The sequence below is a fragment of the Psittacula echo genome, assembly GCF_963264785.1.
Source record: "Psittacula echo genome assembly, chromosome: 22".
Taxonomy (NCBI): domain Eukaryota; kingdom Metazoa; phylum Chordata; class Aves; order Psittaciformes; family Psittacidae; genus Psittacula; species Psittacula echo.
In genome coordinates, this window is record NC_137758.1 from 5,699,789 (window position 1) to 5,836,545 (window position 136,757).

At 58.0% G+C, this 136,757-nt stretch overlaps 6 protein-coding genes across 26 annotated transcripts in view; 5 read left to right on the forward strand and 1 right to left on the reverse strand.

Annotated features, from left to right (window-relative positions):
- Nucleotides 1-9,830: 9,830 nt before the first annotated feature.
- Nucleotides 9,831-15,689, forward strand: CSF1 (colony stimulating factor 1; the record flags this gene model as incomplete). Its single annotated transcript, XM_080632998.1, has 8 exons — nucleotides 9,831-9,851; nucleotides 10,917-11,048; nucleotides 12,440-12,502; nucleotides 12,805-12,984; nucleotides 13,463-13,640; nucleotides 14,505-15,271; nucleotides 15,499-15,554; nucleotides 15,638-15,689. 8 exons carry the CDS (start codon nucleotides 9,831-9,833, stop codon nucleotides 15,687-15,689), a joined length of 1,449 nt encoding a protein of 482 aa, XP_080489124.1.
- Nucleotides 15,690-19,628: 3,939 nt separating this feature from the next.
- On the forward strand, nucleotides 19,629-46,347 carry AHCYL1 (adenosylhomocysteinase like 1). 10 transcript variants are annotated; one of them, XM_080633158.1, is made up of 17 exons: nucleotides 19,629-20,786; nucleotides 21,305-21,409; nucleotides 34,362-34,473; nucleotides 34,920-35,063; nucleotides 36,153-36,253; nucleotides 36,362-36,464; nucleotides 36,725-36,819; nucleotides 37,982-38,088; nucleotides 38,171-38,287; nucleotides 38,464-38,527; nucleotides 39,898-39,986; nucleotides 40,335-40,405; nucleotides 40,833-40,927; nucleotides 41,009-41,107; nucleotides 41,664-41,732; nucleotides 43,965-44,043; nucleotides 44,469-46,347. In XM_080633158.1, the coding sequence occupies exons 2-17, from the start codon at nucleotides 21,362-21,364 to the stop codon at nucleotides 44,708-44,710; spliced, it is 1,635 nt and encodes a 544-aa protein (XP_080489284.1). In that variant the 5' UTR covers nucleotides 19,629-20,786; nucleotides 21,305-21,361; the 3' UTR covers nucleotides 44,711-46,347. The 10 variants fall into 10 exon arrangements, 8 of the variants coding, with proteins under 8 accessions (XP_080489284.1, XP_080489286.1, XP_080489285.1 ...); XM_080633160.1 differs by having other exon boundaries at nucleotides 21,305-21,332; XM_080633159.1 differs by lacking the exon at nucleotides 21,305-21,409 and having other exon boundaries at nucleotides 44,469-44,589; nucleotides 44,704-46,347.
- A 310-nt stretch (nucleotides 46,348-46,657) lies between these two features.
- On the forward strand, nucleotides 46,658-57,846 carry STRIP1 (striatin interacting protein 1). Of its 11 annotated transcripts, none has more exons than XM_080632967.1 (21): nucleotides 46,658-46,947; nucleotides 48,149-48,218; nucleotides 48,444-48,563; nucleotides 49,001-49,135; nucleotides 49,500-49,620; nucleotides 50,296-50,364; nucleotides 50,697-50,803; nucleotides 51,083-51,210; nucleotides 51,888-52,070; nucleotides 52,152-52,369; nucleotides 53,264-53,329; nucleotides 53,522-53,585; nucleotides 53,927-53,998; nucleotides 54,238-54,312; nucleotides 54,477-54,574; nucleotides 54,804-54,930; nucleotides 55,023-55,123; nucleotides 55,334-55,400; nucleotides 55,642-55,746; nucleotides 56,699-56,903; nucleotides 57,201-57,846. In XM_080632967.1, the coding sequence occupies exons 1-21, from the start codon at nucleotides 46,897-46,899 to the stop codon at nucleotides 57,446-57,448; spliced, it is 2,430 nt and encodes an 809-aa protein (XP_080489093.1). In that variant the 5' UTR covers nucleotides 46,658-46,896; the 3' UTR covers nucleotides 57,449-57,846. The 11 variants fall into 11 exon arrangements, with proteins under 11 accessions (XP_080489093.1, XP_080489095.1, XP_080489090.1 ...); XM_080632969.1 differs by having other exon boundaries at nucleotides 48,489-48,563; XM_080632963.1 differs by lacking the exon at nucleotides 46,658-46,947 and adding an exon at nucleotides 46,973-47,099.
- A 1,914-nt stretch (nucleotides 57,847-59,760) lies between these two features.
- Nucleotides 59,761-65,529, reverse strand: ALX3 (ALX homeobox 3; the record flags this gene model as incomplete). The annotated part of the gene is made up of 4 exons (XM_080632999.1): nucleotides 59,761-60,072; nucleotides 60,660-60,722; nucleotides 62,274-62,566; nucleotides 65,292-65,529. 4 exons carry the CDS (start codon nucleotides 65,527-65,529, stop codon nucleotides 59,761-59,763), a joined length of 906 nt encoding a protein of 301 aa, XP_080489125.1.
- Nucleotides 65,530-98,717: 33,188 nt separating this feature from the next.
- Nucleotides 98,718-109,088, forward strand: SLC6A17 (solute carrier family 6 member 17; the record flags this gene model as incomplete). Its single annotated transcript, XM_080633036.1, has 11 exons — nucleotides 98,718-99,003; nucleotides 101,668-101,825; nucleotides 102,081-102,207; nucleotides 102,872-103,053; nucleotides 104,260-104,370; nucleotides 105,324-105,565; nucleotides 106,234-106,426; nucleotides 106,860-107,052; nucleotides 107,242-107,401; nucleotides 107,983-108,145; nucleotides 108,720-109,088. The coding sequence occupies 11 exons, from the start codon at nucleotides 98,718-98,720 to the stop codon at nucleotides 109,086-109,088; spliced, it is 2,184 nt and encodes a 727-aa protein (XP_080489162.1).
- Nucleotides 109,089-116,193: 7,105 nt separating this feature from the next.
- KCNC4 (potassium voltage-gated channel subfamily C member 4) overlaps nucleotides 116,194-136,757 on the forward strand; it is a gene marked incomplete at both ends in the record, with an annotated part of 23,992 nt that continues 3,428 nt past the window's right edge. The window contains 5 exons of one of the 2 annotated variants that reach the window (XM_080633056.1): nucleotides 116,194-116,356; nucleotides 118,347-119,094; nucleotides 124,323-125,259; nucleotides 126,610-126,795; nucleotides 132,497-132,633. In XM_080633056.1, the coding sequence (XP_080489182.1) occupies nucleotides 118,444-119,094; nucleotides 124,323-125,259; nucleotides 126,610-126,795; nucleotides 132,497-132,633 (1,911 nt within the window). Of the gene's footprint in view, nucleotides 116,357-118,346; nucleotides 119,095-124,322; nucleotides 125,260-126,609; nucleotides 126,796-132,496; nucleotides 132,634-136,757 lie in introns of those variants that run through there. The other variant, XM_080633057.1, reaches the window with a different exon arrangement.

Consider the following 136,757-nt stretch of genomic DNA (forward strand, 5'->3'; position numbering starts at 1 on the left):
TGAGGGCTCCGGGTGCTTTTCCTTCCTGCAGAGGTTCTGATGAGTCTCTCCTCTCACGGTGGGTCAGGCAATGGGATCGTGCCTTGTCCCTTGTCTCTCCATCATCGGGTGACTCAGCACCCAATCCCGGCTGGAATGTGTGGAGATCGGGGGAAAGCATCCCAAGAGCAACACCCTGGGGATGTGTGGGGTGAGCAGCGCCTCCAGCAGCCCCGTCATCCAGCCCACTGAGTTCATCCCCCTGCTCAGCTCTGCAGCAAACCCGGACCCGCTTTTCCCTTTCCAAGGGCAAAACCATTTGGCTGATGCTGGGCTGATGCTCGGCCGCATCCTGCTCGGCTGCCTGCGCAGGGTGAGCCCTGAGAGCTGATAGAAACCAGCTGCCAAGTGTTGGTCCTGATACCAGGGAGGGTAAATTTCCCTCCTTGGCTTAGCAGAAAGGTTTTGGAGGGACGGAGGAAGCTTGTTTGGCTCCTATCCCAATCCCAATCCATCTTCTAGTGCAATAGCTCTAGTCCTGCTCGCTTCCTGTGCTGGGGCTGTGCAAAGAGGAGCCAGCAGCTGATGGGGTTGAGCTTTATCTCTTCTTACACCCCCCTCCTGGAGGAGATCCTGGTGCTGATGCTCCTGACCAGACCCAGCCTTACCAGCAGCTTGGGGTAACTGAGGGGTCCCTGCTCCCAGTCCTGCCCAGGTCCTTGTGGCAGCCAGGGGGGATTTTGGCATCCCTGGGGATGGAGGTGGGCTCCATCCCACACTGTGCTGCTCCCTCCTTCTTTTCAATTGGTGTTCTCCTTCCTCCATCTTCCGCTGGCTCTGGCATCAGCCCTGGGATGAGGATCCAGCCCTCCTTGTGTCGAGCCCTTGGGGACATCACCATGGGGGTGGGATGTGGAAACCACAAACGGTTTGGCTGTGCTCATTACCCCAAACCCCACTTCCCCTGCCCTCGTTTCCCAACACCAGCTCCAGTTTGCCTCTACATACACCCAGGATGTGCAATGGGTGCTGGTGGCAGGGGTGCAGCACCCATAGGTGCAGGGTGACGACCCCATCCACTGCTTACGGTGGCCTTCAGGGGGTGGCTGTGCCCCTGGGCTGAGGCACGGGTGGGTTTGGGGAGCAGCTCCAACACGGGTGAGAGCAATGTCCTGGTGTCCATCCCCATGGCTGGGGATGCATGGGTCAGTGGTGCTATGGGTCCTCAGGAAAAGCTTGGGGAAAGGTTATTCTTGAAGAGAAAATAGGAACAGACAAATTTCCTCTTTTCCTTCCTCGTTGTAGGCACGTGGGGCTGAGCTCATGGAGCGCCCGCATCCCGCAGGACATGCTTCCAGCTCCACGTAATCCCGTCCCCAGGGCCACGGCCAGGCTGGCCTTGGCACGCTCTGGTTTCTCCTGCCTCTGCCCCCCTCCAGCTCCACTTTCCTCCTGGTCAAGCCACCACATCCTGAGCCAGCCCTCGGGCTGTTTCCATCGCTCCCGCCGGCTTTCCCGGAGCGGCTTTGGCATCCCAGAGGCCAATGTGGCTTTACATGGAAAATCAGCCCCAGATGTGCCCAAGCTGCTGCTGCTGCAGGGCCATGAGCAGGGATGGGGGGCCCAGGGGGGGCCTGGGGACATGGGGACAGCGGATGGGACATGAGAGCTGGAGGGGTTTATCCAACCCATTGGGGTCCTCTCTGCAGCTGGAGATGGGTGATGGGGGCACCCTTGGGGACCCTCACGGGGCCATGGAGGCTGAGCAAAGCCCTGGTCCTGGGGCTGTGGGTAAGAGCCTGGCTTGGCCCTGCAGCCGTTGGCTCGGGTGCCCGTGGGGCAGGTCTGCTCCTGATTCCCATTCTGGGGCTGTTTCCCGGGAAGCGGGAGCAGCTGCCAGCAGGAGGAAAGTCCCCATCACTGTGCCACCACCCTGCTGGCATTGCCATCAGGAGCTGTGCCCTGTCCCCTGCCAATGGCACAGCCATACCCGGGGTTCATCATGGATTTCAACAGATAAAGGATGCTTGGGGACCCTTGGGGACACCATGGCCAAGCTCCCTGGACCTGCCCCTGTTTGGTGGAGGGCTCTGGGGCAGGAACCACGCGTTAATCAAAAGAGGATGGCGAAACTCTTGTGGTTGCTTGGAATTGAAGCCTGGCTATGAACAGACCACAGCAGCCTCCAGATGCGACAGCAGTGGCTGCGGGATGGAATTCCACTGGATTAGACTTAATTATGAGCACTGATGGGCGGGTGACAGCAGCAGGCTGGATCCATGGCATCGCCAGGCTGGGGAAGCAGCGTGAAGCCCCTTCCCCATGGATCAGATGGAGTTTGAGGATGGATCAGCCCCAAAACTCATGCTCAGGTGTCCTTGTTGAGCTGGGGCTTGCCTGGCTCATCCCAGCCCCTACATCTAAGCCTTTCTTTGGTGATCCTTGGTCTATCCCAATGCTTGGGGTGGGAGGAATCACGCCAGCTCACTCCACATCTTGCAGACCCTCAGCATCTCGACCCTTATCCTGCATCCTCCCCATGCAAAGACGCAGAAGGCGGCCCAAACTGAGGGGCCAGGTGAGGGACCCCGATAGCATCACCCGCTCTCCATGGCCACAACCAGCCTCGGAGGTTCCTTATCGTGGTTTCCTGCTCCGCAGCCTCCCCGGGCACCGTTTCCACCCGCGCCGTTGCGACACCGCGTTGCTCCACAGGGCTCTGCCGGGGCCACGGGGCCGGTTTTCCCGCAGGCCAGAGGGACGATGGGTGGAGATGCAGCAGCTCCTGCCAAGATGCATCAGCCTCTGTGCTCCTGCCGGGGGATGGAGGCTGTTTGTGCTGTCCCGGCGATGATACAATGCTCTTGGCGGAGGTGCTGACCCGGCGCCCGGGCACACGCGGTGCTATCGGCCTGCAGCAGGGTGCGCCGGGGTACCCCGAGACATCTTCTTCTCCAGGCGTGAGCTACAGCCCCAGAACTGCTGTAGGACCCCATTTCTGACCAGTTTGCTGCTGTAGGACCCCATTTCTGACCATTTTGCTGCTCTAGGGCCCCATTTTGACCAGCTTTGCTACTGTAGGACCCTATTTTGACCAGTTTGCTGCTATAGAACCTTATTTCTGAACCAATCTGCTGCTGTAGGACCCTATTTTGGCCAGCTTTGCTGCTGCAGGACCCCTATTTCTGACCAGTTCGCTGCTGTAGAACCCCATTTCTGCCCAGTTTGCTGCTTGCCTGCATGAGCACCCTACTTTCCAGCTCTTCTCAACACCCTCCCCTTGCATCCACAGCCCAGATGATGCTCCTCGGATCAGGATGGGACGTTTGGTCCCTGGCTGAGCAGGGAATGGGGTCACCTGCCGAAAGGACCATTGGTTTTCTTGGGAAGAGCAGCAAATGCATCAAAATTGGAGTCTCCAAGCACTTACAACCAGCCGGAGAAAGTTCACCCCATTGCTGGGGAGTGCTCGGCTCTGCTCTGGGATGGAGGTTGCAATGGATGGGGAAGAGCGTGAAGGTGTCAGGATGGGAAACGTCCCCTGGGTGGGAAGCTGAGGCTGTTGGAGCACCTCATCCAGCTGTGAGGGACATGGGAAAGGCCGGATTTAGCATTAGCACTGGGAAGGGAGCGTGGGAGAGATGGGAGCAGGCTGTGCTCACCGGGAGATGCCAGCGTGATAGAGTCATGGAATCATGGAAGGGTTTGGGTTGAAGGGACCTTAAAGCTCCTCCAGCTCCAACCCCTGCCACAGGCAGGGACCCCTTCCACTGGAGCAGCTTGCTCCAAGCCCCTGTGTCCAACCTGGCCTTGAACGCTGCCAGGGATGGGGCAGCCACAGCTTCTCTGGGCACCCTGGGCCAGCGCCTCAGCACCCTCACAGGGAAGAGCTTCTGCCTCAGATCCCACCTCCCTCCCTCTCCCCTCTGGCAGCTCATTCTGGCTCTGCTCGCTCCTGGCGCGTCCCCTCTCATGCTGCCGGACCCGGGCTGCTCTTGCAGTGTTTGTAACTCATTTATTTGGTTGCCCAGAGCCCAAAAGATGCTTTTAATAAACCCGGGTAGATTCCAGAGCGTTCCCAAGTGCAGAGCTTGGCTGGAGGAGTGCAAGTGAGGCTGCAGAGCCTGTTGCAACACCCCCAAACTCCCCTTCATCCCCTTATCTCCTCCTCACCCCCACCAGCCATTGCAGGGGGTCCCAATCTCCTGTTTTCAGCCCCAAATGAGCCGCTCTGCCCCCAGCACCGGGCTGCCAGCACAGCGGAGCCTGCAGCACCTGCGTGCATCAGCATCAACACACACGGCCCTGGCAGCTCCAAACTGAAATGCATCCCTGTGATGGGAATGGGACGGATCCAGGCATGGAGCCACGAGGAGCTCTCACGGCCAAGGCTCCTTAGGGCTAAACCACGTCTGGCTTCCTTCAACCTGCTGTCGGCATCCCGTTATCCCTGGATAACGGATGCTCCCGGAGCTCACCCTGAAACCACAGGCAGGAGGGAGAAGCAGCTTCATGGTGCTAAACCCTCTGCTGCTAATGAGAAACAGGCTCGGTGCAGCCAAACAGCTGATCCGTGGCCGTGGACTGAGTAATGCCTTGAATTCCTGGCAGGAGCTGCTTCCTTTCGGGAGGCAAGGGCTTCTTCCCCGGTCAGCGGGGCCCCTGTGTCCCTCCTGAACCCCAATCTGGGACCAGTTATCCCCCAACTGCTCCGTGGGGATGGGAGCTGGCATCAGGGAATAGGATTATGGAGTTCTACACGTTGCAGGGGTGGGTGGTGATGCGTCCATGTGTCCATCCAGCACATCCCATAGGTGTTTGTCTTGGTCTCCCTCCACCTGCAGTGAGACACATGATGGAGGTTGGGCCGCATTGTGCCTGCAGCACCCAGGGACCAGTTGTCGTCAACCGGGTGTCACTTTGGCTCTCAGGGGTGTCCCTTGGGGTGGGGAGATGCAAACAGGGAGCTCAGCAGCTCCAGGGCTGGATCCTGCACCGGGGTGAGCTACTGCCGGGCCCCTCCTTCCCGGGTGGCACGTGGGGACCCGGGATGCAGCCAGGGACACGTGTGTGTCCGCAGTGGAGAGCGGGGCCAGTCGCTGATGTAAACCCTGCGCTGCAGATAAACAACCAGCCCCGAGGGGAGGACAAACGGCTCCTCTGTTCCCGTGCGGGGCGGCTCCGGACCCAACCCGGAGCATCTCCATCACTTGGGGTTGGGGGCTCAAAACAGCCCCCTCCAGCCCCATGTTTGTGGGGGCCGCCCCATCAGCCTGGGGATGGAGCTGTGGGGTGTGTGGGCGCCCAATCTGGGGGTAAAGAGGGGATTTGGCACCTGGACACGTGCTGAGGTCAGGGATGATGCTGGCTCCATCCATCGCACAGCCCCAGGCCATGGGAGGCTTTCGCAAGAGCAAGGGGTTGGCAGGAGCTTGTGCCCAGCCCTGGTAACAGCCAGGGACCCCCCAGCCCTCCCCAGGCGGGTGTCACCGGTGTCCCCATCCCAGGGCACTGAGGCCAGGCTTCCCTGGAGCGCTCCCAAGCCCTTTGCCCATCGTACCCCAGATCCTGGTTCTGATCCCCGCTAGTGCCCAGCTGCTCCCGGCGCAGCCCCTGGACCCTCCATGGATCAGCACCCACTTGGCTCCATCCAGGTTGTGCCGGATGGTGCTGGGGTTGCACTGTGAAGCACTGTGCCACGAGCACCGAGTGATGCTGAGCTCCCTGTGTGGGGCTGAGCACGGGACGGGGCACACTGGGAGCCGTAAATCTCCCCCGTTTCAGGGTATACAGTGGGTGCTGGGGTGCCCTGGGCACCCATGGGTGCAGTGCCCTGCAGTGTGAGCACGCGGAGAGCAGCAGCTACTGCTGCCCCCCTGCACCTGCTGCAGGTGGGGGGCTGCTGGTGGCACCCCCCTGTCCCCCTCAGCCTCGGCTGGTGCCGTCGGGCAGGCTCCCGGGGAGGATTTTGGCTCCGGCTTTAGCTCCGACCGCATTCCTCGGTGGAGGGAGGAGTGGAGCTGGAGCCTGGCATGACTCAGCCCCGGCCACATGGCTGGGGACACGGCGGTGACCCATGGGGGGCACAACCCGTCCTCTGTCCCCCTGCCCCCGGCTTGGGTGACCCTGCCTTGGGCCAAGGGGCTAGCTTTGTCCCTGCCCAGGGACCCCTCAGTGTGAGCCGGGGGGTGCCATGGTCCCTGAGAGCCCCAGTGGTGGAGGATGGCCGGATTCTGGGTTAGGATAACCCTAAAATGGGGCTTTTTCTGTGGACACCGGACGCATCCTGACCCTGTGGTTCTCCCACCCCAGCCAACAGCCATTGGATCCGGGCAGTGCTCCCCTCTGCATGGGTGCCCAGCCCATGGGGGACCCCAAACATGGGGATGCCCAGGAGGGTCCGGAGCAGAACAGAAGCTCCCAGTGTGGAGCCGGCAGCACGGGCGGGACGGAGAGGAGGAAGCGGAGGGTGGGGGGCGTCACTGCGGGACGAAGGCTCCAGCCTCATCCTGCCTCTTGCTCGTGGTGCCGAGCCGCGGCGCTGGCAGCGCCACCCGCATTCCGCTGCTCCTCAAGGGACCGGCTCGGGACATTCCCACGGGGATTTCCAGCCCGGGCACTCACCGGATCCTGCTGGTGCCGGGCGGGGAGGGGGGGGCCGCGGTCCCGGCTCTGCCGCAGCGCTCGGGGAGGCAGAGCCCGGCCCCGCGGTGAATCACAGCGAAGCAGCTGCAGGAGCTGCAGGAGCTGATGCAGAGCTCGCAGCGCTTTCTGCTGTAGAGAACTTTCTCCAAGAGGCCGTTCCGGGGGGGATCTGGGTGTGCTGCGGTTTCCCCCTCGCTGCGGTACTCACTGGCCTGAAAAACACCCCCCCCAAATGGAGCACTGGGTTGGAATGTGCTCGTGCTCCCACTGGGGATGGAGAGAGGGGGATTGCTGGAGCTGATGGACCAGTAGCACCTCTGGATCCTTGAGCAGGAGGGTCGAGGTCCAGGGATGCTCTAACCTCCTCAAGGGATGCTCTAACCTCATCAAGGGATGCTCTAACCTCATCCAGGATGCTCTAACCTCATCCTGGGATGCTCTAAACTTGTCCTGGGATGCTCTAACCTCCTTCAGGGATGCTCTAACCTCATCCAGAATGCTCTAACCTCATCCAGGATGCTCTAACCTCATCCTGGGATGCTCTAACCTCATCCAGGATGCTCTAACCTCAGATAAGGAGGAGACGCAGCTGCACGTGGGATGGTCCCGGTGGCTGGTCCAGGCCCTTCAGAGACGAAAGCATCCTGCATCCCCTCACCTGCATCCCTGCATAGGGTCAGCAGGCATGGAGATCATCCCCCGCACCAGGATGCCCAGGAGTCTCTGTGGCCTCATCCTGCCTTTCTCTGTCTGGGTGACAGCCACAGGGCTTGGAAATGGTCTTGGGGGACAGCAGCTCCCACACGGTACCGGGGCTGTGACACTGCCACTGGTCCCAGTTTGTAACTGGGAAAGACACAGCCAGGTTGTCCCTACCTCAAGTGTTGCCTCCCCAGGTTTCCCTGGCTGTGGTGCGGGCACTGTCACATGCCCCCTCTCCATGTCTCTACTTGTGCCCCGTGACTCAGGGATTTGGGCAGGTTTGGGAAGGGAGGAGGGGCAAAAGCCATTTCCCTGCCAACAGAAAGCAGAGGCAGCTGCTGTTTGTCACATAGGGGTGAATTATTAATGCGGGCAGGACAGCGTCCCCTGTTCCAGCATCCCTCTGTCTCCCTCCGCGTGTCCCATGACTTGGGATGTGACACTTTTCCGGTCACTTACAAGGAGGAGGAGGAGGATGAGTGAGCACGAGATAAGGAGCCTGGTCCTCAGCCGGAATCAAAGGGCCCCACGCGCTGGCACGGGGTCCCCGTGAGTCATCCCTGGGGCTGGTGTCACCCGCTGTGTCCCTTGGGTGCCCACCCCGGGTCCTCCCACTGCCAAGGCTCCCGGGACGGAGCACTGTGGGACAGGAAGGTGATCTCTTGGAACTGGAGGGGGAAAAGGGGTTATTTTGTGAGTACATCTCCTTCTTAACCCCAGCACCCTTCCTTCCCCGGTCCCCACCACCGTCAGCATCGATGTTTATCTTAGTGCAGCTGCCCATGGGTGATAAGGACGGGTAGCACTCGTGTTGCTGCAGATGTGACGCTGTTTCGGGGCTGTCACTACTGTCCCCATCTCCGCATGGCTCCCAGCTCTTCCCACACCCCAAATCTCCATCATTCCTCCACCAGGTCCCCAATCCCTCTGCTCAGCTTCGGGTGAGCTCAGCTCCAAGAAGAACCCTCGGCAGCTTCTGAGCCCCATCAGTGTTTCCGGCCCTGGGGAGCTGATGCTGCCGCTTCCTCGAAGCTCGGATGTGGTGGCTGCCACCGCCACGCGGCCCCGTGTCACTGCCCGCTCGCCACATCCAGCGGGGTTTGCAGTGTGGTTTGCTGTCAGGGTGACAAACACTTTGTCACCTCGTGGCCCCTGACGGGTTCCAGTTGCCTGCAAGCATGGGCAGCAAGCAGGGAAACCCCCAGGGCAGTGGATGCAGCCCTGCGCTTCCTTGCACATGGATCCATCCGAGCACTCGTGGAGCCCTTTGTGCACACCTGTGTAAATGGAGCTGCTTGTGCACACGTGAATCCATCCGTGCACATGTGTGTGCACATCTGTTCATGCATGCCCACACTAATGAACCTGCTTGCGCACATGTGGTTTGATCCACGCACATGTGGATCTATCCATGCACACGTGGACCCATTCATGTATATGTGGATCCATCCATGCACACATGGATCCACCCATGCACATGTGGTTTCATCCATGCACACGTGGATCCACCTATGCACACGTGGATCTATCCATGCACATGTGTGTGCACAGACCTGTTCATGCACACCCATGTAAATGGAGCTGCTCGTGCACACATGGATGTGTCCATGCACATGTATCCTTTGTGCACACGCATGCAAATCCATGCAGGATGTGCATGTAGTTTACACGTTTGTATGCTTGGAGTGTGTTTGTGAGCACACACACAGTGAGTACGGGTGTGCATGCATGCACATGTGCATGTGTGTGTGTGTGCATGTGTCCACGTGTGTGTGTGCATGCATGTGTGTACGCGCCAGTGCTGTGCATGCATACATGCTTGTGTGTGTGTGTGCCCATGGGTACATCTGCCCACGGGTGACCATACACATACACATGCACATACACATATGTGCAAGACCAGGGGCTAATGTGTGTGTGTGTGCATGGGTACCTGTGCCCAGAGGTAAGCACACACATGTGCAAGCCCCAGGGCTGTGCATGTGTGCACACGGGTACACATGTCCAGGGGTGATCATACATGTACAAACGTGTGAAAGCCCCATGTGCATGTATGTGTACGGCACAGTGCAGGGAACGGGATGGGCGCGGCGCACTGTCGAGACGAGCCGAACCGAGCCGAACCGAATCGAGACGAGCCGATCCGATTGAGACCGACCCGATCCGAGAGGTACCGAACTGATCCGAGAAGGGGCCGACCCGACCCGAGGAGACGACGAACTAAGCCGAGGAGAAACCGATCCGATCCGAACGGGGCCGACCCGATCCGAGTAGGGACCGACACGACCCGAGAGGGGCCGAACTGATTCGAGGAGGGGCCGATCCGATCCGAGCGGAGCCGAGCGGGGCCGAGCGCCAGCCCATTCTCATAAACCACATGCTGCCGCGGCGCTATAAAGGGGAGCGCGGCGGCCGTGGTGGCTCAGCCCGGCCCCGCTCGGCCCCGCCGCCGCCTCGCCCGTTCCGCCCGGCCCCGCCGCAGCCCCGGCCCCACGGCAGCCCCCATGCCCCGCCTCGGAGCCAAGGTACGGCGGCCCCTCCCGTTATCCCGGCGCGGCGCCCGCTGCCACCGGTGCGGGGTCCCCTCGTAACCCGGTCACGCCGCGGGAGAGGGCAGAGCTCCGTGTCCGGAGCCCCGGCTCCCGGCGGGGGGATGCTCCAGCCCCCGCTCGGTTCATGGACCCGCGGGGTGAGGCTCCAGCCCCCTCCCGGTTCTCGGTTAGAGCCCCGGCTCCCGGAGCCGAGGGGTGAAGCCCCGGGTTCTCGCTTCCAGCCCGGTCTCGCTTCCCGGAGCCGGCGGGGGGAGGCCCCGGCTCCAGCCTGTCCCGTCCCGGTGGGGTGAGGCTCCGGCCAGCCGTGGCCGTGTCTCGGCGGTGGCATCTGGCAGCTTCACAACAGGGGAGGATTTTGGACAACTTCCAAGGGAAATTCCCCCCCTCCATCACCCAGGCACCCTCTCAGTGCCGGGGCACCGGAGGAGGGGAGGGGGCACACATCATCATCCCCCCCCCCGGGGGTCTGCTCCATCCCCACCTCGGGGGTCTAAATCCCGGGACAAGCCCCCGTTGCCCACCAGGATCTCGCCACGATTTGGGGCCTCCCCGCTTGGTTGCAGGGGGATTGGGAGGGGAATTTGGGGCGACGCCAGAGCTGCTGCATGGAAAGAGCCCGGCGGGTGCAGGCTCTGGAAGCTGGGGGGGTCCGGAGGGTGGGAAGAGGATTTTTGGGGATGGGTGGGTCAGTGCGTCAGGCGGCTCCCCGGAGCCGGGGTGGAGGAGAAGATGTGCAGGGGAGCTGGAGAAATGGTGTGGGAGAAGCGGGATGAGGGCTGGATGGGGAATGTGGAAGTGGCTGAGAGCCACAGCCAGGCTCGTGCTCGCCAGGCTCCGGCCGCGCAGCCGCTGCGCTGGGCACTGGGAAATTCCCTGCTGACCTGACGCTCCTAAAAATAGCAGGATAGGGATGGGAATGAGGCTGGAGGTTCATGGTGGGGTTATCCCGCTGGATCGGGGTCAAGTCCATCACAAAGGGGGTGGGGGGTGGGAAAAGGGGGTTAACGCTGCTCCAAGCCTTTGCTCTGCCGTGCTCAGGTGTGCCTGCTCCGCTGCACCCTGCTCTCCTCCCTCCTCATCCTCCTGCTCTGCAGCATCCATGAGACGGAGCAGAACAGATACTGCCAGCAGATCATCACTGAGAGGCACCTGGCTGAGCTGGAGGAGCTGGTGAGTGGCCTCCCTGCACCCTGCCATGGGATGGGGCGCAAACCAGCCCTTATTTTGGGCAAATCCGCTGGTTTTCACCTCCGGCGTCAAAATGATGGTACCCAAGAGCTGAGCATCCGTGGGCATGAGGGATGAGCGGGTGCTGGGAGGGGGGGTGATGTGCTGCTGTGTCTTTAGCATGGGCAGCTGTGGAAAGGTGCCGGTGGGGTAAATGGAAGAAGCAGGAACGTGGCTGGGAATGGGGCTGGATGAGGCAGGAGCAATGGGGAAGCAGCGGAGGGGACGGGTGTTTTCCGGGCGGCTGCGCAGGGGTTAAGCGGAGGAATCCGACTGCATTCCTGAGTCCAGCTGCTTGCCTGGAAGCTGGGCTGGCAACAGGGCTGTGGGTGGGTGGCAGGCAGCGAGGGGGGCCGCTGGCCAGGCGATGCATGGAGCCAGCCAGGCTGTGGCCATGGGTGCCTTTGGCCATGGGGGCCTTCCACCCTGCGTGGGCCACAGGGGCAGCGCTGGATGCTCACACCCATCCCACAGGGACGCAGCTCCTCTTGGCCCCTTCCCGGCTGCTGGGGCCGTATCTTGTGCTGGCCCTTGGCTCACCTCCGAGTGTGGGAATCATGCGGATGTTCAGGGGAGAGCCGGGAATTGGGGGCACGCAGGGATTTAACTGGTTGTCGCAGATTAAATTCCACCGTGCAGCGAGCGGGGTCCTTTACCGCGAGCCTGTAACCGCTGTGTCCGGGCTTGGTTTTACCTCTTCCTCTTCAGACACTGAGCTGTAGTGCCAGGAGATGGCAGATAACGGCTTCTTCCTCTACCCAAATTGTCCCTGGGGGGGGGAGCCTTTGCTTTGTAATCCCGTGGGATTGGAAGTGGTTGCGTGGTTGCAGGGAGAAAGGGGATGGAGCAGGTTTGAATGGAAGGGGTGGTTTTTCCTGCTGGGGATTGCAGCCCTCTCCTCTTCCCGCTGGCGGAGGAGCCATCCCCTTGCTCCAGCCCCTACAGGATAATGGAGCAATTGTTTCCGGGCCGGTATTCCAGGCTGGAAGGGTGAGGGCTGCCAGAATTGCCGGCCGGCAATTCTGGCAGCCCTCACCCTTCCAGCCTGGAATACCGGCCCGGAGACAGGGAGCTTGTGTTGGACCCCCTCATTGGAAAGGGTCATGGCATGGGGGGTTTCCCCGCTGTGGTGTGATTCCCATGGGATGTGTGACCTCCTGCATGGTGGGATGCTCTTTTGCAGCCTGGCTTTAGCACTGTGGAGGAGAATAAAGCTGGGCTCTGCTGTGATGCTGGGAGGAAGAGGAGGAGGAGGAAGGCGTCCCTGGTACAGGGAGCATGCTTATCCCTGTATGCAGCACCCCATGGGGTCACATCCTGCTCTGTCTTTCCAGGCTGACACCCAGATGCAGCACCCGGGCAGAGTCTCCTTCAAGTTCATCAGCAAGATGCAGTTGGTGAGTGGCTGCTTGCTGGGGACACACAGGGACAGGGACCAGGGCTGGCTGGTGCATGGAGGGGTCCCTGGGTCCCCTGTCCCCTCTCTCTTGTCCCCTTTTGTGGATGACAGCCCAGAAGGGACCCATCCTGCCTACAGGCAGCTATTGAGTCCTGGCTTGGGCAGCCTGCAGGGCCATGCAAAGGCATTTTGTGCCACTGTGCCTCAGTTTCCCCAAGGCAAGGCAGGATGGGAGGTGCTGCTCTGCCCATCCCAGAGCCAGTCTCACTTTGGGGGGGGTGTGTGTCTGTGTCCTCATAGAACGACTCCGTTTGCTACGTGAAAGCAGCTTTTCCTCTGCTGGGCAAGATCCTGGAGCGCACGGAGTTCAAGGAGAACTCCTCCAACGCCAAGAAGATGCAGATGGTGCGCAGGATGTACAGCCGCATCGACGAGAGCATCGACCCCTGCATCAGGGAGGAGGATGAAGAGGAGAGGAAGGTGCAGTGTCCCCTGCCAGATCCACGGGGGAATGGTCTGAGCCCTCATCCTTGGGTGGAAGGCTCGGTTGGGCAGAGCCAAGGGTGATGTGGTCAGTGCGAGGTGTCCCTGCCCATGGCAGGGGGCTGGAACTGGATGATCTTGAGGTCCTTTGCAACCCAAACCATCCTGTGACTCTCCATCCCTGGCGGTGTTCGAGGCCAGGTTGGATGAGGCCTTGGGTGCCATGGTTTAGTGTGGGGTGTCCCTGCCCATGGCAGGGGGGTTGGAACTGGATGATCTCAAGGTCCTTTCCAACCCTGACTATTCTATGGTTCTATGAAATGGGGTGTCCAGAGCATCCTGGGGTGGGTGCACAGGCACAGGGAGCCATGAAGGGGTCCAGCCCTGCCCTGGGTGCAGCGTGGAACCCCGTGGTGGTGCCACCGGGTGCTCTGCATGGCTGTGGAGCTGATGCTGAGCGCGGCTCTTCCTCCAGCTCTCCCAGATGTGCTTCGAGGAGTTCACCACCTCCCCTTACGAGATGCTGGTGTTGGTCAAGCGCTTCTTCCAGGACATCAACCAGCTCCTGCAGAACCAGGAGACCTTCGAGCGGGACTGCAGCCAGGTCTACCGCAGGGCCTGCCTGGCACCCAGGAGAGCCGCAGCCTCCCCAGGTGAGCCCTGAGGCTTTGCCTCTGCCTGGTGCCGGGCTGGGGGGGCTCGGGCTCGCCTGCATGGGGCAGCTTCACAGCCGCGTGTCCCCGTCCGTGGGCACACGCGGGCGCCGTGGGCTCGTGTCTGCGTTGGTCCTGTCTCTGTCACCGTCCCCAAGGGGTGGCCTTGGTGTGTCCGTGTTGAGCCAGGCTTGGGAGAAGGGGCTGGCGGCTCTTTGGAGGTGGGATTTGGGCTGACTCCTGCTGGGAACGAGAGAGATGCTGAGGGGTGTAAGGAGGCATCTCCGTCGGCTTGCCTGGAGGCGTCGGGCTTGGCTCCGTCTCAAAGCCCCAGTGCATGGGATGAGTGTTAACACGGAGGATGGAGGCGCTGGGACTTCTCTGCCACCAACGTGCTGCATGACCTCGGCTGTGTCACTCCGACTGCCCCGTGCCTCAGTTTCCCTTGACCAAGCCTTCGGGGAGAGCGTTTTGGGGTGGAAGAGCCCCGTGTTGCTGTCCTGTGTCTGCATGCCCGTGGAGGAGGTGCCTTGCTGTGTGCTGGAGCTGTGCCGTGCCCCTGACATTAAAAACGTGGCTGTCGGTCGTGGAGAACCCGCTGCCATCGGCTCGGGGCACCCGGAGATGCGGGTTTGCTTCCTCCTGCCTGGTGCTTGTCATCTCTGTGCTGCCCCATCGCTCCCTGCCCGCTCCCTGCCTGCTGCCTGCCTCCCCTTTGCTCTCCTGGCTCTGTTTTGGGTGGCTGTTTGACCTGATTCCCCACGGGGAGGGACGGGGACGCTGCCCCCGACCTTGGATCTGCTGGCTGGGCCCCTCTTGGAGGCTGGTGACCCCACGGCCGTCTCTTCTCTCTGCTTCTTTCAGGTGTGGGGACAGATCCTGACTGCAATTGCCTGTCCCCTGCCCTCCCTCCTGCCACCCAGCCCTCCCTCTCCGCTGCCACCCATGCCAGCAGCGAGGTGGCACCCGCTAGCACCCGGCTCCCTTACAGCCTCCTCCATGCCACCCTCACTGACTTAGACGCCCCATCACAGCCCCCCAGTAACGCGGACGGCGGCTCGGGGACCGGGGAGGTCCTGGCTGCCGGGGTAGGAGACGCTGCGTCCGTGCCATCCATTGGGATGCAGCAGCCAGCTCCAGCCGACAGCGCCGAAGCCATCCTGGATGCAGCCGGGACCATTGGCCTGGCAGCGTTGGACGTCCCCATCCTGCGTGGGGACAGAGAGCTGGTGGAAGGTGGCACCGGGACAGCGGCCGGTCCCCCCCTGCCGCATCCAGCCCAGCACCAGGGAGCCTCCATCCTCCTCGGGACCAGCACCCCCAGCAGCGGCGCAGCCAGGATGGAGCCCATCCCTCAGCTCCGCTTCACCAGGATGGCCCCGGGGCTGCGGGACCGAGCTGCGGGGGGCCCCGGGGCGCGGGGCTGGGGGCTGAGCCGGCATCGGGAGCCCCAGGATGGAGGCGCCGGGCCCAGCTTTGACTCTGGCTTTGTTCCGAGCACAGAGCAGCGCAGGAAGGAGCCGCCCGCCAGGGAGGGCCATCGGGAGCCCCTCATCTACATCACGGTGGCCAGCGCGGTGGCCGTGCTGCTGGCCATGGGGGGGCTGCTCTTCTACAAGTACAGACCCAGGGTAAGGACCCCCCTGCGCCCCAGCAGCATCTCCTGCCTCGGTGGCCCCACTTGGCTCTTGTTCTGCGTGGGCTGAGCCCCGCTTTCCTCATCCTGCCACGATGGGGACACACCAGTGGTGCTCAGGGGGGTGGGAGGGAGTTGTGTGGGTGCAATGAGAGACTCCCCCCCCGCCACTGCAGCCCCTTCCCCATGGCTCATCTCCCCTTTCCCCTTCCCTTCATTCAGGTCCTGGAGCGGCCACTGGAAGATGGAGACCGTGACCCCGAGGAGCCAGAGAGGAGGTGGGTGCGATGCCATCCTGCCTGGGGGGCTTTGGGGGCCCCTACCGTGCCCTAACCCCCCCCCCCCCGGCTTTCCTTTGCAGGGCACTGCGGGGAGCAAGGGAATGTCCAGACCTGGAGACTCAGGACCTCTGAGGTGAGCAGGGGCTGGATGAGACCTTGCTGGGCTCTGCTCCAAGCCCATGGGGATGGTGTCGAGCCCCTGGATCATCCCCAATCTCGGCCATGGACAGGGAATTTCGGCTGCTGGCAGGCGATGGATGGGGATGGGAAGACCGGGAGAGTCCCAGGTCTGTGCCCCAGTGCTGCCAGCTGTGGTTTTGCAGCCCATTAATCCATTACCAGCACTTCCTTAATATATAGAGTGTATTTCTTCCTGTGGTTTTGATGTGCTTCTCCCCACGCCGCCTTCCCTGGCTCCCACTCATCATTCCCTTTCATCCCGCAGGGCCTGAGGCGGGATGTGAAGCTGCTCGGGGGCTGGATCCAGATGCTCCTTGCTGTGGGCAGGCAGGGTCGGCGCGCACCGGCCCCGCTGCAGTCCTGCCATGATGCTGACGCTCCCTCTTCCCTCGCCCCAGAGACTGCACAAACCTCCCTGGCAGGGACAAAAGGATGGAGGGGATGTGCCCCGAGTGGGACCCCCAGGCTCCGAAGGGATTCAGGATGGTGGCAGTGGCTGATGTGACGCCGCGGTGCTGAGCAGGACGCTGGAGGTGCTGGATGTGGGATGATGAGGATGAGGATGGATCCTGCTTGGACATGGCCAGCGCTGGCTGAAGATGGAGGGGATCAGCTCCATGAATCTTCTCCCACCCCAGCATGGCGGGCTTGGAGCAGCACCCATCGCTTCATCCTGCCTTTCCCAAGGCTTCATCTGGAGCATCCCGGATGCTGGGGACGGGGGGTGGCAGTCCCCTGGACCCCCTGCAAGCTGCACAACCCCACCTTGCAACTGCAACCCTCACACTGTGAATATTTAAAGCCCACCAGTGCCCGTGTCCCTGCATGGGGATGGGTTTGGGGGTGATGCTTGGCACCGTCCTGCTCCTCATCCTCCTGCCGCCGGAGCTCTGGCTCCGGTCCCGGGCCCGAGCTGGCCTCGGTGTGCTGCGAGGGGTTCATTTGTAATAGAGCAAATCAAAGTCTTTTATCCCACAGGAATATTTGAGGGGGGGCCCCTCCTGCCCCCTTGCAGGGTTCTTGCTGCGAGCTGGCCTCGCCTCTGCCTGGATTTCCTCTTGTGACTGCGCTTTAGAGAAGGGAAATGGGGCTTGGGAATGACTTGGCTCAATGGGGATGCATGGGATGGAGATGCCCAGGTGGGTAGTGAGGGGCTTTGGGAATAGCCCGGTTTGGGGTGCACCGGTCCTGGTGCTACCCAAAACAGTGGGGTTGGGCTGCATCCTGCATCCCTCTGGCCCCAAATGTGAAGCGTGGCCCGCGCTGCTCTTGGGTTTGAAGTATTATTTTTGTATGATGGAAGAAAACGTGGACAAAACCAAACTGTTTTTAAAGAAAGCATTACTATTAATTGTGGTTTATATATATATATATGTGTATGTATGTGTGTGTATTTATGACTGCCAGAAGGAGGGGGTTCCAGTGCAAGGGACTTGGTGTAAATCAGGAGCAGAGCCCTGACTGCAGCAAGGAGGCTGTTGTGGAAGCACTGATTTGCACCATGGGGAAAGGGGGGGATCTCGCCTTTAAGCTGTTGTTGGATTTATTTTTGCCTTTTTATTTTCTCCGGTTTTTGATACAAGGAAATGTTGGAATATTTTATACAAAGTCATTTAAAGAAGTTTATTTAAAGAAAAGCATAGAAAGCAGCTTGTATATTTAATATTATTAATAATAAAAGGTGACGTGGAGCGCTGTGTTGGGGGGGAGCTGATGAGGGGGTGCAGGTTTGGGGTCCCTCATGGGGGGATGGCACTAAAGGGGGGGACGATGGGGTACCCATGCCTTGGAATGTGTGGGAAGGAGGGATGGAGACCCTTCATCCTCACTCCAGGATGCTCCTGGGCTTGATCCAGCATCCAGAGTTGTGTCTCCTCTTGTGCTCTGCACCCAGGAGTACTTTGGTGTCTTGCAATAGGGAATCCATAGGGAAAGCTCCTGGAGCAGAGGGCTGGATGTGGCCAGCACCAAGATAAGGGCTTGGGGTCATGCTCCTGTTTTCCTGTTGATGCAGGCAGGCGTTCATGGCCACCGGCATCAGGGCAGAGGGATGCCTCCGGCTTTCCTGCCCCAGTCCACCCGCATCCTGCTGCCATTGGGGTGCTCCTGCCATGGGCTCCCCTTTCCCAGCGTTGGGGCCCCCCAAAACCTCCTGTGGGCAGTTGGGAAGCAGCTGCTTAAAGCAAACACACCCTCAGCAGCGCTTCCTGAGAGCACTTCACTTGAGAGGCAGTGCTGGAAGAGGCATTTCCGCAGGGAATGGGGGAGCCCTGCATCCTGCTCCCTTTGCATGCCCCCAGCGTCTCCGCCGGGGGGGATACCCATGGAATGAGGGGCTTTCAACACCATCCTGAGCCCCTACCATGGTGTTGGGGTGCAGGGTTAACCCCACCGCATCGCTCCCATGGGATGGATGGGAAGGGCAGGATGGGACCCGGGAGCGTTCTGTGGGTGCTGGGGCTGAGCTGTGTTTGCTGACAAACAGGATTCCTCGAGGGGAGCTGACTCAGCCCGGCCCTTCCTCTCCCCAGCAGCAGCCGGGGGTTTCCCAGCTCCACATCCCCTTCCCAGGGAAGTGGGACCTATATATATCCCGCTGGATTCAGGCCACAGTCATTATGGTTGGATTTGGGGAGGGGGGGGTATTTAAGGTCAGAGGCTGCTCTTAAGGGTGGGCACAGGGCCCGGGCTTGGGGGCAGCTCCAGGTGGAAGCACAAGGGAGGGTGTTAACTCTGGAGCTGAATGATGGCTCCAGTGGAGCAGAGCTGGGAACGTCCCTGGAATATAAGGAGCAGTGATTCCCGCCCCCTCCAAACGTACCCCAAAACCCCTCATCCCTGCCCTCCTCTGGCTGCTTCAAACAGCTCAAACCTGTGGAAGAACATGGACAAGGGAGGAAAATAGGAAAACCCCATCTTGCTGCCCTAAGGTTTGGGCCAGGAAGGTCCCTTTGCTTCTCATGTCCCCAGACGGTGGCCACTTCCCCCCTCCTATTATGTGAGAAGCAGAGAGGTTATTCCCTGCCCTAACCACCCCCCGCCCCTGCAATGTGGGGGGGTAAAACCCGCTCTCAGCCCCCCACATCAGAGACCCCATAGCCAGGGAGAGACACGGAGCCTTGTCCTTGTCCCTTCACTGGAGCTGAGCAGGGCGCGGAGGGTGGGGGCATCCTGGGGTGCCGCCTAGGGTCCAAAATGGGTGTTTGTGCCTTTAAATCTGCCAGGATGGGGTGAAAAAGAGTGATTTGGGGGGGGGGAGGACAGCGATGAGTGGCTCCAGGACCCGCTGGGAGTGGGAGTGTGCAGCACGGGTGCCACAGATGGGGGGCACCCCCCAGCACCAAAGCCAGCGGGTCCCCCGCATCCCCAGTGCTTGCAGCATCGAGGGGCTGGGACCTCCCAGCTTCATCCCACTGCCCTGAGACCCCCCCCCAAGCACCCCAAGAGGGCTCAGCCCACCCTGGGAAACGTCCCCCCCGGGCACCGCAGAGCTGCTGACGGGGCAGAAGTGCCCGGAAAGGGCCCCGGGGCTGCGGTTCGCGGGGCACAGCGAGTCCGGGACAGGGTTTGGCTGGGGGAGGTTGGTGGCCAGAGGCTGCTTTGCGGCCAGACGTAGTGATTTTGGTTAAAACCCGTTATCTGTGCCCCCCCCCCCCCTTGGGGTTTAACCCAAATGCTGATGTTTTCCCAGCTTGTATTTGAAAGGAATACCACTGGGAACGCAAAGGACAAGCAGGATCCGGACCGTCCGTGGTTGTCCTTTAGGGGTTTGGGGAGAAGGACGGGGTCAGGGCGCCCTGCGGGCAGGGTTGCTGCCTTCCTGCCTGTCCTGGCACAGGGACACAAGCCCATCCCGAAGGCCATTTGGGACATGGGGGTGATGCTCGGAAGGGACAGATGGAGACATCTCAGTGGGGACAGATGCATGGGCTGGACAGATGGACACCCATAGGTGTCAGGAGCTGTGCCTGCTCCCTGCCTGCACCCTGCCTGCACCCTCCCTGCACCCTGCCTGCACTCTGCCTTCTCCCTACCTGCACCCTGCCGGCACCCTGCCTGCTCCCTGCCTGCACCCTCATGCTGCTGGAGGTGTGCGGGTGCTTTGAGGGTCCCGCCTGGGTGCAGCATCCCATGGACATGGGGTGGGGTCCCTGCCTCAAACGGAGGGGCTGGTGTAGACCCCACGGTGGGGACCCAGTGGTGCTGATGCTGATGACGAGGAGGGGAGGAAGGCAGCCCTGCCCATGCCCCGCACTCCAACCAGGGCTGAGCGCCCCCCAGCCGGGCTGGGTGGTTCCTGGAGCTCAGCTCCTGCCGCCATCCCGCCTGAACTGATTTTTCCTGCTGATTTCTCCATTTTCTGGAATTTTTACTTTCTTGGTTTTTTCCCCTAGGATTTATTTTTCTTTCCTTGCATTATTATTTTTTTTTCCACAGTTATTTTTACTTCCTTTCCTCGGAATTCCTTTCCCCTGATTTCCTAGAAATCCTCCTCCGTTCGCTTTATGTGCCCTGATTTGGCACCGGTTTGATTTATTCCCTGCTTTTCCCACGGCTCCTCCTCCTCCCCTCTCCCGCCGTGCCCTCCACCGCCAGGGGGCGCCACGGCGCCTCGCCCGCTCCTCCCGACGCCGCCGTGTGGCCTCACTTGCCCGGCGGGTGCGTGCTGACGTCGGGGCGCGCTGACGTCACGGCGTCACGCCCCTGAAAACCGAGAGCGGCGGCCGCAGTGCCCGCCGCAGCGCGGTACCGGAGCGAGCCGAGCCGGGCCGAGCTGAGTCGGAGCGAGCCGGGCCGAGCCGAGCTGAGCCGGAGCGAGCCGGGCCGAGCCGAGCCAAACCGAGCCGAACCTAACCTAACCTCTCCGCCTGCCCGCCGTGCCCCGCTTCGCCCGGTACCGCGGGCGGCCGCGGCCCGCTCCGCCGCCTCCTTCTCCTCAGGATGTCGGTGCTGGAGCCCGCCGGCGGCGAGGAGGTGAAGCAGGCCAAGGAGGTGGAGGACGCCGAGAAGTATTCCTTCATGGCCACCGTCACCAAGGCCCCCAAGAAGGTACCGGCACCGGTACCGGCGGGAGCAGCCCCCGGTTTGGGGTTTGCAGCGGCGCTGGCAAGAGCAGCCCCATGGGGATGGGGGGGGTGGGAAAGCGGGAGCGGGTCCGGTTTGGGGGTGACTGAGGAGCGGAGGCTGCCCTTCAGTGAGGGTTGGGACCGGATGGGCCCCCCCCCGTCCCGGTTCAGAGGGGCGGGGGCCAGGCCTGGCCCGGCGGAGAGTGCGGAGGCGAAGGGGGGGTTTGGCTGTGGTGTGGGGGTGCCCGGGGGTCAGGGTGACCCCGGCAAGGGCACAGGGAGGTGAGGCCGGGGGGACCCTTCGTGGCGGTGGCAGTGCTGTGCGGTGGGGACCCGTTCAATAGGGCAGCAGGGACCGGGAGGTGCTGCTGTAGGGGACTGAGGGGCAGCAGGAGGAAACTGGGAGCTGGGAACCCCTCTTTGGGGTCTGTGGGAGATGCTGATGGACGCACGTTTGGGCTTGGGCATGAGCTCTCCTGAGTCACCTTTGCACCCTTTCAGCCTTGAAGACCTCCCAGGAGCATCAAAGGTGGTGCTTGTGTAACCCTGTGGGGTGCAATGGGTGAGCACTGGCTGTGGCAGGGTGCAGGACCCCCAGTAAGGTGGGTGAGTGCTCCTGGCTTGGTGTGGACCTGCAAGGCTTGGTAACTGCTTGGCACTGCTGCTGCCCTGGTCCCGGCGCTGAGGTGGGTTTGTGCTCCCAGTGCTGCACAGATCCTGCTGCGGCCGGAGGTTCCGCTGGGCTGAGCATCGTGTTCCCTGCGGGGCTGCAGCCACTGCCTCCTTGGTGGAAGCAAAGGCAAAGCAGTCACGGTGGATGTGAACGTTCCCTTCTCTGAGGGAGCATCTCTCTTGTGGGGATGAAGGGGAGCATCTGACCCCCATGGCTGGGTTGGGGGCATCTCTCCTCACCCAGGCTCATGGCTGCTGCCAGGGAGCAGGAGCTGGATGCTCTCCCTGTGCCCCTGCCCTGTTTATCCAGGCTCTGGACATAGCCTGGAGGAAGGAGCAGAGGAATGCGGAGCTGGGATCTGCCACATCCAGTCGTGCTCAGCACAGTTCAAACTCAGGGACTGGTTTTACCTTTTCCTTACTGGCATCTTCCTCAGAGCTCCCAGTGCAAGGCTGCAGCCTGAGCTGAGATGGGAGCACAAACTTCCCACCCTGGAGTATCTTGTGGGGCCCAGTTCCATGTCCTAAACCCAAGTGGGATGTATTTCTAGGTGGGAATCAGTCCAGCACCCTCAGAGACAAAGTTTCCTCGTGGTTTTGGGGTTACTGCAGGCTTTATCACCTTGAATTTGGTGCTGTAACCACAGGCTGGTCGCACGCATGAAGAGCCTCAGTCAGACTCCGCAGCCGTTCCTGGCTGGGGGACGATGTTAAAGGTGCCCTGAGCGACACAAGAGCTTGGGGCTGACAACAGCAGCAGCAGAGAGATGCTGGGGAGCTGTGATGTGGCTGAGGTCAAGGACAAAGTGCTTCTGGCCACTGTTCCTGCCTGGCTAGTTCCTGTGAATAGGCTGGGTAATAGCAGAGGTGTTGGCAGGAGGATAAAAGGAGGAGGAAGGGAGAATTCCCCTCCTGAGATAAGGTGTTGAGTCCCCCCGGCTCCCATCCCTTCAAAGCAGGATCCTGATTAAACCATTAAAACTCCTGTTTTGATTCAAGTCAAAGTGACTTTTGTGCTCTCAGCGTGCTCCCAGGCCAGTGAAGAAGATGGCTGAGAGAGATGATTTTACAGCATCAAGGTAGCAGCAGCAGCTCCTGCCTGGCTAAAAAGGCTCCTTGGACTTTGCTGATGCAGTTTGCATTTGGAGATGGGGAAGGTGGGAACGTGGCCAAGCTTAGTGCAGGCTCCATCTCCTGTGTGTGACTGCTGCTGCTCAATGGCTTTCCAAAGAGGAGCCCTCATTCATGCTGGCGCTTGGGGAAAGTGCCAGTGTGCAGTGGCAGAGCCGCCGTGTCCCGTGCCCAGCTTGGACCTAAGGGAGCATCTTGGATGTAGCTGGAAGCACATTGGTGCATTGGGAGCACCCGGAGCGAGCCTGAGCGGCGCAGCCATCCCAAGGGATTGCTGGCATCTTTGTGTCCTCCCTTGTCAGGGGCTTGGGCGAGGTGGAAAAGTGAGGCAGCAGGAGGTAAGAGGTGAAGAGATTAAGTATGAGCAAGTCTGGGTCTAAGCAGGAGCTGCTGCAGTTGGGGTGGCTGGAGCTGGAGCCTGTCTGCAGGAATGGGGTGCATTCTCCTTCAGGAACCAGGGTTCCCTGGCTCTGCTCAAGCTCCTTTGTGGTCCGGGCAGGGTGGTTCTTTGGAAGGGAGTGGGATAAGGGCAGAGGCTGAGTGATGCTGAGCAATCTCCTTCCTCCAGTGAATGCCTTGGTGGTGCTTGTGGCTTGACTGGGTTAAGTGAATAGGGCTGTGGGGATGATGGGAGAGCTCAAGGGCAGGTTGTGCTCTTCCAGCTCCTCATGTGCCCTCACCTCTGCATCTGGGCATCGTTCTGCCTCCATGGAGACTGGGTGCCCTTGACAGCAGTTGCTTTCCTAATCCGTGTCAGTGCTGGAGCCTTAAACTCGGAGCTGAGCCGTGGGTGCCCTCGAGTGGGAAGGACCTAAAGCGGGTGCTGTCCCTGTCTGTCACTTCACCCGATCCCGTTGCGCCCTTGTCTCGTGGGGCTGCCGAGGTGCCTGGTGGGCTCCGGGCTGCTGGCAGGCAGGCAGACAGACGGATGCTCTGCACACAGATCTGCTTACTCATGCAGCGCGCCTGGAGCGAGAAACGGGCTCAAGCCTTGACTTTGCTTTTGGGTGCTGAGCTACTCAGCACCTCCGTGCCCCAGGGAGCCTGGGGCCCGTGGAGGGTGTGTTTGAGTTGGTGCTGTGTCCCTGCGGATGCTGGCTCCGGAGGGATCCCGCCGAGGCTGCGTGGCAGGGAATGCTAATGCACAGCGCTGCAGCTCTGCAGGGGTAGGAGCCGTGCGCTGTTGGCATGGGGGTGGCAAGAGATGGGAGAGGGGGATGGAGCCCGTGGGGGGCTGGATGCCTTCTCCAGAGCATCGCTGCTGCTGCTGTGTGGTGCAGTTGCCTGCAGAGCTGCTCTCCTGCAGCCGGAGCAGTGTCTGACCTTGCTGCATCCCGCTGCTTCCCTGCCCTGCCACGGCCTCTTCCCAGAGCCCGGGTTTCTGCCCTGTTTTCCTCAATCCCAAGTCATCTCTGGTCCCTGCAGCTCTGCCAGGCTGGGTGCGAACACCTCGCTGTGCAGGGGGTGACACTGTCCTTGTACTGACAGAGCTCCTCGGTCTTCTTCCCCCTTCAAATTCATCCCTTCGCCCATAAATCCTCCTCTTCCTCTGTGCTTGTCCGGGCCAGTGGCCACCAACCACCTCCTCCCCTGCTTCTTTAACCAGATGCCCTGCACTCAACTGGCCTTGCTTCCTTACCCAAATCCTCTGTTCGTTTGCTTTCTCCCTCTCCTCCTGCTGTGATTTTCCCTTCCCATGATGAGATTCCCAGGCCAGGATGAGTTGAATGGCTCATCCCGCTCCATACGGACTGCCTGGGATGAGTCTGGCTTTCTTGGGGTGCAGGAAGCGCTCAGCAGTGAACACGTTGTGGTTAGATGGTCACAAGCTGAGCTGGGCATACCCTGCCCCTTGGGGAGAGCAGCGATGAGTTCCTGGGGCTGGGGCAGACAGGGCACCACCGGGGCTGTGTTAACAGCAGGGATTTCTGTTATAAGTCACTTTTGGGTCCATCCCATCGCTGTGGCTTTCTGGAGGATCTCATGGCTCTCCAGAGGGGGGTTGTCCTTGGCACCCAGCACTGCTGCAAGGCCAGAAGATGTTGAACTGGGGAGCAGAAGAAAGGAGATTTTGGGCTCTGACAGACTCAAGTCATCTTTATCCGTGCCGAGACGTGTGGCTTTGGCTTCTCCATTCTCCCGCTCCCGCAGTCCCGTGAGGTAGGCTGGGTTTCCACTCCGCTTTGGAGGTGGGAGAGCAGTTGGATGTTCATTCTCCTCAGCCTCCAGCAGCATCTCCTGTCATCTTTTGACGGTGTGGATGTGGGGGCACCCATCTGAGCAGAGCCGCTCCTCCTGCGAGCCCCGTGGTGCTGGGTGCTGCCTCCTTCCCACGTGAGCAGCCAGGTCTGCAGTGTGGGAAGCGTGCTGGCAGCACAAGTGTTTGCTTCAGGCCTTTCCCCAAATGCAGCTTCTCTTTCCCCGCTGCGGCTCCAGCCTAGCACAATGCTTCCTATGGGACCTGCATGGTTTTCCCCCTGCTTTCCTGGCTGTGCTCCCTGCTAGGGCTCGGGTAGCTTTCCTCTGGAAAGCAGCTCCTTAAGATCAGGTTGGAGTTGATCCTTCTGGATAAACAACTGCAGGGCTATGCAGGTGAGGATCGTGGCCATGCTGTTCCTCTGAGGAGCGAGTGAGTGCCTCGGCCCGGGGTGTTTGAGCAGGGGAAGGTGTTTGCTGCTGCCTGGTTGTGTCTTTTATCATCAGGAGCTTCCTGCTGGCGACGTTTGCGGAGGGCTGGTGCGTTTCCTGCTGAGCCCTTTGATCAGGGCTGCTTATCTGGGGACTCTGACTCACCTTCACTCACCAGGGGGTGGTGACATTCGAGGTGAGGGTCCGCGGGCCGGCTGCTGGCTCCAGGGAGCTGCAGGGAGCAAAGGACCTTGTGGGAGAGCTTCTGCAGAGCGCACGGCCCCAGTCCTCAGCAGGACCATGGCTTGGATCTGTCACAGAACCCCAGAGTGGTTTGGTTGAAGGGACCTCAAAGCTCCTCCAGCTCCAACCCCTGCCACGGGCAGGGACCCCTTCCACTGGAGCAGCTTGCTCCAAGCCCCTGTGTCCAACCTGGCCTTGAACACTGCCAGGGATGGGGCAGCCACAGCTTCTCTGGGCACCCTGGGCCAGCGCCTCAGCACCCTCACAGGGAAGAGCTTCTGCCTAAGAGCTCAGCTCAGTCCCCCCTCTGGCAGGTTAAAGCCATTCCCCTTGGCCTGTCCCTACAGGCCCTTGTCCCAAGCCCCTCTCCAGGTTCCCTGCAGCCCCTTTAGGCACTGGAGCTGCTCTAAGGTCTCCCTTTAAGGAGCCGTACTCTAAAGTGGGGCTGGGAGCTGCTGTAGGAGCCGTGGGGTGTCCCACCGAGGAGGAGCAGCTTGTTACCACCTCAGCAGGGTCTGCTGGAGCCTCTTAGCAAAGCTCTGGGGCATCCTGCTCGATGGTCCAAAGAGAAAGCTGCCACCTGGGATGTGGTTTTGAGCCCATGGGAAAGCAGGATGCAGTCGCTGGGGCTATTCATGCTTTCAGGAGGCTGCCCCGAGTGCCCTGTGTCACATTGAGCTGCTTGAACTGTGCATTTTAATTACACTTTGGGATCAATACGGTGGCCTTGGTAACAGGCTTATTGCTGCTGCAGAATCTGTTTACTTCAGGTTGGTGACAGCCAAAAGAACTGAGGTGGCCGAGGACATGATGTTCCAGCTCGTCAAAGAGGCGGCATTGTAATTGGGGTGAGCTCGGAGGTGGGTCCAGCTTCCCCTTGGCTGCCTCCTCTGGACCTGGAGTCCTCTGGCAGAGGAGCTGCTTTGATGGCAGAGCCCTCAGTTGGGTGGGGGTTGTAGGAACCTGGTTTATCTCCAAGGCGTGGGCACAGGGAGTAGGGAGCAGCCTGGAAAGGAGGTTCCCTGGGGCTTTGCCCTGCTGAAACGCATGGTTTGGTTTCCTCCTGCATGGCCTGGGGTGAGGCTCAACCTGCGCCTGCTGTTCTGTGCCTCTCCTCCTTTCACCTCTCTGCAGGGAGCCCCTGCTTGCACCGTGGGGAGAGGCTTGTGTCCAACCTGGAGTGAGCGCATCGGGGCCATCCCTGTTGACCTTGGAGCTGTCAGCCCCTTGTGGGCAGCACAGCCCATGTCTCCCTGCATTAATCAGCCCCTTCTCCAAACCTCCTCCGAGCTCACCATTCCCACAGGGATGTCACTTCTTATCCCTCCTGCTCCATTTGAAACAAAGGGGCTGAACTGAACCAACCCTGTTTGCAGGAAGGAGTTGCCTTTGCTCTGACACGAGGAGGGTGATGTTTGTCCATCCCAGGAGTGATTCCTCTGAGGCCTGAGCAGTGAAGAGCCTAAACTGGAGCCTGGGGGTTCTCTCCTGCCTTGCCTTTAAGCAGACACATCAAAATCAAGGTGTTTTCTGGGACTGCAGGGTGTTGGTGAATGAGAAATGGGCAGCTCAAGGTGACTGGAGATACCATGTGAGGGGTCTGTGGGGGTCAGAGAGGGCAAGGGGCACGGGGAGGATGTGGTTCCAGTTTTCCTATTGCAGGGCTGTGTTGCAGACAGGCTGCTCCTGTTTAGGCACTCATCCTGCCGGGCATCTTCCCTTAGAGCTGGAACATCGGGCTGGAGGGGCTGGTCCTGCTGTGATTCTGGCGGAGAAAAGGAGGCAAAAGGGGTCCCCAGGATGCCAGGCAGATGGATTCCTTTCCCAAAACACGGGGGCTGCTGCACTCTCAGGCTTGGGGGTTTCAGCCTGAGGGCTTTTGTGGCTGACCCTGGCTCCAGAGCCATGTGGTGGAGCTGAGTGAGCTCTGCCCGCTCTTCCAGGCCTCTTGTAGAGCCGTGGTTGTGGAGCGGCTTTCTAAGGGAGTTCAATGCTCATGGAGGCTGCTTCCCCATCACCTGGGACACCTCCACGTTCCATGGGCTTCCAGCTCCGGCTGAGGCCCTCGGTTTGCCCACAAGCCATTGCCAATGATGTAACCCCCAGTGCTGCCCATGCAGCGCTCCCAGCGAGGTAACTCTGGTTAATGCTCATTATCCTATTCCCATGAATGCGGAGGTGGGAAGGCTGGGATGTCTTTAAACGCGGTGGTTTGAAGGTGGGATGTGATGCTTGCCCATGCAGGCCTCATGGGGTTATCCTGGGAAACGCGATGGGAGGTCACCACCATTAAGGATCCCAGGTAATCCCGAGTGTTGGACTTTTGCTGTTCCTTCAATGAAGGAGATGCTTCTCTGTGTTAAAGCAGGAGTGAGCCTTTGCCTCAGTTCCTGCAGTCCAAGGACGAGATTCCTTATCTGCTGGCAGGGAGCTTTCCCCAGCTCTTGCCGGAGGCAGCACACCTTTGGCCTCAAGGTGTTCCTAAGGCAGCTGTTATTCCCGGTTATTGTTTAACAGCTGGGCACTCAAAATCCCATTTATTCCCCTTAATCCCACCTTCTGTTTGTTTTTCCTATGACTGGCGTTTACAGCGCTGCCCATGATGGCTGAACTCTTGCTGTGATTTCCAGCCTCTTCTCATTTGGAATGAGAATGAGCCCATTTCTGTCCTGGTGCTGCTTTTGTGCCAAGCTTTGGGATTGGTGTGGAAGTTCCTAATTCTCCTCCGGGCCTCACAGGGACTTTGGGCTGGGACATTGCCCCAGTGCTTTACCCCAGCAGCCCTTCTGTGCCGGTGGAGGATGGAGGCTGCTATCAGGGCTTGGCTGCTTTCCTGTGCCAGGACTGCAGTGCCCTCTATTTCCTTGTCAGGAGCAGTGGGAAGGATCCCGGGCCTGAGCTGGCTGAGGCCCCTGCTCAGGGAGGTGTCAGGGAAAGAGCCAGGTGGGTCCCTGGGAGAAAATCCTGCCCCGGGAGCTGCAGGCACAGACCCAAGCAGTGGGTTCCAACCCACAGAGCAGAGCAGCACCCTCAGGCTGCTCTTCCCAGCCCCAGTGCTGGGCTGCACCCCCAGAGTGAGCACAGAGCAGGGAGGGGATCCTGTCCCTCTGCTGCACTCTGGGGAGCCCCCCCTGCAGCCCTGATCCAGCTCTGGGGCAGCAGCACAAGAGGGACGTGGAGCTGCTGGAGCGAGGCCAGAGGAGGCCATGGAGATGCTGCGAGGGCTGGAGCAGCTCTGCTCTGGAGCCAGGCTGAGAGAGCTGGGCTGGGGCAGCCTGGAGAAGAGAAGGCTCCTGAAGGGGAGACCTGAGAGCAGCTCCAGTGCCTAAAGGGGCTGCAGGAAAGCTGGAGAGGGGCTTGGGACAAGGGCCTGTAGGGACAGGCCAAGGGGAATGGCTTTAACCTGCCAGAGGGGAGACTGAGATGAGCTCTTAGGCAGAAGCTCTTCCCTGTGAGGGTGCTGAGGCGCTGGCCCAGGGTGCCCAGAGAAGCTGTGGCTGCCCCATCCCTGGCAGTGTTCAAGGCCAGGTTGGACACAGGGGCTTGGAGCAAGCTGCTCCAGTGGAAGGGGTCCCTGCCCGTGGCAGGGGTTGGAGCTGGAGGAGCTTTAAGGTCCCTTCAACCCAAACCACTCCAGGATTCTAAAGGTTTGGGTTGGGGGATCCATCAGGAGTTCTCCTGTTGCCAAGGCCACCCTTGGGGCAGGAGCAGGTCCTGCTCCTCCTTGTAACTTCTCTAGCCAGGGTTGTACCACATCCAGCCACGTCCACCCTCTCCTCTGGCATCCCTGCAGTGTGATGGGCCTGAGGCCATGGGCATTGCTCACTCACCTTGGCAGAGGGAAAATGGGATTGGTTTAGGAATCACATCACCAAATCCACCTGAAGCCGCTCCCCTTGCAGGTGGGTCAGGGGTGCGGATGGTGAGTGGTCTAGGTGGAAGCCTTGGGAATCCTAGTGTTCCAAGTACCCGATTTTACCGTTCCTTATGGAATGCTGTGGTCCAGAAATACCCCTCCGGGGCTGGGTAACCTCATGGGGAGAGGAACTGGAAAATGCCATCCTGAAATCCCTGTGTGCTATTGGATCATGGAGCAGGAGCCGTGTCCCCTGGAGGGCTGGGGGCTGCGGTGGGATCCCTGCCCTGTGTCTAGACACTATCCTGTGGGAATGGGGCTTGGCTTTCCCAGCTTGGCAGCAGGATGGGGGGGTCTGAGGACACCAAGTCCTCTGAACAAACCCAGTGCCTGGTCACGGTGGGACTGGTGCCAGCACCGGGGCCAGGCACTGGGAACCCGCGGTGAGCAGGATTTGGATGGCTTCAGCCCTCATCCCGAGGGGTTCAGCCTGGCAGGAGGCTGTGGGGAGGTCAGGAAGCCCTCCAGGACCCGGGTGCTTATGGAAGCAGCTCCTGGAAGCACTGAGGAGGTGGCACAAGCAAAGCTTCTCGTTGACCTAGAACAGGAGAAAAGGCTCCTGTTGGTTACCTCCGTGTGGGCCCTGGGCTGCCTCTTCCCTCCCTCGCTGCTGCAAAGAAGTGAATTCAACCACCTTGGCCTTTAGGAAGAGCCAGGCTGAGGGTGGCAGCCCCAGCGCCCTGCGAGAAACCAGCCCGAGCTCCCTGGGAGGCCCAGTCCTGCAGGTGAGGACCCCTCCGTGTCTGAAGGTGCTTGGCTCCAGGTCTGCAGAGCTGAGCCTCCAGCCCCTCCCCAGCCCCGGCTGGTTTGGGCTCTAAATCTGGCTGAGCTTCCAGGAATGACACAGAAAGGGTGAGCCTAAAAGATGGGATACACGAGGGCTGCCCCAGCAGCGTGGCACCTCTTACCTTGGGTGATGCGCAGAGCCTGCTTTGGGACCCCATTCCCAGCCCATTCCAGGCTTGAAGCGCGCTTCTTTCACGCTGTTGTGGCTGTGCCATCACTCGTGTTGTGCCTAATGGCAAATAATCATCAGAAAGGGTTTATAGGTACCCTATAGAATAGGGGGGAGCTCCTTGAGGGTGGCTGCTCAGCTTCAAGGTGGTTTTGGGATGCACCAGGCTGTGCAGCCAAACAAGATGGATAATACGGGTCTGAGTGTCCTCATTTGACCCCTTTCATGGGCCATGGGGCTGTATCAGCAAGGATGATGCTGCCTCCCATCCTGCCCACCCAGACCCAGCGCTGGGAGGGGTGCTTTGAGCCCCACAGTTGGGAAATGTCGTATCCGCATGGGAATGGGTATGGACACACCGGGTTTCGCAAGGGGAGAGAATGTACTTCAGGCTTGGCAGGTGTGGTGGGAGTGGGCAGGGAGCAGCGTTGCTGTGTGAGACCTTGGCAGGAGATGTGGGATCCGGGTGTTTTCCTACAGGATATCTCCCAGAAAACCTGTTCTGTGCCAAGCGAGGAGCTGCTTGTTTGACACGGGGCTGACCCAGGACCCCGGCCCTGGCTCTGCCTGGAAGGGGATGCTGATGCTGGCGAGCGGCCCATTGCGGTTGCCCTGCAGAGGAGCGGGTGCTGCCTTCCTTCACCTCCTTGCTCAGGAATTGCTGTGCTGGGAAAATATTTTCCTTGCTCTCAAACCCTCGTGCTCCACCCGGTTGGAAAAGCTGCTTCCAGCAGGATAAAGACTGGGATGTGTTCGGTCCCGATCCCAGTTACCCCTCACTGCAGCCGCCTCACCCGCAGCTGGGGATCCTGGTCCTTGATTCCTGTGACAAGCTGAAATCCCCCTAATCCCAGGGGATTTTCTCCCTTGCCTTAATGCAGCTCCGGAGCCCAGCACGTGGATGGGAACGCAGCCCATGGTCACCCACGTCGGTCACTTCGCACCCGCATCCTCCCTCCTCTTCCTCTCGGCTGCTTGCCGGATGCACTGCTCGTTTCCCAGGCTTGCAGGGGGTTTGGTGTGTGAAGAATTCCTTGGCTTTGGAAGCTGCTTGCAGTGGGTGATGGTAATTTTAGGCAGGGCAGATTGTGCTAAGCTCTGGAGTTCAGCTGAGCTCTGCTAAAGCCACGCTGGGGATTACTGTGGTTAATTCAGCACTTGGGTTCTTTAGCAGTGATTTTATCTCCCCCTCTCCTCGGACTCGAATCCCCCATTTCTGGAACTGCTGTTTCTCCTAAAAAGTGGAGCTCTGGAGCTGGTTCATGGACACTCCCTGGGGGGGATGATGGTGCCTGCTCTATCTTGGTTGTCTTGATGGGGTGGATGCAGGAGCTCTTCATTCCCAGCCTCTCCTTCCCATTACATCCCAGACCAGCTTTGCTCCATGAGGCCATCCAGATAGACGCTGTAAGCCAGAACAGACCCCCCTGGCTGGAGCAGTGAAACCTGGGTTAGCTGTCAGATTCACCTCTTCCCTGGAAACCTTTCCCTGGGATGGAGCCAGTTCCTCAGCTGACACTTGAAGCTGGTTTAATGCCAGCAGCTGCTTTATGGGGTGTGTTTATGGTACCCTCTGCTTTGATGCGCTGCCAGAGGAAGAGGTGGGTGCAAAGGGTTGGGAATCCTGTGTGTTGAAATGACTGCTCTTTGTTTCACCCTTCCCAGAGGTGCCTCTGACCCAGCACCCTGAGGATGCTGCTGCCTCCTAGAGCTGCTTTTGCACCTCTGGGCTCTTGGTGCCCTCTGGTTCCTCCTTCTGCACCCAACCACCCGCACCAGTTGCAAACCCAAACTTGCAAACTCCATTTAACATTCCCATTCCTTCCGTTAATGCTTTAGTGGGATTCAAGCTCCCCATAGCCTGGCCCAGAACCCCCGTGTGCTGGGCTGCACCCCCAGCGCACGAACAGCAGAGCAGGGAGGGGATCCTGCCCCTCTGCTGTGCTCTGGGGAGCCCCCCCTGCAGCCCTGATCCAGCTCTGGGGCAGCAGCACAAGAGGGACGTGGAGCTGTTGGAGCGAGGGCAGAGGAGGCCATGGAGATGCTGAGGGCTGGAGCAGCTCTGCTCTGGAGCCAGGCTGAGAGAGCTGGGCTGGGGCAGCCTGGAGAAGAGAAGGCTCCTGAAGGGGAGACCTTAGAGCAGCTCCAGTGCCTAAAGGGGCTGCAGGAAACCTGGAGAGGGGCTTGGGACAAGGGCCTGTAGGGACAGGCCGAGGGGAATGGCTTTAACCTGCCAGAGGGGAGACTGAGCTGAGCTCTTAGGCAGAAGCTCTTCCCTGTGAGGGTGCTGAGGCGCTGGCCCAGGGTGCCCAGAGAAGCTGTGGCTGCCCCATCCCTGGCAGTGTTCAAGGCCAGGTTGGACACAGGGGCTTGGAGCAAGCTGCTCCAGTGGAAGGGGTCCCTGCCCGTGCCAGGGGTTGGAGCTGGAGGAGCTTTCAGGTTGCTTCCAACCCAAAGCGGTCTGGGAATCTATGGATTTGCACCACAATGATGGGGATGTCTGCTGGCAGTCCGGTTTGGGAAGCAGATATCCTGCTGTCATGTATCCAGTATGGAGGAGATGGGTAAAAACCTTTCATCAGCATCACCCACAGAAATGCCTGGGATGTTTGGGTGAGCTGATGGATCTGAACTGGTGCTCATCATTCCTGGAGGGGATGCTGGAGTCGCTGCCATTGCCCCACATCACCCCATACGTCCTCCTTGGGCTGAGCAGTGCCTTTCACGTCCCTGTTTCCTCCCCCTGAGCGATACCAACGCTGCTTTTAGCCCATCAGCTGGGTTCCTCCAGAACCACGGCTCCATTCACAGCCACGCAAGTGCTGCAGCCACCCCAGCCTGTGCAGATCCCTCCTTTCTGGCCTGCATCATCTCAACTCCATAGTTGCATTCTGCCCTTGAAGGCTGCTTCCCACATCAAAGCTTTTGGGATGCTTGTGGCAGGGAAAACCCCTGGTGGAGGCCACTGGAGCTGCCTCTTTCCATCAGCTTCGTTTCCCGAGGTCTCCTGGCTCCATGCTTTGTTAGTCCCACTCCCTGCAAAGACATCTCACCCCTGGGAAGTGGCAGAGTTAAATCCTGCAGGGATGTGATCAGAGGGAAGGGGCCACGTTGGGGCCCTTTGTCAGGGTCTCCTGCATAGCAGCAGGATGGGGATCAGCCTGGATTCCCTGCTGCTGTTGCCCACTTCCCTTTCATCTCCAGCATCCTTCTCTCGCCGGAGCAGCACTGAGGCGCTTTGCTGGCTGCGCACAGGGCTTGAGGCAGCAGCTGAGCACTTTGGGGCTATTTTCCCCCTTCCTTTCAGCTCAGTGCACTTGAATTTGATGTGCTGGTGGTAGGTGCCGGAGCCTTGAGTTGCCTCTGGCTGAGGGAGGAGGTTTGGTTTCGGGCTTCTCTTACAATGGAAACATCTGTAATGCAGAGGAGCCTGAAAGCCAGCGCAAAGTCAACTGCTGCTTGTTGGAATGTTCTCTCTTGCCCAGTTTTTTTCCCCTCCCTGCTTTTGGTGTCCATTTTGGAAGGCTCCGGCGTGTTTTTAACCTGTGGGATGCTCCCGGGCCAGGCCCTGGAAGCGTTGGGGCTGGGAGGTTCTGCTGGGAACACCCCAGCTTTCCTGCTGCTCGGCTTTGGGCAGGAATCCATCAGGATCAGGTGGGGCAGGGGCTCTGCCTGCCCAGGCTGGAGGTGTGTTTGTGTCTCACTTCCTTGGAGGAGCCCCAGGAGGCAGAGGTGGGCTCCAAGGGTGTTGGAAGCTTTGCTGGGTGCTCTTCTCATCTTCAGCTGTTGAATCTGCTTTTCCTGGTGGTGACAAATGATCAGGCAGAGGAAAGGCTTCAGTTGTGGCATCTGGAACCACGGATGTGCTCCTTGATGCATTGGGGATGCTCATTCCTGTGGCTCCAACACGGAGGGTGGATTAGAGGGACCCAGAGGTCCATGTAGCCTGGCAAGAGGATGTGCCACAGGGAGCATCGGCTGACTGAGCTCTTCTCTTCCTTTGCCCCTCTCAGCAAATCCAGTTTGCAGATGACATGCAGGAGTTCACCAAGTTCCCAACCAAGACGGGCCGGCGCTCCCTGTCCCGCTCCATCTCCCAGTCTTCCACTGACAGCTACAGCTCCGGTAGGTGCCAGGCTCCTGGTCCATGTTGGTCCTCTCCCAAGTCCAGTGTTGGTGCCACTCATACTGTGTCAGGATGCTCCATGCTGTTGGGTTATACTGGGATGTGGAGGGGATGATTCAGGGGGGTTCTTGAAGCTCAGGCATGGATTACCAGGTGATTACAAGGCCAGGATGGAGCAACCTGCTCTAGTGGAAGGTTGGAATTGGATGAGCTTTAAGGTCCCTTCCAACCCAAAGCATTCCATGATTCTAGGATAACCCTGTTACCTCTGGGTTGTTTTAGAGAACCAGAGTGCAGAATTCCTGCTGGACAGTTGCTTTCCTTAGGAGATGTGTGGTTTGAACCAGAAGTGTGAGAGCTGGGAAGTGAAGCAGCAGGAAGCTGAGGGGTAGGAGGTCCCCAGCTCCTGAGACCTGGGGTAACCCTCTTGCTCTCCTGCCTTTAGCTGCCTCCTACACGGACAGCTCTGATGATGAGGTGTCCCCCCGTGAGAAGCAGCAAACCAACTCCAAAGGCAGCAGCAACTTCTGTGTGAAGAACATCAAGCAGGCAGAGTTTGGGCGCCGGGAGATCGAGATCGCTGAGCAAGGTACAAGCGGAGCATGGAGGTCATGGGTTTGGGTGCTGTGCTCTCTGGAGAGCAGGGGCTGAGCCAGGGCCGTTTCCATACCTCTTGCTACAGCCTCAGCTCTCCTGCCTTCCCACCCCCATCAGAAGATATGTGGGGAAGAGCTGGCTGGGACACCACGAGCGATGTGTGGCATCCGTTTCCTCACAGCAGCAGAGCTTGTGCTGGGTTTAATGTTCTGGTGGCTTTGAATGGAAACCTCGGGGGGCAGAGATCTTGCAACACCTTCTGAGATGTGAAAACCAAGAGCCCCAGCCCCTTCCCCTGGGGCTTGTGGGAAGCTGAGTTTCCATTTGCAGTGGGTGATTGGGTAACTTCGCTGTCGGCTGCTTTTAGACACAAGCTGCCAAAGCCATAGAAGGGGAAGATAATCCAGGCACAACCAGAGCTGCTCTTCTGAGAAGAGAAGGCTCCTGAAGGGGAGACCTTAGAGCGGCTCCAGTGCCTAAAGGGGCTGCAGGAAACCTGGAGAGGGGCTTGGGACAAGGGCCTGTAGGGACAGGACAAGGGGAATGGCTTTAACCTGCCCGAGGGGAGACTGAGATGAGCTCTTAGGAAGAAGCTCTTCCCTGTGAGGGTGCTGAGGCGCTGGCCCAGGGTGCCCAGAGAAGCTGTGGCTGCCCCATCCCTGGCAGTGTTCAAGGCCAAGTTGGACACAGGGGCTTGGAGCAAGCTGCTCCAGTGGAAGGGGTCCCTGCCCGTGGCAGGGGTTGGGGCTGGAGGAGCTTTAAGGCCCCTTCAACCCAAAGCATTCTGTGTGCCCGCACTGTTCTCATCTTCTTTAGGTGCTTCTCCTCGGTGCTGCCCTGCTGCAGGGCTGGTGACTGCCCTTGGCAGTGCCTGTGCCAGACCTCTCTCATTACGTGGTTAAGTGACAAATGACCCTGGTGGTTTGGTCCCGGTTTGGGCAGCCAGGCCAGCGATGAGGAGCTTTACTCCTGGCTCTGTAACAGCTGGAGCCAAAGCTGTGGGGTGGATGTAGCTTCGAGACCCCCGAAAGAAGAGCAGGTGTGGACCAAGGCCGCAGTAACCCCTCTCTCCCTCTTGCAGACATGTCTGCTCTCATCTCCCTCAGGAAACGAGCTCAAGGGGAGAAGCCTTTGGCTGGAGCTAAAATCGTCGGCTGCACCCACATCACAGCCCAGACTGCGGTGAGAGCAGGGTGAAGTTTGCTGCGTTCCTCGTGCCCCGGGGCTGTTCCTGGGCTGCTGTGCCCATCACTGCTCCCTCAGGCCTGCTGCTCCCCCCCTGTCCTGCAGGTGCTGATCGAGACGCTGTGTGCGCTGGGAGCGCAGTGCCGCTGGTCTGCCTGTAACATCTATTCCACACAGAACGAAGTGGCGGCCGCCTTGGCAGAAGCTGGTGAGTGCAGCAGAGCCTGGTGGGGCAGAGCCCTTCCAGCTCCTCCTGGCCCTGCAGCCGTGTCCTGTGGGGCTGCTTTGAGGGATGGTTTGGCCCAAATACCTCTCAGGGAAGGCGAAACAGGCCTGAGGCTGGTGGGGGCTGTGGTTTGAGCTCTGCGTGGCCCCTTGGCTCTGCTATCTGTGGCTTTCTTGAGTTGGCCAAGCAGGAGAGAGCTCAGCCAGACTCGGCGGGTGCCAAGGATGCTCCTCTTCTTCTAGGTGTTGCTGTGTTTGCCTGGAAGGGGGAGTCGGAGGATGACTTCTGGTGGTGCATTGACCGCTGTGTTAACATAGATGGCTGGCAGGCCAACATGGTAATGAGCCTCCTCCCAGCCCTTCCTCTCCCTCTGTGGAGTGGTCACTGGGTGCTCCTCACCCTTCCCTCGCTGGGGCTGTTCTTGGGCTTCGCAAAGGCCTCTGAGCCCCATCAAAGCGGGGATCCTGGAGAATGGCAGCCAGAGCTGGGATGGGGGTTGCAGGAGCTGCAGAGGTGATGTCCTGGGTCCCATCAGCTGCAGAGGTGATGTCCTGGGTCCCATCAGCTGCAGAGGTGATGTCCTGGGTCCCATCAGCTGCAGAGGTGATGTCCTGGGTCCCATCAGCTGCAGAGGTGATGTCCTGGGTCCCATCAGCTGCAGAGGTGATGTTCTGGGTCCCATCAGCTGCAGAAGTGATGTCCTGGGTCCCATCAGCTGCAGAGGTGATGTCCTGGGTCCCATCAGCTGCAGAGGTGATGTCCTGGGTCCCATCAGCTGCAGAGGTGATGTTCTGGGTCCCATCAGCTGCAGAGGTGATGTTCTGGGTCCCATCAGCTGCAGAGGTGATGTTCTGGGTCCCATCAGTTGCAGAGGTGATGTTCTGGGTCCCATCAGCTGCAGAGGTGATGTTCTGGGTCCCATCAGCTGCAGAAGTGATGTCCCACAGCGCAGCGGTGTGGAAGAAGAGCTGAGAAACCACAGGACCTCTTTCCCCCCAGGGTCTGCCCTATGGGAGCTGCCCCAACTGCTCCTCCCAAAAAGAAGGGGGGTCTCTCCAGGGGCTATTTCCCTTGCTGGAAGCAGATGACACCTCAGAGCACGGGCCATGATCACTAATGGTGCAGTAGCACATGTCAGTGGGCTGTGACAGCTCCTGCAGCCTTTCCTTTTGAGGCTGCTTTCAGGGCATGCATGTTGTGGCATCCTTCTGCTCTCAGTTAGTGCTGTTTATGGGCATGTTTCCAGGCTGCAGAGCAATAGCAGAGGCACAAAACCTTGTTAGGATCCATCAGCTCCTCATGGGGGGTAAGAAATCCTCTATGCTTTGGAGGACACCCCAAGTCATTGGCAAGGGGAAGGCAGGAGTCCTGGCCCCCCTTCAGTGCCCCACCAGCCCTCCATCGGTGCCTGAAGGTGTTCTCCATCCCTAGTTCCCTGTGCTGTCTCCAGTAAGTGTGTTTCCCAGTGGAAGGCCTGACTGCTCCATGTTCTTCTCTAGATCCTGGATGATGGTGGGGACCTGACCCATTGGGTTTATAAGAAATACCCCAGTGTCTTCAAGAAGATCCGAGGGATTGTGGAGGAGAGCGTGACCGGCGTGCACAGGTAGGAGCTTTGGGAAGCATCGTCTGGAGGTGGCTCCTTGGCTTGCTGCTGGCTGCTCTGACCTGCCTCTGCCCTCTTCCAGGCTGTACCAGCTCTCCAAGGCCGGGAAGTTGTGTGTCCCAGCCATGAACGTGAACGACTCTGTCACCAAGCAGAAGTTTGATAACCTGTACTGCTGCCGGGAGTCCATCCTGGACGGGTGAGTCCAGCCCTGCTCTCACGCACACGCTGCACTTGGTTCTGCCTCTGGAGCACACATCTGGCTCTTTGCTGCTTGGGTCTTGCTGTTTGCTTGCAGGCCCTGGGGATGGGGGCTTGTGCCATCAGCGGTGTGCGCTTGACTAATCCCAACACAGGTCTCTCTCTGTCCCCCAGCCTGAAGAGGACCACGGATGTGATGTTTGGAGGGAAGCAAGTGGTGGTTTGTGGTTATGGGGAGGTGAGTTTCGAAAGCAGCAGTGAGGGCTGTGAGTCAGCCTTCTCCTCAGCTCAGCAGCCTGCTGCTCCCTCTGCAAAGGCCTCTTGCCCTTGAGATAGGAGTAGATCAAGCCTGGGAAGCAGGTACCATGCTTAGACCCTGCTGGGAGCCTGGAGAACGAGCCTCGCATTTCCCCTTTTGCCTGCAGGTGATGGGGCTGCAAACCCCATGCTTCCTGGGAGCACTGGCTTTGAATTCTAAGTACCCATGGGTGCTCCCATCTGCTGCCTCTGGACTGAGTCCAGCATCCAGCCTGGCTGTCACCGAGCCTGGGGCACAGGAGGTGGGAGAGTCAGGCTGCAGCTCACTGGGAATAAGCCTCTGGCAGAGGGGAATTGTATCCCGATCTTGCAAGTGATGCTGCCCTGAGAGAGCGTGGAGCCAGGAGCTGCCACCTTCCCTTTACCTGTGCACTGTCTGGGGGGTGTTTATCATCATCCCGTGCTGCACAGGGCCTGGCAGGAGCTGCAAATGCTCTTCCCAGCAGGAATGTGCTCACTGATCTCTTCGGACCCCAGTGGAGCCCAGCTCTGCTGCACCAAGAGGCTGCCCTGGCTCTCCCCCAGCGCTCTGGGGTGGTTTGTGAGGCTCCAGCCAGGAGCTGTGCTGGGAGCTGGAGTCTCCAGTGCCCGTCCCCACTTCTACTGGGCACCTTCAGGACCAGGGAGTGCTTCCACCCTCACCAGTGTCCCCTTTGGATGTGGTTTGCAGCCCCAGTTTGCCCTGCTTGGCTCTGCTCAGTAGACCTGAGATTGGAGCTGGGTGATGTGAGGAGGTCTCTGGAGATGTTTCTTGCTGGTCAGAAGATGGGGCTGAGCAGGGTTCTGTGCAGGTGACCCTGGTGTTAGTGTGGGGAAGTGGTGTGGGGAAACAGACTGCAGCTTAGCTTGGTGGGGAGGAGGAGAGAGACAGATTTGCTGGCCCAGGAGCTCTGCTCTCCCCATGCTGAGCATGGGATGGAGGATCTGTCCCCCAGCAGTGCCAGGCAGCTCTGAATGCCATAGGAACCCTTTGGCTGGGGAAGTGTGCGCTGCTCCAGCCTGGCTTTAACCTGCTCATGGAGGAGGGCTCACAGGGGCTCCCGTGGTGCTGGGGCTGCACAGGCTTTGAGCAGGTTGGTTTGGGAAGCTCCTGCCTGAGCTGCAGGGCTGGTGCCCTCGGACTGGGAGCTGAGGGGCCGCTCACCGGGTCCATCCCTGAGCTCCTGGCCGCAGGCACGTGGTCAGGGTGGGCTTTTCCCAGCCTGGGGTGCACTGGGGCTGGTTTAGGGAAGCGATTGCGGCACTCGGTGTATCCCATGCTCTGCTCCATGCTGAAGCTTTACCCCGCAGGTCGGCAAAGGCTGCTGCGCTGCTCTGAAAGCCCTGGGAGCCATTGTCTATGTCACAGAGATCGACCCCATCTGCGCGCTCCAGGCCTGGTAAGATGTTACATGAGCATCTCCTCAGCTGCTCCCTGCCCTCCTCCAGAGCCTGCTGGAGGCTGAGGCAGAGCCAGGAGGAGCTGTGGCTCTGTCTCGGAGAACAGACTTTGGGTGTTCAAGGCCAGGTTGGACACAGGGGCTTGGAGCAAGCTGCTCCAGTGGAAGGGGTCCCTGCCCGTGGCAGGGGTTGGAGCTGGATGAGCTTTAAGGGCCCTTCCAACCCATTCTGTGATTCCATGCATCTGGCATTGCTGGGGGTGTGGAAGGGCGGCCTGGCTGCTGGGTGAGGAGGGAGGGATCAGGCTTCTCCTCCTCATCGTGGTCCCTCTCCCCCTTTTTTGCCAGCATGGATGGATTTCGGGTGGTGAAGCTGAGTGAGGTGATCCGTCAGGTGGATGTTGTCATCACCTGCACAGGTAGGGATGGGGAAGTCGGGGGGAGCCTTGGAGCAGGCTGAGGAGGAGCAGACATTCCCAAGTGGGTGTCTCAGGGGAGCTGGGGATGGAGGCCACATCGTCGTGTGCTGCTTAGAGCAATAGCTCTGCTCTGGCAGGAGCTTCTCCCATCCCACCCCAGTCTGCTCTTTGGCCACAGTCCTCCTCTGCCCCTGGGAGAAGCGACACCCCAGCCATGTGTCCCAAGGGTGTTTTGGGGTCTCCTGGTTAATTCATGGCACCAAAGATCAGCACTGACCCCATGTGTCTCTCTGAGGGCTTTCACCCTGGTGGAAGCTCATCTGCTCTTGCCCCAAGCTGAGCTTCTCTGACTTGGGTGCATGGAAGGGCAAATCCAAGGGTTGATATTCCCCAGCCTTGGCTTCACCTGTGCCCTCTCTGCCTGCAGGAAACAAGAACGTGGTGACCAGGGAGCACCTGGATCGGATGAAGAACAGTTGCATTGTGTGCAACATGGGCCACTCCAACACAGAGATCGATGTGGTGCGTCTGCCTTCCACCTCCGCTGCCCCCACCCCCCTGCCCCCCCGACCCTGACCCCAGCCTCTCCTCCTGCCGTTGCAGACCAGCCTGCGGACCCCGGAGCTCACCTGGGAGCGGGTCCGTTCCCAAGTGGATCATGTCATCTGGCCGGATGGGAAGCGGGTGGTGCTGCTGGCTGAGGTGTGCTCAGAGCTGCGCCACGGCGCTGCTTTGGGTCCCCATCAGGGAATCGCTGCGTGCCGCAGTGGGTAACAGGGGCTGAACCCGGTGGAAAGGTGCCAGGATCAGAGATCAAGAAAGGGTTTCTTGACTTTCTTTTAACCCCTTTTCTTGGAACATGGGAGGTTCCACATGTACCACAAGGGGCCATCTGGCTCTGTTCTTCCAAGCCTGGAGCCGTCCCTAGCAGCCACGTGCTATCTGCTTCTGGCTCTGGCAGGGTTTCCCATGCAGCAAACTGGTTGGATGTTCCCTCTTCCCACTGGAGCTCCTGTGGCTGTAGGAGGGACTGGTTCTTTCTAGGACCACAGAATCTCCCTGCCTTAAAGTTTAAAGGGTTAGGGTGGAAACTGAGGCAGTGTTTGAATGCTCTGGTCACGCAGGTGGCCCTGGAATCCCTGTGCTATGGTTGCTCCCTGGCTCAGGAAGGGGGTAGAGGTGAATCCTATCTTGAGACTCGGTTTGGTTTGGTTTTGGGAGCAAGTTCAGCTCTTGGCAAACTCCTGCTGTCCCCTAGGGCCGGCTTCTGAACCTGAGCTGCTCCACGGTTCCCACCTTCGTGCTCTCCATCACAGCCACCACTCAGGTCTGTACCTGCAGGGCCGGGCTGTGAGGGGTGGAGGGTGCTCTGGGGCCCGGTATGAACCTTGGGCTGGGGATGGTTTGGAAGAAGCTGGGAACATGCACTTGGATGGGTCTTTGGGATGGCACCAGTGCCAGAGGTACCGTAGCTGCCACCTCTTGGCTGGGATGCAGTTGGTGATGGTGTGAGCTTGCTGACCTGGTTACAGCTGGGAGAGAGCTTCTAAACCACTGAATACAGAAGGAACCAGGCTGGGGAAGCCCTTTCAGCTCATCCAGTCCAACCATTGCCCAGCACTGCCAAGTGCCCATGGCACTGAGGCCTCGTCTCCACGGGGTGTGAACCCTTGCAGGGACGGTGCCTGCAGCCCTGCCCTGGGCAGCCTGTTCCAATGCCTGAGCACCCTCTGGGGCAGGAATTGTTCCTCAGCTCCATCTAAACCTGCCCTGGTGCAGCTTGAGGCCGGTTCCTCTTGTCCCATCCCTTGTTCCTTGGGAGCAGAGCCCAGCCCCTCCTGGCTCCATCCTCCTCTCAGGCACTTGTAGGGAGCCATCAGGTCCCCCCTGAGCCTTCTCTTCTCCAGACTGAACCCCCCAGGTCCCTCAGCCCTTCCCCATCACACTGTGCTCCAGGCCCTGCACCAGCTCCAGTGCCTTTCTCTGGCCCCGCTCCAGCCCCTCAATGTCTCTCTTGCAGTGAGGGGCCCAGAGCTGAACCCAGGATTCGAGGTGTGGCCTCACCAGTGCCCAGTGCAGGGGCACAATCCCTGCCCTGGCCCTGCTGCCGCACTGGTGCTGAAATACAGATTATTATGTATTTAGCTAGCTCTCTGTATTGATTTTAAAGCTTTTAAAGAAGATCATCACTTGGTGAGCTTGAAGCTCCTTTCCAACCCTAACCAAGCTGTGAGGCTATGGAAAGAGCCAGGCTTCACGGCAGAACTCCTGCTGGTCTGCAAGCCCCTGCAGAGCTCTCTGAGCCCAGGTTTAAGCTGACCTCAGAGCTCGGCTTTGCTTTGTCTTTGGACTCTTGGGTTTCTACAGCAGAGCTTCCCTCCCCGGGGTGATTCTGGGGCTCTGGATGTTGCCTGGATGGGCACAGCCTGCGCCTTGCACTGCTGCGACTCTGCCTTTCCAAGGAAAGCGATGGCTAAATGGGGCTCTGAGGTCTGCAGGTGGTGTGAGCAGCCCTGGCTCAGTGATGGGAGAGACCTCCAGGGCTGGAAGCATGGGGGGGATCGATGGCTTAGGACCCCCATGCTGATGGTGGGAATTGCCTCATCCTTGCACTTGCGGGTTTAAAGTGCTGGGGACCAGGGCTGTGTTTCAGGCCTGGCGCTTGGCTGTGAAGCAGCCTTCGGGGCAGTGCAGTTCTGGTTCTGCTGCTGTGTGGCCGTGAGGTTTGGAGCAACACCACCAGCTTCGACCCAGCAGCGGCAGCCGTAGGGTTTAAAGGAATTGGAGCTGTGCCCCTCTCCTCCGTCCTGGGGCTCTGGTTTCCCTGAGGAGTTAAGCCCAGGTGCTGCAGAGGGGCTGGTGGGAGCTGTGTTCAGGGACGTGGAGCTGTTGGAGCGAGGGCAGAGGAGGCCATGGAGATGCTGCGAGGGCTGGAGCAGCTCTGCTCTGGAGCCAGGCTGAGAGAGCTGGGCTGGGGCAGCCTGGAGAAGAGAAGGCTCCTGAAGGGGAGACCTGAGAGCAGCTCCAGTGCCTAAAGGGGCTGCAGGAAACCTGGAGAGGGGCTTGAGACAAGGGCCTGCAGGGACAGGACAAGGGGAATGGCTTGAACCTGCCAGAGGGGAGACTGAGCTGAGCTCTTAGGCAGAAGCTCTTCCCTGTGAGGGTGCTGAGGCGCTGGCCCAGGGTGCCCAGAGAAGCTGTGGCTGCCCCATCCCTGGCAGTGTTCAAGGCCAGGTTGGACACAGGGGCTTGGAGCAAGCTGCTCCAGTGGAAGGGGTCCCTGCCCGTGGCAGGGGTTGGAGCTGGAGGAGCTTTAAGGTCCTTTCCATCACAAACCATTCTGTGGGTCTGTGATCTCTCTGGTCCTCTGCCATTGGCAGTAGAATCCTGGAGGCCCAGAGAGGGAGGTACCCTTGGGGGGGTGGGGGGGAAGCCTTTCCCTGGGGACAGTTTGGAAGCAGCTTTTGGCTCCATCAGGCTCCCAAACCCTTCTCCCTGCTGCCCAGAGCTTTGTGCCACTGTGGTGGCCGTCCCTGACTGTCCCCTGTGCTCTCTGCAGGCTCTGGCTCTGATTGAGCTCTACAACGCTCCCGAGGGCCGTTACAAGCAGGACGTGTACCTGCTGCCCAAGAAGATGGGTGAGTGAAGGCAGCCGGGGCTGGATTAGCCTTTGGGTTGCTGTGGGTGGGTTTGGATGGAAGGAGAAGCTCAAACCTGGGCTGGGAAAGGCTTCAGGAGCAGGAAGGCATCGGAAGCTGCAGCCGTATGAAGTGTGCGGGTTGGTTGGTGTTCCTCAGGGTCCTGCTGCATGGCCGGCATCCCTTAGCCTGCAGCTCCCAGGTTTTCCATGCTGTCCTTGTGCCTTTTGGTGCACATCCAGCCCTGCTCAGCACCAGGGCTTGGGCTCAGCTCTGCCGTAGGCTTACATGAGGGTGAATCCATGGTGCTGAACGGCCCCGACCCGCTGTGGTGCCATACAGGGAGTCCATGGAGTCCATCCATCACCCCAGCAGTGTCAGTGGGTGCCGTGCGCCCCCTGATCCCCCCTTTCCCCCTTGCCCAGATGAGTACGTTGCCAGCTTGCACCTGCCTTCCTTTGATGCCCACCTGACAGAGCTGACGGACGATCAGGCCAAATACCTGGGACTCAACAAGAACGGGCCTTTCAAACCCAATTACTACAGGTCGGTGGTGGCCAGGGCAGGGAGCTGCTGTGGCCCCATCTCATGGGTGCCTGGCTCCCAAGAGCTGTGTCCCCAAGCAGCCAGGGCCTCACCATCCCCTCTCTTCTCTCCTAGATACTGATGGACCATAGAGGAAGGACCAGACCACACAAGGCAACATTAGAGAGATTATTTTTAAAGATCATTTTTATTTGGGTTTACTTTTTCCTTTTTGTTTGTTTTTAACCACCAAGAGAACCTGGTTTTACATTGACCAATGTGATTTTAAGGTCACTTTTCTTCCCTTCTTTCCCCCCTGCGTTTTGCCCTTTTACGTGCTCCCATCTCTGATCTTAGCAGCCAACCTGGGGATGTTGCTTCTTGCTTTCATGCGGCTGAAGCCACTGGTGGCTCCTGGGGAGGGTTTTCCCTTTCCTGCCCCCTCCTGCAGCGATGGTTCGGGGTTATTTGTCACCTTTGCAGCCCGTGTTGCTCTCAGCGGGGCCCTGCAGATGCGGAGATGCTTTTTTGCCCTTCTCTCCTGTTTCTTTTCTTCGCGTGGATTATCTGCGACTTCTACATTGCCTTAACGAGCCCGGGTTCAGCTGCTGGAGCGCGGCTCAGGAGCAGGGCGGCGCCTGGTGGCCACCTCGAGAATAGCGCCCCAAGCCATGGGGGACCGAGGTGGCTCTGCGGAGGGGGAGGCCGCGGGTCCGAGGGTGCTAATGTGAATGGGGGTGGCATTATCCTCCTCTCTCCTAGGTTTGTGGTGTTGGGTTACAGCCAAACTGCCCCTTTAATTGAGTTAACCCCGTGGTTTGGTTTGGTTTCCCTTCCTCGTTTCCTTTTGGATCCTTAGGGCGGAGATGGTTTGGAGGAAGGGAAGCAGCAGGGATGCGGCCCCCTCTCCCAGCAAGCAGCGGGGGGTGGGTTGAAGGGGGGCTGTGGTGGGGTTTATTATGGGGTGTTTCTGTTTGAGCTGGACACAGAGCTGAGCCTTGGCTGGACCCCAGAGCCCTCTGCTCCGCAGCGCTGCCCCTGCCCTCCCGCAGTGCGTTTCAGCCGCTCTCATCGCCTCCTTCCTCCCCTTCCTCATCCTCTCCGGTGATGTTTCTCTTCTCCACCTCTTGCCGCTTGGCCCGGGGAGGTTTCTTTTGGCTCCTTTTATCCTCCCCAGATTGCCTCTTTTGTGCTTTCCCCCAGCCCAAGAGCATGGAGGGAAGGAGGATCCCGGCTGCCGGCATCTCCCGGTACATGGGTAATGGAGATGCTGTGGTCCCCTGAGGCTGCTCCTTCACCTCCAGCCACCCGGTGCCTGGGTCCCTCATTGGGGCTGTGCAGGTTTTGGGGTGCAAGGCTCCTTTGTGGATGGAGGGAAAGGGGAGGGATGCTCATGGCTTCGATCACCCTCTTCTTTTCCTCTCCACCTCCTTGTCCTTTGACTCTTCCTTCTCTGCCTGCCTGCTCTCCTCCTCGACTTGGGGTTCACCTGCTTCCAAGGCTCCCTTCCACCTTCCAGCCTTCCCGCTGGGATGGATTCCTGCAGGGAGGGACTGGGATCATTCCCCCTTGTCCTGTGCGGGGATCCCTGCACTGGGGGGGGTCACAGCCCCCCCATTTCCCCCCCCCCCGTTAGGGTCGAGCCTTGGCTCTGTAAGGGCTCTGTCTCTATAAAGCCATGTCACAGGGGGAGCCTGGGGCTGGCGGTGGCAGCGTCGGGCCGGGAGAGGTTTATTTTGTATATGAATGATTTTTAATGGATGCAATATTAATCCTTGCAGATGAGCAATAAATCATTAAACTCTAATTAAACTATTAGGAAAAAACGAAGCACTTCGGCTTGTGGGGAGTTTGTTTTGGAAGAGGGAGAGCCCCATCCGAACCCTCTGAGCATCTCCAGGGGGCTGCATTTTGGGGTCTGACTCCCCTCTTCCCCCTTTTACTTGGGGTTTAAACCCCATTGGGTCGCTCTGAGCGCTCTCTGTGGGGTCCGAGCCCCTCAAGCGCCTTCATTTGAGGGTTCACCCCCCTCTCTTTGGGGACAGGCCCCTCCAGCCCCTTCCTGCCACTCTCAACATGGCGGCCCCAGGTGTCCCAGGGGAGGGCGGAAGCGCCGCTCCCAAGATGGCGGCGCCCAGCGCCGTGCAACGCTTAAGATGCCGGCGCCGTGGGCGGAGCTGGCGGCCGGCCGGGTCCCGCGCTGCCCGTGTCCGCCGGGGGGCGGGCGGAGCGCGGCGGTGACGCCGCCGGCGGGCGGTGGGGCCAGCGGGAGGAGCCACATCGCAGCCGTTCCACGGGGACCGGAGCTCCGCCGGTGCCACTCCCAACATGGCGGCGGCGCTACCCCGGCTCTCCCTGCCGCTCCCGCGAGAGGGGGGGGTGAGTCCTCGCGAGAGCTCGGCGCGGTGAGGGCGGCCGACATGGAGCCGGGGGGCGCGGGGCCGCTCCCGGGGAACAACAAGGCCCGCGGTGGGGCCGCGCCGCCCGCCAAGGGCCGCGACCTGGGCCGGCCGCCGCGGAAGGACTCCGAGGTCAGCGCCGCCGGGCCCGGCTCCGCGGGGGGGAGCGGGCGGCCTTTCGGGGCGGGGCGCGTCCTCCCCGCCGCGGGCCCGCCGGGGTTCCGGTACCGGGTCCCCTGGGACCGGGCCTGGGCTCGCCTCGGCGCCGTTTTCCCGTTCCCCCAAGCCTGGGTCGGTTTGGCCTGTGTGGGGCTTGGCCGTGGCTCGGTTCCAGAGCCGAGGGCCGTACCGGGGCTGTGTGCTGAGGGCAGCGCTGCCGGGTCCCCGTGGGCCGGTCCCTGGAGCTGACTGAGCCCTCCATGGAGACACCGAGGTCCTGGGGGGGCGGGAGGGATGCGGCGGGTTAGATGGGAGGGTGTGAAGCTGGTTGATCCCAGGGGTTTTCCATCTGGTTTCCCTGTTGGGATGGCTTCAGAGCCACCCACTTCCATGGGTGTCCTCAGTAGGGTTGGGAGTGCGCTCTGAGGAGGTTCCTGAGCCCTGGATGCCAGGGAATAGCTCCCAGCACCCTTCAGGAGCTGGCCCATTGGATCTGCCCCTTGCCCACGAGTGGGCACCCTGAGATTCTGGACTCGTTTACTGTGGGTCCAGCTGGGTGGCTTTAAGGGAGCAGCTGGTTTGTGCTCTGAGGCTTCTGGCTGGTTTCCCACCCTCACTGAAGCTCTTTGAGGTGGTTTCATTCTCGCCATCCACATCCATTGGCATCCCTGTGCTCAGCAGTGGGGGGATAACCCCAGTTCTCACAGCTCCGAGGCCTCCCTGCTCCTGCAGAGCCCTGAGGTTTGGACACATCCCAGCTCCTGCTTCATTCCCTGCCCTTTGGGAGCGTTCAGGGACGCTGCAGTGCCACCAGGGCAGCTCAATGCGGCTGCAGGTGCAGGAGGAGGAGGGTAGGAGTTGCCTTGGGAACGCTGACTCGGCTTCGGGTGCAGGTTTGGGGCTGTTAAACACAAGCGGCAGCCCTGCATTCCCGGGAGGATGAGGTGCATTGGGACCGCTGCAGGGATCTGGGGGTTCCTGCAAACTGCTGTCATTGAACTGAGCTCTTCCTCTGCCTGCAGGGCTACTCGGAGTCCCCAGACCTGGAGTTTGAATATGCAGATACAGACAAATGGGCAGCAGAGCTCTCTGGTAAGGATTTCATCTTGATGTATCAATGAACCGGCCGTGATTTTCTTTCCTGGTAGGGATTGAAGGAGCTTTGACAACTCCAGCATCGCTCTGTTATTGCCTTTAAACATGTTATTCATGTTAAGCAGGAACTGATATCTGTAATGAATGGTTTCCGCCTTATGCTGGGTGTGGGGTTTGCTTTTCTCTCCTCTTGGGTGACCGAGGTGCACCTTGCTCTGCCAGCTCCGTGCAGGCTGGTGGAGGTTTTCCTCTGTGCTCTCCCTGCAGAGCTCTACAGCTACACAGAAGGCCCAGAGTTCCTGCTCAACCGCAAGTGCTTCGAGGAGGACTTCAGGATCCACAGTAAGACCCTCCTTCTCTTGGACCTCCCTGGGGAGGACAGGGATCTGCCAAAGGAGGCACAGGCATTGACACGTTAATGCTGCAGCAGCTCGAGCCACACACTGATCATCCTCATGTGGTTTGTACTGGACACATCATCAGTGGGCATGGGCTCATCCCAGAGCTCTGGCTGCCTCCAGCGCTGGTGTTGGTGTCTGAGGTGGTTCAGCAGCACCAGGCTGGCAGTGCTCTGGCAGCAGCCGGAGCATCCAGCTCGTTCCCATCAGCTCCAGCTCCCCTTCAGATGGGTGTGATTCATCTGATGGCTGATGGGAAGCAGGAGACGGCATCCCCGCGCCACTCACTCCCCAGCGTTCCTCCCTGGTTTCCATCCTGCTGAATCCTCTCGTGCTGTTTGGTGTCTCCGTGCCCTCATCCTGCCCACTTTGCCTTTGCAGTGCGGGACAAGAAGTGGACGGAGCTGGACAGGAACCAGCACCGCACCCACGCCATGCGCCTGCTCGATGGGCTGGAGGTCACTGCCAGGGAGAAGAGACTGAGGGTTGCTCGAGCCATCCTTTATGTTGCCCAAGGTGATGCTGGGTCCCTGCCCCTTTACTTCTCCCCATTGCTAAATCCAGGTAACGGGCTGAGGACTAGGACCTTTGGCTGTTTAAAGTCATTCTCATTCCTTGCATTTCTGATTTCACCTGGGATGTTGTGAATGAAGCTGGTTCTTATGGAAGTCACACGGTTTATGGGAGTTTGATCTAAAATTTGGCTGATTTCCCCCTGCTATCCTGGCTCTGCCAGGCCAAGAGAGCAGCTCCATGCTCTGCATCTGACTTTTTGCCTTAAGGCTGTGTTATTCTTTCCCCATGCAAAGTGCTCTGGTGGTGTGGAGGGCCTTGGGATCCTGGTGGAGATGGATGGGATCCAGAGAGGGTATTGTTGCAGGCACATTTGGGGAGTGTGGCTCTGAGGCCGAGGTGCAGGCTTGGATGAGGTACAACATCTTCCTCTTGCTGGAGGTGGGGACGTTCAATGCTTTGGTGGAGCTGCTGAACATGGAGATAGAGTGAGTACTGGGGGAAAGCACTTCCGAATTGGCCCTGGAGCTCCTTGGCTGGAGTTTTTCCAGTCTGTGGCAGTTCCATTCTTGGTCTGTCCATCACAGAATCATGAAATGGTTTGGGTTGAAGAAACCTGAAAGCTCCTCCAGCTCCAACCCCTGCCACGGGCAGGGACCCCTTCCACTGGAGCAGCTTGCTCCAAGCCCCTGTGTCCAACCTGGCCTTGAACACTGCCAGGGATGGGGCAGCCACAGCTTCTCTGGGCACCCTGGGCCAGCGCCTCAGCACCCTCACAGGGAAGAGCTTCTGCCTAAGAGCTCATCTCTCTAAGCTACTGGAGCTGCTCTAAGGTCTCCCCTTCAGGAGCCTTCTCCTCTCCAGGCTGAACCAGCCCTGCTCTCTCAGCCTGGCTCCATAGGTTATCCCTGATCTGATCTCTGCAGCCACTGGAATGGCTCCTGTTGTTCCCAGTGGATGCATAGTGAAGGGTTACACCGGATTTATACAGAAATGCCCGGCAGCAAATAGAGACTGCTCTGTTCCTCCTGCCTTGTCTGCACTGTGAACATGGGACTCGTTGCAGCAAGATCTATTCCAGGGTTTGCCTCTGGTGTGCGTTTTGCTTGTGGCAAAGTTCAGATGTGTCCAAAGTCCCCTCTGAGGCTGTTTTCCCTCCACAGCAACAGTGCAGCTTGCAGCAGCGCCGTGAGGAAACCAGCCATCTCCCTGGCTGACAGCACAGACCTGAGGTATGGGGCAAGGGCTGGGAGCTCTGGGTGTGAAGAGGGGCTCCAGTGGGTGCTGGTTTCTTTGGCAAGCTGGGACAGGCCAGGGGGTGTCCCAGGGAGGTCCCAGCTCCATGAGCAGCATCCCTGTGCTCAGCCTGCACTGCCTGCGTGTGGCTGCTTGGAGACATGAAAGCAGTAAAGCAGGGGGGGGTGAGAGCCTTTTCCCCAGTGCCTGAGCACTGATCTGCTGGTGCATGAAGCTGGCTGTGGCCTGGGCTGATTCACCTCCTCCGCGAGCTGTGGGTGCTGGTGGTAGCTCCATCACCCATCCTCTGACCTTCTGCTGCTTGCAGAGTGCTGCTGAACATCATGTACCTGATCGTGGAGACAGTTCGGCAGGAGGCTGAGGGGGACAAGCCCGAGTGGAAGAGCATGAGACAGACCTTCCGAGCAGAGCTGGGTGAGGGCCAGGAGCTTGGGGGTGATGGATGGAGGCAGCCAGGGCTGAAGAGGTGGAGTTTGGCTCCAGGCCTCTGTTAATGGGGGCTGGCAGCACTGGGTTGGTTTCTGCTCGGCTGAACCTTGCTGGCAGGGTGCAGGGGGATGAGCAGAGGAAGCCAGCGGCCTGCAGGAGCGGAGCTGTCTGGGGTGAGATGAGGTTCTTGGAGATGGGGAGTGTGATGGTGCCAGTGGCTGGGATGAGAACAGGGATGAGGCTGTTGCTGCCATGTGGTTCCAGGAGCCCCCCTGTACAACAACGAGCCCTTCTCTGTGATGCTCTTTGGGATGGTGACCAAGTTCTGCAGCGGCCACGCTCCTCACTTCCCTATGAAGAAGGTGCTGCTCCTGCTCTGGAAGACTGTGCTGGTAAGGAGAAGCTGTGGAGCGCTGGCATGTGCCTTGTGGTTTGCCAGTCTGCAGGGGAAGGAAGTTCTGCCCTCAGAGCTGGCTGCAATTGCTCCGTCCTCTTCAGCCAAGTAGTTAGACGCAGCCCCAGGTTTCACGTCATAGGGGAGCATTGGATAGTGGTGTCTGGAGCCTGAATACCAGGAGTAGACCCAAAGCAAAGTCCTCATGGGGGTCTGCATGAAACAATCATAGAATCTATGACAGGGATGGTTTGGTTTGGAAAGGACCTTGGGATCATCCGGTTCCAACCCCTGCCACGGGCAGGGACCCCTTCCACTGGAGCAGCTTGCTCCAAGCCCCTGTGTCCAACCTGGCCTTGAACACTGCCAGGGATGGGGCAGCCACAGCTTCTCTGGGCACCCTGGGCCAGCGCCTCAGCACCCTCACAGGGAAGAGCTTCTGCCTTAAGAAAGAAAGGTCCTTAAGAAAGAAAAGATCCAAACACTTGAGTTGTGGGTGCCTGAACACCCTCCTGTCCCTTGTGCCTTTCACAATGACAGGAGCAGCACGGGGACAGTTTTACACCCTGGGGAAGGATTTGGCGCTCCTGGAGGGTGGCTTTGGGCAGGGCAGGTGGAGGCAGCCCTGGTGTTAAGGAGCCCTTCATGCTCAGGGTGCTGTGGTCTCCCTTGCAGTGCACCCTGGGGGGCTTTGAGGAGCTGCAGAGCATGAAGGCAGAGAAGAGGGAGCTGCTGGGGCTGCCGCCGCTGCCAGAGGACAGCATCAAGGTGATCCGGAACATGAGAGCTGCCTCCCCTCCTGCTTCCGCCTCCGACCTCATCGAGCAGCAGCAGAAGCGGGGCCGGCGCGAGCACAAGGTGGGGACAGTGACATAAACGAGGGGACAGTGCTCTGGGCACTGGAGCAGCTTGGTCAGCTCCCTCCTCTTCTCTCTCCAGGCCCTGATCAAGCAGGATAACCTGGATGCCTTCAATGAGCGGGATCCGTACAAAGCTGACGACTCCCGTGAGGAAGAGGAGGAAAATGATGATGACAACAGCCTGGAGGGAGAGACCTTCCCCCTGGAACGGGATGAAGTGATGCCTCCCCCCACCCAGCACCCCCCCAGCGACCGCATCACCTGCCCCAAGGGGCTGCCCTGGGCCCCCAAGGTCCGGTGAGTCCCTGGGGCTGCCCTGCAGGGAGAGCTGGAGTGGAAAATGGAGGCTGTTAGATACTGAGGGTGTCAGCGGGGCTGTGGGGAAGGTGTTGGGGATGGGGTCACTTTGGTGGCTGTTCTTTGGTGGGGTGGGCTTAGCATCATCTCTTTGGGGTGCTGAGTGACGGAGCTGAACATGAGCAGCTTGTGTCCAGGCAGCCAGGAAGCCCCCAGCATCCTGGCCTGGATCAGCACCAGTGCGGCAGCAGGGCCAGGGCAGGGATTGTGCCCCTGCACTGGGCACTGGTGAGGCCGCACCTCGAATCCTGTGTTCAGCTCTGGGCCCCTCACTGCAAGAGAGACATTGAGGGGCTGGAGCGGGGCCAGAGAAGGGCACCGGAGCTGGTGCAGGGCCTGGAGCACAGTGTGATGGGGAAGGGCTGAGGGACCTGGGGGGTTCAGTCTGGAGAAGAGAAGGCTCAGGGGGGACCTGATGGCTGCCTACAAGTGCCTGAGAGGAGGATGGAGCCAGGAGGGGCTGGGCTCTGCTCCCAAGGAACAAGGGATGGGACAAGAGGAACCGGCCTCAAGCTGCACCAGGGCAGGTTTAGATGGAGCTGAGGAACAATTCCTGCCCCAGAGGGTGCTCAGGCATTGGAACAGGCTGCCCAGGGCAGGGCTGCAGGCACCGTCCCTGCAAGGGTTCACACCCTGTGAAGACGAGGCCTCAGTGCCATGGGTTAGGGATGGCCTTGGCAGTGCTGGGCAATGGTTGGACTGGATGGGATTAAAGGGCTTCCCCAGCCTGGTTCATTCTGTGGTTCCTTTATGTGGCCACGAGGCTTTTCCTGGGGCTGTGCTGGACCAGGGGCACAGGGAGCTGTGACTCTTCCCCTTTTCCCTTTGCTGCAGAGAGAAGGACATTGAGATGTTCCTGGAGTCCAGCCGCAGCAAGTTCATCGGCTACACGCTTGGCAGGTGGGTTCCTGCAGAGCCAGCGCTGGGGGGGTTGTGGTGAAAGCTGCTAGTGTGGGGGCTGCCATTGCCCTTTGCTTGGCAGCAGAGAAGTCCTGAGCTCACTGGCTCCTTCTTGGGGTGGTGGTTGGTGGTCTCTGACCCAGCAGCTTTGCTCCTGCCTGCACCCAGCCTGCCTCTGTCTGTTCTCTCTAGTGACACCAACACCGTGGTGGGATTGCCCAGGCCCATCCATGAGAGCATCCGAACCCTGAAGCTGGTGAGTCCCTTGAGGAATTCCTCCAGCCCCTGCTGTTTTGTAGGTGCCCCTTCTCCATCCCTCTGCTTCAATCACAGCTTGGCACGATAAGGTGCATTTTCCTTACCTCGCTCCCACTTGCTCAGCCCTGTGGTAGGAGCAGCCTGGAGTTTTCATCCCATCCCTGGTCTCCCAGACTTGATGAGCCCCTGTGCTTACTGGTTTCATCCCTTTCTTACTGGAATTGCCACCCCCTGTCCATCAGCATCAGTCAGGAATAACAGGGAGGGACTTAGAAGGATGATGGGATGGTGGCATCGAGAGGGTCCCACAGGGTGTCCCCCTGCTCTCTCTCTGTGCAGCACAAGTACACGTCCATTGCAGAGGTCCAAGTGCACATGGAAGATGAGTTCCTGCGCTCCCCGCTCTCTGGAGTGAGTGGGGATGAGGATGGGATGGAGATCCTGGGCTGGGGGCATTTGGTCCTGTCAGGACTTTGGCTTTTAGCAGGGCTGGGGGGTTTGGTGCACTGGGGAGGGTGGGTTTTGAGGGGAGTCTTTGGGTGGGAGTTGGGGGTATCCTGCCCTTGCGGTGGGGGGTATCTTGCCTGGGGCTGAGCCAGGCCCATGGCACCAGTGGCAGCTCCTGGTCTTCTGGTCTTGTGTGGCACCAGGGTGAAGAAGAAGTGGAGCAAGTCCCTGCAGAGATCCTGTACCAGGGCCTGCTGCCAAGCCTGCCCCAGTACATGGTGAGCTGGGGAGCTCTGGGGTTCCCTGAGCTTGGTGGAGGTGACTTCCTTTCACAGCTCCATCCCTTTCCAGTGGTGCCCCCAGCTCCCCCCCATACACACCTCTGTTACTCCTTGCTGCAGTGGGGCTCCCATCCCATTTCCCATCTCTCCTTTCTCCCCAGATTGCTCTGCTGAAGATCCTCCTTGCTGCTGCCCCCACTTCCAAAGCCAAGACAGACTCCATCAACATCCTGGCAGATGTCTTGCCAGAGGAGATGCCGTGAGTGACCGCTGGGGGGGTGAGCAGAGGTGCTGCTGGGAAGGGGAAAGGGGAAGGGAAGGGGGGATGAGGAGGAGCCAGGCAGGGTGGTGCGGTTTGGGCTGGGGCTGTGATGAGGTTCTCCTGGGTGATCTCACCACCTTCTGCTCAGTGGGGTGCCAGGCATTGGGTGATGCCAGGGCTGTCTGCAGACAGTGCCCCAGCCCAAGGAGCCCTCTGTGTCCCTCAGGACCACAGTGCTGCAGAGCATGAAACTGGGGGTGGATGTGAATCGGCACAAGGAGATCATTGCCAAAGCCATTTCTGCTGTGCTGCTCCTCCTGCTCAAGCACTTCAAGCTGAACCACATCTACCAGGTGAGGCGGGACAGGGTCCGGCCACCCTCCCTGGGGCTTTGGGGATGGGCAGGACCCAAACTGGGTCCCTATTCACTCGCCTTTGTCCCCAGTTTGAGTACATGGCCCAGCACCTTGTCTTTGCCAACTGCATCCCGCTCATCCTGAAGTTCTTCAACCAGAACATCATGTCCTACATCACTGCCAAAAACAGGTACGGAAGGAAGCTGCCCACCCGTGTCCCTCCTTGCTTTGCCCCCTTGTAAGCCCTCCTTGGCTGTCGGTGCAGGTAGACCTGGGGAAGTGCCCACAACAGCTTCCAACCCAAATCATTCCATGATCTCCAGTGGGTGGGAGGTGTGGGGCTGTTACCCCCAGGCCGGGTAGGATCTGGGGGAGCAGCACAACACCCTTCTTCCTGCAGCATTTCTGTCCTGGACTACCCATACTGTGTGGTGCACGAGCTGCCCGAGCTGACAGCAGAGAGCCTGGTGAGTCACTCCTGGCACCCTTGGGTGCTCCCTGGATGGGGGAACGTGGGTGCAGGGAGGCAGCAGGGCTCCAGCATCCACTCCTGCGCTCAGTCCCTGGGACTTTGGGGTGGTGTGGGGCTGGCAGACTTCTGCATGTTGAGCTGTACCCCTTTGGGTATGGGTCTTCAGACCAGAACAGCCTCCCTGTTCATCTGCTGTTCCCATCTCCTGCGTGACTCTTGCCCCTGCTGCCCCACAGGAAGCTGGAGATAACAACCAGTTCTGCTGGAGGAACCTCTTCTCCTGCATCAACCTCCTGCGCATCCTGAACAAACTGACCAAGTGGAAGCACTCCCGCACCATGGTGAGGGTGGGGAGCGCACTGGAGCCCAGCCCAGCCACACTGGGCTCCACAGGGTGCCTGGGCTGGGGATGCCTTGGGGTGCCCCTGGGGTGCCTCAGGGAGCAGGAGGTTAGAGAGGGTGATGGAAGGGCAGACGGGGGGTGCTCACTGCAGTGAGCGGTGCCACACATGCAATGGGTGGTCCCCACAGAGGGACCTGAACACACTTGAGAGATGGCCAATGCCAGCCTCATGGAGTTCAACAGAGCCAAGTGTAAGGTCCTGCCCCTGGGCCAGGGCAGTCCTGGGCACAGCCACAGGTTGGGCAGAGAAGAGATTCAGAGCAGCCTGAGGAGAAGGGCTTGGGGGTGTTGGGTGAAAAGAAGCTCCCCATGACCCCTGTGTGCTGGGCTGCATCCCCAGAGCGTGAGCAGCAGAGCAGGGAGGGGATCCTGCCCCTCTGCTGTGCTCTCCTGAGAGCCGGCTTGGAGCACTGTGTGCAGGTCTGGTGTTGCCAACACAAGGGATGTGGAGATGTTTGGGCAAGTCCAGAGGAGGCCATGGAGATGCTGCGAGGGCTGGAGCAGCTCTGCTCTGGAGCCAGGCTGAGAGAGCTGGGCTGGGGCAGCCTGGAGAAGAGAAGCTGTGTGGAGACCTCGGAGCAGCTTCCAGTATGATAGGACAAGGGGTGATGGGGTTTAAACAGGGAAAGTTGAGGTTAGGTGTAAGGCAGAAGCTCTTCCCTGTGAGGGTGCTGAGGCGCTGGCCCAGGGTGCCCAGAGAAGCTGTGGCTGCCCCATCCCTGGCAGTGTTCAAGGCCAGGTTGGACACAGGGGCTTGGAGCAAGCTGCTCCAGTGGAAGGGGTCCCTGCCCGTGGCAGGGGTTGGAGCTGGACAAGGTGCCTTCCATCCCAAACCATTCCATGATTCTGTGTCACTCTCTATCCCCCGCTGCTGGGGGCTGTCCCTGCAGATGCTGGTGGTGTTCAAGTCAGCCCCTATCCTGAAGCGGGCACTGAAGGTGAAGCAGGCCATGATGCAGCTCTATGTGCTGAAGCTGCTCAAGGTCCAGACCAAGTACTTGGGCCGGCAATGGAGGAAGAGCAACATGAAGACCATGTCAGCCATCTACCAGAAGGTGCGGCACCGTCTCAATGACGACTGGGCTTACGGCAATGGTACGTGAATCACAGGGACTGCACAGCGTCCCCTCAGCCAGGTCCTTGCTGCTCCGGGCAGGGACATGTCTGCACCCAGAGCTGTCCCTTTGCTGCCTTTAGGGCTTGTGCAGCCCTTAGGCTGTTGTATGGGGAGGGATTTGGGGTGGTGGCATCATGCAGAAGAGTGGCTGTTGGTTGCTGCCTCCGTGCCCCACGTGTTGCTATTTGTGAGGACTTGCAAAGACCTTTCCTGAGGGATGTGGGCTGGCTGAAGGGCCCCAGTTCCCCTCGAACGCCCCTTTCCCCTGTGCCCAGACCTGGATGCTCGTCCCTGGGATTTCCAGGCAGAGGAATGTGCCCTTCGTGCCAGCATCGAGCGCTTCAACTCGCGCCGCTACGACCGAGCCCACAGCAACCCTGATTTCCTGCCTGTGGACAACTGCCTGCAGAGCGTGCTGGGCCAGCGCGTGGACCTGCCCGAGGACTTCCAGGTCAACTACGACCTGTGGCTGGAGCGGGAGGTCTTCTCCCGACCCATCTCCTGGGAGGAGCTGCTGCAGTGATGGACACCGGGGAGGCCGGAGGGGGTTGCTTTGGGGAGAGCTCGAGGCTGCTGCTGAGGGGCAGGAGGATTGAAGCTTTGGAGGGGGTCTGTGGGTGCCTGGACCCCCCTGTGGTGAGCTTGGGAAGAGGCTGGAGCTGTGGCGTCCTCGCCAAGACACCATCCTGCCCCTCTGCCTCCTTCCAGGCTGTGCCAGGCTCAACCCAGACTTGAGCGTGAAGGTTTGGTGGAGGTTGCTCCCTATGGGGTGGGGGGGGACCTGTGTGTACCCCAGGAGGCAGCACCACCAGCACCCTCCTCCTGCCCCCCACCAGCCGGGGTCAAGAAGGGGGAGCAGGCAGCGGGGTGAGGGTCCCTTCGGTGCTGCTGGGGGGACACGGGGAGCAGAGGCTGGTGTGGCAGGAGACCGGGGGGGCCCTGCTGGGGTCGGGGTGCAGGGAGGCGGTGGAGACTGCAGTGTCCCCTCGCCCCGCTGGGGGGCGCGGGGGAGCCGCACACATACATCTGGTCCTGATGCTGTCCGAGCGTGGGCTCTCTGTGTCCGCATGGATCCAGCGATGGTTCTGCCCTTGTCCCTGTCTCGTGTCCCACTGCGGGGGATGACTTGTCCCTGGAGATTGCGTTTCTATCTTGCAATGGGAGCTGGTGGCCTCAGGGGGTGTGGGTGGGAGCTGCTCCCATAGGGTTTTGTTGATCCCTTTCCCTGAACGTTCCCAGTTCTGTCCTGGGGGTCCTGCCCCCGGCAGGGTGCTGGTGTCACTGTGGTTTTCTTTGGCTCCTGCACCTCCCAGAGGAGCTGAACATCCAACCCCCCATCCCCAAGGCTTGGCCTTGCCGTAGTTCACCCTTACTTGCGGTGCCTCAGTTTCTCTGGTAGAGGGACAGCAGCTCCAGTGGGTGAAATCCCAGGATATTCCCCCCTTGGTTGGCCTGGGGAGAGGCAGGAGGGAGCTGTTTGCTTCCCTGCCCAGCTGGGATGGAGTTTGCAGGCAGGGGAAGGCTGGAGCAGCCGTGATTTGTCCTCCGTGGTCCTCCAGGAGTGAGCCCAGCCTGGGGGATGCTCAGCCCTCATCCTGGCCATGCTCCCATGGGCTCTGAGGCAGCAAACTCAGCCCTCAATAGCCATCAGAGAAGCCACACTGGGGGGGTTCCTTCAATGTGGGCGGCCCTCAGTGCTCAGAACCTGGTCCTGGTGTGGGAGCCAGCCCGGGATGCTGTGGATGAGGTGTGAGCATCCCACCTCGTTCCAAACCATTCCCAGCCCGCAGCTGTTGCAGCACAGCCGGAGCCAGGAGGAACTTCTTGAACCTGTGCTTTATTGTTCCTAATGGATAACAAAACCCTTTCCAGAGGGAGGCAGCCAGAGCACGGGGTGCCTAGGCCAGGGGGGCACCCACTGGGCGCACAGCAGGGCTGTGGGGTGCCTCCTGGGGGGACATCCACTGTGCCTCTGCTGTGTCTTGAAGCATTTGGGCTCCCTTTGGCTCCCCCTTTGACCCAAATGGGGCTGCCCTGGCAGGTTTGGTGCCTCCCCGAGGGGGTCTGTGGTGCCCCCAACACCCCAGTTGGGGTGGGGGTCCCATGTGCACCCCCTCACCTCCTTGATCTGGGTGTCACAGGCTATGGGTACCCTCACAGGGCTTTAGTTCAGGTGTCTTCATCCCACCCCATCCTGGTTTATCGCCCATCTCAGGGGCTTCGGGAGCTGGAGACTGTGCCAGGGGGGTTGTCCCTTGTCCCAGCCCTGATCCCCATTCCAAGGGAGAGCATAAAGGGCAACCGATGGCTTGGGGGGGGGCTTTGAGGTCTCAATGAACACAATTGCCCCAGTATCCCCCCTGAGCACCAGCATCTTGGGTGGGCATCTTCCCGCTATGGGTGCACTGGGACATGAAGAGCCCAGTCTCTGCCAGTGCTGGTTGCACTGGGAAGGATGCAGTGACCAAATGGGCTGGGGAATGGGGTGCTACCGCCAAACCAACCTGGTGCCCCCCAGGTTGGGCAGGGGGGCCCTGCTGCAGCCTACCAGTATCCATCAGCTCCTATGGTCTGAAGGTGCTTGGGGGGGGGCTCAGGGTTCTTGGGAGCTGCTTTTAGGGTCCCAAGCTCCAGTTCCAGCCCTATTGGGGCAAATTGGGTTTGGGGGTGCCCTTCTTCCCCCCCATCACCCAGGGGTATCCAACAGCGGGCTGGGATGCGGGAAAGCTCATGGAGATCAGGATGCACAGGGAGGGGGTGAGGGTGACCCCAGCAACCTGCTCCTAAACCCCGTTGCTGGGGGGGGGGGAAAGATGGTCCGTGGATCCCATGGGATCATGTAGCCCAGTTCAGCAGGCTGCTGGTGGCCTCTTTGCTCTTCACCCTCAGCGGCACCAGTGCAGGGGACTTGTAATCATGTTCGGGTGCGGGCTCGAAGGGGTGGGTGCCCAGGGCCCGGGAGGGGAGGCCGTGCAGGGGGTAGAGGCTGTTGATGCCGGGATGGGGGCCGGGAGAGGCGGGGATGCCCATGAAGCCGGTGATGTTGCTGTGGGGATATGAGGACAGGCCGGGGGCCGGGATGCTCTCGGGGGGCAGGAGCCCCGGGGGGTTCCTGGGGCCGGAGCTGGGCCAGAGATTGGTCTGGAGCTGAAGGAGACCAAGAGAGGAAAGCCCCAGGTGAAACGGGGGGGACCCCATTTCCCCCCCTCCATGACCCCCCATCCGCACCCATTGGATCCCCTTCATCCGCAGGGTGCGCTGCGAGAGATGCCTTTGCTTTGCTCTGATTGCCCCAGGGGGGTTGAATCCTGGTTGGAATCTTCCCTCCCTTCCCCATGCAGGGATTTTGGCATCGGGGAAGTGCATGGAGCTGAGGTTTAAGGGCTCTTTATGCTTTTCAATGTTGGAAGGAGAGGGGAAAAGGGAGTTTAGCAGGAAAAGGGCTGGAAGCATTGCTGGGTGGATGTGGGAGAGCTAAAGGGGTTTGGGGAGGGGGGGACACCCCAAAACCTGCCCCAAAGGGTGTGTTCCCATGGGAAGTGGAGGGGGATGTAAAGCAGCATTGTCCCTCAGCCGATGCTGCTTTTATTCCCCTCCTTTTCCATCTGGGCCCACGTGTTTTTCCCAAGGATGGCTGGAACCACATGGAAAGAAGGGGCAAACCTGGGTGATGGGGTTCATCCCACGGGAATCCCTGCCCGGGAGGGGTGATGGGGGGCGGGAAGAGCTCTCACCTCCTGGATTTTCCCATAGCGTTCCCGTTTGCGCCACTTGGCTCTGCGGTTCTGGAACCAGACCTGGGGGTGGAGGGGGGGGCAGAGCTGAGGCATCTCTGGGGGTAGAGGGGCAGCCCCTGCCCTGCTCCCTGCTCATCTTCCCGCCTGGAAAAGAGCCCTAATGCCGTATCCCAGCATCCCGGTACACTGGAGGTGGATGGAGGAAGCTGCCCGTGTGCACAGGGCTGCTTGAGCTCACCAGCCATATAATATATAGCTGTATTGGGATGGCTATATATATGTGGCCATATCCATATAATATGTGGATAATACCTTTTATCCCTCTTGGAAAACAAGTGCTCCTGCTCCATGGATGCTGCTTCTCTCTTTTTTTGTCCTTCTGGTACCCCTTTACCCCTGGTTTTGATGCAGAATGAGGCTCTTGGGGTCCTGTGTGCTCACTGTGAGCCACCTGCATGTCCCCCTTGTGTTGCTGGATGGGGCTGGGGGCGGGTGCTGGATGCAGGCTGGGATGCAGGACCGGGATGCAGGACCAGGATGCAGGCTGGGATGCAAGACTGGGATGCAGGACCGGGATGCAGGACCGGGATGCAGGACTGGGATGCGGGACCGGGATACAGGACCGGGATGCAGGACCAGGATGCAGGACTGGGATGCAGGACCGGGATGCAGGACCAGGATGCAGGCTGGGATGCAAGACCGGGATGCAGGACCGGGATGCAGGACTGGGATGCAGGACCGGGATGCAGGACCGGGATGCGGGACCAGGATACAGGACCGGGATGCAGGACTGGGATGCAGGACTGGGATGCAGGCTGGGATGCAGGACCGGGATGCAGGACCGGGATACAGGACTGGGATGCGGGACCGGGATGCAGGACTGGGATGCAGGACCGGGATGCAGGACCGGGATGCAGGACCGGGATACAGGACTGGGATGCAGGACCGGGATGCAGGACTGGGATGCAGGAGTGGGATGCAGGACCAGGATGCAGGACCAGGACGCTTGCCCCAGCACTCTCATGGTTACAGGTAATTTCATCTAAATCCACCCCAAACCAGGGCTTGGAGGCTGTGGCAGGTGCCTTGTCCCCAGTTCCTGCCCCATGGGGAGGGCAGCACCCAATGGGTGCTCCCTGCTCTCTTCATGTCCCGCCTGCCTTCCCTTTCCTCCCTGCCTGGTGCCCCCTCCAGCAGCCTCTTCCCACTGGGAGCCTCAAACCACATGGAGATGCCTCTGGAAGGAGCTCACTGGTTTGGTGCCTGGGTGGTGAGGGAGGTCCTCATCCTGCCCCTCATCCCGGGATGTGCTGAGCGGCTCCATCCCTGCGCTGGAGGGAGCTGAATTGGGGGTTGAGGTGGAAAGGGGGCTGGGATTGAGGGATGCACAGGGTGGGATCATATTAGGGGATGCAGGAGGGTGAAGACTGGTGGGGATCTCCCAGATTCCCACCCCTCGGGTGCTGCAGAGAGGGGACAAGGGGAGAAGTGGAGGGAGCTTGGGTGAAGCCGGCGCCTGGGCTGGGATTTAGCATCATCCTCCTGGGAAAACCACCTTCCAGCAGGGAAAACATCCACAACCATCCCGATGAGAGCCGGGGGGGGCGGTACCTGCACCCTGGCTTCGGTCAGGTCCGTCTGCAGCGCCAGCTGCTCCCGGGCGTAGACGTCGGGATAATGCGTCCTCTGGAAAACCTTCTCCAGCTCCTCCAGCTGGAACGTGCTGAAGGTTGTCCGGTTCCTGCGCTTCTTGCTCTTGCCCAGGGGCTCGGGGAGCTCGGGGACCCGGTGCAGGCTGCCCAGGGGGGCTCCCATTGCACACCCCAGGTCCCCCGGGCCTTTGGGGAGGCCCCGGCAGGGCGCGGGCATCACCTGGTACCCACCTTTGCATCCCTTCTCGCCGCCTGGCAGGGGAGAGGCGCAGGATGGGGGTGTCAACGGTGCTGATGAAGCCAAGACAGCCCCAACCCTCCCGTCCCGCCCCTGCACGGTCCCCATCACACCAGGAGGGTGCTGGGATGCGGTCCCAGGGGCTCACACCAGGCACAATCCCTGCTCATGGGGGGAGCTGTGGGCAGGCAAGGTCACAGTGAGGGGGGGGGCAATGGGTTCTCGGGGTCTGAGGTGGGGACCCTCTTGGATCCTGCTCTTAAGCTCTGGGTGAATGGGGGGGGGAGAGGAGGCGAGGGCAGGGTCCTGCAGGGCTTTACTCAGCCCTTCCCACCCTGCTCCATTCCAGCGCTGATGCTGACAGTGCCCCCCCCAGCACGTGTCGGTGCTGGGCCAGATCCAGGCTTCCCCCCTCCCACCCCGGGCTCTATCCCATGGAGCATCTCCTTGCCCCCGGTCTGGCATTTCCCTATAGCTGAAACTTGGGAAACCAGCTGGAAAGGAGTGACACCCCACCCCCCCCCCGAGCCCCCCCTTCTGCTGGAGGGCTCCCCATCCCCCTGCAGAGCTGGAGCAGGAGATCTGGGGTTCCCCCTTCCCCTCGCTGCCGCTGCAGCTCAGGGTGTCCAATGAAGTGGGTTCAAGGAGATAAATCACTGCCACGCAGTAAGAGGTCACCCTTGTCCTCTGGGAGGGTTGTTTGTCCCCGTGTGGGAACATAGGGATGCACACGGGTACCACAGCCAATGCTGGGTGCTGCTGGCACCCCAGGGAGATGAACCAGTGGGGGGGGGACTTAGCAGATGGGGGGGATGATTTGGGGTCCCTCAGCACTGGGGGGGGGGTCAGCTGGGAAGGGGACAACGTGACAATGCTGGGGGTCACCCTGGTCTCACCCCTGAGCACCAGCTCCAGTGGCTCGGGCAGGGGGAGACCCCCTGGCCCCCTCGGAGGGGCAGGATCAGGCCCACGGCGGGGCCTGGGGCCAGTGAGGGGGGAAAATCGGCTCCTTTGGGATGGATCCTCCTTCCCGGCCCATTTAACCACCACATCCTAATGGAGTGGGGGAATGGGGGTCTCCATCCCTATGGACCCACCCAGGGCTCTGGCCCCTGCTGAGGCCTTTTCCGGACTTTTGGTTTTGATTTTTGGCTGTTTCCTAATGAAGGCGATTTGGGGGTTCCGGAAGCAGCCGAGAGCCCGGCTCCAGCTGCTTTGGATTAGTGGGAAAACGTTCTTTGGGGGAATTCTGACGGCGGGAATTGCTGCCCATCCCCTCGGTACCGACCTGCCCGGTGCCCGGCAGTGGGTAACGGCGAAGGGATGAGGCCAAAGCGCTGTTCCCTGCCCGCTTTGTCCTCCGAAGGGCTGGGCTGAGGGGTTTGATGATACAAACCAAGTCCCAAAGGAGCCAAATGAAGGGGAAACTCCCAAATAGGGCTAAAAACTGGGAAAACGGACCAAAATGAAGCTAATCCCACCACACAAGGCATCGGGGTTGGGCTTTCTCCCTGTTTTCCAAGGCAATTCCTGAGCGACCCGCAGCATTGGAGACAAATAAATAAATGGCCCGAAAGAAGGAGCAAGCAGGAAGGGAGCAGGATACGGGCACGTAGCTAAATAAACACGGCGGCGCAGGGGGACAAAGAGGATGGAAAAAGGGAATATAGTGTGGAATAGTGCTATTTCCACCCCAAAAGAGTCAGCAGCTCTGGGGATCTCGCAGCTGGAAAACAGCTGTCCCATTCCTGGGGGAAAGGAGAACTCAAAGGGATCATCGGCAATGGGATGGGGCATGGAAAGGGCTCCCAGGAACCGGGCAGGGCACAGCGGCAACCAGCGAAAGCTCCCCCCTGGACCCGGCAGCATCCCCGCCGTGCTTCGGGAGCAGGTAAGTGCGGCCGAAGGAACCGGCGCCGGTGCCCACGGTACCCCCGGGGGTTTTCTACCTGCTCCTCCCGGTTGGGAGCTGCGAGGGGGCTTTGCTGGCCACCGGGATCCCGTTACACCCGCGGCGCTGCCTTGGTCTTCTATTAAGGGAGGTAAAAGGCCCGTGGGACCGGGCAGCCCCCGACGATCCCGGCCGGGAGGGAAAGTGCGAGGGAGCGGCGGGAGTTGTTCGGCCGCGGGAAGCAATGGGAGAGCCCCAAGGAAGCGCCTCTTCCTGCCGGGAGCGGGAGTGGAGCCCCGGGAACCGGGAGCGCTGGAGCTCCGGAGTCCTGCACCGGGATGCTCCGTGCTCTGCGAGCCCCGGCTCCTGCCCGGTGGGGCCTTTCCAGCCTCCTCCGAGGGACGAGGCCGTTCTCCGGCCTCGTTAACGGGTTCCGGCTCCGGCGGGAGCCGCCGTCGCGGCAGCGGGACCGGGGTTTCCCCCGCCGTCCCTTTTCCCCTCGGTCCTGGGCCGTGGGGACGATCCCGGGGCCCCGAGTCTGTGTCGCGACACAGCCCCGGCTGCCCGAGGCACGGGCGCACCGGCTCGGCCCCTGCCGGCTCCCCGCTCCCGTCGGAGGACGCCACCCGCGACCCGACGGGGCCGTGTCGCGACAGCGGCAGCCTCGGTGAAGCCGGGGCCGCTCGGGAAGGGCTCGGGGCTGCGGGTCCCGGCAGCCACCGAGGGCAGCGGCAGGAGCGGGCCCGCGGGCAGGGGCAGAGAGGGAGGAAAGAGAAGCAGAAGGGGCCGAGGAAGAGGTCGGCGGCCCCGGGGTCCCCCATCCATCCCCCCGCCGCTCGCCCCGGTACCTGCAGCCCCGGCCGGGTAAAGCGGCTTCCCATTGACGGCCATGGCGAGGGGGCCCGGGCTGGAGATGCCCCGGTACCGAGGCTCTGCCCGCTCCTGCGGACACCGGGCCAGGCCAGGGCCGAGCGGCGGCGGACGCCGGAGGGGACCGGGGGGAAAGGCGTTGGGAGCCCGGGGCAGCCCCGGGGGGGGCCCGGCCCGGCGAGGGGGGGGGAAGGCCGGGCAGCCCGGTGCCTCCATGGCGCAGGTTGGAGGGACCGGGGGGGGGCGGCCGGCGGGGAGCGGATTTTGTGCGGGGGCCCGGGGAGGGGGGGGGCGGTGATGGGAAGGGAGGGATCGCTGAGCCCCCCCCCATGCACACCCCCACCCCCAGCCCGCTTCCCCGCCAGTCACGTGCATCCAACCACGGCCGCTTCGTTAACCCTCGGATCCCAAATCCCACCCCCCAATTGCCCCCAGCTCCTTCCCCCCCCCCCTCCACCCCCATACAGGGGCTGTGGGGGGAGCCCCCTCCTCCCCTCCCAGCGCTCCCAGTGTCTCCCAACTACAGGAAATGCCCAGGGCCCTTCCTTCATTGAGAACCTCATCCCAGCCGCTCCGAGCAGCCCAAAATCCCAATCCCGGAGAGGAAATTCCATGTTTTAGTCACCCTCTGGGTTTTTCCCCTTCCCAAGTTTTCCTGAACCCATTTGTAGCCTCTTCCTCCAACCAAGGCCTCGCTTGAGGCCTGGGCAGATCAGTTCAGGGATGACCATTACCCTGGGACATGGGATCTGGGATCCTAGGGTGCCATGTCCCCCTTCGGAACCGGGGCTGGGCTCTGTTGGTTGGTTTTGGTTGCTGTCAGCACAGGGGAGGTCCTATCCTGCTCCCTCTGTATTCCTGCTGCTGGGTTCCCCCATTCCAGCAGCCTGGCTTTGGCTTTTGCAGTGGGCACTGGCGATGGGGATGAAGGGATTGGAGCTTGCCTGGATCTTCTTTCTTCACCCTTTTGCCTCCCTTTTTGCTCCTCTGCATCCATCCACTCCGGAGCCGCTTTGGCTGCTCCTGGAAGCGAGCATTCGCCTGATGGAGGCACAGCCTTGGGGGTGTTTGTGTGCAAAACGCTGGGGCAGGTTTGGGAGTTCCAAGGCTTGGTGGGAAGGAGAGAGAGGATTAAATAACAGGCACGGAGCAAGGAGCTGTTATCTGGGCTGTGGGGTGCCGGTTCCCACCTCCGGTTGCTGTTTTCCCTATTGCACGGCACAGATTGTGGCTTTTAACTTTCAACTCATTCCTGGCAATCCCTCCTTTTCCTAGAGGGAAACAGCCTGCATGTTTCAGGGCTGCAGGGGATGAACTACGAGGAAGCAGCACAAAGAGGTGGAGGAGCCAGCGGCTTGCAGGCGGGTGATGAGCAGCGGAACAACGGGATAACACTGACCATTAAACCCCCTTCTGCAGCAGAATACTGCTTGTTTTGGCAGTGTTTTGTTACTCCAGGCACGGAGCAAACCTGGAATCACGAGACAGGCTTGTTCCAAAGAACTTATGGGGAACATGTAACCTAAGCCCGGTGTCTTGGCTGCAGTTGATGCGATGTGGTTGCAGTGAAAGCCCCGGTTCTTGCAGGAGCGCCAGGCTTGCGGGGTGTAAATCACAGCTGGATTTTCCAGCTCCTGGTCTGGGAAATGACATTGACAAGAGGAATAATGGTTGGGATGCGCTCCTGGGCTCAGACTCATTGAGGGGCTGGCTCTGGGATGCAGGGGTCTGAGCGTGCGGTGCCTCCTCCTCGCCCATCCTCGGGGTGGATGGTTCCCTCTGCATCCCGCAGCATTCCCGACGCCTTCCTTTGGCAGCAGCTGGAGCTGCCGAGATTTTTGCCTGTTCACAGCTGGCTGCGTGCTGTTCATTGTGGCTAAATCGGGGCTGTGAGTCCTGTGGCTGGCAGCGGGTCATTAAACATTATCAAAGAGCAGAACCCCTGTAAAGGCTTCCATGCCCCTCTCCTGGTTTACTGCTGGCATTTAAGGGGTTTGAATAGCAGAGGGATGAGTCTCTCCATGTATGCCGGTGGTGCAGAGAGGGACGGAAGGCTTGGTTTGGAATGTGCTGCTTTCCCAGGCTGGAGCCATCACCAGGACCCTCCTGGGCAGGTGGGAGAGAGCTTGGGAAGGGGGGAATGGGGTTCGTGAGACCTTGGGAGGGGTTGCTTTGTGGAGCTGCCGGTTGGTCCCTCTGGTGAGCAGGGATGAGGACAGGGACTCCTGCGGGCTCCTGAACCTGCCACCAACTCGTGCCAATGGAGCCACCAAATGCAGCGGGAGGACTCCAATGGGGTGCTCTATGGGCACCCATCTTCTCCCGTTGGTTTCTCTCTTGCTTGCTGGAAGGAAGAATTACTCCCCCACCCTCTTTGCATCCCGTTGGATTTCCTGACCATCTCCAATGATCCCAGAGAGCTGCTTCTCCTCCCTTGGGATTATGAGAGCTCGGCAGGAGGCCAGGAGGGTTTGCGTAGCTCTGTGGTTTGTATGAACATCCCTGCGCAGGCTTTGCACAGTTATCCAGAGCCTTGGGAATGCTGGTGGGGCACGGAGCAATGCCTAATGCACGGGAATGGGAATGGGCTTCTCCTTCTTCAAGGACAAGGTCAAATAGGGTAGATGAGGACCACCAGTGGCTGCTCTCCTGCTTGGATCCCCTCTTCCAGGCTCTGCATCCCATGGTGAGGACCTGCTGAGCCCAAGGGGAGACCCATCCCTGGCTGGTCTATACCTGTGTTGGGTGCCAACATGGTCTAGTTTGTCTCAGGCACATCCCTGCATCCCACAGGGACAATAATCTCAGCCCTGAGCAGCAAAGGGAATCTGTGCCCTCGCTTATGGTTGTTTCTTATTGCTGCAGAGCTATCAGGGTTCAATCCCCAACCCTTTCCCATCTGCACGTCCTTCTCTCCTTCCCAAACATCCCAGAAAGTCCTCCCATTCCTATTATCTGACTCACTGTAAAGCTCCATCCCAGCTACGGTTTGATCCCGCTTAGGAATGTGCACATTAATGGCAGGAAAAAAATGGCTTTATTAATTCCTGTGGGGAAATCTCCTTTGCTGATCACAACCAGAGCCCCAACGGGGTCAGGTTTGCTCTTTAATGAGGTATAAAACAGCCTCGCAAACTCACAGCCACAAACATTCCCCCACGTGTCATAGTGATGCACAAAAGGCAGCGGACAGCCTGTGGCACACACGTGCTTCATGTGTTTGCACATGTATTTATAGACACACGCATATTTACATCTATAGACATGCATATTTATATAGATACACACGCATCTTTTTATATATACATGCATATTTACATACAGACACATATTTGTATGCACATAGAATCATAGAAGGGTTAGGGTTGGAAAAGGCCCTAAGATCATCCAGTTCCAACCCCCTGCACATCTATGTACACATGCATATTATATGCACATACATATTTATATGCACATACACATTTATATGCACATACACATTTATATACATATTTATGTACACATTTATATACACAACCATATTGACATACTCATGCACATTTATAGCCACCCAGATAGATACACTGATAAGTCAAGCCCATGCAATCGTACATGGTAATCCTGCAGACACAGTGCGTTTCTGCATTCCTCCCTCTTTCTACCATGTGGACACAAAGATCATGTAGATTTGTGTCTCCATTGCATTGGGACAGAGTGGAAATGGCATAAAAGACTTCAATTGGTATCAAATGATATTCCAATGGGATTGCGTGTACATCCCGAGCGGCCGCGCTGCGTTAGAGCCCTGCGGATGTAGCGGGGAAGGACACACGTTGGCTCTAAAAGAGCTACCAATGAGGGGGATTTTCCTGGGGAAAAGAGTGAATCTGTTGGAATTCCAGTTCTTGGGGGGTTATTTTGGGTGTTATTGAACTCTCTCTGTTCCTGTTTTCCTCCGGGTGCTGTTTTCCAGAGCAGCATTCCATGCTGGAGCGTGCTGTAAAGGACTGGTAGCGAGACCAAGTGAGGAAAGAAAACCCGCGAACACAAAGTGCGGGATTAAAGCTGAGCCATTGCTTTGTTTTCCTTTGCATTTCATGGAGCGAGATGAAGGGGAAAGAAAATTCCCAATAAATCCAAGTGATTTGGGCTGGATTCAACCCAACATAAAAACTCATATTATTTTGCAGCCGCTGAATAAATCCCCCAAGTGTTTATAAGGAATAAATCAGCTGAATTCCCTCAGGCTGCTTTAAACAAGGACCCGGCTCCGTCCTTGCAGCTGGGAACACGGGATGGATTTCTCCCACCTCTTCATTTGGTCTTTATAAAGTGATTTTTCTGATGGGAAGCAGAAGGAATTGAGGGATGGATCCTTTCTCCCAGTGGTTCTGATGCCGTTCCGAGCTGCCGATCGGCTTTCTGCTTCCACAAGGGAAGACTGGTGCTAAATCCATGTGTGGGATTTTCAGGCTGCTTTGGAAAGTACTTCAGGATGCCAAGTTCAGGCTTGTTTTTCCTTCCATCTCCTCCAAATATATATTATATATATGTATGTATATATACGTACATATATAAAAAAGGATGAAATGAAGCCTGGAAGTGGCAGCGGCTGGGATTTTTGGGAGATGCCGGGCTGGATGTAGGTTTATGGCATGAATCCCACTACAATACATGGAGCTGGGAGCCGAATGGGTCTTTGACTCCTAAAAACCTGATAGCAATTGCAAAATCAGGAATACATCAAGGGATTAAAGGGAATTCCAGCTTTGCTCTGTCAGGAAGCGGTGGGATCCGAGTCAATTGGATTTCCTCTTAGAGTAACGCCGTTACGTGGCATAAATCTAACAGCATGAAATAAATGGATTCCCTTTGGATTTAATATGTCCAGAGACAGGAGCAGGATCCAGCCCCTGAATAAACAGAGCAGCTGGATAAACGGGTGTAAACCGGAGTAAGTTGGTGCAGATTAATGCTGCCCATGGGATGAACGGCTCCGTTGCCAGGGGAATCTGCTGCCCTTGGGGGTTTATTCCCCGTGACCCTGGGCTGAGTTTGGGCTTTGTATGGAAAAAGGCTGGAAAATGGTGAAAATGGGGGGAAAAAGGAGAAAAGGAGGGGAAAAGGGTTTTGGGGTGCTGGGCACAGGGGGTTAAGCCCAGCTCCTGTCTGTGAAGTGAGGGATCAGGGATAGATCCAAGCCCTTCCAGGAATGAGCTTTGTAAAAGCAAACACGTTTGGCTCCAGCTTTCCCTGCTTGTTTGGGAGCAGGGAAGCGGCTCCCTGCACCGCGCCAGGGTCTCAGCACCCCCAGTTCCCTCCCAGCCATCACAGGGGAGCAGGACCCGCATCGTGCCCTGGGATACCCCCTCCTTGGGGCTCCTTTGTGCCTCCAGCCGGGGCTTGGCCATCCTGAATTATCCCGGTGAGGGCCCTGCTCCGCTGAGGAAAACCCCAAGCCCCTCCATTGGGATTTGCGAGCAGCACACGGAGCTGGACAAAGCTCTTCCCCTCCCCTGGGGATTGATGGATTTATTCATCTCATTCCCTAATGAGCCACTTCCAGATCCCAGTAAATTATACGCACCGGGACAGATGAAATCTTGCTCCATAAATCAGATGTGAGGCTTGACAAGTGCTGCCTGCATCATTATCCCGGTGAGCTCCGGAGATCCCAGGTTTCGCCGCCTCCTTTGCAAATCCCAATAAATCTGGGAGTAATCGTTCCTGACAGAGAGCCAAGGAAAAAGCACCAGAAAACATTTTGTTCCCTTAAAAAGTAAGTGGGAAATTTATAGCAGGGAAAGCAAAAGCTTTCTCTGGAGCGTCCGTAACAAACGGCGATGGAAGGAGCTCCCTGAGCCGATGGGATGGCATCGCCTTGTGCTCACTGGGATAAATGTGTAGCAGCCCTTCAAAATTAGGGACTATTTTGTTATGGAAGCAGGAAGAGTGGAAAATGAGGGAATGTTTTTTTATGGAAGTGGGAAGAGTGAAGTGAAACAAGGGGAAAAAAATGAAGCCAAGCATCTCTAAGCATGCCCCGAAAGGGCAGTGGAGCCAGCGTGCCGGAGTCTGCTGCCTTCTGGTTTGTGTTTAGCCTTTGGGAAAAAAATCCACTTCCCATTGAAAGCTCCTCTTTCCTTAAGGAAAAGATTTACTTTATGAACTGGCCGACACCTGAAAGTAATTGGGATTTTTTTGGTGGCTGGAGAGGGGGGAAGGAGCCGTCCCTGGGGACTCTGCGGGGAGGAGAGCTGCGTGTTCTCACTGCTGGTGCTCTTGTACCACATCCCTCCGTCCATCCATCCATCCACTCATCCATCCCTTCACTTATCCACCCATCCACCCATCCCTCCGTCCATCCATCCATCCATCCACTCATCTGTCCATCCATCCATCCATCCACCCACCCATCCCTCCATCCATCCCCCCATCCATCCATCCATCCATCCATCCATGCATCCATCCATCCATCCATCCATCCATCCATCCATCCATCCATCCAAGTGGATGTGTTACAGGAGCTCATCAGTGTTTCAGGCTGTGTTTGGTGGTGGGTGCTGAATGCGTTCTTCCCCTCCTGGTCCCATCAAGGACACAATGCCAGGGGTCAAAGTGCTTCTCTTTCAGATGGGGAAACTGAGGCACGTGGCATTGACACGGGTGTTGAGGGCTGCAAATGCCCCCCCAGCTCTGCCTTGGGTGGTTTGTTGGTGGCCTGGTGATGCTTTGGCTCTCTTCACAACTGGTGGAAGCCACCGGAGGTAAGGCTGACCCCAAGGAGTCACCTTCATGCATCTCAGGAGGGTGTTTTTTCCCCTCCTTACCTTGTGCTTTCCACTCTTCCCAGCCATTGGCAGAAGGTTTTGCTTTCCTAGGAGTTCTTGTGTTTCCATAACAGGCTGGTGGTGGTCCCTGTTCCTGTCAGGATGAATGAAAGGTGACAACACCGAGAGCACAGCGGGAGTTGTGTGAAACCCAGATGGGCTGTCAAAGGGTCTTCCTTCCCACTGCTTTGCTGGGAAGCAAATCCAGCCTGGCTGGGTCTGCTGGTTTAAGGTGTGTGAGGACCAGCTCGTGCAGGGAGAGGGAAGGAGCCGGGAAAGGGGAGATCAAAATGCCCAAGTGGTCGGAGCACTGGTTGGATGGGCACCATGGTGTTAGGGTCTGGGATGGATGGGTGGATGGATGGATTGAAGGATGGATGGATGGATGGAGGAAGAGAAGGATGGAGGGAGGGAGGGATGGGTGGATAGATGAATGGATGGAGGGAAGGATGGATGGATGGAGAGATGGAGGGAGGGAAGGATGGATGGATGGATGGATGGATGGATGGATGGAGGAGTGGATGGATGGAGGGAAGGATGGATGGATGGATGGAGAGATGAAGGGAGGGAGGGACGGAGGGATGGATGGATACATGGATAGATGAAGGGATGGAAGGAGAGAGAGAGGGAGGGATGGATGGATTTTGTGCCCAGCCACCACTGTGTTTCTGCAGAGCATGGAAGGGTCCCAGCACCCAAACCCAATATGGGATCCTCATCCATGTCAACAGCGTGAGCCAAACCAAACCCAGCAGTGCTGGGAAGGACATGTAACAGATCCAGAGAGCTGAGTGGCCACCAGTGGGGCTGACCCCATTGTTGCAGTGGCCATATCCACTTTGGGCAACGGTAAACCCGAAACCATAATGTCCCACTGCCTTTAGTTCCCCAGGAGATGGGACCATGGGGCAGCCTTCCCCTCCATGGCCTTGCTGTAGATCTGGAGATAGGGCAGAATTCCCATCTCCTGGGTTTCTTCCCACCTTTTGCCATCAGCGCCTCATCTCCGGTGCCCGGTGCTGTGTCCCCAGCATGACCTCCCCTGCCCGACCTAGAAGGCAAAAGGTTTCCTCTTTGCTCAGCCATTGCTGATAAGAAGAACCAGAAACAGCTTTGACCTTTCAACTGTGATGAGCCACTAGCTGTTCCCTCTCTCAAAGGTCCCTTGATAGCAAACAAAAACCTTGCCATTGACCTTTTAAGCAATTTCAGCCCTCCAAAAGCCTCAGACACCCCAAAGGAGCTCAACTGAAGAGCACTGGCTGGTTTTAGCCCTGCTGAGGAACGCAGCCAGCACGCATAAGAGGTGTCCTGGGTTGCTCCATTGTCTGGAGCATGGCACATCTGCTCTTTCCTTCCCTTTTGGCTGCTGCAGTGGAGACCCAGTGATGGGGTGCAAAGGCTTTGGCACCTCCTTTCGTCTTCTCTTAGAGTGGGAGGCCCTGATTTACTTCTGCCAGCCCCAGGAGGAGCAGGACAGAGGGGAAGTGATGGTGCAGGTTTGCCCAACATGGGCTGATTGAACCCCTGGGATAACGGATGTGCCTATGGAAGCAAATCTCCATCCTTGCTGGCTTTCCCAGCCCACAGCCATGTGCTGACACCCTCTGGGTCGCTGCTATTACTGGCAGGTGATGGCTGGAGGTGTTGGAGCTCATTAATTGCTTTGAGCAAGTTAATTGGCACAAGCGCAACAGCGGGAGATGGGACTGCTTTGCAAAGGGATCAGGCAGAATTCCCATGGGTTTGTGGATGTTCAGACCCTGGTAACAGGGTTAAGGCTCTTGGAGCATGTTCCCCTCACTGCATCTGGCTGCAAGTGAGCCCACAGGGGAGACAGGAGCAGCGTGCAGTGATACCCCCTCAAATACAGCCCTGCTTGAGCCTTTCCACACTGGGTTTTCTCCCTGCATTGGGTGTTTAATGAGAACAGCTCCATGGCATGAATCATGGGGCAGTCACAGGTGATGGGGAGCTGAGCCTCCCACAGAATCAGGCCCTAAACACCGGCAGGCTCCCTATATTTCCTCTGATATTAACCCTCCCTTTTCCCTGCTGTTGCTTAACCCCATTAATGGGATCTGAGCAGGTTCAAAGCCTTCGGAGCAGCAGGGGGGGAAGGTCAGTGCAATAAGTGGAGGCGACCTCTGCCAAGCTGGAGTAAAAGATGTTTTCCTCCCGCTTCCCAAAGAGCCCACAGCATTTTCCCATTAAACCTCTGTGCCCAGAGTAGTTGGGAAGGAAGAAACAGCCAGGATCAGCCCCTTCTGCATGGAGAGGGGCAAAAGGGCGCTGTTGGCTCTTAGAGCAGGGGGTAAGGGCTCAGCATCTGACCTCGTGGTCCAAGGATGAGAGGATGCTCCAAGGGGGATCATCCAGGGAAATGAGATCTCAAGGTGTGAAGCCTACAGGAAAGTCATCAAATCCAGGTAATTTAGGGAAAGGGAGTGTTTTGGGGGGTTGGGTGAGGGGAAAAATCATTATAGGGTCTGGGCACCACATTCCATGGGCAGAATGGGACATTCTGGGGCAAAAGTGGTGATTTGGGATGATCTTTCTTGATGCTGCCTCTTCAAAGCATCTTTGATAGGGGTTCCTCAGCCCAGCTGGGCTCTGCAGAGCCCTACAAGCTGGAGTGAGGAGCTGGAGATGGGACCCATGTGGCAGAGGGAGCCAGGGGTGTGCTGGGCACTTGGGAGGGACCCAGGTTTCTGGGTGCTGGGGTCTTGGGGCACCCTGTGCTGTTGGGGGGGGCTCCCTATGAGGTGGTTTCATTGGGACAGAAGTTCTTGGAGCACAGAGATGCTCACAGAGGCCAAATGTTAGCAGCTTGAGTGACCATCGCATTTGGGTTTAAAGCTGTTAATTTGGATAATATGGATCCCTGTGTTATTACCCCATTATACCCAGCACACTGTTACCCCGTGAGCAGGATCTGGCCTGCACCAGCAGCTCCCGTTTGCCCCCCTCCTTCCTTTCCTGCAGCATCTCTGTCTGCGCCTCCAACCTTCTCTGCATCTTTCCTCCCTTCTGCCATAGCAGCCTGTAGAAGAGGAGGAAGAGGAGGAGAAGGAGGAGAAGGGCTCCCTGCCATGCTGGCTCATGTTTCCCACTACCCTATTGCATGTGTTCACCCCAGGACCTGTGTGGTGATGCAAGAAGGCAGGAGATGAGAAGCAATGGGCTTTCCTCCCACCCCCATTTCTGGGGCATGAGCAGGATCTGGCCTGCACCAGCAGCTCCCCTTTACCCCCCTCCTTCCTTCCCAACAGCATCCCTGTCTGTGCCTCCATCCTCCCCTGCTCTTGGGCTTTTCTCCAGCCCCACTGCTGCAAGGACTCTGCTTGGAGGAGAGGAAGCAGGGTCCTGACCCTTCTCCTGGGGACACGTGGGACCCACCTCGTCCCCAGGATGGGGTTTAATGGATCCCACCTGGATCCCAGGCACAAGGCGCCCCAAGGGGGGAAGCTGATCCAAGAACTTCAGCGGGCACGGGGCTTCCCCGGGCCCTGACCCCCCCTCCTCTGCCGCGCCGCGGAGCCACGGCTGTTGTTAGCCCAGGCCGGAGCCAGAGCAGCGCTGCCTGCGCCCCTGCTCCCCAGGGAGCCGGGGAGGGGATGCTCCATCCTCTCAACCCGACTCAAACCGCACCTGGGGACTTGCGGAGCCGGGCCGAGGACGGGATTGCCCGGGAAACGTAAATCGGCCTCAGGGAGCTCTGAGGTTGCTGCAGCAGCTTCTGTTCCCTGTTTGCTGCAGCTCGGGGGGTTTGCTCTCCATCCCCATGCACAGCAGCGTCCTCTCTGCCTGTTGGACCAAGGCTCAGGGAAAGCTTTTGCACCATTCCCTCGCTCCTGTAGCATCCCCCGTGGATGCCCCAGTCAGAGGCGATTCGGTGAGTGTGGGGATGCTTTCCCATGCAGGAAGGCACAGAGCCTTCTCTGTGTCCCTCTGACTCGCAGTAATTGCATTAACTGGGTTCATTCAAAGGAGGCCAAAGCCCTGCGGGGTGGGACGCGCCGGCTCTATCGCGGCTGCCTGATCCTGCAGGCTGCAATCCATCCCTTCATTGATTCCAGCAGCGCCGTCTCCCAGCCCAGCCCATTCCCCTTGGCTGTGCATGGAGGATTCATCCCCCACTCCCCTTTTACCCATGCACACAACCACTGCTGGGGGAGAAGCGGAGCTCGAGGTGGGGAAGGTTCACCCCAGGAAGGAGTGAGGGGTTGTATCCAGCCCCAAAGGGGTTTGAAAAGGAAGCAGGAATTCTCTCCCTGGCTGGGAATGGGGCAGAAAGACCATTTGCTATACGGAGTAAAATGCATCTGCTCTGCAGGAGCCAGGTGCAGGAGTTTATGCCCCACACGAGATCCATCATCCCAGCACCCCTTTGCTTTGCTGAGATCCCTCCACCCCAATGGGACCTGCTGTGACAACCCCTCTTCCCATGGGGAGCCCCCATCCAAGCAGCTGCATTTGGGATGATGCTTTTTTCCAAGGCTCCTGCTGGCTCCTCAGGAATGTTCAAGGGCACCTGGAGGCAGAGCCTCTCTTTGTTATTTTAATAGGGAGCAGACAGCTCTGCCGTGCCTCTCCTCCGAGGAGCTGCATGGGCTGAGAGGGAGGAAAAGCAGGGAAGATCCTGGTGGAGGGGCTCATGGGGATAGGCCCTTGGGGTTTCTTCTCTTGGAGGCTCCCTGCAAACATCTTTCTTGCCTTCTCCTGCCATAGCAGCCTGTAGAAGAGGAGGATGAGGATGAGGAGGGCTCCCTGCCACTCTGGCTCATGTTTTCCCACTACCCCATTGCATGTGTTCACCCCAGGACCTGTGTGGTGATGCAAGGAGGTGAGGAGCGATCCCCAGGGTATATCCCAAATGCACCCCGTTTTGTTTTACCCTGCCCATAGAATGGGGGCACCTGGGCTCCGTGTCTATCCCAGCAACAGCCACTCTGGAGGCATCAAACCCCATCCTGGCTCCCAGGGCCTCCCATCAGCCCCAATTTCCTGCAGCCCCAGTGATAAGAGGCTGATCCTCAGCCATGGAAACCCAATGCCCCGGTGTCAGGGAATGCAGGTCCTGAGGGCTGTGGAAACGCAGCTGAGAATGAGCAGACCCCGTTGCTTTCCCTCCTGGCTGCCAAGGCAAGAAACCCCCGTGGAGGATGGATGTGGGCTTAGTGCCGCTCTCTGGCGCTGTGGCTGGACTGCATCACCCTGACTGCTGTCAGCAGCGCTGGGCTCTGCCCCAGGCACAACTGTACCCGATCCATAGCCGGGTGCTCAGCCTGGGTTAATGCCATCCCTCTCTTTCAGGCTTTGCTGTGCTTGCTGAAGCCCCAGAGACCCGTGGATCCCACCTGCTCCCTGGGAAGGATTGAGTCAGGGCTTGCAGAACAAGGCCCCCTCTGTTTTCCCATCGCTCTTCCCCTCATCTGGGGATAATGCCCAAAAGGAGGGAATAAACCCTAAAATCTCTCTCCCAAACTGGTCAAGGAGCCCACATGTGCTGAGGGTTTTGCACCTCGATGCTCTCAGCACAGGGTGGACCAGAGAAGCTGAGTAATCCTGCCTTATTTATTCCCATCCTTTATCAACCCAGCTCAGGAGAGGTCCATTCCCTGATCTCACCCCCATCCCTGCATCCTGGTGCTGCCATCTCTGCTCTGCTGGGTCTGGGAGCTTTGTCCTCCCAGCTAGTCTTGAATTTGGGGTGAATTCCTCCCTTTCCAGGTATTCCTGCGCATTTTGCCTGGGTGTTTCTGCTGGAGCTGCCTGTCCCAGACCTGACCACCTTGGAGAGAGACCTCCTCCAATTCCCAAAGAGGAACTGATTCAGTTCTGGGGCTGCCCTACCCCAGACGCTGGTCCTGGAGGACAAAACGAAGGTGGGATGCTGAGGCAGAAAACCCAGACACCCCCAAAAGTGCCTTCTGCTGATGGAGTGTCCTGCTTGAAGGGCTGTGAATCCAGAGCTGACGCACACCCAGAATCACACTGATTTATCAGAGCTGCTTTCTACATTGGTTTGTAGCCATGTGCCAGCCTCTGCAGCAATTGAACTAACCTGATTTTCATGTGGGATTCCTTATTTGGGAGGCCTGGAATCAGCTGCTCTGCTGCCAGTCCAGTCAGGCAGTTTAATTCCTTGAGGCTGGTTGTTCCCATGGGATAGTGCATGGGTTAAACAGGCTGGGTTTACTGTAGAGAGATGCTAGCTCGGGATAGAGCTCCCAGCTTTGTCTTGCTTCTCCTGCTTGTAGCTTGTCTAAGAGGGGATCCCTGCGCTTGGTCCTGTCCTGTTGCTCTGGAGGCTCAAGGGCTCAGGGTTTATTTGCAGCAGGGAATTTGGGATGTGCATCATCCCTGTGCCTGGGTTAGAAACGTGGGGAGCACACGTGAATCCAGCCCGGGGCCGCTGCAGGAGAAATCCCTGCAAAGCAGCCAAAATCTGCCTCTTTTTCCACCCAAATAAAGCCGCAGCCAGAACATGGGCTGGATCCCGGGCAGCGTCGACGCCTCGCAGCTGGCGTTTGCCAAGCTCCCATCTGCGATCCCTTTGGATCAGTACTGGGGTAAGGAGGGCTCCGGGCATCGCATCCGGAGGGGATGGAGAGGCTCGGGGGGGACTCGGGCTCCCCCAGAGCCTCACGGAGATGCTCCACTGCCACCTAGTGACAAGGGGACCCGGGAGAGGGAAGGTCATAGAATCACAGAACAGTTTGGGTTGGAAAGGACCTTAAGATCATCCAGTTCCAACCTCCCTGCCATGGGCAGGGACACCCCACACTAAACCATGTCACCCAAGGCCTCATCCAACCTGGCCTCGAACACCGCCAAGGATGGAGCATTCACAACCTCCCTGGGCAACCCATTCCAGTGCCTCACCACCCTCTCAGTAAAGAATTTCTTCCTTAGATCCAATCTAAACTTCCTCTGTTTCAGTTTGAACCCGTTACCCCTTGTCCTGTCACTGCAGTCCCTGGTGAAGAGTCCCTCCCCAGCATCCTTGTAGGCCCCCTTCAGACACTGGAAGGCTGCTCTGAGGTCGATGGTGCCCAGGAGCAGTGTTACAAACCGTGTTCTAAACCCTGCCTTTCCCTAAAGGAGCTGATGGGAGCAAGGTGTATCTTTGATACCCAACTCCTTCCAGCACTGTGCCACAGCCTCGTGGAGCATCCCTCGGCTGCCTCCTCCCTCCCTTCCCTCATCCATGCAGTGAGACTGTTTAGGGTCTTTAACATAATGCAACCCCAGCCTGGTAGCACTGCCTGACCCTGCGGTTTATCCGGCCACCCGGCTGCTAATGCTTCCCTCTGGTGATTCTAAAGCAGGAAAACACTGCAAACCCCAGCCCTGTGCTGGAGGCGAAGGAAGAAACAGGGCAGGGGAGCCGTGTGTGTTAATAGCATCAACCCACCTCAATCCCACGTTGCTCAGTGGCTGCTTAGCTCCATCATTCATCCTTCCACCAAGCTGTTAATGAGCCCGTAGTGGCTCTCAGCGTACGCGTGTGTGTAAAGTGGTGTGCGAAGCAGCTGTGTCATTCCCAGTCCCTGCTTTTGGAAGGTGATTTCCCTCCCAGAACTGTTTCCCCAAACACATCACGCTCCTCAGGCTGCCACCTGAACTCACTGCAGGGTTATTCTGTAATTACCTTCGCTTATGGTAACTGTGTAATTGGGAAAGGCAATTACCTGGCGAAATGAGATGGGAAGAGGGGCTGGATCCTGCTCCCAGCGCAGCTGCTCCTGAGGGAAACCAGCAGGAGGGTCCCTGCCCCTCTAAAGAGGGGTCCTGTGCTTGGTCGCGTCCTGCTCATGCAGCAGGTGAAGACAACCCTTCCTAAGCACCCTTTTCATAGATCCCAGCCTGGTTTGTGTTGGAAGGGACCTTAAAGCTCCTCCAGCTCCAGCCCCTGCCATAGGCAGGGACCCCTTCCACTGGAGCAGCTTGCTCCAAGCCCCTGTGTCCAACCTGGCCTTGAACACTGCCAGGGATGGGGCAGCCACAGCTTCTCTGGGCACCCTGGGCCAGCGCCTCAGCACCCTCACAGGGAAGAGCTTCTGCCTAAGAGCTCAGCTCAGTCTCCCCTGTGTTAGGACCAAAGGGGATGGGTTTAAACTATCAGCCTCTTCCCAGCCCCACTCGTACCTGACCTGCCACATCCCATGTGAGGGTCAGAACACCTCCAGGGGCTCTCCTTTAACCTCTTTCCTTCCTGTATTCCCAGGCAGATGTCCCAGGGCTTGGCCCACCCCCAGCCTGACCCTGCTCCCTGTGATTTACATGGATAAACCCTTCTGGGATGCTGGAAAAAGGAGGTTGAGGTCCCGAGGATGGATGAGTCAGGGAGGGGAGGGCTTGGAGCAGGGTTTGCTCCAAGATTAAGTCTTCCTTTAGATGCAGCTTGTTCTCCTTGGTGCTGTAAGTTGATTGCATTAAACCGCTTGGTGAGTGATTGCTTTGGATGTATCTTCCCAGTTCCCTGGGCTGTTCCTTTGGGACAGGCTTTTGGAAAGGAGCTGTCTGAACACAGGGTCCAATGTGGACCTGAACACAGGGCACAAATTCAGCTCCCAAGTCCCCTGCATTGCCCTCAGCCTCCCACCTCCACCGATGACCCCAGGTCCATTCCCAGCTTTTGGCTTTTCCAGGGTGATTTCACCCACTGGGGCTGGTGTGTGGCTCCGAGATCGAGTGCTCGCAGAGGCCTGACAAGCTCATCACAGCTGGCACTCAGCACTTGGATTTCAACACCCAGCTTTCCCAATGCAGAAAAGGAAACCCCAGGCACAACACATTTAATCTGCTGGCAGCACTAATCCTGTTTGTAAGACACACGGCTCCAGTGCCTGGATAACCACCTAGAATTCCCAGTTAATGGGATCCATGGTGCTGGTGGGCAGATCCAGACCAGCGAGGGGTTTGGGAACTTTCAAGAACCTGAAGACTCCCCCAAAGGGCAAGCAATGCCCAGCCTGTAAATCAGTGCCAGCCACTAAACCAATGGGATTATGGATGCTCCATTGTGTGAGCAGATTCATGCAGTGCAGCCAATGGGCAGCCGGTGTTTTGCATATGTGATGAAGTAATAATTAGCAGCTGGGTTTTCCCTCCTACCCTGAGCCCCCAAATGGGGGATAAAAGGGCTGTGGGGAGCACAGTAGCTCCTTGTTGTTCTTTGTGTTATGGTAGGGCTGAGATAAAGACCTTATGGGCTATAGCCATTGTGATGGGGGGGACCCTCACCATGGCAGGGGCTGGTGGTGCTGGTCCAGCAAGAGGGATCCCACACTGAGGAGGGCAGGGGACACCCCGAATTCCAGCTATTTTTGTGCCTATTCCAGCCGGTTGGCATCAGGTTGGCACTGGTGGTTTTGGGTATGGGGAAAGCAATGCTGCGGGGATGGCAACCCCTGAATGAGGGGGTCTGGGGGGAACCAGAGGGATGGCAGCCATGGGAGGAGGGAGGGAGGTGTCAGGAGGTGCAGATGGTACAGAGGGAGCTGCTGGCGAGAGGGGGGATAATTATAGCTCAGAGCAGAGCTTGGCAGCCCCAGGTGCACGTCCCCTTCTCAAGTGCTTCAATTGAGGAGGCTTTAAAAAGCTGTGAGGGATTGGGGCATCTGCCTGGTTCTGTGAAGCATCTGTGGCTGCTCTGAGCAGCTTTTCCTTCCCCTGCTCCAGTGTGGCTCTGCCGGAGGCTCCTGGTCCCAGCAGGTTGTTGGTGATGGAGCCCTGGCTGGTCCCAGCCTTGGCACTGATGCTGCTTTCCCCAGCTCAGCCCTGCAAAACCCAGCTTGCTCCTTGCCCTCCATCACACTTGGGCTGCTCAGGTGCTGGGGCTCATCCTGCTCCATCCCTGAGTGTTCCCTGTGGTCCAGGCTGGTGCTGGGGGGCTGTTCCCATCCTGGCAGCTCTTGCAGCAAAGGCGAGGCAGTGGAGCTGAAATGAGCCCAAGCAATTACAAGCACCGGCAGCAGATGGTCGGTGCCGGCTGTCTCGCCGCCTCCTCGCTCTTCCCTTTCCTCATCCTCACTCTCTGCTCCTCTTATTCTTGTTTTTACTGACTTATCCCACCGAGGAGCTCCCAATCCTTCCCCAAAGTGGGACCCCCCCTTCCCATCCACTCCCAGCCGCTAGTTCCACCTTTATTTCCACCCTGAGTGGAGGTTCACAGTGCAAACCCAAAGCCTCATCCGCTGGGCTCAGAGGTATGGGTGAGGAGATGCCTTCATACATGGGGAAACTGAGGCACGATGGGGACAGGGATCTGCTGGTTCCATTCGACCTTCCCCACTCCCAGCTGCAGGGATGAAGTTTTGCGCTGTTGGGTCCAGCTTTGACCCTCTCCTGTAAACTGTAGCTAACGAATGGAAGGTTAAAACACCCATAGAATCAGCCTGGTTGCATGGTTCCTGGTTTATCCAGGCTCTTTCTGCATTCCCCTCTCCTACCATTGCTTTACAGCCCCCAGCTTGTGCTCAGCCCCCCTTGCCTCTGCCTGGGATTGAGTTTCCAGGTGGTGCAGCCGAAATGGAGCCGCAAGCTCTGGTCTCTGATGGGGCAGTGGCTCGAAAGGCCACGGGCTTTGCATTCCCCTCTCCCATTCCGATCATCGCCCACATTCCCCCTTCCCAGAGGATCCGCATTCCTCCACGGTCCCTTTCTCAGCGGCGGTGGCCGTGCCATTGAGCAGAGGTCGAGCCCTGCAGCGGGGACCCTGCGCTCTATCGCAGCCCATTGTGTTCTTTGGGGTTGGTTTCTCTCCTTGGTTCTTTCCTCACCTCCTCGGGGTCTCTTTGGCCTTGCCAGTTTTGTTGGGTGTCCAGATCTCCTCTGGGGTGGCAGCGGCTGAAGCCTGACCCGGACAATGGAGCTCGCTGCTGTCTTGGCAGCGGCTCCGTGTGCTCACAGCCGTGGGGATGCTGGGGGGGAGCGGGATGGGGATGAGCAGGCACTTGGATGGTTTCCCATGTACAGGCTGAGCTGGGTGCGTGTTTCCATTGGAAGATGCCCCAGGAGGTCCTGCGATGGCTGCTTTCGCGGTGTTCCTATGGGGGTATGGTTTGAGCTGGGATCGCGCTGTGCTGTGGCTGAAGCTCTGAGCATTGCTGAACAGGGAGGGGAGTCCTGATTGCTGAGGCCTCAGTAGTTCCTTCCCTGATCCATCAAGCATTGCTGGCTCTTAATGCTGGCTCCAGGCACAGCCGGAGCCTCAGGGGAAGGGGGGGGAACCCCAACTTCTCAGCCAGCACAGAAGGCTCTGGGCACTGGGGAAAAGGAGGAGAAATCAGGAACACGGGAGGATGGAACAGGTACAGAGCCAGACCCAGCCATCAGCCAGCCCTGCTCTGCCTGGAGGTACCCCCCATCGCACTGCATGGCTGGGGTATCTCCGCTTCGAGGTAAGGAGATTTGGGGAGGAATAGCTCCCTTTCCCAGCTCCGTGCAAAGCTGCACCAAGCTGTGCCTTGGCTGAGAAATCCCCTTTTCCCAACATCTTGCAAAGCTGCTGCAAATCCTGCCTCAGCGTAGGATGCTCAAGGCATGAGCCTGCATCCCTGGTGTGAGTTGGACGGGGCAGTGCAGCCACATTGGACCCACACAGCTCATCCCAGGAGATCCTACTGAGACAGCAATGCTCCTCAAAGCTCTTCCAAGGCTGATTCCTCCTCCTGGCACCCGTTGCAGCTTGGCTGGGTCTGTGCTGTTGGATGGGAGAGAAGAAGAATCAGCCCCAGAGGGCTAATGGGGAGGAGATGCCTTCGTTCGTGCCAGCTATAGTGGGGCAGCCTGGCTCTTCTTGATGGGAAAGGGCTCTAAAGGGGTTGAGCATCAGCTGCTTCTCCACAGGGAGGCAGGGAGAGGCAGCTCCACGGGTGCTGGCTGCCTGGGAGCTCAGTGGGGAGGCTGAGGGCTGACATCCAGGCTCTTCTCTCCAGCAGCGTTTCACTCACCTCAGGCCTTGCTGTGTCCTTAGAGCGCAGTGAAACCCCCTCGTGTGGGCAGCTCCGAGGGCTGGGGGGCACGAGGGAGGGGAGCGCGGCTCATCCCAACCCACTTGTCTTCACGTGAATGATCCTTTCCAGCTGGAACGCTGGCATGGGGCTCTTATTACCGGCATGAATCCTCCCAGTGATCTCTCCCAGCCCCAAGACCTCCTGTGGCTTCCCCCTCCACTGGTACAGCTCCGAAGGGAGCTGGAGCCATCCCACCAGCGGGTGAGATGCATGGGAAGAGCCATGGAAATGGCCATCTGGGTGATGTCCAGAGGGTTCCAAGAGAGACATCCAGCTGTTCCAGAGGCCAGGGTAAGGAAAAGGGCTCCTCCAGCCAGATGTTTTGGGTGCCTTTCAGGGGTGCCCGCAGCACATCAAAGGGTGGCTTTGTGCTATGTACAGGGCACTGAGTATCCCCACAGCATCGCCATGGGCAGCCTGACTTCAGGAAGGATGTGGAGATGCTTGTGCTGGCACCGAGATCCAGTGGGAAGGTAACAATTCCTGGGAGGAGGGAAAAGATGGGTGAGGTCTTTGCCCTCTGCTGCTCTGCACCAGCCCTGGGTCAGCCCAAGCAGCTCGATGGGAGGTGAAGCGAGGCTCAGGTGAAGGTTTCAAGGGGCAGACAGTGGCTATTTCTGGGTTGGGACACGAGTGAGGAGCTCAGTGTGTGTCTGTGCTGCAGTGCTGCAAAGCTGCTGGAGCAATCCCACCCCTGCCCACCTCCTTCTCCTTAGATGGCCCTATCCTGCTCCTGGAGGTGCTCAGGCCTGGGAGGTTTGGGGTTTGGAGGCTCACTCCTGGTCTGGGGCAGGATGTGGCAGTTCACTTGGAGCTGGAATGGAGGGGATGGGATGGAGTCTGGCTCCCAGCTGGATGCAGACCCTGGCAGGCTCAGTGGGGCTTGTCAAGGTGTGGGGAGGATGAACCCACTACCTTGAGTGGCTCCATCTGATGCTGTGCTTCCTGCATCCTCCCTGTGGGACTGATGTCCCCAAGTCCGGCTGCTGGGTGAGCTGGGAATCTCAGCCTGTGGTTTTCCCACCTTCCCCTTGTTCTGCCAAAGGGGGTTATTAAACATCACCCCTCTCATCGTCAGCTCTGTTCAGGTGCTAAAGGGTGACCTGGCTGCAGGGAGGTGACACTGCAGGGGACAGGGGAGCTCAGTGCCTGATGATGGAGGGAAGCTGAAGGGGAGATTTGGGAACTGTTTCGCCTGGAAAAGTGTGGAAAGCAGCATCCTGGGGAAGCAGGTGTGACGTCAAAGACACTGCTTAAAATATACCCAGGGCAAAAATCACATGGCAGCTGGTGAAACAGGAGCCAGCGGGCTCCATGCTCTGAATCCCAAGGGATCCTTGGGGCTCCGGTGGGAAGCATCCCTCAGCTGAAGCCGGCAGCTTTGATTTCTCCATTCCCTTACTCCAGCGGCTCCCTGGCCCTCGCTGTGACCCGGGAGCTGCATTGCCAGGCTGGGGACAGTGGGAAGTGCTGGCTGGTTCCCATCTGCTCCCATCTGCACAGCCCCGGCGTGGTGCTGGGTGACTTCTGTTGAAAGCAGCTACTGGTGGGGACTGGCTGGATGGGGTTCGGCTGCTTCTCATTAGCTGAGCTACACAAGGATGCCCGGTGCCAAGTTGCTGGGGGCTACCTCCCCATGGGGGGATGATGAGCCAGCCCTGCTGAGATCATGGAATGCTTTGTGTTGAAGGGACCTTAAAGCTCCTCCAGCTCCAACCCCTGCCACGGGCAGGGACCCCTTCCACTGGAGCAGCTTGCTCCAAGCCCCTGTGTCCAACCTGGCCTTGAACACTGCCAGGGATGGGGCAGCCACAGCTTCTCTGGGCACCCTGGGCCAGCGCCTCAGCACCCTCACAGGGAAGAGCTTCTGCCTAAGAGCTCCTCTCAGCCTCCCCTCTGGCAGGTTCAAGCCATTCCCCTTGGCCTGTCCCTACAGGCCCTTGTCCCAAGCCCCTCTCCAGCTTTCCTGCAGCCCCTTTAGGCACTGGAGCTGCTCTCAGGTCTCCCCTTCAGGAGCCTTCTCTTGTCCAGGCTGCCCCAGCCCAGCTCTCCCAGCCTGGCTCCAGAGCAGAGCTGCTCCAGCCCTCGCAGCATCTCCATGGCCTCCTCTGGACTCCCTTGATCAGGTCCAGAGATGCTCAAGAGCCCAGGACGTGCTTTTTCTCCCCAGGAGACGTGGTTTGGAGCAAAATCCTCTGGTTTTGGCACTTTGAGCCCTGTTGAGTCTGCCGGGCAGGTCTCACAGCCAGGCTGAGCATGGGAGGAATGAGCCATGTGCTGGTTTGGGCAGCATCAGACAAGGCCGTAGCAAACTCCCTCTCTGCTGGGCTGTGTCCTCCTTTTGGGACTAGGAGACACATGGCCCCACTCAAAGAAGCTGGCCCAGAGGCAGGCTGAGGTCTCTCCATATTCCAGCAGGAATAAGCAGTGCAGCCAGCAGTGGCCATGCAGTGGGATCTGAGGCTGAGCAGCCCTTTGAAGGCTTCTTGCTTTCGGTTCCAAGGACAGAATGCCCAAGGACTCTGCAGCTTCCCAGAGCCGGTCCAGGCGCTGTGGCTGTCCCACATCCCGCACTCAGGCCTTTGTGCTGGGCAGGCTGGGCTGGATGTGTCCATGAGGGAGGGCATCCCTCTGCAAACCCTGCAGGGGAGATGGCTTAGGTGGGGAGAACAGACAGCAAGGAGCATCACTTGGGTGCGGGAGAAGCAGCAATATCAGCCAAGCTACTTGGAAAGCCTTCAAAACCCCTCCAAAAAGAGCCATCCAGAGGCACCTGGAGATGGAGCCCAGACTGAATCCACCCCATTGCACAACACAGGCATGGGAAGAAAATTAAGAGCAGAAGTCAGGAGCAGCAGCTCTTTCAAGCTGTCCCGCTGTTAAGGAGCCCTTGCCCAGGGCGACGGGACATGGTTCTCATTCCTCTGCCTGTGCTGGGGTTTGTTATGCTCCCTTCTATTGTGCAGAGCCCCCTTTCTTCCCTGCATGCTCGTCCCCTGGGGCTGAAGGGAGCAGCGTGGTTTGCTTCTTGTGCTCAGACACAGCTCATTGCCTCCTCCCAACCACCCTTCTCTTTGCCAGACACCATCCCCAGGCCAAAAATAGCTGCTCCCTGCTCCTTGCAGCGCTGGGGAGAACCAGCCACCAGGTGAGTGCATGGAGGGCACCGGGGCTGGTTGCGTTGTGGTCACTAAGAGATGGGCGATGCTTCTTCTTAAAGGCCATTTTCTCCATCGTTCCTGAGGTTTCCAGCTGGGGCTGTCTGGCACTGACCCCTCTCTTGAGGACGCGGTACCCTGTGGGGTTGTCATCCCAAGGAGCTTTGGGAGCCCTTGGAAGTGGCTCAGCAGTCACTGAGGTTCCCTCTGCGCCATCCTTGTGATGGTGAGGATGGGGAGGGCAAACCCTGGTTGGGATCCTGGCTGCGCCACCCCCTTACCTGTAGCCTTGGGCACGTGCCATGGGATGAGGGTAGGAGCTGGGAGCCTTGGGCGGAAAATGCTCTGCTAGAGCCAGAAATTCCTCTGCTTTGAGTCAGGCTGGGATCTGCTTTCCCAGGCTCTGCAGCTTTCCCTCCCTGTCAGCAGCATCCGATGGGCCCTGGCTCTGCAGGCAAATGCATGCTTAGAAACCAGAGGGCATTATCCCCTTTGCTTATTATCACTTGAATGTAGGTCAGCTTGGCAGCTTAGGTGGAAAATCATCTTCTGGGTGCACTGACAGCACCACGCTCGCTGTCCTGTTAATCCCTGCTCCATTAACATCCTGCTTTGGGGGGAAAAAACCAGGCTTAGGAGCCTTTTCACTAGCGAAGGAGGCATTAAAGTGAGTTACTGAGGCAGCTGCCTCCTCCTAAAGACCTGTGTCTAGGAGGGGTTTGGGGGGGAAACAGGTAAATGCATCTCCCCATGCTGGCAGCACCCTCATGATGCTGCAGCCTGACCAGGGGAGGGATTCATTCCCCCCTGTGCTCCCTGCTGATATCCATCCATCCCTGTTCCCCATCCATCCAGGCTTGGCTGTCTGTCCCTCCCTCCCTTCCCATAGCTCTGCCCAGGTGTGGCTGCAGCGCCTTTGGAAACGCAGGCTGTGCTGCACTCCTATTGGGAAGCACGGCTCCATCCTCACCCGCTCCATCCTTGATCTAAACCTTCCCGCTGGATTTTCCCTCCCCGAATGGCAACTTCCATCCTGTTAAAAGCCTCCCCCACGCCGGGCCCCCTCCCTTGGACCAGTCCTAGGGATGAATGAATGGTTGGTGGCCCTGGGTTGCCATTTCCATGGTGACAGATGGCAGCTGAAGTGCGGGATCAGGGTCACATGAGAGCAGCAGGAAATTCAGGTGGATATTTATAGGCTGCCGCTCCAGCGCTCTGGAATTGCGTCTGCCTCCGCGCGTGGTACCAGCCCTTCGCTGGCTCTCCGGGGCACTGCTCTTCCAGGAGAGACATTACTCATGCACTGCTTTAATCCAGACTGTTCCTGCTGCTCCGGCTGGGGCTGGAAAAGTACCGGCCTTGGCTGGTCTTGGTTTAGCCCTGCTGCACCAGGGAGCACTCTGTGCCTCAGTTTACCACTCGGCAGCGCGCTCTGGTGATGGGTGACCGGCCAAAGGGGGGTATTTAAAGCCCTAAGGGGAGGATTTGTGACACCTCAAGGTGCCATCGAGTCACCCGTGACGCAGGAAGCACCCATCCCCACCTGAGATGTGCAGGGATGAGGAACGCCTGGTTCAGCCCCTCTTAATAAGGTTGCTTGATTTCCCCTTGCTTAAGACCCCCTTAAGAAGGTCACTGCATCTCCTTGTGTTTAATCTCTGGGTGTGCAGAGCGCTTTACACTGCTGGCATTTGCAGCCCATGGGCTCTGCAGTTCCCCTTCCCCAGCACTCCCAAGCTCTCACTCATCTCTTCATGGAGGCAGTGCCAGGATGCAATAAATATCCCTGTCCTTGGAAGTGAGGAGGGTTTTGTAGACATCAGAGCTGTTCCTCCATCACTGGGCTCCCCCCGGTGCGTGTCACAAGCCTGATGCTGCTCTGCACAGGGCTGGCTCTCACCTTGCAGCCAGGGCAGAGTCCATCTCACAGCAATCCTGCTTGGGGCTGAATTCCGTGGATGGGGAAGTGCCTCCAACCCTTTGTGATGTCTCCTGGCCCCTCTTCCCCTGGGCTTTGTTCCAGAGCTCTGACTGCATCCAGATCCCTGGGCAGTTACAAGGGAGCAGAGCAGGCAGCATCCCCATACAGGGCTTTTGGTCCCCACGGAGGTGATGTGATGTAGGGCACATTTCTTTCTCCCTGTTCATTAATACCTGCCATTGCCTGTCCCCTCCGTGACCCAAAGAGGAGAGCAGGAGACCTCATTGGTGTCCCAATGACTCCAAGTTTCGTCTTGTCAGCCTGGGCACTGCATCCCTGCCCTCCACTTCTGCTTCTCCTATCAAGCAGAAAGCAGGAGTCAGCAAATCACAGAACCCCATCCTGGTTTGGGTTGGAAGGGACCTTAAAGCTCCTCCAGCTCCAACCCCTGCCACAGGCAGGGACCCCTTCCACTGGAGCAGCTTGCTCCAAGCCCCTGTGTCCAACCTGGCCTTGAACACTGCCAGGGATGGGGCAGCCACAGCTTCTCTGGGCACCCTGGGCCAGCGCCTCAGCACCCTCACAGGGAAGAGCTTCTGCCTAAGAGCTCATCTCAGTCTCCCCTCTGGCAGGTTCAAGCCATTCCCCTTGTCCTGTCCCTACAGGCCCTTGTCCCAAGCCCCTCTCCAGGTTTCCTGCAGCCCCTTTAGGCACAGGAAGCTGCTCTAAGGTCTCCCCTTCAGGAGCCTTCTCCTCACCTGAGGTGTGCAAGAGCCACGGCAGCAACAAGCCAAGGCAGGCAATAAATCCCGGATATGATGAGCCTCTTCCCCTTCAATTGCCACATTGAGCTGCCTGCTCCCAGCCCGGGATGGGCAAAGGTGCAGGTTTAATGGAGCGTGGCCTCATTTCTCCTGGGCTGGCAGGAGGGAGAGCTCCGAGCATCACCCGGGTGCTGGATCTTGGAGCAGGCACTGGCCGAGCTCCCAGGTACCCGGGAGGATTGATCATTCTGTGTTTAATAGGCTGGAAAAGGGAACAGCTCCAAAGGCCAGAAATGTGCATAAATGTTGAGATCCAGGAGCCTGCTTTGGGGCTGGAGGCTGAGCCCTCCATGGTTGGCTCTTCCCAATGTGTTTTTCCTCCCATCAGGGTTTCTCACAGCTTCAGGAGCTGGATACTGGTACCAGTATCCCCAGCACATTAGGTGTGCTTGGTGCTCTGTTAGCCACACCACACCTGCTGCAGCACAGCAGCCTAAGTGAGTGGCAGTGATAAATTAAGCCTCAGAAGGTGGATTTGAGTTTTGCTTGCTCTGAAGAGATGTTTGTGCCAAAAGAAGGTGTATTTTTGACTTGGTATCACCATATCCTATTGTGTTGGGATGGGGAATGGGACCCTTTTACCTGCAGAATTTCACCATCAGCATTAAAGGTGGGTTCATAAAGGCAAATATCTCATTCTCTAAAGCTGGCTTACACCCCCAGCTCACCCTTGCTCTGGTCTGTGCTGCTCCTGGGCTCAGCTTTGGTGTGAGAGAGAAGTGGTGTGGCTGGAGATGTGGTGCTCTCTGAGCTCAGTGTTGAGTCTGGGATCCCTGAGTGTTACCAGGCTTTGGGCCAGTCCCAAGCATCACTGGGCAGGTTCCACACTTGAGTTATGGGGAACAGAATCTGGGTCCTGTTTGCTTCTCTTTGTCCCTGTGTGGTCTGAGACAGAATGACTCCTCTGTATCCTTGAAGGGCTGCGAGGGCAGGAGCAGCTCTGCTCTGGAGCCAGGCTGAGAGAGCTGGGCTGGGGCAGCCTGGAGAAGAGAAGGCTCCTGAAGGGGAGACCTGAGAGCAGCTCCAGTGCCTAAAGGGGCTGCAGGAAAGCTGGAGAGGGGCTTGGGACAAGGGCCTGTAGGGACAGGCCAAGGGGAATGGCTTGAACCTGCCAGAGGGGAGACTGAGCTGAGCTCTTAGGCAGAAGCTCTTCCCTGTGAGGGTGCTGAGGCGCTGGCCCAGGGTGCCCAGAGAAGCTGTGGCTGCCCCATCCCTGGCAGTGTTCAAGGCCAGGTTGGACACAGGGGCTTGGAGCAAGCTGCTCCAGTGGAAGGGGTCCCTGCCCGTGGCAGGGGTTGGAGCTGGAGGAGCTTTAAGGTCCTTTCCAACCCAAACCAGGCTGGGATTCTATGCTAGGGGTGCCCAAATCTCCAACTCTTCCCCACCACCCCCCCCCGGCGCCACTCTTTTGGGGGAGGGTTGCCATAAAGGGAGTTTTGCTTTTCCCCACGGCACCGGGATGGACAAACCCCCCCCCCCCCCTTCTGCTCGGGCTCGTTTCTGTTTATTGTTGCCTTTTTAGTGCCAGAGCCCTCATCGGAGCGAGATGTTGGGGTGGGGGGGGGAGGGGGTTGCCGGCACCCCAGCTTTGACGTGCAGCCCTGGTGACTCAAGCCTGCGTCAGGGGCTGCGTGTCCCTCATCAGTTATTGCTTTCTATTTTAAATTGCTTTTCCTTTCAGTCCTTTTTGTCTATTGGGGAGCCCATCGGAGTTACCTCCCCTCCGGCGAACGGGAGCGGGGCCGGGCCGAGCCCAGCGCGCATCCGCCGAGCGGTGGCAGCGGAGGGCGGCTTGGGAGCGGGGGGGAAAGGGAAGGCGGCCGCCGGCTCCCCCCGCAGCAGCCTCCGGTCTCCGTCCCCGCAGCCTCCGGTCCCCTCGGGTAGCGCCTCCTCCTCCTCCTCCTCGGCGGCTGCGATTCCGCGGAGCATCGGGACCCAGGTACCGGCCCCGCCGCCGCCGCCGCCTTTCCTCATCGAGGGCAGGAACCGGATCAATTTCCCCCGGGAATCTGCTCCGTTTCCTCCAGGATCTGCTCAGTTCCTGCCGGGAAAGGGTCAGTTTCACCCTCCCCGGGAGCCACCCGCCGCACCCCCAGGTAAGGATGCTCCTCCCGGGGGTCTCCGGTCTCACCGAGCGCTGTTGGCTCTGTTCGTCCCCCTCCCACCGCTGCCCCTTGGGGGGAAGATGCCCAGGGACGGGCTGGGGAGGGGGGTGGCAGTGGGGGGACACCCAAGTGTGGAGGCATCGAGGGCTGTGGGGGGACATTAAGAGACAGCAAATGGCTTAAGCCACCCTGGAGAGGCTGGGGGGGACCACAGGGGATGGCACTGGCTGCTCGGCTGGGGTTGGTGGGGGCTCACCCCCTTTGAGCCTGAGGATGAGTGGAAATGCAGCTTCCAGGTTGACCTTGACAATAACATTGAGAGAGCAGAAAGCATTTGGTTGTGATGAATATTTCATCCCTGGCCCCCCAAGCGATGGGGGGGAGGGATTGTTTTCGCCTTCTTTTATTTCTATGCTGCTCCCTGAATGCAGGTGTCTGGTTTTGAGGCTGAAAAATGGGGTTTGGGGCCCTGGTTACTGGTGCAATTCTCACTACTGGGTGTGGGGAGTCCTTATTCTCCTGTATTGCATCGCTGGAGGTGCGTGTTTCGGGCTGGCATCTTGGCCAGAGGCAGATTTACATCATTCCAGGGATATGGGGCTTAAACCAGCTGAGAAATCTGCTCCCAGCTCTTTGGAAAGGACTCGGAAGGTGAAATCTTGCTTCTTGGATCGTATCTTGTGGCTGAGGCACCTGGGCTTTGAATCCAGCAGGAGCTGATGCAACTATTTCTGGTCTTGGTAGGAAAAATACCCCCAAAATGCCACAGCAGCGGAGTTATTCTTGGCAGGGCATAGAGTTTCTTGTGAATATTCCTCTGGAGGTGTCAGGACTAGGTCAAGGAACCTGGATGCTGCTTTGATGACAGCTCAGCTGCTTGGAAGGGCAAGGAAATGTGGGTCTGCGCTGTCCTCTGGGATGAATCGGAGGCGGCTGTTGAAGTCAATAGGAATGAAAGGGTTTGGTTTAAATCTGGAGTGACTCCCGTGGAGTTCTGCCCGAGCTGGAGTCACGAGGATGAAACTCACCCCCGATCAGGTGCTGCTTGATGCACACCCAGAGCAAACCATTGCCTTGGGAGGAGCCGCTCTGGTTTTACCCCGTCCTTGGGTCTATTTGGACTTGTTTGTTTACAACTGTAGCAGCAGGTTCATGAATTACCAGAGGCAGAAGCAAGAGCTTGCAGAGGGCTCTGGGTACCACCCGCGTTGCTGCCTTTTAGCGTAAACCCGGCCTGGGGTTGGGTTCAGCCGCCAACCTTCAGCCGGAGGGGGTGAGCTAAGAGGGATCTAACTGGGAAAAGATCATCTGGGGAATGAAAGGGAGCCCTGGAGCGCTCATATGACGGCTGCCATGCTATTGCAGCTGATGGAGGTTTTCATGCTACTAAATGAGTCACGGGAGGAGACCAGCTTCACCGAATCAATGTGCTCATACACTTCGTGACAAGCCCAAGTGCTGGCTCCCCCTCCTCCAGTGCTGTTGTGTCTGTCTCATGACCCAGCAGCAAAACTGCTCTTCCCAAAGGTCTTTTTGGCATGTATTGAAGGGAAGAGTTGTTGTAATGTCACAGCATCCCATGGGGCATAAACCCCCTGCAGCTGGGGGGGAAGTGTGTGGTGCCACCTCTGCTTGTCTTTATGGGAGCTGGGGGGTTATTTATAACATCTGGGTGCTTTCACCAGTGAAAGCCACTTGAGTAGGTGTAAGACAGAAGCGGAGGCAGCTCTGATTCATCAGCCAATGTGAACCACTCCTGTGTCACGATGCTAAAACAGACCTGGGTGTTTGCATGGGAAGGGCACAGCCAAGAGCATCTCCAGCATCAGCGAGTGCGTGGCACTGAGCTGCTCTTGGTCCCACACCATCGGGAGCTTGGTTCCAGCAAAGCTTCTTGTGGGTGCCCCTTTCCTCGGCCACCCTGGGCTCTCCCATCAGGTCACGCTGACCCTCGTCAAGGGCTGCGCCTCTCCATGGGTGCGTGTAGGGGAGGGAGCACCCCAGGGTGCAGCCCGGTTGGTGGGATTGAGTCACCGTGCATCATCCCTGGGGGGTGGCGGGAGCCTGGTGCTGATTAACAGGGATCACTTGGAGAAAGGGAGAAGCCCCACTGAGCGCAGATGGCAAAACCCTTCCCTGTGGAGCCAGGGAGGATGAGCAGGGAGGAGCAAGCCCCAGCATGGAATAGATTTAAGATGGAGACATCTTGGACCGGCCTTGGCTTGTGGAAGAGGGGGCTGCATGGCAGCGGCTGCAGTGAGGGCCTTGGAGCAGGGCTGGGGGGATCGGAGCTGAAATGCTTGGGGCAAAAATCTCTGCTCACGGCTCTGAAGTGGAGTTTGGATGCTGCTGAGAGGGTCCTGCCTTTGGTTTCTTGCAGCTTGTAGGAGTGGAATACATCCTAAGGGACCTGCTCTGCCAGGGTGATCCTTGTCCCATCCCAGAGGCATTCAGGACTGCACGGAGCAGCAGGTATGGGCATGGAGCTGGTTTTCTCCTGATGTGGTCTCAAAGGCAGGTTGTGCACCCAGGGTCCTTCCCTTTGCTGCTTGGCTTTGCAGAGTACGGGAGGATGCAGGAGGGATGTGTGTTCCTTCCCTCCACCTCCCCTTCCCAGGCTCTCTGGCTTCCTGGGTGACCTTGGATCCATCCCTTCCCCTTCCCATCTGCAGCAAGCAGCCTGTTCCTGCGTGCAAGCTTTCCCTGTCCCTGTGGGTGTTAGGAGGATGTGGAGCTGTGAATGGATGCTCAGGTCTCCCAGCTCAAGCCTGAGAGTGGCCTTCCAGCTCCTGAAATCCTTCTTTGCCTTTCTCTGGCCCTTTGCACTTCCCTCCCTTCCCTGCTCTGTGACCTTGATGGAGTGAGGATGCTTTTCAGGAGCATCTTCCCCCTCTCCTTTAGGAGCTGCGGGGGATTTGCCTGGAAGCTGAGTGCAGCAGGGTCGCAGCTCAAGGAGAGGTGTTGGGGAAGGGAGGCACCAGCACAGGGTCCCCGTGGTTTCAATGTTAATTGTGAATTCACCCCATCTCAGCCTGTTTCTTCCTGCCTCAGTTTCCCCTTTATGGACTCAAACAGGGCATAAGTGTAGAATCTGGATATAGGAGAGGAGAAATCGGCCCCTGCACCCATCCTTCAGACCCAGAGCATGTTGGTGGCTGCTCTTCTTGGAGGCTGCTGTCCATCCCCGTGCCCCCCCCGCCTGCCTCTGCACTCCCAGGCCTGGCTGAAAGCTTTGCTGACACGTTTCCAGCCTCCTTTCTTGCTCCCCAGCCACCTTCCCAAGAAAGCAAGGACAAGCTGAGGCAGGACACATGGCTTGGAGCATCCCTGCTCTGCTGAGTCCTCCGTGATGCTGCAGGCCAGGCTGGGAGATGCGATGCCCTCAGCTCCTGGAGCTCTCCACTCATCCCAAATAGCAGCCTATCCCCAGCTGGGGTCGACGGGAGCTACAGGGTAGGGATTAAACCTCCTGGGTGTAGCAAAGCTTCTCCTTCTCTGCCACTTCCCTGGGTGGGCTGAATCCAGGCTGTACCACGTGCCTTGGACCTGCTGCGGTGGTGTAAGTGCAAAGGGATACGGTGATTGAGGGCTGGCTCTGAAAGACTCGAATCTGTCTTCTAAAGAGGAAGGAAAAATGCACATGGAAGAGAATTCAGGTCATGAAGGCGAAGGAACGGAGCTGAATCTCCATCTGGCAGTGCCAGGGGTTTGCTATCTCTGCCCAGCGCAGCGAGCTCCTGCTCGTCAGCTGAGCCGCCGCTTCCTCGCAGGGTGGATGTTATTTTTGGCAGATGAATTCTTGATCCAGTTCCCTTTCCAATGGAAGCAAGGAGTGGAAATACCTCTCCCGGGGGGATTCAGACCCTGCTTTCCAATTTGAGGGGTGCCGAGCTTGCGGGTGATGCAGGATGCTGGGGAATGCTGACCTCGCTGCTCCCAGGATCCAGTCTCTGTGCCGTGTGTACCAGTGGCTTTGTGCTGGGGTTGGCTGGGCTCCTGCCATGGTTATTCCCTGCTCTAGTTGAGTTTGGGTGCATCCCCCATGGCTCGGAAGTACCTTTGCCATCCCGATGCCTAGAGAGCCCTTGCTCCACCCCAGGAGAGCAGCCAAGCATCCCAGATCCTTTGGGAATGTTGCTGTCATGGGTGTCCTCCAAGGTGCTGAGAGCCCCTGGGGCTTTGGAGGTGCTTGAAGAAACCTTCTCCTCAAGGACCTGCCGCCTTTCAGCTCCTAAGGATGCTGGGGGGACCTAAACTGAGGATGGGGATAGGTGGAGGTCCAGGGAGAGGTGCTTTGGGCTCCATCCTAACCCCAGTGTGCTGGCCTGGCTCAGCATCCCTGGAGCTGGGCATCTCCAGGCTTTGCTTCAAGGGGTTGGGCTGGTCCAGGGGAGCAGTTTCGGTGCCTCTTCCATGGGGCTCTGAGCTCTGGGGGCTCAGGGGCTCAGCCAGGAGATCCCAGGTTTTTTAGGCTCTATCCTTAGTATAGGGAGAGATTTTAGCCCCAGAGGCTGAGTCCTCCTGAAGGTCTGAGTTGCCTTTGCTCAGAAGGAGCTGAAGCGGCTGCTGAGCAGCCAGCGAGCAGCAACCAGCTCGTGGGTGACTGAACCAGGTTTGCACCAGTCCATAGAGAGCCTGGCTCAAAATCGATGGAAATCCCAGTGGTTTCCTGGCAGCTGGATGAGGTCCTTCCCTCCCCTCTGTGCCTGTGTCCATCCCGGCTGAGGATGCTCCAGCCACGTGCCGGTAATTGCCACGATTGAGCTGTGAGTGCTTTATATGAATGAGCCCTTGTTAGGAAATTAAACATTGCTGGCCCAGGCTTGAAGGAATAATTCAAACGGCTTCTCCGGAGGAGCCGGATCCAGGGAAGATGCGGAGCCGACACCGTTGCCTGGCAACGGATGCAGCCGACGGCCAAAAATAGCTTTTTTAATAGGAACAGGGCCTGGCAAAGGGGGAACTTTCTTCAGGGGTGAAGAAACACCAAGGTGAAGGCGAGGGAGGGTGAGGATTCCCATTGCCAATGCTTTGCTTCCCTCCCGCTCCGGGTTGGATCCGCTGTGTGCTGGTTGGGAATGAGCTTTCCTGCCCAGGCTGAACCTGCTCCTCTGAAACAGGCTGAATTGGGTCTAAAAGATGGATGTTGGGTGAAAGGGAAGAAGAGCTGGAATGGCTGTGGGAAATCATGGGAGAGATGTACCTTGGCTCAGCACAGGGGACAGCGGGAGGTCCATCCTGTATCATCCATCCTGGTAGCCACTGGTTACCTGCTCAGGGTTGGCTGCTCCCAAGGCTCTGCTGGTGGGTTATATCACCTCTGAGATGCCGCCTTGCTCTTATATGAGCTCTGAACTGAACGGTAAAGCCCTCAATGTGAGGTGATGCTACAGCTCCATTGGGCTGGGACAGGGCCCTGAGCACCACCTGAGTGTGGTGGACACCAGCCTGGTGTCCTCTGGAAAGGGAGGACAGAGGGAAGAAGCAAGCATGGCCCTTTGGGAGAGCCATTTCTCCAAGATGTGGGGTTTCTGGTGGGGTTTCTTGTGTTTCCTCCTCCCCAGCTGGTGAAGCACCACGGTCCCTACTAGGGATGGGAGCAGCCACTCACCCGCAGTCCTCCCAGTATGGAGAGAAGGCCCCAGTGGAAATGTGTGACCCACCACGCACGTCTGCTCGTCACCCACGCTCCCTCCTTGGGTCCAAAACTTACCCTGCCTGAGCCCATCCCAGCTCTGCGCCCATGGGAACTGGTGCCATTGGTTTTGGGAATGAGGTGGGGCGGGCAAACTGGTGTGAACTGGTGTAACCACATGGATGCTGCGGGCTTGGGGCTGGTACGGCTCTCCCTGGCCTGTGACCAAGGCTGGGAAGGTGGAGGAGCCGGGATGAGTGATGGCTTTGCCTTGGCGGCTGCTGTTTTGCAGCCGTTATCTGCTGTAAAGCTGCCTGGGAAGATTTAGCTGCAGATTCCCAGGCTTTTTAAGTCACTGCTGATAACGTCCAGGGACAGAGATACAGCCTGGGCGCATGTCACCATCCCGTGAGTGCTTCCAAGCTGCTGTGGGGCTAAGCCTGGGCTCTGCTGATGGGCCAGGAGGGGTGAGACCAGTGCTGGATGTGGTATCAGCCCTTGTGGGGGATCAGCTGCTGGTCCAGGGTTGTTAGAGAGGAAAAGAGGCATCGCAGTGATGTGACCGGTTCCATCACTCACCACCAGCCCCTGCAGCCAAGGGAAATGCCCTCCTGTGGGTTGCAAGAGGTTCTTGTCCATGAATGTTGAACCAAGGGGTGCTCCTGGTCCATCAGTCATGAAGAAGGGGGTCTTTAGCATCCCCCGGTCCAAAGGGAGGTCTCCAACGCATGGGGGTGATGGAGACCCTGGTCCCACCAGCAAGACAAAACCATCTTACCCTCTGTCAACCCCTTCCCCATCCAGGTCCTGCTGATGAAGAGGAGGTGAGGCCCGAGCTGTAGCTCACCCGGGTGCCATTCCCTGTGGGAAGTTCCTCTTCTCCCCTCGCCCCATCCCGCCCCTTGGGGCTGCGTGGAGCCATTCCGATGCCGAAGAACAGCAAAGTGACGCAGCGGGAGCACAGCAGCGAGCATGTCACCGAGTCAGTGGCCGACCTGCTGGCCCATGAGGAGCCTGTGGACTACAAACGCAGCGTCCTCAACGTGACGGGGGAGACCTGGGACAAGCAGAAGGATGGGGATGAGGAGCTGGATGCGGAGAACCGGCCGGCGTGGAACAGCAAGCTGCAGTACATCCTGGCGCAGATCGGCTACTCCGTGGGGCTGGGCAACGTCTGGCGCTTCCCCTACCTCTGCCAGAAGAATGGAGGAGGTGGGAGAGGGGCTCAGCCCTTGGGAAGGGGATATGGCTCAGTCCTGCCCTGCTGCGCATCCTGGGGCTTATTTGGGCTCTGTTGTGGGGTTTGGGGGCTCTGAAGGAGGAAAGAGGCAGTCAGGGGCTGCTCAGTGCTGAGCATTCATCCCTTCAGGGATGCAGACTCTTCCTGAAGGATTTCCACCCACCCACTCCACAGTCAAGGGGAATCTCAGCCTGGAGCCAGGATTTCTTGCTGCAGCCCCCAGTTCCTGCTGGGGCAATTTGGAAACTGGGGTTAAAATAAAGCGGGAAGGAGGAGCCCCACCATTTCCCTGTGTCCTGAAGCCATGTTGTGGAGGCTCCAGCACTTTCCCAAGCCCTCCTTCCAGCCACCCCATCCTCCCATCCCACCCCATGCCCCTCCTTGAGCAGGAGCAGCCCAGAGGGCCAGGTCTTTCCCAGCCATGCTGAGACCCGAGACCCTTCATGACACTGATGAGTTGCTCTTCATTACTCCAAACCCAGCCCTCAGCCTTTGCAGTGATGAGAAGCAGCCCCAGCCAAATAGCATTGAATAAGGCCAGGACCAGCCCAGCTTCCCCCTTTTCCCCTTGCACTTCCCTCATTCCCAGTGCTGCATCATTTGATGTGCCCCAGCCTGGGAGCCTGCAGTGCTCTCAATAATTAAAACATCTCTGGTGTCATCTTCAGGATGAGTCATTCCCCCAAAGGAAAACCTGTCCAGTCAGCACTTCCCACCCCAGGGCTGCTCCCACTCCCATTCCCGGCTGGCATGGAGCTGCGGTCAGCTCCTGCATCCCTGCATCGCCATTGGCACACGGCTCCCGGTGCCCTCAGTTAGGGTTGCTGGGTAGCCTGGAGGAGGTTGAAGGCAGAGCCTGGGGTAAATCCAGGCCTGGGATAGATAGATGTGCTCAGATGGATTCACTACACAGCTCCCTGTGCCTTCCAAGCAGGTTTTCCTGATTCAATGAGCTTAGGAGGCAGCTCAGACCCAGAGCTGGAGCTCCAGAGTTCTGCTGCTGTAAGCCCTCAGCCCAGCCGTGCCTCAGTTTCCCCACTGGCACAGCAGTGGAGTTAGTGCTTACACCGAGGTCTCTGTTGCCCTTTGTGTCTGTGGGGCTTTGGCTCGGCTGGTGTTCCCAGGCTGGATTCATCGTGGTGGATCTGCTGTCAGCATCGGGGGAGCGTTCAGCAAGAGTTTTTAGACAAAAGGGCAGATGTGATGGGAAGTGGGGACAGGGAATTGACCCTACAAGAGGCCTGAGACCTGCTGCAGCGGAGGAGATGGGCAGAGGCTGGGACACGGAGCTGGATTTGGGAGCAGGTCTTCAAAAAGGCTTTACAAACAGCACCAATCATTGCCCCTGGTTTATGGATAGAGAATCACAGAGTGGGTTGGGTGGGAAAGGACCTTAAAGGGCAAGGATCCTGTCCAACCCCTGCCACACCAGCCACCACCACCACCACCTCCCAGGGCTGCTCAGCACCCCCAGTAGTGTCTGCCCATCACACCCCATCTCTCATCTGTCTGCCCGGCACCAGCCTCACAGGACAGGAGCCAAGAGGGTTAAATGCTGTGGGAAGAAAAGGCAGAAAATCAGTGTCTGCCCCATGGGGTAGGGGAGGGGATAACACTCGGCTAAAAGGGAAAGCTCAGCAATCTGCTGCTCAAGCCAGTTCTCTGTGCCTCAGTGTCCCCATTTATCAGTCTACCTACACCTGGAAGGGCAAACAAGAAACCTGGAGATGGCAAGGGGAATGGCTTTAGCCTGCCAGAGAGGATACTGAGATGAGACAACAGGCAGAAGCTCTTCTAACCCAACCCATTCCATGATTCTATCAACCCCAACGTGCTGGCTCAGGACACTATTGCAGTGCTCGGAGCAGCAGCATCTGCCACAGGTCCTGCCCGGTGGCTGTCACCGGAGCATAAATCCAGCTGGGAATTTGCCCAGCGCAGCCAGGGTCCCTCATGTGCCTGTGGATCCCCTGCCGTGAGCTCCCGAGCCCGTTCCTCCGCTCCTGGCAGCAGCCGGAGCAATCCATCAGCCGGGCGCTGCAGCGTGAGCCATTGCAGCCTTTACGGTCATTGGGTTCCGCTTCGGGAGTTGCTAATTCCCCTTCAGCCTCCTCAATTAGGCAGAGATTAATTCTGCTCCTACCAGGGCACCTCGCTCCGTGCCGGTGGCACCGGGATGCTGCTGCTGGGAATGTGGGGTGTCTATGGGGGGGTGTTGATGCAGAGGGCTCGGCTGTGCTCTGACACGTGTGTGCCTGCAGGACCTGGGTGAACAGGGAGCTGCTCCCTGCCGTGTATCTGAGACGGTCGGGATCATGTGCACGTCTCCATGGGCTGGCTCATGGAGGTGTCTCCCTGTGGGGGGGGGTGATGTGTACGCATGGATCCAGTGTCTTTGGGTGTGTTGGGGTCTACCCCACACAGGCTCATGCTGGCAGGGGATGTTGCACACACTTCCCTTCCATGCACAAGTGTTTGCTCCTCTCCGTGGCTGAATTCTCCTGCCCAAGCACTGATTTGCATTCCCAGATCCATTGCAAATGAACTCATGGACCAGGCAGAGCCTATCCCTCCATCCCTGGCTGCATGAGAGCAGGCAGACATGGGTCCATGCTGAGCTTTCTCTCCCCTGCCAGGTGCCTACCTGGTCCCATACCTGGTCCTGCTCATCATCATCGGGCTCCCCCTCTTCTTTCTGGAGCTGGCGGTGGGGCAGAGGATCCGCCGGGGCAGCATCGGTGTCTGGAATTACATCTGCCCGCGCCTGGGAGGCATTGGCTACGCCAGCTGCCTGGTGAGCACACCCATGGGTGCCCTTGGACCCCTACCTCAGGGAGGTTCTGCTGCAAAGCTTGGGGGGGGGGCCTGGAAGCAAACCTTGAGGGTCCCCATGTGGAGGTTTGAGAGCTCAAAGGGAGTTTTTCCAGCTCCATTCATGGGTTTAGGGCTGGTTAGGGAATAGGCCCTGGGTCCCCATCCAGCCAGAGGTGTGCTGGGGACAGTGTCGCTGCCCTGTGATTTAATACCATGCCCTTGTTCCTCCTCCAAGGTGTGTTTCTTTGTTGGTCTCTATTACAATGTCATCATCGGCTGGAGCATCTTCTACTTCTTTAAGTCCTTCCAGTACCCTCTTCCTTGGAGCGAGTGTCCCATCGTGAAGAACGGCTCCGTGGCTGGTAAGGGATGGCCACTGGCATGGGGGGAGCAGTCCCCAGAGCAGGGGGCTGTGGGACAGTGGGGACACCCAATATAAGTCACAGGTTGGGCACACTGGAGGTTGAGATGTCTCTCGGGACATTGGGTCCTCTCTGGTCCAGCTGCCTTGATCATTTGGAGATGCTTTCCTTGGGTTGGATGAGCCTTTCCCCTGTTCCCCCCTTGGGGTCTGTGCTCACTGATGGGGTTTGATTAGTTTGGGGATTCAGAGCTTGGGTCTCCAGGCTGCCTCAGTGCTCGGAGATGGGCTCTGACCCAGGATCCTGGAGGGAAGCAGCCAGAGCTGGGCAGGGCTCACCTGGCTGCTCCATCGAAGCCTGACAGATGCTGATGGAGCTAATGGTGTTTAATAACATCTGAGCATCTCCTTGGGACACTTTAGGACATTTTATAGCACATGCAAATGTCTCTCTCAGTATTTAACGTCTCATTTGGGCTTTATGGCCCGTCTTCTTTTTCCTGCTAACAATGAGCCCCATGAATTCCTGTCCCTCAGTTCCCAGGGGACCTGCCCTCTCTGGCCAGCCCCAGCAGGTCTTCGACGTTAGTTGATGTTCATCCCCCACGAGATGGTGGTGACTCTCCCCCAGCCCCTCATGTTCTCCTGCCTATGCTTGGTTGCAGTTGTGGAGACCGAATGCGAGAGGAGCTCGGCCACCACCTACTTCTGGTACCGGGAGACCCTGGACATCTCCAACTCCATCTCGGAGAGCGGGGGCCTCAACTGGAAGATGACCCTGTGCCTGCTGGTGGCCTGGAGCCTTGTTGGCTTGGCCATGATCAAGGGCATCCAGTCCTCAGGGAAGGTGGGTATCGGTGGCCACCTGAGCCTGGCTGGGCTCTGACCTCAAAGCAGAAACCTCCTGCCTGGACCACAGCCTCCTGCCCTGAGCTTGGTGGCTGGGCAATGCTGTGTCCCCTGGGAGGCTCCCACCCACTCCAGAGTTGGGGCTGTATCTGGGGGGATCCAGAACAAGATCAAAAGAGGGTGTAGGGAAGAGGCTTAGTCCAACTGACACTTCCAGCCACATCAGGGTAGCCAAGTCACCTGCCCAGCCCCTGCATGGGGAGCCATCAGCTGTCTGATTCCTTGATGCACAACATCTCGAAGGATGCTCCTAGGATGGAGGAGTGAGAGCTGAGCCCTCCTTTGCATCAGGAGCACTGAGTCTCTGTGCAGGAGAAGGAGGGCAGGGAGGAGCAGAGGATGCTCTCGGCCTGCAGAGGCCACTGATGTTTCAAGCAAGGCTGTGTAAGCAGTGGGGTGGGATGCAGAAGGGTATGGTCTCCTGGGACATTTGAACATCCTTGTCTCCAGATGTGCTCTACAAAACATCTGGTGTGTTAGCAGATAGCAGAGGGCAGTGAGACCCCTGCCCTGTGGCCCTGAGAGCGGACGGATGGTAGTGAGCTGCAGAAGCAGGACCACAGCAGCAGGTTTTCCCTGGCCACGATGAAGTCCCATCTGCATCTGCCCATCATGCCAGGAAGCAGGACCATGCCTGGAACCTGCAGCCTTGGGAGAAGGGGATGGGGGTGCAGAGCTCTCCTTCCCTTGAGCATTCTGGGCACCAGCAGTTTGTGTTTCAGGGCTTTCCTGAGCCAACACCAACATCTTCACATTCAGCAGCCCCAAGAGATGAAGTGTCTCCAAGCGCAGCGCAAATCCACTTGGGCTTCAGCACTTACAGAATCATAGAATCAACCAGGTTGCAAAAGCCCTTTCAGCTCATCCAGTCCAACCATTGTCCAGCACTGCCAAGGCCACCCCTAACCCCTGGCACTGAGGGCCTCAGCTCCACGATGTGTGAACACTTGCAAGGGACGGTGACTCCAGCCCTGCCCTGGTAACATCCTGCACTGAGGAGTTCCACAGCTTAACCCTGCACTGTCTGAGGAGCAGACCTTGTTTTGGGGAGGGTAAACCCCTGTTGTGCTGTCCTTGGGTTGGATGGGAGGTGGCTGAGCTCAGCCGGTGAGATCATGCCCACGTTGCATCCCTCTTGCCGTAGGTGATGTATTTCAGCTCACTCTTCCCCTACGTGGTGCTGGTTTGCTTCTTGGTGCGGGGACTTCTGCTGCGCGGGGCGGTGGATGGGATCATGCACATGTTCACACCCAAGGTGAGAGCCCCCAAGCCCAGCAGACTCTAAGCAGGTTCTCCTGGCTCGTCACAGCTTATTCCCCTATTTCCAACCCCAAACCCTAGAGTACCAACCCCAAACTACCTCAGAGATCCTGATCCAGAATCAGGATGTGCCAGCAGCACCCTGAGCACAGGGTATGGCCAGGAGAGCCAAGAACCTTGTGAACTCAACACCCTGGGGCTGCTTTGAGCCTCAGCATCACTCCTGTCACTTTTAGGTACCCAGATGCCGGGGGGGGGGACATGGGGGTGGCCAAAGGTGGTCTATTAAAGACTTCATGGGAAGATGGCAGCAAACCCTCTGTTGGTGGCATCATTAACCAGCTAATTAATGAACTAAGCAGAGATGTTGATGAATCATCTCAGCTGGTGTTAGAGCCTCTCAGAAGATATTAATGATGATCTCGTGGTGAATGATGCTCAGAGGCCTCCAGCTCTGGCTCGCAGGAGAGGGGGGATGTGGTCTGGGAGGTTAAACAAACCCAGCAGCCAAGATGTTTGATTTCAAGTGCTCCCTTCTCTGGAGGCAGGAGATGGCCAGGGGAGGATGGAGAACCATCACTGGGTGACATGTGGAGCCCTTAGGTGGAGGGATGGGGACGCCAGCTCCCCAGGGCTGCTGGATGGTCCATTGGGAAGCTGTACGGCTTTGTACTGGAAAGCTGGACATCCAGCTTGGGCAGATGGAGCGCCCAAAGACATGGTCAGATCAAACCTTCTCCTGCCCATCTCCATACCTCAGTTTCCCCCTCCGTAGGAATGAGAAAAAGGACCTATAAGAGCTGGGTAATGCAAGACCTGAACGTGGTAGATCAAAGCATGCCCATGGCTGCTCCCAAACCCACCTTTTAATTCAGCTCTGGCTCCACTGGGATGAGTTGTGGGGCCACCAAAGCACTTGGCAACTTCTTCTTATGTCTTCCTTCCAAGCTGGACAAGATGCTGGACCCCCAGGTGTGGCGGGAAGCAGCTACACAGGTTTTCTTTGCCTTGGGGCTGGGCTTTGGGGGAGTCATCGCCTTCTCCAGCTACAACAAGCAGGACAACAACTGCCACTTTGATGCCACCCTTGTCTCCTTCATCAACTTCTTCACGTCTGTCCTGGCCACCCTGGTTGTGTTTGCTGTGCTGGGCTTCAAGGCCAACATCATGAATGAGAAATGTGTGGTGGAGTAAGATTTGATGCTTTTCTGTTTGGGGTGGGCAGGTCTTTGCTTGTGGTGGTGATGGGTCGGGAGGCAATAGAGTAACTGCTCTGGAGCTGGGTGATGCTATGTTTCGGGGGACACAAATCCCTGATGGTCAAGACTTGGATCTCCAGAGGTATAGCTGAGGGAACTGGGTATTCAGCTCCTCCAGCCTAAAATCCAGCCCTAAAATGGGCTCTTAGTCTGCACATTGAGGGTAAATCCAACATGTCTGGTCACATCACCCAGCTTTCCTCCAGTTCCTGCACATCGTAGGATCCACTTGTCTGCAAGGTGAAGGGACCTGCTGAGCTGTACCTAGAAGCAGCTGGAGGAAGGTGAATTTATGCGCTCCGTGTTATCTTCAGACACTGAGCAGCATCCATAAAACATCTGGGCCATGCAGTGTGGAGCCCCAGGGCAGGAGATAAACCTGAGAAGGAAGCACAGGGAACCCATTCCCTGGTGGGCTCCCATCTGCATCCTCTGTCATGTGGCCTAAAGCACTGTTTACTTACAATAGAGGTCCTCTGACCAAGATGGAGGTTACACGACCCAGGGGGGGTTCATCCTGCCTGGAGTAAAGGGCTTGCCATGGTCAGGCCCTGGGAGAAATGGGACATCTCTGGTGACCAGGCTCCTCTCCCCATTAGGAACGCTGAGAAGATCTTGGGCTACCTGAACACCAACGTGCTGAGCCACGACCTCATCCCGCCCCACGTGAACTTCTCCCACCTCACAGCCAAAGACTACAACGAGATGTACAGGGTGATCATGACCGTGAAAGAGGCGCACTTCAAAGAGCTGGGCTTGGACCCCTGTCTCTTGGAGGATGAACTCAACAAGGTACCGGAGGTCACCTTCCCCATTGGCTCTCCCTGGTGGGAGCTGCTCCACTTGTGTCACTCCTGGCCCATGGATTAGGAAAAGCTATTTTTAGGGACCTTTCAAGAATGGGGATTCCATGTGGTTTTGCCCAGTACACAGTGTTCCTTCGTGGGGTGGGGAAAAGCACTGTCCATGGCAAGTCCAGTAGGGTCATCACCACTTCCAGGCTCGGATCCAGGCTGGATTTTTCTTTCCTTGAAGAATCTTAGAATCCCAGGTTGGAAGGACCTCAAGGGTCATCTGGTTCAACCTTTCTAGGCAAAGCATAACCTAGACTAGGTATCCCAGCACCCTGTGCAGCCAAAGAGTGGTCCAGTGAGGCATGCAGGGGCTTGCAGGCTGACCTGGACATGTTCCTTGTCATCTTTTGGTCCTCTCTCCCCCTGAACAGTCGGTGCAAGGAACTGGCCTGGCCTTCATTGCCTTCACAGAAGCCATGACTCACTTCCCAGCCTCACCGTTTTGGTCCGTGATGTTCTTCCTGATGCTGATAAACCTGGGGTTGGGCAGCATGATCGGGACCATGTCAGGCATCACAACACCCATCATCGACACCTTCAAGGTGCGGAAGGAAGTGTTCACAGGTGAGGTCTTTTCTCCTGCAACCTCCTTGGGAAGGGGTGGAGGGTCCCTGTTGTCCTGGGGAATTACTCCAGGGGAGTGTGGACATTGTGGCCATGTAACTGGACCCTGCTAATGCAGTGGATGGACCTTGCGGTGGAGGCCTTGGCTCCCCTTGGGATGCTCTGACCATGCCTGGTTGCTTCCCGCAGTTGGCTCCTGCATCTTTGCCTTTGTGGTGGGACTGATCTTTGTGCAGCGCTCTGGGAATTACTTTGTCACCATGTTCGATGATTACTCAGCCACGCTGCCACTCACGGTCGTGGTCATCCTGGAGAACATCGCTGTGGCCTGGATTTACGGCACCAAGAAGTAAGACATTTGTACAATAAGAATACTCTTGCTGTAACTCTTGGCTTTAATACAATTGCTGGTAACACCTGCCTTTCCAAACCCTCCTTCCAGCTCTTTTCCATAGGATTTCTTCCCCAAGAGGCCAGCTCTGACGGAGCAAATACTCCAGGAGAAGCTACCTTATAGGCAGGCATTTGGTGCACCTTGATTCTCTTGTCCTGCCCTAAGCGTAGCCCAGCCCCAGGAGCAAGTGCTTCTACTGGGTATCTGCTGTTGGTTGTAGTGCTCTATCAGTTGCAGTTACCCTTTTATCTGAGGTCTCCAGGTCCCTCTGGAAAGAGACCTTGTTCCCTTTAGTGCCTGTTCTTGCTGTCCATAAGCTGGCCAGGGCAAAGGGGGCTCTGGCTAATGTTCAAATGGCCTTTTCCTTAGGAGGTTTCCAACCAGTCCTGCAGGCTTGATGGACACTGGGATGCTTGTCTGGATCAGCTGAGTTTTTCTTCAGGCTCTACCTTGAGCATAATTTCCAATGGGGGCTCCTGGAGGGGAGTCTCTTACTAGTAGGTGGGGAATGGCATGGTTCCATCTCTTCTCGGCAGGTTCATGCAGGAGCTGACGGAAATGCTGGGTTTCCGGCCCTACCAGTTCTACTACTACACCTGGAAGTACGTCTCTCCCATCTGCATGGCCGTGCTCATGACCGCCAGCATCATCCAGCTGGGAGTCAGCCCTCCCGGCTACAGTGCGTGGATCAAAGAGGAGGTGAGCACACATCCCTTCCCCACCGTCACCTCCTACTGTGGTCCAGGTTGAGCAGGAATCATAGAACAAGTTGGGTTGGGAACGACCTTGATCTCATCCAGTCCCAACCACCTGCCACGGGCAGGGACACCTTCCACTAGAGCAGCTTGCTCCAAGCCCCTGTGTCCAACCTGGCCTTGAACACTGCCAGGGATGGAGCATTTACTTCTTTGGGCATCCTGTGCCAGTGCCTCAGCACCGTCACAGTCAGGAACTTCACTGCTCTGCTCATTTCTCCTCTCTTCTCCTGCTGGGAGACATCCTGCCTGTGGCCACTCATCCTCTGCAAGCCATCAGGTTTGTCCACATTGCCCAGAAGCCTTCAGCCAGCTCTGACGTTAGAGCTTGGCTTTGGTTGGCTTCCACAACTACACGCTGTGTGCAGGACCATGGCCTTTCCCTTGATTTGAACCCACCTTCTGACAGCTTCATGTGGTGCCCCTGAGGATGAAGTGTGGCAGCAGGAATTGTCTGGAGATGGCGTGCATCCCCTTTGTTGTAACAGCCCCTTGACCCTGGTGTTTGTCTCTTCCAGGCTGCAGAGAAGTTCCTTTTCTACCCAACTTGGGCCATGGCCATCCTCATCTGTCTGATCATCCTGGCATCCCTCCCTCTGCCCCTGGTCTTCATCCTCCGGCAGTTCCACCTCGTGTCGGATGGCTCCAATGCCCTCTCTGTCACCTACAAGAAGGGCCGGATGATGAAGGACATCTCCAATTTGGAAGACAATGATGAGACCCGCTTTATCCTGAGCAAAGTGCCCAGCGAGACCCCATCCCCCATGCCCACACACCGCTCCTACCTGGGTCCTGGGAGCAATTCCCCCATGGAAATGAGCAGTGCCCCCAATGGACGATATGGGAGTGGGTACATGCTGGCCAGCACCCCGGAATCCGAACTGTGATGGTTGCCTGTGGACCACCCCCGCCAGGAGAGGAATTCACTGGGGAGTGGATCCTGGCTGTCCAGGCAACAGGAACATTACTTACAAAGGAAGATGAAGAAGAAACCCCTCTTAAAATCGTAACCAAAAGCAGCCATTTCTAGGATGACATCAGGAAGAACGGGTTGCGGGAGGGGCAGGACTCCTCCAACAACCCTGGGTGGAAAGGCAGGATCTCCCCGAGCCTTCGGGGAAGGGAGGAGGAACAAGAGATGCTGCGATACCTTTCCAAGAGTTGTTCTCAATGCAGCTCAAACCTGAAGCAAAGAAGCTCCTTTCTAAGCAGCTGATGGTTGGAAAAAGGACCTGGAGGCAGGTGGAAAGCCAGCACACTTCCTCCTGTCCCAGCGCTCTTCCCTCCCACTCTGTTGTCCTTTAGCAGGGAGGAGTCATGGCCTTATTCCAACGAGCACAATTACCCATCGATGTTCGGAGCACAAAAAGGTGCTGTTGTTGTCACCATCGTTGTTGTTGTTGTATCTCCTGTAGGTTTTTATAGCTGTGGACACACCTAAATAACCCCCACATTTTGACCAGGGTTGCCAGGGAGCAGCACGGGGCTAGCTGAGACGTTGCAAGGTGTGAGACAGTGGAAGGTGGACCTTTGGTATCTGTTGTGTTGGCACCAGCATGGCGACAGTGTCTGTGGGTTGTTGTGGGCCATGGAGATGCCACATCCATGGGGTGCTCCATGGTTGGGCAGTTATTGTGCTGAGTGGTAGAAGGACCTCGAAGTGAGCGTGATGGAGACGGGTGAGCGTGTGGGGTCTGGATGGGGTTCCCATGATGGGGCTCAGGAGCGCTCTCTTGGAGTTACTCCTGACATGTGGGATGCTCTGCTGAACCAAACCCCTGGCATGGTGAGCGTCTCCTCTTGCCACACTCTTTAGATGTCCCAGAGGGACAAGCAGAGAAGCATCCAGCTTCTCCAGGGGCATCCAGCGCTACCACAGGCCTGGTTTAGCTCTCAGGAAACCACCTCCTGACTTACTTCCCTTGCACCCACCAGTGCAGTGACCTGGGCAGCAATTAGCTCTGGGCACATCCTCATTTCTCATAGCTTCAAGCCAGGAGGTCTGTAACACCTCCCGTTGCACCTCCACAGGAGCCCACCAGCCTTCAGATGGGGGTAAGCAGCTCTCGGGGGCAGCAGGCATTTGCTGAGCAGCAGTTGTTGGGAATCAGTGCCAGGTCCTGCTGTCCCCGCCAGCTCTTGATCCAGGCTGGTGAGCCCTTGTTAGAGCCCAGGGGCTTCTGTCATCCCCATCCACATTGTCTGGGGACCAGACTGATGGGACCTTATGTTGGTTTTCCCCAGGCTCTCTAGGAAAGGTTGGGCTCTCCCAGCTCCGAGTCTCTCCCACTGCACCTGAGGGTCATTTCCTTGAATCCTACATGTAGCCAAGCATTGCTGTCAAGTATTAGATGGCATCTTCCTTCTTTCCCAAATGGGACAGGAGAGCAGCAGCTTCTTTGCCCCCTCTCTCCTCTCAGCATGTTACTATGGCCTCCAAAAGCTGAGGGAACTCCTCATCCTTGGTTCTGCTGGGCTTAGATCATGCATGATGGTGCTTCAAGCCAGTCTGAAGGCCAAGTTTGTGGGTGCTTGCCCATGAGCCCTTTACTCCTCTGCTTTCATGTCAATGGGTTTTACTCCACCATGTTTCTCCTTTCGGCTGGGAGGTGAAGTCAGAAGGTACATTCTCTTACCATCCTTGGGGCCATGAGGTCCCCACAATGACGTTTCTCTTGTGGGTTGTGATCCTTTATAATCCTTCTCCATGGGCTTGGCTGGTGACCCTAAGACTCCTCCTGGACAATTAGCTCAGGCTCTTCATTAACCATTTGCCCAGGGGAAAATGGAGACATGGCCTGAAGCAAAGCAGCTCAGTCTTTGATGGCCCTGAGAAGTGCCAGCCCTGTGTGGTCTCTCCTGCAGTGGTCCCCCCTTCACCATCCCGGCTGCTGCCCTTCTCCTTCCCCTGCCCATGCAAAAGGACATCAAACATTGTCTTTGAACGGGACAAGCACAAACCCTGTGGCATTTCCCCATCATTAGGCAGGATGTTCCCTCTCATCTCTTACTTCTCCCTCTGTCCCCACTTTCCTTCACCCAACCAGCAAGACAGAGGATGAGCCAAATCGTTGCCCAAAGTCACCTTCCCAATACCCCTAAGTGTGGGGCTGGATTCCTACCACAGCTCCCATGGAGTTCACAGAGCAAGACACCAAAGGGCTTAGTCCCATCTGCTCCCATGGTGTGATGCTCCTCAGACCCTGGGAGGAAGGATCCAGCCTTCCATCTCTCCCATCACCGTTCCCAAGCCAGCCAGGGAGGCGTTTGCTTTCCTGCCCTCTTCTTGCAGCGTCAATAAGAGGCAAAGTCAATAAGAAGGTAACAATAAAAGCTCTATTATATAGATACATAAAGCATATACAGAGAGAGGAGATGGAATCATAACCTAGAGAGTCTCTATTTCTATTGTATATTTATTCTGTAAATGTTACTGTAAATGCTGTTAAATGACAAAACATATCCCAAAGTGGCCCGTGCCCTATTTCCAGTCCCAGTGCTGTACAGATCCATTCTCATTGTATATTGGGACCTATTTCTACCTTTTGATTTCTCATGTGTGGCTCTTCCTTCCCCTCCCTTAGCCCAGGGCATCCATCAGCCCTGGGGCATCCAGCAGAGAGGAGGAGGAGGAGGGATGACACCTTCCTTTTTATCTGTGGCAATACTGTATTCCTTCGTGGCATTTGCTCGGTGTTGGACACGGGGTGCGGGGTTGGGGGGGGTGTGTGTTACAAGTGGAAGTGATCCTTGTCGTTGCCGTGTGAGCGTGCGCGTGTTGGTCCATAGATGCCGTGTGTGTGTCCGTGTGGATGGGTTTGTTTGGGATTCACTTTCTCGCTGCCCTCGATCACTTTTGGAGCCTGGGGGGGGGTTTCTCCTGCTCACCAGGGCAGGTTCTCCCTCCACACACCTCCTCGGGGACCTGAGCTGCGGATCGGGCTGATCCTCAGTAGCTTTCAGCCCTAGAAATCACTTGTTCCCCTCTTTATCCCCACAGAGGCACAGGAAATAGCTGCTACTTGTGAGCACAGGCACTTTTCAGTTCTCCTTCAGGCAGTGGGAGAAGGAGGGAGAACCACTGCTGATATTCCTGTCCTGCTTGGTGCCCAGCCTGGATCCTGTTGCTCAGAGCAGGATGGTGGGGGACAAGGATGTGCTGGGTGGATCAGGAGGGGTCAAACCACTGTCCCCTCCCCGGGGACAGACCTGGGGAGGGGTTCAGTGGGTCTGGAGAGGGGATGGCTGGTGCTGGTGGTGCTGGGGGTCTGGGGGTTCATGCAGTCCTCACAGGGCTGGATCTGGGATGCTCCATCCAGAGCATTGGATCTGCTGTTGGTGCTCTGGTGGGGCTGGACCTGCCCTTCACCCTGATGGGGATGGCTGGAGATGGGTGTACTCTGCTGATTGGCACCATCCCTGGGTGTCCCTTGGCTCTTTCCCCTCCAAACCAGCCCCTGCTTCCCCTCCTGGCCTCCTCCCAGACCCTGGTAGGTCACGTTAAACCCCTCCATGGAGCAACCCCAATGACTTCCTCTCATCCCCCATCCTGCCCCGAGCCTGGATCTCACCCAGAAGAGCCAGGTGGCCGTGGTGGCCGGGGGGGGACACACACATGGTGTCATGCAGGATGTGGCCACCTCCCCTGTGGGCAAGCACAACGCTGGTGAACCCCTCCTGTACAGGCAAAAGCACAGATCTCGTAGTAACTTGTCCCATGTATCCTCGTAGCCGGTGTATTTACCATGCGTGCCGTGCCGGCCCGACTCCTCAGCAGTGGAGAGAACCCTGTAACAGGTGTAATGGAGTCTGATTAAAGTCTCTTCTTACCAAATCTCTTCTCACCACGTCTCTTCTCTGACTCTTTCCTTTTGGGGCTCTCTGAGATTTGGGGCTGGAGAGAGTTAAAGCAATGGGCTCTTGGCACCCATGGGATCGGTGTCTCTGTCCTTGCCTGGCCTGTCCATCGCCACTGGTGTCCATCTGTTTCCCCTCATCCTTCTTCATTCACTTCCTCAATCCAGCATCAGCCCCTGCAAGGGGCTCGCTCAGGATGCTTCAGGAGCGTCGTGGAGGTCATCTTCCGTCCTGGATCAGTTCAACCAGTACACACTGGCACGCAAACTGGTAAGATGCAGCATCTACTCCTCTGCACAACACCCTTTTCTATTGCTGGTGGCCTACCTGGAGCACTGGGGGATACTGGGAGTCTGGAGATCCCCTCTGGAGAAGGACCAGGGATTTCCAGCAGCCTCAGATGAATTCAGCTGCTGAGTATCTGCTTAGGAACAGGCTTGGCTGGGAGTGTGGCTGCCTCTTTCCCTCCTTCCCATCTTCTGTAGCTCATTTGGTATCTCCAGGGTCGGATCAGTCCTGGGGAGCAGAGAACGAGGGGAAGAAACAGGATGGATGGGACCCGACGAGATGCACCAGTACTGGAGATGCCATCAGGGTATTGCTGTGGCTGTGATCTGAACTCATCCCTGCTGCAGTGGCAGCCATGAAAAGGCAGAGCAGGTTCCCTGGGCACATCTGCACCATCTGGAGATGTTGGTGTAGGACTGGGGCTGAGTGTGTGACAAGGGGTTGGAGCAGCAGCACTGGCCATGGTGGAGGCAGGAGGTGGCCCATGGGTTATCTCTGCTCAGGTCCAGGACCTGGCTTTGGGGGAAAGCATCCCCCAAGCGTGATGACCAGGACATGCAGAGCAGCTCTGAGCCCCAGTGTGGCCCTGGTCAGTGGAGCAGCAACAGAGATGTTCCCAGCTCCTCCTCCTCAGTGTGATGGCACAGATGGAGGATTACATTGAGCCTGGCTCAGTGGGGATGCCTCGGGCTCTGTGGTACCCACAGGTGGTGCTCACTGCTGCTCTGAGCTGTCCGGCCTCAGCCCACCCTTGTGCTCCCATTGCTGTGTGTGCTGGGTGGCTCTGGGCTTGGCAGGAGGCTCAGATCCCGGACCCAGAGACTCTGGACAAGGCTCATTGTCCCCGGGCCACCCCACAGCATGGAGAGACCTCGATTTGTTTGATCCCTCTTTCTGCCTGCAAAAGCAAACCCCAAGCAGTGCCTCTGCTGCATCCTTGGGGTTGCAGCTATCACAGGGATCTCAATGAGCTGCTGCCATGGAAAAGCCCTGGGGCAGGAGATAAGTGGGGCAGGATTTGGCTTCATGCACCCCACAGAGTGCCAGGGGCTGGGAGTGGGTCTGGAGGGACCTGTGCCACAAAACAGCTGCATGAGACAACCTGCAAAGGGTGGTTCTGGCCCTTGTGGGGTGAGGAAAGAGACCCAAGTGTGAAATTTAAGCCAACCCCATGTGTTTTGGGGTTTATTCTTTAAATGATGTCTCATGACAGTGAGGCGGGGAACCTTCAGAGCCTGGTGGGAGGTGAAGGCTGCTGCTGTTGGATCAGGAGGTGGGTTTTGGGTGTCCTATCCCAAAACAGCTCTTGGCCAGGGTACGGACACACGGTGGAGCCACTGACAGCATCGTGCTGCGGTTCCCTGAGCACCCCGGAAAGGAAAACAGAGCCTTAAAGATGGGGAAACCGAGGCTCAGCAGGCTCATGACCCGTTCCCAGTCATTCCAAAGGCAGACGCTCACCATCCCCATCCCCGCTCCAGCGCAGCCTCCTCCTCCTGCCCCCAGACTGTGTTTATGGAGCACAATTACATCAGTGATGCTGTGGATGGAGCCAGATTCGCCGCCGGACCGAGACGCCCTCGTCTGCTGTGGTTTTCCTTTGCCTTGGCTCCGGCTCAGTGGCAGGACCCACAAGGTGGCACTGTGCGAGAGCAGCAACGGGCACCCAGCACTGCGCTCTCCGGAGTAAGCTGGGATGCAGGCACTTCGTGGGGATCACGGAATGAGCCGGCTCCCATTCCAGGCAGAGCATGGGGAGGGACAGGGCTGCAAACGGTGTCCATGCACCCTTGTGCAGCCCAAATAGCGCTGCTTGGCTGGAGGTGAGCAATTTAGTGGCAAAATTCCCCCAGCAGAAGTGGACCTTGCCCGCAGGCTGGGTCGGATGCTCTGGGAAGATCTGCCTTCCAAGAGAGCATCCCAAAAGGTTGCTTGAGGCTCATCCCCTGGGGAGCTGCTCTGCCACCATCCACAGACCTGCAATGGGACCTGTCCCACCAAAAGCATGAAGGGAAGAGGGCAGGGGCCTTGACTGGAGCATCTAAGGGGTTGCTGAGGTTCAACGTATCTTTTTATGAGCAGAATCCTGAGCTGGAAGGACCTGCAGAGGTTGCTTTGTCCATCTCTACCCTGAAGCAGGATTGTCTCTCCCTAAAGTGAGCTGAAGTCCAGTTTCCTCCTTCGTCCCTCCATGGATGGGGATATGGCATGATCCCCAACCTCTCCTTTAGGCCATGCAGCCCTTGGAGCATCCAGCGGCCTGTTGTGCTGGCCTTGGTGTGCCAAGCTGGGGACATGTCCTGTGTGCAGGGCTCAGGGTGCTGTGCTGGATCAGGGGGAGAAACAGTGCAGAGACCTGGGGGGACACCCAGATGTCCCCTACGCATCCTCAGGACCCACCTGAGGGCTGTGGGACCCACCTGCATCCCAGTGCATCCCCCTGTGGATGTTATCTGAGATGCCTTCAGCCTTGCAGGAGGCCCCTGCAGAAGTGACTCCCTCTTGCTCCAAAAAGGCCCTTTTTAATCAAAGCAATTTCTCTTTTCTCTCTCTCTTTTCCTTTCTGTTTTTTTCATGGACATTAACAATCCGAAGGCATATTTCGGGAGCAGACAGCTTTGGGCGGGTGTTGCTGGCTTAAAGATCTCTTCTTTCCCCACATACAACCCATTTGTCTGCCTGGCCACCTCCTCCCACCCCGGGATCAGCCACGCTTGGGTACACCAAGATCTCCATGGGATGAAAGCCACCGGGATGAAATATTAGCAGCAGGTCGCAGCATTCCTTCCCTCCCGGCCGAGCCCGCGCTCCGGGGATGAGGAGCTGAGCTGCAATGCCTGGCCGGTGATGCAAGGCTCCATCTTTCCAGCACGGTTTTCCCTGGGGCTCCGAGCTCTCCCACTGGTGCAGCCCCGGGTGGTTGGGGTGTGGAGCTCCACCAGCCTCCCCGCGCTCAGGATCCGGCCCCGGAAGCTGTTGCGGTTACTCTTGGAGCAGGGCTTTCTTGGGGGTAAGATCTGAAGCGCGGCTCTCACGCCTCGTGGTGGTGGTTTTGGGTGAAGCTTTGCCCCCAGTCCGTCCCCCCCCAGCACCCCCAGTAAGGGGTGAGCGTGGCACCGAGGGGACAGACTGGGGCAGGGGGTGAGGAGGGACATGGGGGGATGCTCAGAGCCTGGGGAAGTGCAGAGGGGATGCTGGAGTGGGGCAGCATCCCCCACTCACTGTCCCTTCACCCTGCACCAAGGACCCTGTTATCCAAGTGCTGACCCCCCCGTTCGCCCCCTGACACCCCAATAGCGGGCCTATGCTGGGCTTGGATCCCATCTGCGACCCCAAAGGACCCGCCTGCACCCCCTCACCCTGGCAGCATGAGGTCCCTCGGGTCTTCACTGTGGTGACAGCCTTGTCCCCTGGGCCACCGCAGCTCTTCACCTCCTCCCCAGCCCCAGGAGATGGGGCTGAGCATCCCCAGGAGATGGGCTGAGCATCCCCAGGAGATGGGGCTGAGCATCCTCAGGAGATGGGGCTGAGCATCCCCAGGAGATGGGCTGAGCATCCCCAGCACCCCGGGGGTGCAAGACCCCCCCCAAGGAGGAGGGTTTAGGGGAAGGGCCCCTGGTGCTGGGGTGGTTGGTACCCTGCTCCCAGCCTCGGGGTGCAGCCGTGGGGAAGGGGCATCTTCCACTCGCGAGCTGAAAGAGGACGGGGAGATGGTGAGGGAGGGTGATGGGAGGGAAGGGGGGGTCTGGTCTGTCCGCAGGCACCCGGCTCCCCACCGGCCACGGCTCCGCGCTCGGGGTCGGTCTCTCCTGACCTCCCGGTGAGCGAGGGATTGCGAGCCAGGGAGGGATGGGATCTGCTCGAGCCTCTGCCAAGAGCTGGCTCCGGATCCGCAGGCAGCTCCGGGCTGCATTTCCCCTCCGGCGCGAAGCGGAGCCGGGGTGTCCGGGGTTCACTCCTCGCTGACACCGAGCCCCGAGACCCTCACCCGCAGCCGCGGGGAGGTGAGCGGGGCCTGAGGGTGCGGGGGGCCGGGGGGCCGGGGCGGAGGGCTGCGGGATGGAGGGAGGGATGCGGGATGGAGGAGCGTGGCTGGGAGGGAGGGATGGAGGGATGAAGGCGGGCGGGGGGCGCAGCGGGGGGCTGTGAAGCCCGGCTCTGGGGATGGGGGGGGTCCCCGGCCCCCCCCGGAGGGGCGGTACCGGCTCCCGTAACCCCGCCGCTTGCTCCCAGCTCTATAAAACCCCCGGGGGGGCGGCGGCGGCGCCGCTTCCCCCGCCGAGCCCCGGAGCTGCTCCAGCCGCCGAGCTGGGAGCGACCGCGGGGCGCAACAGGGGCCCCCCGGCCCGGCCACGCGTGAGCGCGGCCCCCAGCGCCGCAGCCCCCCCCGGGGGAAGGCAGGGCCCAGCTGGGGAAAGGGAGGGGGGGACAGCGGGGGGGGAGGCGGGGGGGTCGCATCCATCACCCCCCCCCCCAGTAGGGAACCAGGAACGCGCCCCCCCCACCGCTGCCGTCCCCCCTCTCCCCGAGCGCGGCCCGGGGGGGGGGCGGAGGGAGCGCGGAATCGGTGGAGCGGGAGGGGCGGGCGGCGGGGCCCCCCCGCGCCGGGCGCTGCAGGTACCGGAGGGGGGGACACGCTGCCCGGTGTGGATCGGGGCTCAACCCCCTGTATCCACCCTCCCCCGGCCCGGCCTCGGCGGCGGCAGCAGCAGCATCAGCAGCATCCCCAGGCGGGTCTGCATCCCCCGGGTCAGCCGCTGTGTCCCCCCCCGCCCCGAGCCCCCTCCTGCCGCACTTGTTGCTGCCCGGAGGGGCTGGGCTGGCTCCTGGGGTTTAGGGTGGTTTTATTCGGGGTTGGGGGGTGGTTTTGGGGGGGGGTGGAGGTTGCAGCCTCCCCTTGCTGTGCCCCCCCGCAGCCAGCAGTGTCCGGCTCGGCTCCAGCTTGCTCCCTTCTGAGGCCAGAGCCAAGGCTGAGCCCCCCCTTTTCCCCCCTTCCCCAGTCCCATCTGTGCCCCCCATCTCCCGCCTCCGCCGACCCCCAGCTCCTCGCCCGGAGGAAGGGTGCGCGTAGCGTGCATCTCCCATCCACCGAAATCTATGATCAGCTCGGTGTGTGTCTCCTCCTACCGTGGACGCAAGTCTGGGAACAAACCACCCTCCAAAACATGCCTGAAGGAAGAGATGGGCAAGGGGGAAGATTCGGACAAGATTACCATCAATGTAGGGGGCACCCGGCATGAGACCTACAAAAGCACCCTACGGACTTTGCCGGGCACCCGCCTGGCCTGGTTGGCCGACCCCGACGCCCAGAGCAACTTTGACTTTGATGGGAAAAGCAATGAGTTCTTCTTCGACCGTCACCCTGGGATCTTCTCCTACGTGCTCAACTACTACCGCACCGGGAAGCTGCACTGCCCCGCGGACATCTGCGGACCCCTCTTCGAGGAGGAGCTGACCTACTGGGGCATCGATGAGACGGACGTGGAGCCGTGCTGCTGGATGACCTACCGCCAGCACCGCGATGCTGAAGAGGCCCTGGACATCTTCGAGAGTCCTGAGCCTGGTGGAGGGGCTGGTGGAGAGGAGCCTGAAGAGGAAGGGGGTAGGGAGATGGCCCTGCAACGCCTGGGCATGGATGACAGGCCCCCAGGCGCGGCGGGGGCTGCCGGAGGGGCCGGCTGCTGTCGGAATTGGCAGCCCAGGATGTGGGCGCTCTTTGAGGATCCCTACTCGTCCAAGGCAGCAAGGGTAAGCTCCTGAAACACAGTGGGAAGGTGGGATGGGACAGTACTGGGGTTGTGTCTTCATCTCTCCGTCCCCGTGGGTGAGATGGGCTTTGCTAGTGGGCCCCACCATAGCCATTCCCCTCCTACGATGGGACACATTGGCCATACCTCATCCTACAGGAAATCTCTTCCATCACCTTCCCCATCCCCTCCCAGTGCGTCTTATTTGGGCTGAAAATGGGAGCAAACCCATCCCCTGCCCCCTTTGCCCACCTGCTGGGCACACAGAGGTGAGGGATTGTCAAGGAGGGTCCTTGGCAAGGCTGAGTCCTGCCGGAGTTTCAGGATGCTCCAGGACAGGCAGGGTTGCTTGGGTTCCTCTCACTGGGTTGTGTGCAAAGCCACATCTAATGGCCCAGGTATGGAGTGGGGAGATGGGGCTGGTGCCTGCTGGCCTCCAGATCAGGTCTTGAAGCAGATGGAATCCTCATGGTTATCCCTAGGGAGCCTGTGCTCCTCTTCTAGAGCCTCAGCGGCCCCAAAGGACACCCTATGCCTCTGCACAAGCACCTCTCCCTGCACCTCACCAGCACCCTGGTCCCATCACCCTGGTCCCCACCATCACCGCATCAATGCTGTCCACACGCAGCATACGGGGCCCATCAGCACGTGTGAGCACAGGCTCTGAGCCACAGTAACACACAAATACCTCCCCCCAACCCTCCTCATCTTCATGCATCCCTGAGGACCAGGTACACCGGGTACACACACAGGGGAGCACGTACATGCACAAACACCCCCCTGTGACCCTCCTTGGCCATGCACAGTCCCTACCCACAGACACTGACACGCTCAGGATGTATCCCACGTAACCAGGCGCATCCTTGGGCTCTCAGCCTGACCCGGGCACTATTCTGTGCCTGTGTTTCCTCTCCCAGCTACTCTTAGATCATTCCCAAAGTGCTGCCCACAGACCCACACACACACCCCCATCTCCACCCCATCCCATCCCGGCGTGTGTATCCCCCATCACACAGCTTATAAATCCACCACATGCACACATCCAGGCATTTGGGCTCTAAATGAATTCTGGATGTATTTAGAGGTGTAAAAAAAGCCCCCAATGGTAAGAAATCCTGCAGGCATTTCACACCCACGAGCAGCACACGGGGCAGGGGGTCACTTTGTCAAGGCAGTGTTTTTGCTGCCAACACAAAAGCAGCACACACACGCAGAGGATGCTTGGCCAGCAAGAGCTTAACTTGTTTTAAAGGGGTTACCTGATCCTTTGCCCATCCCCGAGGGCTCATCACCTCGGAGAGATGCTCTGAGTGGTGCAAAGCTCCAAATAAAACAGGGAAGAACCCCCAAAATAAACCCAAGCACAATAATTCAGCTCAGATTTTTCACACTGTTCTTTGGTTCTGCTTCTCCCGTGTGCTGAGCTGCTCTTAGAGAGGCATTTGCTTTAGCAGGAGTGTGTTGGAGGGAACAGTGAGGGAACAGGTTGTGATGTGAGCCCTGGGTTGGAGTGGGACCAGTCTGCACTGGGAGCTCCCCACTTCCTTCTTCCTGCTCCAGGGTAAAGGCTCAGCTCAGCGCTGCCATGGGGATGGTGGCCTTCCAGTGCTATCGCCTGTCTCTTCTGTTCCTATTTCCCACTCTCAAATATCAGTATAGCTCTGCAATGGCTTAGAACTGCTTTGGCCAAGGGGAAACTGAGGCACGGAGCAGTGCCTCCTACCCAGTACATCCAGTGAATGTGGGGAGCTGCTGCTGGCTTGGAATCACCATCCATAACCTGGATGCTCCGGAACCCATGAGCATCTCCTCGTGTGCAACGCTCATGGTGCTGCCGTGGTGTTTTGGGGTGGCTGAAGTGGCATTTCTTTAATGCTGCCCCATTTTAGAGCCTCCCTGTTCCTTTTTGGAGCAGAAGGGGTGCTGCTGACCACCACGTTTGGCCTGGGGATGCATTGGAGGGCCGGGCTTCCCAAACCCTGCCAGCACTGGGCAGGAGAGCGGCACCAGGTTGTGTGTGTGAACCCTCCCCCTCCATTCTGACAGCAGCGACTCGAGGGCTGCGTTTCTCCAGTCCCTGCTCCTCCTCATCCATGGAGCAGCCCCTTGGGCCCTGACTCAGTTGGCTCCTGGCTATTTCCATCCTTCCCTCCTCTCTCCCAGCACCTCCTGAGCTGGCAGCTGTGTGAGCGTGTGGTTAGAAATTCTCCTCCCCAAGATTTTAGCCTCTTCCTTGTAGCCTCAATCCCATGGGATCAGTGGTTCCTGTGTCTCTTCCAGTCTCAGTGGAAATTTGGTCCCTAAAATCCCAGTTGGAGTTTAAAACTCCTTTTCTCCCCATAAGCTGCCCTGGTTGTGATTTCACCTCTACTTCCAAGCTTTGCTTATTTGTAGCTCCTCATTACTCCTTTGCAGCCCAACTTGTGGGGTCCTGAACCTCACTTCCATTGGGAATTCCAAGCCAGTGACCCGCTCTAGGGTCATGGAACATCCATCTCAAGCTGTTGCGCACATGTTGAGATCGTGTAGATCACCAGCAGGTTGTGGAGGGTTTGTTTGGTGGGACTTCCAGCACTGTATTGGTGGTCACTTGAGCTTGGAGCAGAGGCCAAAGCTGCGATGAGCCATCTCTGGTCTGATCTGCAGCTGACACAGAGCTGGAGCAGCACCATTGACTTCACAGGGGGACGATGGCTGGCACCGGCTGTGAACCTGATTCATCTATTTTTAGAGGTTGCTTTTGCTCCTGGGGCTAAATCAGGTCTCACCTCCATGGCTCATGCAGCAGTTGCTTCATTCCCACAGTGTTCCAGGGTCTCACTCTCTTCCTTGGTAATTTCTTTCCTTTTCTGTTGCTTTGAGTTGAAGTTTTTCTCTTCCAGTTTTCCTGTGATTCCCCATTCAGGAATGTTCCTCAGCCTTCTGCTGAGAAGTGGGTTATTTTGGCCATGTGTGGACATGTTTGTCTGCTTAAACTGGTCTTGCTTTGAGATCCCACTTTTCTGTTTGGTTTGCTTCCCAAATTGTCCACGGCTGATGGGTGAGGGCTGCCTTTGGAGCTGCCCCCAATGGAGCCACATCACAGCATGTGGTCCAGTGTGGTCTCATCTGAGGGGCATGGAGCATCTCAGAGCATCCCCAAGCAGGTGTCTGTCACCAGGGCTGGAGAATCGTCTTCCAGAGGTTTCTCCATCAATTAGAGCCTGGCTTAAACTTTATTCCTAACTTAGAATCATGGAATGGCTTCTGTTGGAAGAGACCTTAAAGCTCCTCCAGCTCCAACCCCTGCCACGGGCAGGGACCCCTTCCACTGGAGCAGCTTGCTCCAAGCCCCTGTGTCCAACCTGGCCTTGAGCACTGCCAGGGATGGGGCAGCCACAGCTTCTCTGGGCACCCTGTGCCAGCGCCTCAGCACCCTCACAGGGGAGAGCTTCTGCCTCAGATCCAGCCTGAACTTGCCCTGTTCCAGTTTGAACCCATCACCCCTTGTCCTGTCACTACAGTCCCTGAGAAAGAGTCCCTCTCCAGCATCCTTGTAGCCCCCTTCACACACTGGAAGCTGCTCTGAGGTCTCCACACAGCTTCTCTTCTCCAGGCTGAACAGCCCCAATGTTCTCAGCCTGGCTCCATACAGGAGCTGCTCCAGCCCCTGAGCATCCTCGTGGCCTCCTCCGGACTTGCTCCAACAGCTCCATGTCCTTCTTATGATGGGACACCAGGACTACACACAGTGCTGCAAGTGGGGTCTCATGAGAGCAGAGTAGAGGGACAGGATCCCCTTCCTCATTCTGCTGCTCCCGCTCTGCAGATGCAGCCCAGGGTACGTTTGGTTTCTGGGCTGTGAAAACCTTTGGAGGGCTGAAGCTCTCTGTGCTGCACCCACATGGGTTTGCCCTTGGGGACACCCCTCAAGGGTGCTCCCAGCAGGCTCAGGGCTGCTGGCACATTGCTGCTGGTGGCCAGGGCTGGGTTTCTCTCAAGCGTGACTCAGGCTGTCTCTGCTGCTGATTCACTCCAGCGGAGGACCTGGGCTGTGTCTCGGTGCCGCTGCCTGCAGAACACAGCCAGTCGGGTGGCACAAGGTCACATCCTGCTCGGGTGTGTGAGCAGCAAAGGGTGCTGAGCGGGATCTGCTCAAGGAAGCCAAACCTGCGGTGCTTTTGTGCTGGAGGAAGGTAGAAGAAGAGCTTTTCTGCTCAGAGTCTTTTCCTCCGGGGCTTTTGGAAGCAGATGGGTAATGGACTCATCATGAGCTCATCCTGTCTGGGAGGGCTGAGCAGGATTGATGGGGGGACAACAAAGTGGTTTCTTTCTGACACAGTCTGAGGTTGCCATTGTGTGTTGCTGGCCCCTTCTCACTCTCATCTGAGGCAAAGCACGGAGAAGGTGATGTAGAGGGGATGGAGGTCTCCATCCAGTCCAACTGGTCTCACTGGTCGGGCATAGCGGAGAAATAGGAGCACTTGGGTGACACCAGCCTCAGGCATCTGCAGGACACTGAACTCTGCCTATCCTCTCCTCCTTGTCCTGCCCTCTCAGTGCTGGGAGCATTGATGGGCACATCGCCTACCCTTGACTCTTAGGGAGCAGGGAGGGGACAAAAGGCCATCTCCGATACATCCAGACCCCAAACCTCACAGCTATGGATGATGTGAACGTCTCATCTGGGGGGGCATTGGGATGAAAGTGGGGGAAGGATCTTTGACTTAGTCCTCTCAAAGTCCCCTTTTAATGTGTGTTCCCAGTGAAGGCTTGCTCCAAACCCATGTGTTGTGAGTCTCCCTTCATCCCCATCACTGTCATTTCTGGCACATCTCCAGCCACATCTGGAGCCCAGCACATCTTCACCTGCACCTATCATAACGCTTGGAGAAAGGTTCTGGACTGATGGCCCCAGACACTGAGGTTTGCTGTCAACTCACGGGACAGTCCAGGGAACCCTCCTCATTTTCAGTCCTTATGCTTGGGGAAGTGGGTGGCAGCAGCTTAGCTCTGGGGTGTTTTGAGGCTGGCGCACTTGTTTCTACTGATTGAGGTCTTCTCCCATCCCTACTATTGCTATTCAGTAGCAGGGGTTAGAAGAGATGGACCAAAGGTGGGCGACACCAGAAGTGTGTCTCAGGCTGCCCCAAAGTTGTTTGTCACGGTTGTTCGTAATTGCTGCTCTCCTCCAAAGAGGAGAGGTTGTCCCAAATCAGCTAATGGCCCATGTGGTTTCTGCTACTGCAGGTCGTTGCTTTTGCCTCGCTTTTCTTCATCCTGGTATCCATCACAACCTTCTGCCTGGAGACACACGAGGCCTTCAACATCGACGTCAACGTGACGGAGACCCTCGTGGTTGGCAACACCACGACCATCCTGCTGACGCATAAAGTGGAGACGGAGCCCATCCTCACCTACATCGAAGGGGTCTGTGTCCTGTGGTTCACCCTCGAGTTCCTGGTTCGCATCATCTGCTGTCCAGATAAGCTTCTCTTCGTTAAAAACCTGCTCAACATCATTGACTTTGTGGCCATCTTGCCCTTCTATCTAGAGGTAGGTCTCAGTGGCCTGTCCTCCAAAGCTGCCCGGGACGTACTGGGCTTCCTCCGGGTGGTCCGTTTCGTCCGGATCCTCCGGATCTTCAAGCTGACCCGGCACTTTGTGGGTCTCCGGGTGCTGGGCCACACGCTCCGGGCCAGCACCAATGAATTCCTGCTCCTCATCATCTTCCTCGCTTTGGGGGTCTTGATTTTCGCCACTATGATCTACTACGCCGAGCGGATTGGAGCCAAGACGTCTGACCCCCGTGGGAGTGACCACACTCACTTTAAGAACATCCCCATCGGGTTCTGGTGGGCTGTGGTGACCATGACGACCCTGGGCTATGGCGACATGTACCCCAAGACCTGGTCGGGCATGGTGGTAGGGGCTCTGTGTGCGTTGGCCGGCGTGCTCACCATCGCCATGCCCGTGCCTGTCATTGTCAATAACTTTGGGATGTACTATTCATTGGCCATGGCCAAGCAGAAGCTGCCAAAGAAGAAGAAAAAGCATATACCCCGTCCGGCCCCGCTGGACTCCCCAACCTACTGCAAATCCGAGGAGAACTCCCCCCGGAACAGCACCCAGAGCGACACTTGCCCCTTGGCGGTAGAGGAGGGGGCAACTGAGAGGAAACGGTCAGGTGAGACCCCCAAAGTGGGGCAGAGGGAAGAGGAGACCTCCAGGAGGAGCCCCCAAGGCAATGTCTTGGTTCCCTGTGTCCCAAAGTCCCCGAGAGCTGCCCTGCTGCTGGATATACAGCCCCCAGCTCTTGGGTTGGTGAGATCTTGGTGCAGAAAGGGCTGAGGCCCTTGGGTGTCCGGGTGTTGAGTGCTGTGTTGGTGGACCAGGATGCTGCAGATTAAGATCAGAGGAGTAAAGGCCAAATCATGCTTTCTTGATGGCATAGATGAAGTCGCAATAGTGTGATTCAAGGTGTCCCTACCCAGCCCATCTCTTCCTCACACTGGCAGAAGTCACTTGCCTGATTCCCATCTTAGCCTGGTAATGCCCTTGGGGTGGATTTTGTTTTGCTTTCTCTCATCATAAATCAGGACAAGCTTCACCAGAAAGGATAAATCCATGGATATTCCCTGGGACTTGACCCCACCTCCCCATTCATTTCTAGTAGATGCAGCATCCCTGCCTGGTAAGGTCAGCGCTGCTCCAAATCCCGTGCTCAGGCAGGAGCAAAGTCAGCCCCTCTCTCTTCACGGTTTGGTCTCATGCGCTGAGCTGAAGTTTGGGGGTTGGCCAGTCTTTCCTTCAGGTCAGGAGAGTTAATTTGCAGCAAGGAAACAGGAGAGACTCTTTTAAGGTTGTCTTGCACTGATGTGGCATTCACTGAGGTCAGCCCTGAGCAGCCACACATCTGGCCACATGTGTGTAACAGTGATGGTCCTTCACCTATGAGGACACAAGGAGCTCCAAATGCCCTATAGCAGTTTTCCGTTACAAATCTCCCTTTTCCACATGCCTACGCATCCCAACTGCTCTTGAGGAAGGGGTCAACCCCATCCCTTCACCCCACCACTGATCCAGGAGCTCAGGCCAGACCCTGAGCATCGCATCCTCTCAGCTAACAAACCGCAGAGTCAGATGCCATCAATTAACGTTTCACCACTAACCCGAGCAGCCCTTATCTCGGCTGTGGGAGGTTTGGAGAGCTAATTCCCACCAAAGAGGTGGGTGGATCTCAAAACCCAGGGATATTTCTTCTCTACTTGGCTTTGCAGGGTACATAACCCTCAGCAGGAGTAAAAGCTGCTCTTTGCTGCTCGGGTTGGGATCTAGCATGGTCCTGCTCCCCAGTCACTCTAAGTTAACATGTCCAGGCTGGGTTGGCGACCTGAATTTGTGGGTGTTGCTTTGGGCCACTTCCAAAGTGGTCTTCTGCTTCCTTGCATGGTCTAAGCAAACCCTTCTGTCCACCCCAAGCGCCTCATCCTGCGGGTTTCTCGACTGCTGATGGGTCTCTGCCACCTTCTTGCAGACTCGAAGCAGAACGGTGAGGCCAACGTGGTGCTGTCGGATGAGGAGCAGCCGCTGTCACCCACCGAAGAGGAGAAGCGGCCCATGCAGCGCTCCAGCACCCGGGATAAGAACAAGAAATCCTCCACGTGCTTCCTGCTGGCCACAGGCGACTTCTCCTGTGCGGCGGATGGAGGCATCCAGAAAGGTATGGCTGATGTGGGAAGTGTGAGGTGGAGGTTTGTTGTATTGACCCAAGACAGTGGCTCATGTCCATCTGCCCGCCTGGATGTTGTTCTCTGCTCCCCAGATCCACTTGTCCTCCTGCCTCTCCATCTGCTTCATGTCTGTCCACCACGTCTCTCTGTGCTAGCTCTATACTTTTGCTTTTTGCTCCCCCCAAGTTCTCCTCCCCTATTGCCACCGTTTGGGGTCTGTGACCCAGGGTGGCTGCACTGCCCTCCTTGGGGACAGCTCTGTCCCTTTGCTTCCCAGTGCTCTAGCTTCTCCTGTCCTTCCAGCTCTTCTCCCTGGGCTTCGATCACCCATCTCAGGGTGGTGTGAGGGGGGCATCTCTGCTGGGGCTGGGACTGAAGGTGGTCAAAAGGTTTTCCACAGGGAAAAGAATCCACAGGCTTCTCCCTTCCTTTTCCCCTCTGATGCCTTCTGGTGGGTTTGAGCGTGGGGAGCCGCGATGTGTCAAGTGCTGCCTTGCCAAAAGCACCGGGCTGCCAGCAGGGCTGTCTCCTCTGGGTTTGGAAAGTGAGAGTTGAGTGTTGAGGCTTCCAATGGGAAACTGTGGGGGAGATGAGTCAGGAAAACACAAAACTCTTCTTTCCCAAGACAAAACAATCTCCTCTTCAGCCTGATCCCTTCAACCGGCCTCCAGCCTTCTCTGCCTCACCACTGAGCATGCCTTGGGCCTGACTCCCAGCACCCCAGCCCCCAGGAGCGTAAAACCAATCCCAACCTTCACCCACAAGATCCAGCTGCATCCTCGAATGCTGGGGTAATTCTTAAGACACAGCTCAGTTCTTTAGTTCTGTAGTTTGTCTTGTGTGTCCAGGGTGGTGTGGGATGAAGATCTACCTCTACCTCCTTGGTACCATAATCCCAGTATCTCACAGGGAATGGGGCATGGGAGCTAGGACCAGGGAGGATGAAAGATCATGTGCAGCATCTCTGAGCTGCACATCCAGGCCCGTTGGCTCATGGTGGTGGTGATTCGGAGGCCCTCAAGGGTTTGTTGCTGTAGCATTGCTTGGGATGGTAAAGGCGAGATGGGCTGTGGCACACAGGGAGGTGTTTGGGGGCAATCACATTTATTATGTCAGTAATAAGAAGCAAATTGGCTGCTTCTTCAAGGGAAATCAAGAATTCCCTTTGGCATTCCTGCTCAACCTCTTCCCTTAGGAAGAGGGAAGAAATGCAAAGCTTTGCTCGTCTTTGGGCAGGAGGCTGCTAGACAAATATTGCCTTGAAATGCCTCGTGTTTTTCCTGGAAGTTGTCTTTTCCTGTGCAGTTCATCCCTTAATGCCTGCTGATGGAAAGGGGTCAGGAGCTCTGATCCTGCTCCAGTCTGGGGGGATGCTGAACTGGAACGAATGAAGGAGAAGGATGAAAGCCAGTGCTGGTCTTCATCCTTACAAGATACTCGCATCAACTCACGTCAACTGAAGCATTTGAGCTTGGTCCTGCTGAAGTCAGGACAAGTAGAGTAGATCTAAGAGCTGAGGATCCAGTGCTGCTTTTGCTGTGCTCCCAAATCACATTCCTCAGTTGCAGGAGACCAGGGGGTTCTTCTCCTTGCCTGGTGGCAGCAACAGCTATTCCAAAATGCATTTTGGTGATCTTTCTTGGTTTGTTCTGGTGTCTTTCCTGCAAATGGCATCATTAAAACCAAATGCTGACATGAGTCACTTACCCCCACATTGCTGAAACGATCTTTCACCTGGAGAAAGGTGGATCTGGTATCCAGAGTGGCTTGAGTGACTCATGAGACCTTTTGGGAAGAGGGAACCTCAGTATCTGGGACCAGGGAGGGGAAGAGATGATGGTCTGTGTCCGAGCTGCATACCAGGCTCTGTTGGCTCGTGGTGTTGGTGCTTTGGAGGCCCTCAAAGGTTTGTTGCTGTAACACTGCTTGGGATGCTTGGGCTGTTGGGGATGGACTGGTGCAATGCTTCCATGGGAGCTCAGGGATGATGTCTTCCCTGTGAGATGCTCCAGCTTGGTCAGGGTTAGTGGTGACCAGAGGTGATGAGTGGGGCAAAGCAATCTCATGTGCCCAGCCATCGGGAGCTGCGGAAGTGCCTCTTCCCTCACTCTGATTTATCTCCCACTGAGGCTGTTTGTTCTGGTACTGGGATGTTGGCAGCTCTGCAAATTGAGATGAGCTTGGTTCTAAGCCCGGCTTGCTGATGGCCATCTGTCAGATCCTGGGACAGGTACTGGTGTCTGTACAGGCTGTGGAAATCAGGAGCTGGAGCTAGTTCAGGAATATGCTGCAGATCTCAGTATCCATCATGGTTCAAGCCCAATTCCAGTGGTTGGTCTCATTGGAGCAGCTCAAAAAGAGAAGTTACCCCTGCCCACCACTCTTTGGACATGGGCCTTGGAGAAGATAAAGCTGGATTGCAGTGGATTGCTGCGTGGCATGTGTTTCTTGTCCCTGTTGCTGCTTCCTTGCTGCTGGTGACATATCCAGACCCTTTATCTCCCTTCAATGCTCAAAGCCTGCTCAGGAGTCCTCCAAAATGTGTCCTGCTGGGGCCCAGACACATTGGGACGGGTCTGTCTTGGCACATGAACCCTTATCTTCTGCTTAGGTGGAGGGATATGGAGGTAGGATGAGTCCAGCATCCTCCATGCCACTGAGACTGGTTACGATGGTCTAAGGAAGAGGTAGTGATTGCAACCAGAGTGTACAAGGGGAATGGCTTTAACCTGCCAGAGGGGAGGCTGAGATGAGCTTAGGCAGAAGCTCTTCCCTGTGAGGGTGCTGAGGCGCTGGCCCAGGGTGCCCAGAGAAGCTGTGGCTGCCCCATCCCTGGCTGTGTTCAAGGCCAGGTTGGACACAGGGGCTTGGAGCAAGCTGCTCCAGTGGAAGGGGTCCCTGCCCGTGGCAGGGGTTGGAGCTGGAGGAGCTTTGAGGTCCCTTCCAACAGAAATCAATCTGGGATTCTGTGATTCCAAGAGGAGCCACAGGCAGTGGGGTTATATGGAAGGAAGGGGATTTACCCTCCTCCAGGTCAGCTCTCGCAGCACCTCCCTTTGACTGCACACCAGCATGGCAACGTGGCAATTTTTGGCTTGGTTGCCAAACCTCAAAGCATCACACAGCTGATTTTGAGTCTGATGCTCACTATTAGTGCAGGGCTGTGACCAGCATGTGGCTTGAGCAGTGTGGGCTCGAGCGCGGGGATGCTCATGTGAGTGATGCTTGGGTTAGGGAGGGGGGAATGAAGCAAGGACAAGCCCACGTTTGCATGGGAACACACGTGTGAGTACATGCACACACAGCTGAGCACCAGGCCGTTGTTATCAACAAGCACAGGCGTTCCCGGGCAATGCTCCTGCTTGCATTACCCCGTCCCCATCTGCTGCTGGCTCAAAGCATATGTGAGTGTGCACGTGCGAGCGGTTGCTAGTGGGCAACACGGCATTGCCCCACTGCTCTGCTCAAAAGATGCCTCTATACGGCTCCTTGGCAACAAACCCCTATATAAAGCAATCCCGGTGACCTCAGTTGGCACCTATGTGTGTTACTGGCATATCGGCTCCGTTAGGCAACAGCGCTGGTGGCAATTAGCACAGCACAAGTCTCTAGTGCTTTGCTTGAGTCCGTGGTGGCACCTTGCCCTGGGTTTGGTGGCATTGAGGGCTGGAGCCCTGAGCTCCTTCCCAGCTGCTCCCATGAGTGTGGTTTAGGAATAAATTGAAGGAGAAGATGAAATGATGGGTTTGCCCTTGGAGTCCTGTGCAGAGGGACCCTGGGGCAATCAAGCATCTTTGTGAAATGCCACCCCACACTGTGATACTTGAGACTTAATCCAACCTGGCAGCAGGGCTTTGGCCCTGTTCCTATGCCCATTGCCATCCTTTTCTATGCAGTGATCTGAGCAAGAGGGCGAAGAGCATCCCTATAAAGTGCTCAATCACATCAGCGGGTCCTTGCATTGCCAGCAAACCCTGTAACATCTCTCTGCCAAACTGATGTTTGGGTGCTGGATCCATCCATAAGCCCAAGCTTTCAGGGACCAGTTGCATCTTGGCACGGTTGCTTCCTGTTGCATAGGCTCAGGGATGGCAGGGGAATGCGTGAGCTCTTCGAGAAGCCTCCGTGCTCCTGGGAAAAGAGCCAGGTTTGCAGAAGGATGAGCGTGAGAGAGGTTTTTGGGGGTTATTTGAGGAGCAGGGGCTCTTTGCATCAGCTGCAAACATCCCCGTTGGGAAACATCCCCTGCTCCCACCGGCTCAGCACTGCGCTCGCTTTCCTCTTCACTTGCTGGGTGGATTCATGCCAAGAAGGAAATAAGGAAATTGCTCTTCTTTTCTTTGGGGCCTAATTCTGCTCTTGTTTCCAGTGCGGGAAGTGGAAAAGCTTTGCTGAAGTCAGCAACAGGTTTAGGCAGGGGGCATTCTGTGCCCTGGACATGGGGGCTGGCTTATCCCTGCCGGCGGCTGCTGCTGCTGCTGGAAATGGCTAGGGAAAAGGTATTAAAAGGGGATAAAAATCAGATTTAAAGGCACAGGGCTCTGGAGCCTTTTGCGGATGATGCTCATGTCTCAGCATCCTCCTTAGGGGTGATGCCATGAGCATTAATCCCTGATCCAAGCCTAAAACCGCCTCGACAGGGCCAGCTCCCGCTGTCGGTGCCTTTGCATGGAAGCAGAACCTGAGGATGCGCCACGAAGTCCCCGGGGGGATGCGGGGCCGGTTTCGAAGCTTGGCGCTGCCGAAGGGGCCATCCATCACCTTGTTTTTCTGCTGTCAGGGAGCCGCCTCCCTCCTTCCCCGCCCCCCCGTGTCCACACACTGGTGCTTGCGGGGAAGCCAAAGGCTCGGCTGGATTTGCTCATCCCGGGAGGATGCAGCAGGGCGCAGGGTGATTGGGCTCGTCCTGGTTGGGACCATCCTTATCTTTCCGTATCTTGGCAGCAGAGCTGTCCCTGCAAGCTGCAGCGATCCAGAGAGCGGCTCTTGGGGCTCATGTCTGAACAGGGCTGCTGAGGAGACCTCAAAAGCCAATTTTCACTGCAAATAGGTAGTTTCTGTCCAGAAAGACAAGTGGCTTTTGACCTGGGAGAGCACTTGTTCTGGCTGTTGCTTTCCAATAAAAGCTGGAGCAGTTTCTGGCTCTTTGTGGGGGGTGGGAAGGATTCTTGTGCTTAAAGGAATAGAAATATCTGCTCTTTCATGCAGTTTCTCATGGAAAATCATGAGCGCATCTACCTGCTCCTTTCCATACAGAAAGGTGTCAGCAGCAGCTTGCTGCTACAGCCGGCTTAAAAACAGGAGCCGGGGGAATAACTCCTTCCAAATCCCATGTTTGAGTTCTGCTGCTTTTCCCCATTTGCTTCAGCCCACAAAACCCCCAGATTCATTCCTCATTCAGAGCAATTTGGGAAACCAAACCCACACCCCCAGGAGCAGTTTGGTTTCCCAGCATCAGCAGCTCCGGAGTCCTGGATTTGGCTGGCACTGCTTGGGGAGCTGAGGGCAAGGGAGGTGAAGGTCTGGATGATCCCCAGAAGCTTGGCTGCCCTCAACAAACCCTCCTGGATTGCTCTTTAGGGGGTTGAATTGGGGTGTGGGGCTGGGCGATGCTCACCCTGGTGCTCTTTGCTTTCCGAGCCTTAGGAGGGAGGCTGCTCGGCTCTAACCTGTCCCGTTTTCTTCACCAAGGCTATGGAAAATCCCGGAGCCTAAGCAGCATAGATGGCGTGGCAGGATCCACGGTGGGCTTGGCTCCCCTCACGTCCCACTGCAGCTCTCCCTGTCCTCTGCGGCGTCCCTGCTCTCCCGTCCCCTCCATCCTCTAGCGCCGCCCGGATCCCGCTCTGTCGTGTCGTGTCGCTCCGTCCCCCCCCTTCCCCGCTGACACCGGGTCTCCGCGGCGCTGCCCGTGCCCACAGGAGACCGAGCTGGGACATCTCCAGCCCTGAGAAGCGGCTTCTGATCCGATCCAGCCCAGCGCCGCCGCCGTGCTCCCCTGCCTGGTTTGCAGGACGTGTAACGCCTCCGTTGAGCTCGTCTCCTCTCCATGTGTTTGGGACAATCCCTGGCGTAGGTGGGGTTTTCCCTTCTCCCCCCTCCCCTTTATTCCTCCTAAATAAACTGGGCCAACCCATGCGATTCCCTCTGGTGTCAAGCCCTCCTTCCCGTGGGCTGTTTGCACTTGGGTTAAAGGGTGGTAGAGACTCAGGGAGGACGCGTTGGCTCATGCAATTATAGATCATTGTGCTGGAAATGGCTGAGTTCCTATCGTTTTAGGTCTCTTGGCGTTTTAAAAACAGCTTCAGGTTTCTGGGGGCAACAGATGAATAAACCTCGATTCCCTGCCCAGCAGCATCTCCCCTCTGTTCTGTGCCTTTTTCTGCCTAAATCACACTTCCTCCTTCCCTTCTTGTGTCTGCTTCTCTGTCCAACCTCAGGGATGGTTGTGGGGCCGAATGTGGCGTTGACATCCATGAAAAACAGACCACGGAGGTTCTAGGGCCCTGGGCTGGGTGTGGGGAGAAAAAGGAGTTTGGGGTAAAGGTCTGGAAAATAGACATAGATGCTCCCATGAAGGGCTGGGAGGTGGTGGGAAGAGGAATATGGATCCCCAGGAGTGGTTGGAGAAGTGCTACTCCTGTTGAATAGTGGGGAAATGAGAGACTTGCAACAAAACAATGCCTAAATGGATGGGGGGATGAACCCTCTTTTGAGATGGATGTAGGGTGCTATGGAGAGAATCCCCATGGGGATGGGAGTTGAGTTTGAACTAGGTCATCCCCATCCTTGGGAGGATGTGGTTGGAGTGCCCAACTCCCTGTTGTACTGCTGGTTTTTGATCACGTATGTTGGGGTTTGGGATTATTTTGAGTGATATTCCTGAACTGGAACAAAACCTGTGGTTCCCTGAGTTCTGGCGCATTTCATAGATTCCTAGACAGGTTTGGGTTGAAGGGACCTTAAAGCTCCTCCAGCTCCAACCCCTGCCACGGGCAGGGACCCCTTCCACTGGAGCAGCTTGCTCCAAGCCCCTGTGTCCAACCTGGCCTTGAACACTGCCAGGGATGGGGCAGCCACAGCTTCTCTGGGCACCCTGGGCCAGCGCCTCAGCACCCTCACAGGGAAGAGCTTCTGCCTAAGAGCTCATCTCAATCTCCCCTCTGGCAGGTTAAAGCCATTCCCCTTGGCCTGGCCCTACAGGCCCTTGTCCCAAGCCCCTCTCCAGGTTTCCTGCAGCCCCTTTAGGCACTGGAGCTGCTCTCAGGTCTCCCCTTCAGGAGCCTTCTCTTCTCCAGGCTGCCCCAGCCCAGCTCTCTCAGCCTGGCTCCAGAGCAGAGCTGCTCCAGCCCTCGCAGCATCTCCATGGCCTCCTCTGGCCTCGCTCCAGCAGCTCCACGTCCCTCTTGTGCTGCTGCCCCAGAGCTGGATCAGGGCTGCAGAGGGGGTCTCATGAGAGCATTGCAGAGGGGCAGGATCCCCTCCCTGAGCTGCTGCTCACCCTGGGGATCAGCCCAGCACTGTTGGCAATACAATTTCCAGCTCCATCAACCCAATTCTGCCTCTCTGGAGGCATCTGGGTCTTGGGTGGCTGAAAGGAGCTGGCTTGGTGGGTGCAGCCCTGCCCTTGACTGACATCCTCCTGCTTTCTTGGCCTCTTTCCTTACTCTGAGTACATCCAGCTCAGTGGGGCTGGAGCCTGGGGACTTTCAGTCAGAGGATGGGGAGCAAAGCTTAGCTTTGGCTGTGTTTTAGAATAACAAAAGCCCCAAGAGCTTTCTGGGGCTCTCACCCTTCTCTTCCATCACGGCCAACCCAGAGCTGGTGCTCAGGGGAGGCTGCAGTGTGAGGATCCCTTTGGTGGATGACTGCTCCCTGCACCTTGAAGGAGCTGAGCTGCATTTTGACAGACTCAACAGGCAGGATCCCCCTGCTCCTTCCCAGGCTCCCCGTGCCTCAGTTTCCCTCCTTTTAGACAAGGGTGAACACCTGGAGCCTCCTGCAGTAGAACTCCTTGCAGCCACAGTGCAAGAGCTGCTCCACAAGGAGGAAGCGTTAAGTGCTTCATCTGGCTCGGTTTGTTTCCTTCCTACCGAGTTGAAGGAGCTGCCAGGAGGAGCCAGCCACCACATCTCCAAAACCCCCCCCTCCAAGCCCTACACGGGGCCAACAACAAGCACTTGCCTTTGATTTTGCTTTTCTTCTTTCCTCCCTGCCTTCCCCTGCCTCAGCCGTGGGAGCAGAGCAGCCACAGGTGAAAGGAAGCAGAAAAGGGGCAAAACCCCTTGGTGCCATGAGCTGGGTTATGGGGTTTGATGGCAGCAGCTCAGCACCACATAGACCCAGTGCTGCGCTTGGATTCTGTTTGGATTCAGGGAGTAATTAGAATGAGCATCTGTTCTCTGCCCAGGGTATCCTGCGGTGGTTTCTGTGCCGTGGTATTGATTCACCCCTCACCAGCAGCACCCAGGTTGATGATGTGCGTTGGTGTAGCTGCATTCCTTGGATTTCGGTAATTAAAAGGTATTCCCACCTCAAACAGTTGGGCAGCTCTCCCAAAACCCCAGGAACAGGGTGAAGGGGTGAGTACGGTAGCACCGTACTGGTGTTTGTCTGGTGCATCCTGCCCTTGGGAGCTGCTCCTCTCGAAGTGGGAGGAGTTGGAATAGCCCCAGCCCATTGAAGAGGGAAGGTCACCCTGGCTGCTTTCAGTGGTCTCTGAATCATAAATGATTTAACCAAGGTCATGCACTGACTTTGGGGATGAGCCAGGCATGAAAACCCAGTGCTGTTGCCCTGTTTCTTACAGAAGCAGCACATCAAGAGCCTCAGACTTTGGGGCTGGAGTCTCTTGAAAGCAGAGGATTAACCCTAGAGCAGATCCACAGCCACAGATCCCAAGAGATCCCATCCTCTCCTTTCCCAAAGCAGCTCATCCAAACACTGGAGCTGCTTGCTCTGTGTGGAAAAACCTTTGGTGGAAGCCCCAAACCCCTTCCTTCCCCATCAGAGCAATGAGGCTTGAGTGTGAGAGCTGCCATGGAGCCGGTAGGAGGCAATTTTTAGCAGTGGCGTTATGCAACTCGGGAGAAGGGATGACTAATGTGCAAAAAGCTCCTCCAAACCAACCCAGCCCCGAATGGGAGACGGAGGGATTTCAGTGGGAGGCACCAAACTGTTGAGAAACCCATCGCATCTTGTCCCTCTTCCTCCCCGCCGCCTTCTGAGCGAGTGATTTGGGGGATGCAGGAGGGGGAAAGCAGCATGTTGTTATTTTTAGGTGGGGTCTGGGTTGGTTTTGGGGGCGACTTGGCAGGGCTTAATTCCCTCTTGGATAGCACTCTATGAGGAGCTGTAGCGGAACAGAAGAGCAGACCACTAAATATCTCTGGAGCTCAGGGTTTTATCTCAAACAGCGGCCAAAATTGGCTGCCTAGAGAATAGGATAAGAATAGAGCAAGAATATACGATACTTCCCCCGAATATCCTCCCAGCCACTTATCTATGTTTAGGGATCTGGCGAGGAGCACACGTTCCAGCTAAGGGGAAAAGCAGGGAGAGAAAGGAAGGGTGCTTGATTTATGCCCAAGTCCTAAAATGGCATTTAAACCTCCCCTGAAAATCAACTGGTGCGCAGTGACTGTCGGGCAGTGAGCTCACCAGCCTGGAAAAGAGGCTTTCCCATGGGATGGAGGGAGTGTGTTGGGTCTGATCTGCTGTTTTGTTCCCAGTGGGATGCTGTGATTGAGTAGGAACACGCAGATAAAGCATGGTCAATACCATATATACAGCACGGTGCCAGGTTGGATGGGGCTTGGAGCAAGCTGCTCTAGTGAAAGGTGTCCCTGCCCATGGCAGGGGGTTGGAACTGGATGAGCTTTAAGCTCCCTTTCAACTCCAACCAGTCTCATTCTATGATATACACGTGCCCCTTGCCTATGGGGCTGCTGTG

Bases quoted from the DNA above. Each gene is read 5' to 3' on its own strand.
- STRIP1 (XM_080632963.1), top strand. From the start codon at position 46,989: ATGGAGCCGGGGGGCGCGGGGCCGCTCCCGGGGAACAACAAGGCCCGC. The intron at 50,804-51,082 runs GTGAGGGCCAGG...ATGTGGTTCCAG, and splicing joins GACCTTCCGAGCAGAGCTGG to GAGCCCCCCTGTACAACAAC. The intron at 52,071-52,151 runs GTGGGGACAGTG...TTCTCTCTCCAG, and splicing joins GGGGCCGGCGCGAGCACAAG to GCCCTGATCAAGCAGGATAA.
- AHCYL1 (XM_080633156.1), top strand. From the start codon at position 20,679: ATGTCGGTGCTGGAGCCCGCCGGCGGCGAGGAGGTGAAGCAGGCCAAG. The intron at 36,465-36,724 runs GTGAGTGCAGCA...CTCTTCTTCTAG, and splicing joins GGCCGCCTTGGCAGAAGCTG to GTGTTGCTGTGTTTGCCTGG. The intron at 39,987-40,334 runs GTAAGATGTTAC...CTTTTTTGCCAG, and splicing joins ATCTGCGCGCTCCAGGCCTG to CATGGATGGATTTCGGGTGG.